The sequence below is a fragment of the Amphiprion ocellaris genome, chromosome 5, assembly GCF_022539595.1.
Source record: "Amphiprion ocellaris isolate individual 3 ecotype Okinawa chromosome 5, ASM2253959v1, whole genome shotgun sequence".
Classification (NCBI taxonomy): domain Eukaryota; kingdom Metazoa; phylum Chordata; class Actinopteri; family Pomacentridae; genus Amphiprion; species Amphiprion ocellaris.
This window is the reverse complement of record NC_072770.1, coordinates 16,532,444-16,676,622: the sequence shown is the minus strand read 5'-3', so window position 1 is coordinate 16,676,622 and position 144,179 is coordinate 16,532,444. Positions and strand designations below refer to the sequence as shown.

General features: G+C 39.2%; 4 protein-coding genes and 1 long non-coding RNA gene across 26 annotated transcripts in view; all 5 read right to left on the bottom strand.

Moving 5' to 3' along the window:
- The window catches only part of LOC129348876 (uncharacterized), a 7,802-nt gene extending 5,942 nt beyond the window's left edge, over window positions 1-1,860 (bottom strand). The window contains exons 1-2 of the long non-coding RNA XR_008601610.1: window positions 1,573-1,860; window positions 441-737 (exon numbers count right to left, since the gene is read on the bottom strand). This is a non-coding gene — a long non-coding RNA (uncharacterized LOC129348876). The remainder of the gene's footprint in view (window positions 1-440; window positions 738-1,572) is intronic.
- Window positions 1,861-6,153: 4,293 nt separating this feature from the next.
- LOC111569668 (N-acylethanolamine-hydrolyzing acid amidase) lies at window positions 6,154-15,488 on the bottom strand. Its single transcript, XM_023271935.3, has 11 exons — window positions 15,228-15,488; window positions 10,843-11,007; window positions 10,608-10,731; window positions 10,369-10,459; window positions 10,191-10,276; window positions 9,931-10,103; window positions 8,243-8,305; window positions 8,090-8,156; window positions 7,973-8,001; window positions 7,626-7,695; window positions 6,154-7,113 (listed from the first exon to the last, which is right to left on the bottom strand). Exons 1-11 carry the CDS (start codon window positions 15,410-15,412, stop codon window positions 7,078-7,080), a joined length of 1,089 nt encoding a protein of 362 aa, XP_023127703.1. The 5' UTR covers window positions 15,413-15,488; the 3' UTR covers window positions 6,154-7,077.
- Window positions 15,489-20,447: 4,959 nt separating this feature from the next.
- On the bottom strand, window positions 20,448-24,055 carry bhlhe40 (basic helix-loop-helix family, member e40). Its single transcript, XM_035948895.2, has 5 exons — window positions 23,650-24,055; window positions 23,474-23,537; window positions 23,273-23,380; window positions 22,753-22,876; window positions 20,448-22,586 (listed from the first exon to the last, which is right to left on the bottom strand). The coding sequence occupies exons 1-5, from the start codon at window positions 23,727-23,729 to the stop codon at window positions 21,730-21,732; spliced, it is 1,233 nt and encodes a 410-aa protein (XP_035804788.1). The 5' UTR covers window positions 23,730-24,055; the 3' UTR covers window positions 20,448-21,729.
- A 3,486-nt stretch (window positions 24,056-27,541) lies between these two features.
- Window positions 27,542-115,080, bottom strand: itpr1b (inositol 1,4,5-trisphosphate receptor, type 1b). 15 transcript variants are annotated; one of them, XM_035948898.2, is made up of 64 exons: window positions 114,892-115,080; window positions 113,581-113,694; window positions 108,987-109,057; window positions 98,753-98,868; window positions 98,544-98,630; window positions 97,540-97,698; window positions 95,020-95,118; window positions 94,781-94,864; window positions 94,415-94,561; window positions 94,086-94,190; window positions 93,823-93,867; window positions 93,692-93,721; window positions 92,916-93,070; window positions 90,172-90,271; window positions 89,928-90,088; window positions 89,584-89,725; window positions 89,336-89,494; window positions 89,074-89,246; window positions 88,504-88,623; window positions 88,230-88,421; window positions 87,822-88,073; window positions 87,587-87,728; window positions 87,330-87,483; window positions 86,884-87,077; window positions 86,667-86,805; window positions 86,494-86,548; window positions 86,218-86,383; window positions 85,571-85,738; window positions 85,375-85,446; window positions 85,153-85,290; window positions 84,901-85,026; window positions 84,591-84,791; window positions 84,149-84,400; window positions 83,199-83,324; window positions 82,878-83,006; window positions 82,684-82,701; window positions 82,137-82,163; window positions 81,674-81,794; window positions 81,390-81,574; window positions 79,206-79,354; window positions 78,527-78,638; window positions 76,408-76,443; window positions 69,140-69,175; window positions 68,104-68,151; window positions 67,158-67,287; window positions 64,282-64,466; window positions 57,207-57,390; window positions 56,376-56,638; window positions 55,400-55,600; window positions 54,154-54,264; window positions 53,453-53,548; window positions 53,246-53,380; window positions 52,652-52,759; window positions 51,958-52,150; window positions 47,902-48,024; window positions 42,166-42,341; window positions 41,172-41,336; window positions 40,723-40,912; window positions 40,291-40,383; window positions 39,194-39,342; window positions 37,598-37,763; window positions 36,399-36,559; window positions 30,225-30,386; window positions 27,542-28,822 (listed from the first exon to the last, which is right to left on the bottom strand). In XM_035948898.2, exons 2-64 carry the CDS (start codon window positions 113,670-113,672, stop codon window positions 28,736-28,738), a joined length of 8,361 nt encoding a protein of 2,786 aa, XP_035804791.1. In that variant the 5' UTR covers window positions 113,673-113,694; window positions 114,892-115,080; the 3' UTR covers window positions 27,542-28,735. The 15 variants fall into 15 exon arrangements, with proteins under 15 accessions (XP_035804791.1, XP_023127695.1, XP_035804790.1 ...); XM_023271927.3 differs by having other exon boundaries at window positions 51,919-52,150; window positions 114,892-115,079; XM_035948897.2 differs by lacking the exon at window positions 69,140-69,175 and having other exon boundaries at window positions 51,919-52,150.
- A 1,741-nt stretch (window positions 115,081-116,821) lies between these two features.
- Window positions 116,822-130,521, bottom strand: setmar (SET domain and mariner transposase fusion gene). Of its 8 annotated transcripts, none has more exons than XM_055011023.1 (6): window positions 130,361-130,521; window positions 126,672-127,426; window positions 126,188-126,231; window positions 124,076-124,253; window positions 122,566-122,674; window positions 116,822-121,518 (listed from the first exon to the last, which is right to left on the bottom strand). In XM_055011023.1, the coding sequence occupies exons 1-4, from the start codon at window positions 130,451-130,453 to the stop codon at window positions 124,207-124,209; spliced, it is 939 nt and encodes a 312-aa protein (XP_054866998.1). In that variant the 5' UTR covers window positions 130,454-130,521; the 3' UTR covers window positions 116,822-121,518; window positions 122,566-122,674; window positions 124,076-124,206. The 8 variants fall into 8 exon arrangements, with proteins under 8 accessions (XP_054866998.1, XP_054866996.1, XP_054867002.1 ...); XM_055011021.1 differs by having other exon boundaries at window positions 116,822-120,747; XM_055011027.1 differs by having other exon boundaries at window positions 116,822-122,674; window positions 126,318-127,426.
- Window positions 130,522-144,179: the final 13,658 nt, after the last annotated feature.

Below are 144,179 nucleotides of genomic sequence, written 5' to 3'. Positions count from 1 at the left end.
CTGATCATGATTATTAGTGAAACATTTGGAGTAGATATTCATTTGCAGTAAATGAAAATATTTAAAATCTTGGAGTTAAACTTAGAAAAACACAAACTCTAACAGAAAACTTTGTTGATACATTTTTGTTTTGTTTACAGATGTTAAGTTAAAGGAGTTTTATTCGTGACGTATAACCAATCAAATCACTCCAGAAGACAGAGGGACCACAGGTAGATTAAGGTTCAGAGCCAAAGTAGCACCATTTTAAAATGTATTTATTACCATAAATCAGCAAAAAAAATAAAATACTGATAATCAGTAAATCAGTCAGCCCACAATTACTACAATTCTACAATGTATGTCTCTTTCATTTGACTTGTTATTTGTACAATCTAGGATGTATATTATGGGGTTTTTCATAGCAAAGGCTATACTATGATGTTTTCTAAGAGACTTACTCTGTTTGTTCTGGCCCTGGGCCGCTGCACTCCTCCTCTGTTGTTTTCTGGATTGTACTCAGCTGCATGCCTTCGTCCACCTGGCCTCCGTTGACTCGTCCCGCCTGCCGTCTCTGGAGCTGAAGCTGGATTGGAACAGACCAAAGTACAGTCCAATCACGATGCCAGCTGCCTCTCAAAAGGCTCCTTCATCTGGCAGGTGGTGGCACTTCTTCTGAGGGGAAGCTGAGCTGGCCCGGCAGAACTTTGGAGATGTGTTCCAGTGGTTGGTGGATGTGTAGGGAGATAGAGAGGGACCTTTGAATTGTTCACAAAGGAAAACAGGGAACCCATTAGTAGTTTTAGTTTAGGGTGCTACTGCGGTGTGTTTTTGGGTTTTAAGAGGTGAACAGGAAGAGGTTTTTTCTCGTATTGATTATCTTTTACTTTGTTCCTGGTTGGAATGCCCATCAATGTCAACATGAAGTTCACTTTTAGTTCTGTTGATTTATTTTTATTTACTAACACCCATTTGCTTTTAACCCCCTCACATGTTGTGTTGTTGTAAACTTCCTCTTTCAAATAAATACTCGTCAAACCCTCTGGAAACCAGCGTTTGTACCGTTTTTGTGTTGCTCCTGACCTACTTCAGACAGTCAGGACAAAACAACGTTTTGTGGACTAAAGGCTTTTCTATGACGTTTTTAGAGCGACACGCTATACTATGACGTTTGTTGGGCAACATGCTAAACTATGGACATTTTCTGGACCAAAGGCTATACTATGACGTTTGTTGAGAACATGCTATACTATAGGCTTTTTTAATTGACATATTACTATGATGTGTTTTTTTTTTTTTTTTTTTAGTGACATAATAATTTGAACAGTTTTAAAAATTACTATACTTTTACTTGTGCAATGAAATATTATTCTTTTTAGGCAAAGGCCATGTTTGATTACATATAGGTTATTAAATAAATGTTTATTAAAAACTAAAAAGCATTAAAAAATAATAACCAACTTTGGCATTTACTGAGTCACTAAAATAGTGTAGAGTCTACGGCCACATCAGCATTATTATAAGCATCCTCTGGTAAATTCACAGCCATATACTGTAGGAAATCTAGCTGATCTCATCATGATGTCCACTTACCATATCGACTTCAGGAGATGATTAGATGATGATAAACTGTGACCTGCTGGTTGGGTTCTCTCTGTTCTCATATTTCCTCCATGTTTGTCTCCTGATGCTGCCTTACTTCAGCCAGTCCATGAGCAACAGAAAACACAGTTTGCCTTGTACCCAATGCCAGGGGTTCCACTCTTCCCACTCCAGTCTGTACATTTGCAAACGTTTTTGCTTCTTTAGACGTGGTGGAGTTTCAGGTGTAGACATTTTTAAACGTGCGGGTGCAGCAGCGTCTGTATCCTGGCAACCAGAGACAGGACCGGACAGGACCGGACACACAGAGACGTCTGAAGTCTGTCCACCGGACCTGGCATCGGGTCCTCGCTACATAGGGTCCTACGAAGATGAAATTGGCTGCCCTTAATATTTGCTGTGTTTTATTTTGTTCATTAGACAGTTTTGATGAGTGTGTGACAGACGTGTACGGGGCATTTATGAAAATACGGAACAACTTGCGTCCCGTATTGAATCAATACGGGACGCAACAAATTATTGTGCAATGATAGATAAATGCAGCCCATTTTTCAACCGTTTCCTGTTTAGTATGTGTAACCTCCTCTTAATTTGTTCTAAAAGAAATGTCTAATGAGGCAGTCTAGTCTTTCAGTCAGGTTAAGTCATTTTTCCCATTGGTGGTTTGCATTATATAGCTTTGTTTTTCTCTGTTCTAGGAACTACTGTTAAATCATCTTTATGTGAGACTTTGTTCTCGTTTGGAGCATATTCTCAGACGCATGCCTCTGGATCTGGACTTCTTAGAGTTCACTTGCACACAAGAACTTGTGTTTTTAAATGCTTTATCCAACCAAGTAGAAGTTTGCCCATCTATTTTAAATGCACTGACACAGCTACACCATCTTATCAGCTCAGAAAAAGAAAACAGGAATCAGTACATTGCAACTGTGCACTCAGAGAGAGGAGCAGCTGGGCGACAAAGAATGGTCACATCCACAGAGCACCTTTGTAACTTACTGGAACTTAATATGTCTGTCCCATGTATAGATAATGGTATCTGTGAAATATTAGCTGAGTATGTCAAATACTTTTAGATTTTTCTAAGTGGACCGTAGACCTAGTTTCAGTATTTTTTTTTCTCACATTCAAATTTGAGGCTATATATATTATATATAGTATCTCAAGAATAATTCAAGATAAAAGCCTGAAATTTTCATTTATTTGTCTTGCTAACATAAGCATATCCGATTGCTATTAAATACAGCGGTGGAAAAATGTTTTTGGACATCTCATACATTTGTGAAATATTGCATTAAGAATCCCTCTGAGGTCTTCAAATGCAATTTCTATTAGTTCAGTCACAGCCATAATACGAAACAAATCCTAAAAAAGTCAATAAAAACTTAAAATTCATTGGTTCCTTAAAAATAAGAAATTTTGAGTATTGGGTCATTTTGGTAGAATTTAGTTTTGTTAGTCATGTAAACAATAAACAAAAAAAAGCATCATTTGTGTCTGTCTAATGCAGTCACACCTTTTGAAACACAAAAGACTTTCCAACAAATATTTCACGATAATATTTGAGATTGTGTAAAATTTCAAGGGTGCCTGAAAACTTTTTTCCACCGTTGTATCTGTCAAAGCATGAAAATTTGCCATTGGAAAAATGCCACTATATTCAGAAGGATATATGTGGTCATGGTTCCATTATGCCAATGTCATGGTAATGACTGGATGCAGGGCTAATTTACAAAGAAATTACACAAAAAAACATGTCAGGTTTCAAAGATTGGACTTTTCATAGACCACTTCATTTTTTTCATATTTCAACTCACCCATAATCTGAGATTATTGATCTACTTGTTCAGTATTATAGATTCTTCATCATTGTTCTGAGATAGTGTCATTCAAACAACCTCAAATTTCAATGTGCAAAAAAATGCCTGTTGAAGTAGGTTGACAGTGACGGGCAATTTAAAAATATTTTTTGCTCTGACAGTATTTGGCATACTATATATATATATATATATATATATATATATATATATATATATATATATATATATATATATATATATATATATATATATATATGCTGCTGTTTTGTAATATTGCAACGGATTTTCATCCCATTCACCAGTGACAAAATAAAATCAGTATAGTCCAGTTCATTTTTAACTCCTGCTTTAATGCCGTGATTGCATGTATTGTTCACACCAGAAATATTCTTAACTTCAGATACTTTAAATGTATGGCAGAAACACGCATACTTGAGCCAGATAACCTGTCAGGTGAGTTGGGAGAACAGGTAGGGGAGGGAATCCAAAAGTGCACTTAGTTTTGTCAGTCAAGTAAAACTAACTAGAGAACAACACCTAACATATCTTGACTGGCAAGTGCAAATACAGGCCAGGATATCAATCTTAAATGATGCGTAGTCCTTGTAACGTCCTGGGATGTGTAAGGTCTCATAGCAGGTGGAGGCTGTCAGGTAGCTGCCATTCACTACTTCTGAGGAGAGAGTTCTTGGTAGAGTCTCCCATCCAGTCCAGAATTTCACCAGACTGGTCAGTTCAGACGGTGTTGCTGTGGAGTGGATTAAAATTGATTAAATAAATGGCTACAACTAATGATCAAAAACAATCTAGGGTACGCATACTAAACAGGAAACTGTTGAAAAAATGGGCTGCATTTATCACTATCATTGCACAATAACTCTTGATATAGCATTCTGTGAAAGAATGGTGGGCTATGAACAGAGCAGTCTAGTGCAGTTCATTTCAAGCTATTCGCTCACAGTTGTAACTACTTTGACTGCACAGTTTAAAACCTTTCAAGATCAGGAGTAATTTAAAATGAATCAAACCAGGACATTAACTTGAGCAGAAAACACACATATTAAACAAAGTGTTACCTAGACTAATTCAGGTTGCTAGGTGACCAGTTTCTTTACACTGCTCTGTGACTTAACTCCATTTTCGGGCGCATAAATCACACTTCCACCCATTTGTGCGTTTATAAAATTGTTACTCAACTACCCAGCTCCAGAACGTGCTGTCAGTGTGACCTTATTACTGTGCTAGCGCGGCTAGCGCTGTATTAGCGTGGCTAGCGCTGTATTAGCGCGGCTAACGCTGTGCTAGCGCGGCTAACGCTGTATTAGCGCGGCTAGCGCGGCTAACGCTGTATTAGTGTGGCTAGCGCTGTATTAGCGCGGCTAACGCTGTGCTAGCGCAGCTAACGGCATGCATTACAGCTAACTGACTCTCACAAAAACAAACCACATACAGGACAAAAAGGATTAATACACTCACTGAAGCGCCATCGTTCGTGCTGGTAGCCGTGGTTGACCCCGGTGTTGTGAGGTGAACCGTCTACGTCACATGACCGGAGGAGCGCCACGTGATTGGCTGGGCGTTGGTTCGATTTTGGCCAGGATCGATTGTTTACGCCTGAGTCCCCCGGATGTGGACAGTGAATTTTGAACATTGAATTTTTTTATGTTGAATTTTGAACATTGAATGTTTTGATGGTGAATTTTGAAGACATTGAATTTTTAATTGGTTTTTAGAATTTTGATGAGCTAAATTCAGGCATAAAAAATTCTCATACGTAATTTTGATGCAAAAAAATTCAAAGTAAGAAATTCAGCAGCTTTTAAAATTCAGAATCTGATGAGTCTGATTTGCTTCCATACCTATGTTTCTCCTGAGTGTTTCGACTCGCCGCTCTCAGCTTTCTCTGACTCTCTTCTTTCACTCCGAATCTGACAAAAAGCCACAGACCGAGCAGCAGGTATACCATCGCCTCCATGTCCTCCATTATTGTGTTGCGTTTGGGTCGCACACAAATGGCGTTAAGGGACTTCCGGGCCGCCGTGCTATGACGACTCCACCCGCGATGAGGTGCTACTCAATTGTAATGGAAAACTATCTAGTAAGTCAAGCCGAGTACGTGCTTATGGAAATGCGGCTTTAGCTTCCTGCTTTTAATGTGACACTCTAAACGTGCGTAAACACACAAGATGCCAACACTGAAAGTGCAGGCTGAAAGCAGTGCAATAATTTACAAGATAAAGTAGTGCAGTGTCAGCTTTCAACAGTGGACAATTTGGCGATCGCTTTGATGTCTTTTTGGGGTTCTCACTGGGCCTTTGGCTGCTTGTGGGTGGAGCTTAAAGTTTATCAAATGTACGAGGTCGTGATATATGTTGACAGCGGGGACTGTACTAGTATGAATTATAACAAGAAAAAACATGTTCCTGCTAAGGATGGAAAAATACAGTAGGTACTTCTGTATGAATCTTTAACGGCACATTTGCTGACTAATGTGAAATCCTACTTCCAGCTCCTGCTGATTAAGCACTATTGTTGTAGCACATGTCTTTAATAAAAGCCTGATCATAAACCTCCATTAAACATAGACATGAAAATCACATGAGCACACAACATCAAAATACCAATATTCTTCCTAACATCTGCTCAGTTCTCCTCGACAGCCATTGCTTATGACAGTGAATTACTTACTGTACAATTTTTGTTAAACTGTCACATCTCTGCTAGGGCAAAAGGAAGAACATAAAACCCGGTGTTCTTGATTTGGTAAAGTCATTTATTGCTCAGTGACATGATTAAAAGAAAGGAGATAAAACTGCAAAGAAACAGTGCTGGTGGGTATTACAAAATCAACTAACCAAATAAAACCTGTTTCACTCTAGATAAAATAGCAAAAGACTAAACTCCTTAGCCAAACTTAAAGCCAAGGTAGCAACATTCATGGCTAACAAAAGTAATGAACAAAATTGTGCAAGGTGCAAAGAATAAGCCAAACATACAAGTGCCCCAGAGCGAGCCACCATGTTTCAGTAGCTACAAAAAACACAGAAATTACAAGAGGAGTAACACCAAACTCAGTCACAAAGCTGTTAACAGGAGTTATGTATTAACATAAAGCACAAAAGACACGAGAGGCACAAAGGCAATCTGGTCATGTTAAATCACAGCTGCCCTGACTGTGAGAGGAAGTGGGCCTGGAGTGCAGGACCGAAGCTCCAGACCAACCAGCTGAGATGACAGACAGGTGCGATCTGGAGCTCCTCTTCAGTCAGCTGTAGTCAGAACAACACAAGCCATCACTCCTCACAGAGACTACAAAGAGTCTACCACAATAAAAGACCAAAGGCACCTGGAAACATAACATCAACTCTAAAGTAAGATTTAATGATTCATATTTCCAAAGTGACAACGATATTAATTAGTCAGATTACAGGTGAGTCTGGATGATCACAATCTTTTAGGTAAATAAAACATTTATTGAGCTTAAAATGCAAATTGCACTTACATAAGGTGATAAAAATGATTATAACAAATCTTGTTCTAGTAGAAGCACTGCTACCCTAAAACTTTCCAATTCCCTTGTAAATCTCAATAATTACACAATTTCCACATGGTCATGAATCAGTGTAAAACCAGTGTGTGAAGTTGCAACAACGTGCAGGAGAAATCTGTGCGCTGTTTACTGCTCCATGTCTGTCAGTTGTTCTTTGCAGCCCTTGAAACAGAACAGAATGTGAACATGCATGAGTGAGGGTTTCATGTTTACTCCATTACTTCATTGTAGTAGAGTATATATGTTTAAGATTGTTTAAGAAAGTAGTACATAGTGTGGCTACATGTGATTTCTGATGAGCAGGAAATATCTGGAGACACTCCATAGTGTCACTCCTTTACTCCTTCACCCATTATTATTGCTAACTCCTTTACCTTGTGTTGTCTACCAGACTTCTCGATTCAATCACCTTTTGTTATTGTCAACTGTCTAAAAGAACTCCAGTTTTCTTGCCCTCTGTCATTGATTAGCAACTATATGTAAACCAACCATGATCATCGTATTTACTCCCAACTGTCTGACCATCGGTATAAAATTTTTGGGTCGGCCTACCTTCACAGACTCACGTTCTGTGTTGGTAAGCCCACCGTATACCAGAATACTAATAAACACCCCACTACAGCAAACTTTGAGGACTATAGGTACATTTCTTCAACAAGATGTCATTTAATTACCTGCGGCCTGACAAGTGTGCTGTACTTCTCGGGGGCTGCTGCACTCATTAGCGTCGTGTACACAGTAATGCTGGAGGATTATGAAGAGAAAGGTTAATGTCAGATGAGATGAATGACATTAACTGTATTAAAGCAAGCTGTGTAATTCCTTAAAATATATATTTAGTCAGTAGAATGTGTAAAAACCAGTGCTGGTTTATAGTCACTCTGTGCTGAAGTATGGTGTCAAACAAAGACTTATTGACAGTCTTGCTGAACTGAGGCAAAGGGAACTGAATCTGGTATGCAAACAACAACCTCACATAGACAGCAAGAACAGTCATGCGCTCACATATCTTCCTCCTTACCTATTACACACTGGAGGCAGCGACAGAACCTGAAAGACAAGACTTGGTTATTAATCCATATGTTGTCGCTGACTGACAGTTTCTCTCAGAATCACATGCACTTTGGTCCACACTTGCCTGATATAGTGTCTCCATGTTGATGTGATCTTGGCCCGTAGCATTTAGTGCTTTGTTGGCTGCCTCTCTAAGAAATGAACACGCAGCAGCAGCATAAGAATAGCAAGGACAACAACATCATTATGGATGTGTTCATCATGCGAGATGATTCACCTTCGATGATCTGTGGCTGGAGGAGGAAGCCAGTGGTCAAAGTTCGTCTCCACTCTGTACCAACTAAAACAGGAACACACAATTACATAAACACACAACACACAATTTAATGCACCAGATTTTCCTCAAACCATTTCTGTTAAAAAAAAAGTGCACCACTCCTTAAAACTAAGTAAACAGCAATATTTCTTACAGACTGTGTCAAATAATATTGAGATGGGCAGTGGTGATGTAATACTGCATCAGCGGGTGTTTTCAACTTCTAATTTAATTTTTCTCTTAAAATGATAAACTCAAGCAACTTGTGGACTTCTGAAGCGATTTCAGTTAAAAATGTTCAGCAGATCTGATAAATAAACATTGGAAATGTTACTTTTGAAATATTTCAAAAGCAACCGTGAATATTAGTCAGCTTTGCCCTCGGTGGCACCTCCAGAAACTTTTCATAGGAGTGGCCAGATGGAGTCCCTGAAAATCTTGGGGCAGCACACATAAACAAAATGCCATTACTGGATTTTAGGAATTCTGTTATGTTGTTATATAGAGAATAGTTGAAATGTGAATATAAACGAAACCGTGTACTTTGGTATCCTATTTGACAGTCAGTGTTACTAAGATAATTGACTAATACAGGCACAGTTTCATAGGATTTTGGTTATTAGGGTGACCGTTCAAAACAGCCCATGAGAAGAGAGGGTGTGTAGTATTAGTATTAGTATTATGGAAAAGTTCACCTCTAGACAAGATATCTACACTTTCTGATTTCAACATTGAAAACTTCGCCCATGTGTGATGATAGTTTATTAAAGTAAAGCAACTTATGGTGCAAGAAATGTGATTTATTGTTTTATTATGGGTCATACAATAAAGTCACTGCTCCCGCTGTGAACTGAAAAAACTCTAATAAGAAAACTTGATATGACAGAAACATATTTGGATTTTAGTAAACAGATCAAACTTTAACTGTAAAATAGTATCCGTGTGTGAGGGAGCTCAGGACTCTATTGTGTAGCAGAAGAAATTAACTACAGCTGATAAACTGTGACTTTGTGTGACAGCTGACTTGTCTGAGGTGTGGAAACTTACAGTGTAATTTACCATTAGATCCTGATTGATCCTGTCTCCATGACAGATGATTTATAATTCTAAACTAATACTAAAAGTTAGCTGTGTTGTGTTGTTTGTGTGAGTGCACAACACTTTCTCACTGTGGAGATGCTCCTATGGATACCCGCTACTGTCCGATGCTGCAAATATTCAATAAAGTCAGAGGAAAGACTCCTACAAACAGCTGGCAACAAAAAACAGAACTTCAGCTCCTATTAACATTTTGAGGTCTGTGTGCCTTCGCCAACTAAAACCACAAAGCGGTGTGTGATGTTTATGCCAACTGGCTGCTGCTAGATGTTGTATCTAATGCTGCTTTCACTTACTTTTAGATACTGTACTTACTTGAATGGAAACTTGGACATTGACGTTATAGTGAATAAACTTGACATATCAAATATTTGTTGGTGAATGAGATATCAGGGGTGGCTGTGGCCCCCTCTTGGCCCCCTTTTGGAGGTACCACCGTTAGCATTAACTTTATATCTCTATTTGAGATGCCAGTAATTAATGTGACATATTGTGAAAAATGGTCAGATGAGAAAGTCAAACACTTTCTTTGAACAGTTGCTTTTGCTTACTTTCCATTCACAGGGTCCAGTGGCCAGATATCAGCGGCGCCTTCTCGATCTCTGGTGATCACGACACCTTCCCCTGCACGCACCCCGCCTACGATGTAATACACCCCAGCGATGAGGGGAGTTTTTGACAAACGCATCACTGCATCCTGAAAGTCCTCTGCTTCCTCCAGTGTCTGCGTAAATTACACACAATTACCTCAAGTTTTCACTTCCTCAAACAGTAACTTTCCTTAGTATACTGACTTCTGTAACATACTCACCTCCCTGAACAGCCAGCTGACTGGAGATCTCCGATACAGGAAAGCAGACATAAAATTCTTCCACCAGTTCCACCAATGTTCGGTGCCTTATGAACGCAAACAAATGTAGAACCAAAAAAAAAAAGAAAAAAAAACAAGAAGAAAGTAATTTTTTTTCTACAACCATAAGCGCCCTTACCTCGCTGGTCACCTGAGATAGTGAACTTATGAGGGCTCTGTCCGGTCCACAAGCCAACATAGCCAGCAAATGTTGTTCCGGTGTACGCCACCTAAAAGAACAGTTCAACAAGAAATAATCATATCAACATAGCAGGACCACTGTGCAACTGATCAGGTACAAGGCAGCTAAGGATTTGGCATAAATGATGATGTACTTTAAAGAGGTACAATGATACATGCTTTGAATACATACTGTACCTCTCCATTCTTGAGGAACACTACGTTGACAGTCAGATTCTTCAGAACAGAATGTGGGTAATCAAGATTCCTGCCGTGGTACAGGACGCCATCTTTGTCCTGAGCTATGATGCTAGTGCAAAATCTAGAAATGCATGGAGTTTGTTGGCATGCATTAGCGGAGTTTCATCTTATTCCTGCAAAAATCGTGGGTCTCTGCATACAAACATCTACATAGGTTAAAAATCATACGTACGCAGACACTTCATAGGCAAAGTTGAGCATGATGCTGTCGGCCAGGTTTCCTCCCATGTGTGAGGCTAAGCCGCGGATCTCCCCGGCATAAGGCTGAGGAACGTACTTCTCCAAGGACTGCACAATAGGTATGACTGCATGATGCACCCATTTTGGAATTGTAGAACTGAAGAGGACGAAAGAAAAGATGATGATGCACAATCTCTGTCAGCACAGGCACAACAGAAGCCCACCATAATACAAACCACAGTGTACTTACTAAGCAAAGCTGGCGTTCTCTGTTAATATTAAGTTAGCTATTTGTGTGCTGCTTGAAATCCTCCTCCACAAAACATTACACTACATTATACATTAAATGAATAATAAACTATACTTGATAATAATAGTCATAGATAAACAAAATAAAACAAACACAAAAAAATGCACATAAAATAAAAACCGAAGCTTGTTCATAGAGGATCCAGCAAATCCCTGGATTTGTTGGTTTTTCAAGCTTATTTTTTTTAGAGTACATTTTTTGGCCTTTGTTACAGTGCACAGCGGAGAGAGAGACAGGCAACATGGGGACAAGAAAGGGGAAAAGACATGCAGTAAATGGCCATGGGTCGGACTGGAACCCATGACCGCTGCATTGATGACTATAGCCCCTGTTCATGAGTCACCCACTCAACTGTTGAGCTACAGAGGCACCTGCAAGTTCATTTTTATAGGGGCACAACTTCAGTTCAATCTCTATAACTGTAAATGCTGTAGGGTCCCAGCCTGAATATTTAGTCAAGTTAATCTCCATAATTAATTAAACACTGCAGGATCTGAGCCTTTACATTATCATACTATAACATTATAGTCAGGTAAAGTATTTTATATAATTTTTTGCAAGGTTTAATTTCAGAATTATATTCCAGAATTATAATTACAGGTATCAACAAAGTCATTCGGACTGGTCGTAATTACCCTGTGACTAGTCAGATTTCTTATTCGTAATATCTGTACTGTCATTCTCACTACTCAGAATGACAGAGATATCAGTGATTCTGTTTGATTTGTCAAAATAACAGTTGTAGATATTTTTAGCATCATTATGACTAGGAAGAATAGTTGTGCATGGTGTTACTAATGTCTGGCCTCACATTGAGTATTAATCCAGCAAAGCATGTGAACAGTATCAAGTGGTGACTGGCCCATTTTATATAGTTTCTTTTAACTTTGGCTGACCACATTCACACAGACAGACACACTAATAGAAGCCTTGCGGTTTAAATTTATTAGAACTTTGGCTTTAGGCTGCTTTAGGATGCTCTGACACATTGGTAAAACAAATTGTTAAATGCAGTTGCAGTGCCATAGTATGCTTAAAAAGCAAGTCTACGTGACATATAACTATATCTTGGCATCGCCGAGTCAAAACTCAAATTTTAGATAACTGTAATTACATCAGAATTGGGCAGAATTCCAGTTTGAGGTATTATTTTAACTAGCTCGAAAATCATAGAAGATATCTAGAAAGAACAATGTAGTAAAACTGTTCAACTACAATCAGCAAAAGAAACTAAGCAAACAAGTGCCTCAAACTCATACCAATGAGAGAAAGTAACTTCTAAACTAAGTTACTAAGTTCCTAACAGAAGTTACAGTTTACACGAAACACAAAGACAACGTTAGGCACCAAGCGGAACTCTTACATTAAATCACAGCCACCCTGACTGTGAGGTTGGCTGTAAATTTATACTCTACAGGTGTGGTGACTGCTGCAGTTGGATGGATGATGGGAACCAGGGTAGTGGCCCCATCAAACAGATTGGAAGGCAGGGACAACAAGGACTGGAGTGCAGACTAATCAACAGAGATGACTGGCAGCAGTTCTGAAGCAAGCTTAAACTAGTCACAGCTGGGACTACACAGGCTATCTCAATACACAATGCTGCAAAAGTCCACCACAACAGCAAGATGGCATACAAACCCCAGTGGCTTTAACAATATCTTGAACGGTGGGGAACTAAGGACATTCGGGGTCAGGTCACCAAGGCAGTGGTTCAGACATCCTTCTCCTGAGTGACCCTTTCCAGTTACTTTCGTGGGAATCCCAAGGTGTTCCCAAGCCAGAAGAGATATATAATCCCTCCAGCAAGTTCTAGGTGTACCAGGGTTTCTTTCCAGAGAGACATGTTCGGAAAACCTCAAAGGAAGCTGTCCAGGATGCATGAATCTGAATCAGGTATCCACCCACGCTTTGTACTTCCTCCTGGGGGATCCAAAGGTGTTCCCTGGCCACATGAGATATATAGTCCCTTTAGTGAGTTCAGGGTCTACTCCGGGTCTCCTCATAGGCAGACACTCTCAGAAAAACTCCACAGGAAGTAGATCAGGAGGCGTCTGAATCAGATGTTCAAACCACCTCAGCTATTCCCAAGCTAACTCAGGATGTCCATGCTCCTCACCCTATCTCTAAGGCTGAATCCAGTCTCCCTAGAGACTCATTACTCATTACCGCCACTTGTATCCGCAGTCTCTTTTAGTCCTTAATATGCAAGTAACTCAGGTAAAATCACACCGTAATAAAAACTATAGGGATGAAACCCAAAGGATGAAACTCATTTCTGTCTTTTCTATTGATCTCATTCGTTCAGTCACTACCCAGAGCTCATGACTATAAATTAAGGTTGGAATGCAGATTGAGTGGTAAATCAAGAGCTTCGCCTTCCAAATCAGCTTCCTTACAACCATCATCTCCAGTACAACATCTATATTCCTGCTGATACTGCACCAAGTCACTTGTCCTTCTCACGCTACAATTTCCTGCCACTCATGAACAAGATCCAGAGTGACAAGAAAATGGAGATGGACAAGTGGACAAAATTACGAATAGTCCGAAGTAAACTGTACATCTGGAAACTGGAATCACAACTGGTCATATTACAGCTGGAGATGTCTGTAACAACAAACCCCAAACATTTGGAAGTTAAAAGTGATGTGGATATCTTAAATGTTCTTCATGACTACGAAGAACTAAATTGCAGACATCTGCAATACATAGGGCTGCACAGTATCTAGTTGTTAGCACCGTCGCCTGACAGCTAAAAGATCCCCAGTTCGGATCTTTCTGTGTGGAGTTTGCATGTTCTGCCTGTGCATGCATGGGTTTTCCCCAGGTACTCCAGCTTCCTCCCACAGTCCAAACACATATTGAAGTTAACTGGTAATTCTAAAATGTTCGTAGGTGTGCACGCGAGTGTGCTTGTTTGTCTGTCTCTATGCGTAGCTCTGTGATAGACTGGCGACCTGTCCAGGGTGTCCACTGCCTTCGCCCTGAGTCGGTTGGGATAGACTCCGGCCACCGTGCGATCCTACAGAGGATTAAGTGGTGTATAGATAATGGATGGCTGGATATACAGTCTAGCTAATATATGTTAAAGATCCTTGCCATAGCCACCTCTCGTCTAATATGGTCAACACTTCACTTCCTTGTTTTTGTTTTGTTAACTATGTGGTAAAAAACAGTTGTACAAGAAGTTTTCAGATCCTTAACTTATAAAGATCAAGTACACTATGAAAATACACAGAAATATCCACAACTAAAAGTATGCATGAATCAGTAGCAAAATGATATAACTAAAGTACCATAAGTAAAATGCTCTCTGTCAGTTTTACTATTAAATACAATGTTTTTGGCATATTCCTTCAATAGATGTTTGAGTTTGACATAATTGTAACTATTTTATACATTGATGGGTAGTTTGACTAGAAATGCTTCATATTCTATAAGATTACCACATGATTGCAGTATTACTGTCCTTTGAGAACCACTTACCTCTGTAAAGTCAGCTAATATCATGCACAGAAAAAGAGCCTTGTGTTCAGCTCTGTCATGATGCATTTTGTAGTCAATCCAAGAGAGTTACCAAACTGTTTATGTAAGTTTATGAAAGGACATGTAACCACAAACATTCAAAATCACCACATTTATGTCGAAAACAGTGAATAACTCTATGTTGTTGCCAACAGTATATAGAGTACTTAAAATTAGCTTGACCTTAAACACATATAGCAGTAATATATAACGTTAATGCACATGCACATTAATGCAGAAGTAATATTAATCCACAAACATCACAGTAAAGCACCAACATAGACCATTTTACTGCACTTTAAAATATGTAAGGTTTTCACTGGACAGGAAGGTTATAATAAATTGTAATTTTGAGAAGTAACTAAAGCTGTGAGACAAATGCAGTGGAGAAGTGAGCAAAGCGGAGCAAAAGTATAAAGTTGCGTAACGTGAAAATAAAGTACAACTGCCCCGAATTTGCAGTTCAGCGCAGTAGCTACTCGAGTAACTGTACTTGGTTATATTCCGAGAAACAAGAGAGAGAAAGAAGGAAAACTTACTCAATGACCTCTGCGCCAGCTTTCTTCAGGTAGTCCAAGTCGAAGACGGTCAGAAGCGGCTTCCAGCGCACTTCTGGATCCTCATCCAGGCTGATGTTCACCGTAGGAGGAGGGACCTCTGCCCGGCACCACGCTGCCAGTCCGGGCAGCAGCAGCAGCAGCAGCAGCACGGCGCTCCGCACCATCACGACCAGTCCTGTCCGAGAGAGCCGCAGCCTGACACCGGACACGGGAGACACCGGAGAGACTCGACAACAATCACAGCTGCTTCCGGTGTGTCACAATAAAAGCCTCGCCCAGCTCACCTCACACGCACGTGGAAGCTTTAATAAAACAAACCGATGGATTTTAACTCCATCACAACAGTAATATTAACATCAGTAATTATGACAGCTGGTTTATGCAACGGCGCAGTTGTTTAGATCAGTTTACCAAGTAATGGAAGTCAGTTACACAACAGATTAACGTCACTGCACACACTCTGACTTGACACAAACACAGAGGTAAATGTAGGAATTCCCCCTCAGGAAATGCTGCCCTCGTTTCTGAGATGTTCCTAGTGAGACAAGTCAAAATGTCTCCTGTGAAATTGGTCTATTTGCTACAAATATTACTAAAGCAAAACTGTAGATTTCTTCATTTTTTTCTTTCTTTTTTCCTTAGCAAAATGTAGGCTACAAGCAACAGTACAGTGTGTACCATAGTCCTTGGTACAGTGTCCTACTGCAGCCTGATGCTGTAGCTGGTTCAGGCGAATTTATTTCAACATTATTATGCAGAGTGACAGTTTATAACATTGTGCCATTGCGCCAACGCCGATCGTCACATAAATCTGCCGCATTCGTTGGCGCAGTTATAAAATAGAATCTTAATGGTAATAAGTGAAACTGAAGAAGATAGAGGAACTGTTTGTCTACTTCGTTTATTCTACAGTTTTTGAGAACATCATTGTTGTGCAGATATCAGGTCTCTTTATAAGTGGGCTATTCCTGACAGTTCTTTCAAGTATCAAAGTTGTACCTTGTTTTGTCATTTCCAGAAAGCATGCTTATATTTTGGCAAGTGTCAGACCTAAAATCCAGCATCGTTGAAGCGTCTCTTTCAATGACATTGCTAAAATCTTATTACTGTTTTTGCCAGTGGAATGTGGTAAAATCAGTGCTCTGATCTTCAGATCAGATATATTTCTTCATTGAGGTTGCTAGGACTACCATCTCAGTTTTAGTCAGCTTAACATTTTCATAGAACAGTGAAACTACACAAGTATGTTGGGAGAACATCTGAATCCTACTGTAAATTGATTTGATAAATATAATTATCAACAGGTTTGCAATATATAAATGAGACTTGTGTTAATGTCCAGTATTAAGAGACACAATCTTTGTGTGGTTCAGCCTTCCCCTTTAAAGCAAACTGACATTTGCTCCTAAGTTCAAAGATGAGCTGAGAATGTGGTGCTGCAAAAATTTTTTTTTATCTCATTGCGTGATCAATGATAGAGCAGTCAGAAGTCCAAAGTGTTAAAATATAGTCATGTGAGGCAGGATAACTCGAGTTTTATGTGTTTTAAATGACTGTAGGCTTGTGCTGTTTTGAAAATGCTGAACTTGCCAGATTGACGACATTTACCGCCTCTGTGGCAGTTTGATACGAAGGTTGCAGCATTAAAAACATAATGTACAGTTTGTTTTACCTCGGGTGAAAACCTTTAAATGAAACCTGTCCTTACTCCTGCTTGAACATATATACAGTGAAGAATAAATAAGCTCAAGGTGCTCAGTTAGTATTTAGTACAAGACAACTTTAAAAAAAAAAAAAAAAGGTTGAAATTTTGACAAAAATATTCCTGTTTACTGAGGTAATACAAAAATATGCCACATGATCTGAAACTTTTGATTGTAAACCTTCCTTTATGTCAAGTATTATAATCAGCTTTGGGAAGTTCCAGGTCAGTGCCCCTTGTAAAGATAATAAGGATATATGTGATTAGCTTTTACTGCCAATAAGACCATAAAATGTGGCTTAAGAGTGAAATAACCTGTAAATTGCAATACGTCTCTATAGGCCATATATTTGAATGACGTCATAGTACTTACTATTGGGCAAAATCCATTTCCCAAAATTATGCATTTCTGCAATATACAGGTGGCAGTATAATTGCAAGTAATATGCATGTATCTAAAATTGACTCAGAGTTTTAAAAATTTTGTGTTTAACATACAATGTGACAGCTCATGGGGTTTTTGCTTCTGAATCAGGTCCTTCTAAAACCTTGTTGCTCTCATTTAGTCCACCATTTGTTTGGATGAAAGGACGTTTTTCAGCCATTGCTATAAGGTAATCCTTTTCTGATATGACTGTTCATTATTAAATGCTGGGTTTTTTTCAGCCCTTTGGCCATGACAGTCCTCTCAGCTGCCACATTCATAGAGCACACATTGTTCTGGGCTGTAATCACCACGGACGCCACGAACCTTCAGTTCCACGGTTGTGTCACCATAACGCCAAGTTTCTAAGCTAAACATTTAACAGCTTCTCGATGACAAAGTAATTGTTTGGATGTTATCTTTGCATTTTCATGACAGTCTTAATATTGAGATTACTGTTGTCTGCATGACCCATGAGGGTTCCCACTTCAGGCGGCGAAGAATCGAAAGAGACCACATCTCGCCGTGGCACAATTATGAATTTCATTCCACAGTCAATGAAGATACATTCAGGTAAGATATAAAAGAGAATTACTCAAGCATAGTTGTGCGTGCAATCAGCATTGCTACTTGGGTGATTATTCCCACTGCTGCAGTCAAATGATGACAAGAAGGAACTGGAACACAGAACAGTGGCTTCCACAGGTTGTGTTCAACTAATCAGGCTCATCTGTGGATGTAATTGCCTCATCTATCATGTCTTTCTGACCCAGAGGCAGTTTAAAACAAATTTTTGGCCACTAGGGGGCAGAGCAAACAAGCTGTAAATATCATGCTGCTAAGAGTTGCTAATTAATACATCTGGCTGACACAAGCAACAGTAGTTTCAATATGTATGAGGATGTCACTCACTGCCCTCTGTTTGGGAACAGGTGTCCCACAAGGAGCGCTTTCAGGCCCGTTGTTTTTTACGTTAGATGTCAGTCATTTCTATTTCTGCCCATGTCTCTATGGCGCTTACACAACGTGAGGTCACCACATGACAACATACATTTGGCTGATTATGTTGCCTAGCAACAGAGGCGACTTGGGCTTTACCACAGGCCAAAGGTCAACTGAGGACCCTAAAAATTGCCACTGCTCATCACAATGACTTCAGACTAAGTAAGCTTTAACCCCAATATTAAAGTTGCTTAAAAATTGAACTTCATCTCAGTTTGTATTGGGGAAATGGACACATATTATTAAGTAGTACCTTGCTGTTCTCTGTTGCCTGTTGCCAACTTGTTGTTTCCAGTCAGTCCCCATGCCTGTCTTTATTTTGTCAGAGTGATTTGTGCATTTAATGTACTCTATGTGCCATTTATGTCCGAAAGTCTGACATGCATTTTTAAATTAGTGCCTAATGATGCTGTTATATTTAATCTACGTTTCTATCAGTATTCTCATTCTAATGTAGCATTGGAATACCCTGCACAATGTTTGTTTTTTTCTAATTTTGTTCCTACAAATCATGTTTTTAAAAAAAAAAAAAATACAAAAATTATTGCTCTACATTACATTGCTTATTATTCTGCCTTTCATGGTGATGCTATAACATCTGTCCAAGAAAAGATTTTTTCAAAACTGCACCTTTAATTAAATCAGCATAATAAATATAATAAAACACTTTGGTTGTGTATAACTGCTGTTTGCTCGCTTTTTAGCTCTGGTGTTTTTCCCACCAATTGAATCTATAGCTGCCAAACCAGCTAGCTGCAGCAACTTCATCTGTTTATTGTGATCCTTTTCATTGGAAACAGCTGTCTGGTGCTGCTGGGAATCAGACTACTGGGAAGAGAAAGAGTGAAATAAAACAATGAAGTCACGGACAGAGGACCAAAACAATGAACTGAAAGATGCAGTTCAAGCTCAGAGGAACTGAGGAGTTTAGTGGAAATTTTCTGTGGATTATTTACTACTAGCAACAGCTTTCACTTTACATGAAATAATCTGATCTGTTGTTGATTCAATATTACTAGTTAGTGCAGCTTTAAAGCCAGTTTTAAATGCACATAACAATGACCACAATAGTATATTTTTAAAAAGCATTATGTTTTGACAGACTGACTGTTACTGACATATTCTCGGTTCCTTGAGGCAGTATTATGCCAACTGTGATCTAATAAAGGTTTATGTCAGGTGTGAAAATACAAGTCATCATGGTGTGAAGCAGTAATTCCACAAGGTGGCGCTAGTGTTGCATGTCTGGACTGTCAGCAGACCTGTGAAGAGTCTCTCTCAGACAGCTGGGATTATTTCACTGTTCAGCAGACCAAATTACAAAATACTGGTGTGATTACAAGAAAAGCAAAATTGTCATTCCCACACATAGCAGGGAAACAGTGTAGGTGGTACGCAGTTCACAATACAGGCCTTTTTATTTTCACTATTACTACAACTACACCAGCGTTACCACCCAGGAAACAGCGCTCAAACAAGCAGCAAAAGGTCGCTGGAGACTTGCATTCCATATACTTAAACACGAAAGTAAATCAAAGACTTAAAAGTCGTCTGCCCCTCAATCTCAAACACCATTTCCACTGCGGTGTTCTCAAGTTGCCAGACACGTCTTATCTCAGGTGTGAATTATTAGTCCAGATTCATTGCTAAAACCACAGAAGCAAACTTCTGATAACTTAGTGAATTTAGTTTGCTTCTTCATTTCTACAGAAGTGGTTATCGCTAGTTTTTAAACTAATTCTGTAGTGAATATTTATATAACTGTAAAGTAAGCAGGGACTTAGTTTCCGCTGTGACTAAACTATTACTGAGCAACAAGTTACACAGTCAAAAAATAAAGCAAGCTGATTTATAATAAATAAATGATATTTATTTATAACATCTTGTGCAAAGTTACTTAGAAATCCTTTAGAATCCGAAATGTTTACAGCCTGTAATCTAAGACATACTATTGATTTACAGAGGCTGCGCTGCTTTATGGGTTATGTAAGTGTTATGTAAGTATGTGTTGTTATGAGGAGCTGTCAGGTTGGCTGGCTAAAACATGTTTAAGCCAACAGTCGGACACCAATTCCACAGGGAGAAAAAAGCTTTATTAATATTTTAATATATATCAACAATACTTTATATACAAAATATGTACAACCTTGTGTTACATTTCAAAATAAAAATCCCAAGTACCTCTTTCCATACAAAACTATTATTTTTGTTTGAATTTTACATTCACTCTCCTTGCCACAGACTCAACATTTAAAGCAAATACATTGAACCACCTGCTATTGTTGTGTCTGCATTAAAACGAGTAAAGGCAACAGCATGAGAGCTAAGATCAGGCCTTAACTTGATCGGGAATTTGTGGGTAAGATGCAAATCTGGTTGATGCTAATATACTGTACACGGTCTGTCGGCATACAGCAAATCGCTACCTCAACCGTCCCCCGGCAGCTAAACAAATACACTCAGTGGGTCACGTATCAAAAATAGAGATGTACGAGTAGTATAAGCAAAAAAAAACAAACAAATAATAATTACAAGACATTATTTCACAGGAACTCCATCTAAATACACAAATAGTCATGAGTCACAAATGAAATTGTAAAAGCATGTACGGCCACCTCACTCTTCAAAAGAAATGAGTGACACATCTCGTACAGTGACAACGCCCTGAATTCTCTCAACGTCGTGAACTCCTGCGTTCATTCAGCTCCCGCATAACTGAAGGGTGAAAGGAGCAAAGTCGTCCTGTGACGCGTATATATATCTATATTTTTTTGGTAACATTCTAGTCTACACGATGGTTTGTTGCAGTTACAAGAGCGACAAACACTGAAAGGTAGATCCCCTGTTCACAGATCTACAGCAGGTAATAATAATTCAAGCAGCATCTACAAGGGGCTTATGATAAATCTCTACATTCAATACAGACTGGTGTGTGTGTGCAAAATGGTAGGTCCAAATCATTCTGGGAAGGGGGGGGGGGTATCTGTGCCTTACATTCTGGATTTATCTCTGACATTCAATACCGAGTGCGAAGAACATCGCAGAAAAACCCTCTCGCGACCCTCTTGTGCATGCTATAAACTGACCATCTTCACAGTGTTTCAGAGCAACGCAACAGGTGTAATATGAGCCTCTACATGGGCGATCCAAGTTACCCGCAAAAGTCCTGCTTCAGACAAGGAGCTAGATGCTGGTGACCATTTGGGGCCAATATGCCGTTGGGCCAAACTACCACTATGGTTTTTAAGGGGTACTAGTGCGTTTTTTTTCTTGTTTTGTCTTATTCTAACCCTCTTCTTTATTAAACCCCATTGAACATTCAGAGGGCAGGATTCTGACAGAAACACAACTGCTCAGTCTTTGGTTTCCAAGTTCAAAGGCGGGACTTGCTTTAAAGCTTTGTGAAGAGTTGAGGAGTCCATGGGGGAGTGGTGGGGCACTGGGGACCCTGCCCTGGGGGACATCACCAGAGATGGGGGCAGTGTCTCTGGGGGAAGGCTCGCCGCAGAGCCGTTCATGCCGGGGTACATGACCGGCATGCCCCCGGGATACCAGCATTTCTCCAGCATGGGCAGATACGCTGCTGCCGCCGCTGCAGCTGTGGGAGGGATGAGGTAGAAGGGGAGACAAAATGGGGGCTGGTTGGGGGAGAAGCTCATGTAGCTGCCAGGATCTCCTGCTGCGTGAAGCTCATCCTCCGAGGAGTCCGACCTCGACTTCTTGGCCCGAGGTTCGCCGCCCTCCTGCTTGATGGCGCCGGTCGTCCGCTCGGACGCAGCATGCTTCAGGTCCCCCTCTCTTGTGTGATTTTCTGACCACTGAACTTTGGGGTCGCGCTTGTCGTGTTCTCCCCCATAGCCGCTGTCAGTGTCCGTGTCGCTGCCGCTCTGCTCCCCGATCCCGTGTGGGTAAGTCCTCTGAATGACTGGGACACAGTTCTTAGCGGGACCCTGGGAGGCCCTCGGGGCCTGTCCGGCGGGTTTCTTCGCTTTCTCCGAAGCTTGGTGGGTGGACTCGTCTGGCTGTTGGCTGCTTTGGTGCTGCAGGACTTCGGCTGCTACCTTTTGGATGTGACTGATGACGTGGGAAGGAGACAGGTCCCTGCTGCTTTCTTGGGTGGCCAGATAGTGCAGAACCTCTTTTGCGCACAAATGAAAGCCGGAGCGGAACATCTCCTCGCTGTTCTCTGCGTTGTCACCTCCATGATCACCTAGTGAATGAGAACCACAATATTAAAAAAGTTTAAAAAAAAATCATCTTTACTGCACATTTTCCTTACAAATAAAACAAAGACCCAAGTCCACAGACACATGATGAAAAGCAGCTGTGGGTATTTCTTGCCTACACGACCCTACGGGCCATTAAGTCAAACTTACTGATCTGCAGGTCCTTCTGCAGCGCGATGATTTTCTGCTGCTGCTGCTCCAGGACGGCACTCAGGGCTTTCACATGCTTCAGAGTGAGTTCCAGCACTACGGCTTTCTCCAAATGACCCAGCGTCTAAAACAGGAAGACCTTCGATAAGCATGTTGATCTTTCTTATGTAACACATTCGGCAGCAGAACAGAGGACAAGCCTCAAACGCCCGGGAAGTCATGCAAATGTACGCAGACGCACTCAATTCTTCATAACAAGTTAAAATCCAGAAAAGAAAATGTCCAGAATTTGAAGCAGCACAAACTGTGAAATTTTAAAGAAAATGCATTTTTTTCCCCCAATCAGCTTTAATCTTTTAAAATCCCAGATTATTTATTTATTCATTTATTTATTTATTTATTTTTAGACTTTCAAACTGAATCCAAAGTCTGAAGCAAACAAAATGCTCAGCAGAACCATGTGATGTCTCAGATTCCCTGGCCGTTTGCAGACATGCCATATGTAGAAGATAATACTCACTGTCAGCTTAAGATGTTCTGGCAGCAAGTCCTTCAGCTGGGCGATGCATTCGTTGATTCTATCACGTCTTTTCTTTTCGATCAGTCGGTGTGGCAACTTGTACGTCTCCTGGAGAGGGTTGTAATGTTGTCAGTGAAATCGATGCTGCTCAGTTTTAAAGTGATTCATGTAGGAATATTGTGCATTTCAGCCTGAATTTACCTTGCTCTCATCCCCGCGCTTCATCCCCCTTCTGGGTTTGTACATATAAATGGGAAAATCCATTCTTTGGAGACAAAATGACTTTGATTAGAGTTCTGTTTAAAGTGATTTAAATAGCAGAACACAACAGAACAAAGCAGAATAAAGTTAAAAACGAGAGCAAAAGCTTAATTTACCCTTGCATGTCAGCTAGGTTATCCATTGATGTGTGTTTTGGCACACAGGGAGGTGGTTGCGCACTGGTAATCCTCTCCATATCGCTCAAATGTAAAGCCCGAAGAAATTACTTTTTTCAACAGCAAAAAAAAGCCTTCAAAACGATCCAAATGTGTCTCTGCAGTCGCGCGTCAAAACACAGGAAAGAATCACTCGAAAATGAGAAAAATAAAGAAAAAGTAATCTCCTGTTATCCAGTGTGAGAGTGTGATCTGCGGCTGAGCACGGCTGGAGTGTTGTCACCCTGAGGTCCGGACTCGGTAGTGTGCCTTGGGAGGCTCCACGCCCGACTCAATGTGTGAGAGCTGGGTGGGTTTGTGACTACGTGTTAAATAAACCCTGTGACTGCAGGCACGTCTCTCGGCTAGAGGCAGACTCACATGAGCCTCACGTGTTGGACGGCGCTTTCAACTCCTCACCCTCCCTGCACAAACACACGCACAGTCACACATACACACACGGAGAGACACACACCGCCTCCCTCCCTCCCTGGTGTTCAGAGTACAACCCATTCGTGTAGTACTCCTCCACCGGGGCCGAGTCTCGTGTACCACCACGCTGCGGCTGTCGAGGCTTGCAAGAGCCGAGCGTGTTTACAAAGACAGAAAGTAGAGCAACAGTTCCCCCGTCGGCAGTTACGAAGATGTGAATTATTATATATTAAACTGCAAACATGGCAGCATTCATACCACACATTGGTTAGGACAATACCGCACGGTGTAGTGTCTGGAGTGACGCACCTAACTTTAGTAGTGTAGCTAGCTTCTTTCATACACAACCCACAGTGCTTCACAGAGTAAGTTTACAACAGCACAGATACAATGTACAAATAAAAATATAATTTTACAAGACTATGTTTTAAAAGATGGTAGTCGACAGAAAAAGAATCGTGGGCTTTTTTTTTCTCGCGAATTAGCTTAAGGTCTATGTGGTTGGATCAAACTAACAAATGCTACATGACATACAGAAATTATCTTTATTTTGAAAACTATTTCATTACTGCCTGTTAAATTAGAATCGATGGACTCAAGATTCTAACTTTGTCACCACCGTCATTTAAATTACTGACATAAAAATGGGGACGTTACCTATGCTCGCTTCAAGCTAGCTAGTTAGCTGGTTGCTAGCTAATATGCCAGCCTCCCTCCTGTCCACCCCACGTCTCCCGTCCACCCAGAACCACCAGCACAACAACAGACACACGCACACGTGCAACAATTTGTGACTTTACAACGGACTAAGTCTACACTAGCGAACAATTAGAGCTAGTTAGCTGCAGCTACAGAAAACTAATATAAAGCCCTAGCATCAAGCAAGCTAGGTAGCCGGTTGCAAGTTCATATTGCTGACTTCCCCCTACACACACACACACACACACACCACACACACACGCACGGTTGTGTACACGGGTAACAATTTGTCACATCACCAGGGATGCTCAACCTACATTAGCATATAATGGAAGCTAAGTACCTAGTGCTACAGCAAGATAATATAGCATAATGTTATTAGTTGAACATAAAATCAGCTAGTCAGCTATTTTGACAGATTGGTCTTGGACTATTTTTACTGTTGGTTAGCTATTATTTATTATATTACATGATGCATGATTTATCAGAAATCTAACATTAGGGGGGCTGACGTACAAAAAAGGTCCTATTCTTACACTTTCACATACTACTATTAGTAATGTTCAGATTAACTGATCACCCTCTATATAACTCTCATGTTTACAATAAAAAAAAAAGCCTTTTATATTGTCAAATTTATGCATCAACTCACTTCAAAACCATTTTTCTTTTGATTTCCTCTCACCAGTAAAATAAGGCTGTCTGAAGATGAGCAAGACTCTAAGAAAATACCGGAAATACAAACTGACTATATCTAGTGGTCAGGACAAAAATTATGTAAAACTGTATTTTTAATATTATTATTATTATTATTATTATTATTATTACTATTAATTAGACATATTACGTAAGGCATATTCTCTGTTAGCTATGAGAACATGAGGAGTAATGCGTTTATATATTATTTTTATTATTACAAATATGTAAATTTGGTCGTTAGTGAATTTTATTACACAATTTATAATGCGCCGAACAATTAGTTAGACCTGTATTACACTGGCATGTTTCCAGCCCGGTGTCACGCTCATCGTGGACATCGTGGTAATATCACAGTGTACCCGTTGGCTGCGCGGCACGTGCACCTGCGGCGGGATGACACAGTGTGGCTGCAGTTGTGTTTTCTTCTTGTTTATTCCCGCCGCCGCGCTGATACTGTGTATCAAGCCGCCTGTACCCAGCGCGCTGTCACGTTGAGCTCCTCATGGCCGGAGAGAGCTAGGCGGCACATCCCTGCCGCTGACGTCAGGCGCGCAGACAACCGAGTGTGCCCGACTGGTCGGTCGGTTCCACCCGCCGACGTCCCGAAGCAGACACGCTAAATATAGAAAGAGCTTGAAAACAACGGAGCGCCGGGCGGGAAAGAGGGTCTCTGTCAACAACTGGAGTTCGGGGAGAAAATGAAACTGCTGTCTGACACACATTTCTACTTTTACTGTAGCTTATGTGGAAATTAAACCAAAATATCAGCCAAGTGTTTATCTGTTCTGTATAGAGGGTGTCAATAATAATCATATGCATATCTGCTGAGACTCCATTTTCACTCATTGCCTGCAGTGTGCATCAATACTTTATACAAATGACGACACTATTAACCCCACAAATGTCCTCTTTGTCCTAATAACATAAAGTAAGTGTTATTAAATCTGTTGTCTGCACCTATATATATATATATATATATATATATATATATATATATATATATATATATATATATATATATATATATATATATATATATATATATATATATATATATATATATATATATATATATATATATATATATATATATATGAGTGTGTGGGGAAAATATTTTTGTAGAAACTGATTTTTCAATAGTTAGTGGAAGACTAAAAAAAATCCCCCACCTCTTGAGTCATGCTCTGAAGTCTGCTTTTCTACATTGTAACACTGTTTCTGGTTTATTCTCATTTCATTTTTAATCCTTTTAATGGCCCGTACGTGCTTCTGTGCTTAGTCTTTAATAGGATTTTGCCCGAAACTAAAATCTTAAACAAATAAATAATAGAATAAAAACGAAATATTAAGATGATCAGGTAGAAGAAAACACTAAAGTAAAACTATTCTAAGTGGGACAGTGATTTTGACTGTTCATTATTTCACCGTCTGCGCTGAGAGTCGAAGGCAGATTGAGAGGAGTGGAGCTTGATGAATACTTGGCTTGCAGAGAATCTTTCAGGAAAGTCCCTGGCTAATGAGGATATATGCAACCTAAAATCCACCCAGTTACACACATTCCTGTCACAACTGCACACATCTGCTGCTTTCAGACAACAGAGGGTCTGATTTACATTTTACAAAGATAGTATCTCTAAAAGTCTAAAGAATAATTAAATTCATGTGCAACCCATTTCAGACTGTTAGTGGTATTTATCGCTGCAACTAAACTGCCATTAAAGCTGTGTTCCCTCAATTTTCCTGCATTATAATGTAATATATATATATATATATATATATATATATATATATATATATATATATATATATATATATATATTAAATCAGTTTAAATTTAAATCAGTTATATTTACATGCTGTGTATGGCTTGATGACTTTTACTGCCTTGAACAGAAAATGGTGAGTCATCTTAAAGCGCTCATCTGAGTGGAGCACGTTTTTGAACAAAAAATACATTAACAGTTTACTATGTGTAACCCTCTAACATCACATCAACAATAAACAAACACAAAAATGCATCAAGTAAAGGATAATTACATCAATTTTAATAAATAATTCTAATTCAATATACAAATCGACAGTGCTTAGATTTTTATCTAATCTTAACATTCGGGAATTTTTTTTTCCATCTCATTTTTCTATACAAAAGCAAAGGTAAGCAACAAACTTTATGTACACATAGTAGTCCAAAAAAAAGTCTAAAAGTAGCATGAAAACCAACTAATATGTTTGAGTGAACATGAACATAAAAGTCAGTGACTTCACTTGAGGAGAAAAACAGGCACAAATGGAACAAGTCTGCTGCAAAAAGAGATAAATTATATCGGTGGTGATTATTACTGAATAAATTACACAACTCCTGAGCAAAGTGTAATAGCATGAGTGACAATGAGGACAATTTAAACGCCTTTCTAAATGTCCTTTACAACCCAGTTAAATAAGAAAGCAAATTTAGCATAAAATAAGTTAGCACTGAGATATGACACCATTGGATTTACAGAGGTGAAGGTAAACTATCTGTATATATTGCTCTCGCACAATATTCTATCTCTATTGAGTGCAGTTGTCACTCAAGAAATATGCACATTTTCAAGAAATAAAAGAAAGTAAAATTAAGAAGGCCAGCTTATTAAATATTATATCTATGTAAATACAGATAGCCAACAACTCCCTAATTTATCCAGTGACAATAAAGTACAAACCAAAACATTGGCCCACGCTTTTAAATAAGACATAATTGATGGAACTTAAATGTACACACCAATGAGGTTGCATATTTAAGTTAAAATATTGCACAACATACAAAAATAAGACATTAAATACTGCCTATTATGCCAGTAATATAAATAGAAAACATTAAAATAAAATTTTAAAAAAGGAACAACAAAAGGGACTAATTCCTCCTGTCCAGTCAGCTTTGTCATGTTTCAAGTTCAACCAGTAAAGGCCATGTGTTGAGAAATGCAATTCATTTCTATGCAGAGAACATTTGGCACCAATTCCGACTGGACTGAAACAGAACGAGGTGGGTGAGTGTTACAGTCTGGAGTAACACGTGCGTGGGGCAGAGCTACACATCGCCTTATGACTACCTATGTTACAGTGTTTCCCTACCGTTTTAAGTTTCACTCAGTGCAGTTTACATTATGTGCAACTTCGGCTCGAGGACTTTGCGCTCCGTCCAGACGCAAAGCTGATGCTGAGCTGCCGATCGACCTCACGCAGGCTGCTGAGGGTTGACGTTCATGTGCTGAGGGTGTCCCAACAGGCCGATCCGTTGCTTCTGCTTCCTCTGTTCGGTCATCTGAAGAACCACAGAAAGTAGAGATTTTTAAAGATCAATCCACCTGCTGGCATCGTCTTCTGCTGAATAAGCTCTCAGGTCCTCCGATCCATCATCGATTTCGTCTTTTCTGTCACTTCACAGAAACAAAAGCTGCAAAAAAAACTAGACGCCGATCAACTGAGAAAAAGATTCTTGTGAAATCCTGCGAGCCTCGTCATCCACTTTGCTGTGTGTTCTGACGAAAGCAGCAGAATACAAACTACTAATATGGAAACTCGGTCGATAGAAATTTCAGAGATCAAGCAAAGCGCATGAGTCATAACATAAACGCTAACCTTTATACCAGAAGGAACAAGAATGGCTTTTCTGCGAAGAATTAACTTTAAGTAACATAAGGGAGCGATTTGCACCTCAGCACTGAAACACTACAATATTAAAAGTGAGAAGACAAAGTGGTCTTGTAATGAGTGTTTCAGGAGAAATAATTCTGCGTAGATGGATACGTTAGAGAAATATACCATCTCAGTGAATGGTTGAACTCAGGAGAGAATGCTGCCCTTTTTTTGAACTGTAGTTTTCCAATAAAGCCAATTTTCTTTGGAATTACACATTATAGCAAATTCTTCTAACATAGTTTTCCTGTTTGCGCTTCCCTGTGAAAAGTAGAGCATTTAAAATCACCAAGTGACATTGAAATATATCTGAACAATCGTGCTTTTCGAGCTAAATGGAATAAAAGGCATTGCAAATGTTGACTCTGCAGTGAAATGTGACCGATGCCCTTCACAGCATTCAACGACACTATAATCATTTCCCCCTGTCTGGGTCAAAATGTCGTGGAAGCATTCACTTCCTCACATATACTTCTCATTTCAGGAGTAAAGACATTCTTACAATTGTGTTTACTAGAAACAGTGCACTGCAGCAATTGCACAATTTTATTCGGCTTTATATGCAATATCGGCAGAATGTATTCTTGCACAAGCACGAAGCACTGAAGTGTTTATTTATTGCAAGAGTACCAGTTTCATCCAAAGCAATCACTAAGGAGAAAGTTACTTTTTTAAGTTAGAGCATTCTGTGTCGTTTTGAATATTGAGACAGATCAGTAAGTAGACAAACTACAGTCTTTGCCAAGTGGATGAAAATTAAATTCACAGAAACTAAAGATAGATTGCTGCTAAATGATGACAATAAAATCACCCCTTAGTGAGCTGTGTTGTCAAGTATGACTCATTGCCTTTTGCAGTTAGTAAGCTCTTCATCTAAAGGGCAACGAGCGGCAAACAAACAAACCTCAAGCAACGTCAGCTGTCCACATCTTTCAAACAAATGTCTCTTGCTCTTCATGCTTTCTCCCTGATGAAGTGACAGACATCAAAGGCCAATAATTCTTTGTCTCACACAAATTTGAACCCACCTGTTCTTTGAGCTCTGTTAGCTGTCCCGACAGGTTGGACACCAGCTTCATGGTGGACTCAAGTTTCTCCTGCAGGTTTCTGATCTCGTTCTGCTCCCCGTCTGCATCGCTGCTGACCAAGGACATGGCCCTCATCCGTGGAAACCAGTCCAAGTTGTGGTCCTGGTAAACAGAAATCTGGATGTTAGATCCATGAAAACATAATGAAATAGATTTGTCACATTCTCTGTGGCACTCTCTTCAATCTCCTGTTTTCTAGGAAGTTACTGCTTTATATGTGTCTAAATTTAATCAGTTTGGCTCTGTACAACACAAATGGCATCAAGTCATAGTTCAATTTGTGTGTCACCTCAGACCCGGTTTTCTCTCTTTGGCTGTACGTAGCAATTTAAGGCTTATGCTAGAAGCAGAATAAAGCTATTCACTATGGGACTTTCCATACTAGAATCACATGGGATATGCAGGCATTCTTGAAATCACTCATAAAAGGCCGTGCACTTATCGGTGATATGTTTCCGTCACGCCTAGTCTCACCATACAGGCGACAGAACTGGCCGCCTTACAGAAATTTAGAAGCTGACACGGAAAAAGTTCCTTTTTTGATTCTACATGTATCGCCTGCCATGCAGTGCAGCCATGAACGCATAGCTCTTGTACGCTCCTGTCAGTCACAGGCGATAAGCTGCTTCACCAAGCACTGAAATCAAATGTGCCATTCACAGCGGCTAGAGTCGAGGGACTGAGTCACTGGAGTTACGTGTGTGATGACATTTTTTAAAATGGGGGCTTAGAATTTGTCTAACTTCAGAGTTCCTCCTGAAAAATTAGCCGGAGCAATGATGTTTACTGAAAACATGGTGTCATGAATGAGACTTTTGACACCGCTACTGGCACGTTGCAACTACTGAGAAACATCTGGGTTTGAAGTGTATGTTTTATCAGTTCTCTCACACCTCTGAAGTAACTGTTGCAAAAAAAAAATCTAAGAGGGCACCAGTGACTGTTAAACAGTAAATGTGTTTTCAAGGGCAGTTTGTTTATTGTGTTGTTTGGCTATTTGAAACCACTATTGAGGACATTTTTGACTGAAATTTGAAGTTTTAATATTGCTGACAGATGGGTAAGCAGTATCAGTATATCAGTTGAGCATAGTGGGAAGTCTGGGTTTATTCAAAAAGGTCTGATTATTGTTGGATTTTTTTATGTATGTCGGAAAAATAATAAAGCAATATGACTTTTCTTTTAGCCACAGCAATATAACATACAGGACTGATATTTTAAGGACTGTAACTTTAAGGAAAGTAGTACAACTTATTAAAAAAAAAAAAAAAAAAGTAAAATAAAAGTGATTTATAGAATATAGGTAAATATTTAAATATACTTTTATGCACTTGATTTAACAATGCAAAAGGGACCCAGCAGCAACCCTCTGAGCCTGTTGTGCTCGACACATCCGAGGACACTGGGTTGCATTCTTTCACGCTTCTATCTCCTTTGGCACTCGACTCCCACATGCCACCGTTACTGCGCACTCTCCAAAATAGGAGAAGGTCATGTGTTCGTATTTATGTTTAATTCTTCATAAATAATATATATATAATATATCTATGTTGCTGTCACGTGCTTAAAATCAGAACAACTGTCCTCGCTGCATGAATGAAAAGGCAGGATGCTCGCTAAAAACGGAGCACTGCCAAAGAAACAGGCTGAAAAAAGTCCCCAGGTTTCAGTGGTTTGTTCGGAGATGAAGGGGCGAGTGAGGTGGCCGTGCGCACCACAAACCAGTCCTGGGTCAGACGGCAGGCCGAGGGGAATCACACAACACTAAGATAATGAGCAGCACACACTCATTCTGAAAGGAGGAGAGGACGGCTGTGAGCAAGTTCCACTTCCTGAATACAAAGAGACAGAGGCTGTGTTTACCTAGTTCACCTGCACACCCCCTCCCCTCCCCTCCCCTCCCCACCGCCCCCAAACACAATTTCTATCTGATATATCCGAGTCTGTATTTTCTTGCTTTTTTTTGTTTCGTTTTTTTACATATAAAACGGAGTGAGAATGTGCGTTTTTATCGTTACAGCACTAGAAATAATTACAGATGTGATGTTTTGAAAAACATGTTCTACCAACACCATTTCCCACAAGCAGTTCTGTTCAAAGCCAAAAAAAAAAAAAAAAAAAAAAAAGCGAAACATGACAGAGGTCATTTCCCCATTCTGGATCCTGCCTGTCGGCCAAAGGCACACGAGTGTGTGACGCCTTTGTCACCTCTTTCCATCCCCAGTGTTTACAAATGAAAGCACTTCCAGTAAACTGATAAGCACCGGCACGGCTTCAGACTCTACAACACGCTCGTTCAATGGTAATGACGGAAGTACATTTTTCATTATTAAAACCGCACGGGGCATGACAGAGAAACAGGATGCTCTGTGGTTAAAGTAGCAACAGAAAACGTCACAGTCATGCCGCAAACCACCTGATGAGCTGGTGGCCCCCTAACTCAACAAATATGCAAATAAGTGCCAAAAAGTATCTAAATGGCCACAGACAGATCTAGATTAAGCACTTTTTTGCTGCACTCAGACAGCTGCTGTTTTTAATGTTTATTGGCTGTGGATGTCTGAAATCTGCTGGGGCATTTTTTTTTTTTTTTTAGTACTGGACACAGTAACCCAGCCTCATCTTTTTGCACCTTTGACGTGACATTTCACCCAGAGCCCTCCACTATTGACGTCAGTCCCAGTCATTGTCAGAGTTGTCTGAGTTTTACACCCCCTTCTGTCCTGTTGCGTCTTCTGTGTTACTGTAGCATCAAATAAATCGAAACACAGTGGGAGAGAGGCTCTACAGACTGAAAAAAAAAATAGCCTCACACATTACATTTCTGATGCAAATCAATGGTAAACACTGTGAAATAAATCTGTAATAAAGTGTGTAACATACAACAGCAAGATCTAACAACAAAAAAGTATTATGGGTGTTTATTAATAACTGATTGTAATATAATTGTCATTATATTGGGAGAAATTATTTGTTGAAAAACTATTTCAGCAGTGTTTTAGTTTGCTTTATGTCAACATTTATTTCAAGTCAAACTCAAGCTGCAAATTTGAGGACGTGAAACTTGCTTGACTAACACTGATAAAAAGACTCGACTTTGACTTAGTATTCATGACTTCAGACTTGACTAAGACTTGAGAAAAATGACTGAAATGACTTAAAATGTCTGCAGTTGTTTTATATTCTAGGGGTCAGTTTATAGCCTACCAGTGCCTAATATATGAGTTTGTAAACAATTATTTTGAATATGTGGTATTCCTACAGTATTAGCTATTACTATACTATAACTGACTGTTAGTCACTACTAATCATCCTTAACTCAGTATTTTCAAGAGACACTTCAAGTGCAACTTTTCAAAAAATTGTGTGTCATGGTGAGCATTTGAATTGCTGTGAACTCTTTAACTTATGCCTGTAACCAACGTTAGATACTATTTTAGACAAATGTGTTAATAGGCCAATATGGTGTGACTCTCATGAGGGGGAGGCTGAGCATTGGGATGTTTTTTTGTATCCGTTTTGACTTTAAAGCCATTTAGAGCTGTACTATAATATTATCATTTCAGAACCTGGCTCTCATTAGTGTTCATTATTATTTTTTGCAATGAAATACCAGAAAGCTACATAAGGTGTAGGCATCCTGCAACGTGTCCGTTAAATTTAAAACTAATGTTCATGATGGCTATCTTAACAATAATGATGTAAACATAAAACTGGGGCAGACAATCAGAATAGTGTATGACCTGACTTGTCACAGTCTTGACCTGAGCAGTGACTCAATTTGCTGATTTTCACAACGATAACTTGAGATGTGCTTGAGACTTGATGGCTAAGACTTGTGATGTAAACATGCATCACTTACTTCCACCTGACAAACAGTATGGATAAAATTAGTTACAAATGCTACTGTATGTTTTACTATTATGTTGTCTTGATCTGTCACTTTGCCGCGTATTATATACATACTACTTTATCTTGTAAATAAATAAATAATATATTATATGTGTCTGTGTGTGTGTGTGTGTGTGTGTGTGTGTAGGTGTGTGTGTGTGTGTGTGTGTGTGTGTGTGTGTGTGTGTGTGTGTGTGTGTGTGTGTGTGTGTGTGGTGGTGGTGGTGGTGGGGTGGGGTGTTGGTTTATATTCTACAAAATAATCCTTCATCCTCCCTGTATTTCTGGTCTGTATCTCCATCAAAATCTCCCCAAAAACCTTTTTAAAAAACTTCAAGCGATTCCTTCCAAACACTCATCTTAACCTAAACCTCAATGTGACCTCCATTAAAACATGTTTATTGACAGAAGCTCTCTGAACACTGCGATCTTTGTGGACAACTGAGACAACAACATGTGAAGGCTCTGCATTAAACGCTTGCATGTGAAGCCGAGAGCGAATGTTAAGGATGACTGAGTCAGCTGATGGGTCATTGGGGTTTTTCAGATAATGCGCACTTTCTTTGCTGGTCAGTGTGCACCCCTGACAAATAAATTTTGGCTTGGCAGGGTGCAAGGTTAATAGGAGACAGGATGGGGGTTAATCCCAAATCAGGTGGTTCCTCACAAGACTAAGTTTAGCAGATAAAGGCAATAGGCAGGAAAGTGGGCTAAATGGCACCTATTAAGAAACTGTGTCAGAAACTGACAGCAGCACAAGTGCGTCAGGGAAGCAACCACTTCAGAAGAAGGGGCTTTCCTTTGGCAGTTAAAAGGCTTTCTAATTGCTCACAAGCTGTGAGTGTGATGCGACAATCAAAACAATCAATTTTCGATCAGTTTTTTTGTTTTAACGTTTTCCACAGATGTATTTGGTTGAATCATTCTGGCCTAAAAAACTAGATGCGCAGGCTATCAGATGCAGGTGTTGCATCTGATGGGTTGCTCTGTTACACATTTGCAATGGCTAACATCCGTATTCATAAGTTGTGATTTCAACGTTTTCTTAAGATGGTAGAGCCTTTGTTAGCTCTTGGAACACAAACAATCACAAGTATAAGACAGCTTTGAAACGGTTCCATGTCCTGGTCGAGCTAAGTGCCAATTATGCGGCGATATGTAGGGTGAGACCTGTGTCTGTGTGTTTAATGATTAAAGCACGGAATGGCTGCTTCAGGGGATTAACACATTTTATGCCAATGGCAGACTCTGTCTGAATGTTAATTCTCCATTCACAAAGCTGACTGATGTGATAATACTTTGGAAGGATTCAAGGTCACGGAGGCAGGGATTACATAACGCAGTTCTGGTACTTTGGGGCAAATGAGGTAAAAAAAAAAAGAAAGAAAGAAAAGTGCAGGACACAAAAAGGCTGAAACAATCAGTTCTGTCCAAGCCCATATAAACCGGAATGCAAGAGTGACAAAGTGCCTGCAGTGTTCTTCAGGAGTGACAACAACAGTAGCTGGTATAATGCACAGTTCTTCTGATTGTATAATCTTTGAGGCACACGTAGATTATTACCTGTACTCGGAAAGGAATTGGGGAAGAGCTGTGTTTTGAAAGGAAAGGAGCTAGAATAAAGTTTCAGAGTTTCTGCAGTGTTTATCATATTATTTTTAATACCACATGGACAGTAATGTATTTTTAATGTAAGTTTAAAGCTCATGCTGGTCACAGAATAGAGGAAAACTAGCACAGGCCTAAAATCAGCATGAATTTGTTGACATTTGCCAGAACTATACAGCTGTAAGTATGAAAAACTTGCATCATACCTGTAATATATTCAATGAATGTCACTTCTATCCAGACATGTGGCAGTAAATTGATTTTTTTATTTAAATTTTTTTAAAAATAAGCTTCAAGTTGTATTTAACATCGACACTACCCACTATGAGTCACACATCCTGATATAATTACTGCTTCTATATCAGGCGAGATAGAGATTAAAGACCTTTGCTAATTGAAATTAAAGACTTTCTCATATCTTGTACAGCTTTGTTTTGGGGAAAGTAAATTCAAAGCCTCTCGGGGCTGCAGATGGCCTGGTGTTTCTTCTTTTCTGACATGACCTTCTTTAGGTTTACATAAAAATCCCTGCTGTGCAAATGTAAGAGAAAAAAAATATGATTGTGGAAAGTCTGAGTTAAAGAGAAAAATGTATGGGCGTGACAATATCCTTACCCTGATCATTTCAGCCACATAGCTCTCTGGACCAGTGTACTCTGTTGAGTCCTTGACCTTCACCAGGACAATGAAGAACAAGTAGTGCCACATGTTGTGCTCAACTTTGATGTGCTCTTCGAAGGTAACCGTCTTATTGTCAAACTTGTCTCTCTCCAAACCTGAGAATGAAAAGCACACAACCCCCACATGTCAGGTGCGTGTGGGGACACACACACACACACACACACACACACACAACCCAAATAAACACTATTCTCATTTCTAAAGAAGAGTGAAGAAATGGACTTCGTGTTGCAAGATGACATAATCGTTCTTGTGACCTAAATGAGCATGACTGACTGAAAAAAAAAACGAGAAGAAAACAGGTCATGAGGGAATGGGCAGACAAAACGTCAGAAGTGGGATTTGCTATAAATGTTCATGTACTGTTTGTCACACCAAATCCCTGTAATCTTTGCACATTCTTGCATTGCATTTGCAAAAGAGGAATAACCCTTAATAGTGTTTCACAACAGAAAACTGACCAGAACTGACCACAGATTATTCAGATGAAATGCCCAAAAAGTGACTGTTCTGCAACAGATGAGGCCACCGTTTGAGCGTGTGTACAGTCTAACATGGTCAAGACCCATGTGACAACAGGAAAAAACACTCCTCCTCCACAGCAGCACCTGCCATGACTAACTATTCATTCTGGGAAGAGGAGGCGTTTGGTTGTTTACCCAGAAAAACAGCCCCCATTTTGCTAACAGCCCTGATGTGAATGTGTATCACAGCAGTCTCATGCTTGTACAAGAGCAGGCTGAGAGCAGACCACTCCTTTAATTTCTCTAAATTTCATCATCATCTGCAAGCGTTGGCATTCACACCTGCTGATTTTGCCGCTCGGCTAAGTTTGCAGCGTGTGAAGTATCGATTACAGCTTCAACTCAAATGAACCGAAAGGTTATTTTAAATTCTAAAAAGGGAGTATGACGACTATACAACAAAGATGGAAAAAGATAAGTCCAAGGTCATGAGTCAAATTCCCATAAGGCTGACAAACCATTGTTTCTGCTGAGCAGGCAAAATGATTTTAATGGAAAAAAAAAAAGCAGTGAACAGCCCACAATATTGCATTTCCTCATGCTTTCTCTTCATTTTCTCAATCACCACACAGGACACAAATGAAAATACATCCTAATTTATTTTCTCACCGCAGATAAAACATGTTGTCTTCAGGATTTCTTCTTTCTTCTGCTTCTCACTCCTCAGGTCGGCAAAGGTATCGATGATGACACCAAAGATGAGGTTGAGGACAATAATGATGACCATGAAGAAGAAGAGCAGGTCGTAGATAACTCTGGCTGCAAACAGGGGCTCCTGTCGAAGCCAAAGAGGGGAAATCTATGAGATCGAGCAGTCTGAGCTCATGAGCTGGTGTCACACTTAGTAGGAAGTCTGTTTTGAAGTTCAAGGCACAGCAGGTTGCAGAGAGCACAAACCTCCAGATCAAGATTTAGAAGTTTTTCAACTTATCATACAAGAATACAGACTTAATAAAATCTCAAAAGAACATATGAAAATATCTATTTTCATATGTATAAATCTATTCTTTGTCTTTGTTTCAAAAATAAGAATATATGAATACACTAACAATGTACTGCTGAACACAGGACTTGTGTAACCGAGATTTCAATTTCTCACATCATACTTAAAGGTGTTGCACACTACACCACAAATCATGCTTATTGCTGCATACTGAGATTTAAGCTAAGTTCTGCAAATTCATCATCTTGCACAGCGAACCTAAGAATCCATGTGATGTAACAATACGCAAAACACGTTTGAGTAGAAAGGACTTTAAAATTTCTTGTAAACCTAACAATGGAGCTCTAAACTGTTAAGTTTCATTGCTGCAATATATCAGAGGTCATGTTCAATTTAAAACTAGCACATGTCTAACTTATCCTGTAGAGAAAATGCTATATTTATGTAAACTCACTTTAGATGTTTTTTTTTTTTTTTTGCAGTCACTAGGAGAACACGTACAGTGCACTCTTTGAACGCAGGGTAGCATCCAGTTATACATAAGTCATCCTTCTGTCAAACACGACCTGACACTGCTGAACAGCACAGAAAATTCACATGAATGTTAAGCTAAGTGAAGTTTATATAAGCATGTATGAGTCATGCCCCTCATTCTGTGGGTCAAGCTACAGATCTAAAGCATGTTGTGCTAGTGTACAAGCTTGTCTTCATCCTGGATAAGCACCATTAATGCTTTTTCTGGCATGTTTGGAGTTATGAAACTCCTCTATGGAACCTCTTTAACCTATGAGCAGGGCACAACTTTCAGTCACACAGAGCTTCTTCAAACATACTGTACCCGTTGCACTACTTCTTAAATGGAATCTCACGGACAAAATATTCAATTTGCCAACAGTTCTATTTTTTGCTCATTGAGTCATATGTGTTTAGAACTTTTTGAAGTTGAAGAAAATCAAATAGCTGATCCATTCATTGCCCCATTAAAACATAAATGCTCTTTTAAAAGCTCCAACCATTTTTCTAAATGTACTTTAATTTAATTTTACAAAATTTAATCTTTGTGTGGGTAGTAAGGGGAAGTGTTTGATGTCTGATGTGTGTCGGGGTCTGTTGTTATCAGTGTTAGGGCTGGAAGCAATTGCTATAATCTAATAGACCGTAGATGGTAGATTTTGAAAATGATTATTTTAGACATTTATTGAAAGTGACCTTAACACTATCAGGAGCGTGGGTGTGATTTCTTCCGTTGCTGCTCTTTGTACCTCTTTGGATGGCTTTCGCAGGACGTCCCCAACACCTCCTCCACTCCTGAGACCGTGACTCAGTACTGTGACAATGCACATGAGTAGGGAGTCACACGTTCGCTCCTTGTCTTCAATCACCACCGCTGATGGTTGGATAGCAAGGGAAGCTATGGAGACATACCAAAAAGTTAACTGTCAGATCCTGTTTAGGCTGAATGTCAAGCTTTGTCTGCTCAACCAGCTGCATTGCCATTATTTGTCAATGATAACTTCAGACACGTTAATTCAAAACAGGAGGCCACTAACAGGAAAGCTACATAAAAAAACAGATTAATTTTAAATACAATATATGCATTCAACCATTAATTTCATATGTGAACACACAGTCTATAATTGGCCTATTGACTCAGCAACATCAGGGCTTTGTGAGACTTTAATGAGATTAGGAATTTTCTCAAACTATCCACACAAAAACAAGTCACCAGACTGCCAGAATTAGCCAGCCTGGTGATAATGGATCAGGAAGCCCAGACGAGGTCAGGCCCCAGGCAGTTTGAGGATTTAACATGGTTGGCTGATCAACTTTTGGGTGGTGCATGTATTCTTCTTTGAATGGTGGCTTTTCCAATCAAGGTCAGTCGGTTTGCAGGAGCTCATTGTTTGCGGTGAGAGGCTCTCTGCGCCATCACTGAGTGGACCCATCGACCTGCTTTTACTTGATGGTAATTAATCCTCGACCTTTAAACCCAGGGCCTCTACTACATCAGGTCTTAGGGTCAGTCCCCCGAGACCACAATGAGTCTAAACCCCTGGCATTTCACTTTGCTCCCTGAAAGCCCCGAGTTGGCCGAGCCAGTTTAAATCCCATGACCACCCAGCAGCCCTCATATGCAGCTCAGTGGGATGAATCTACTGTGGGTGAGGCAGAAAAAACGTTCACAATCAGACAAGACATAAGCACACAGTCGCACACAAACACTTGGGATTCCTTTGAGAAACATGCACGCACAAGCAAGCGATTTAAAACTTCGACCGAACTCTTTGACCCCGTCGCCCCGCCTCCACACATGTGCTGTACATGTAAACACATTTCCCTTTCGCTTTCGTCAACCTACCATCCATCATGGCCTCTGCTGAACAGTTTTCTCCATTTTCTTTTTGACACACTCCACCACTAAAGAACTCTCCGACCATGCTGGCTCCATGTTCTATGCAGTTAGGAACACAAGACATTACAACTGCACAAATTATACACATTTGTGAATCAAAGAGTATGTTTTTCACAATGCATATTGAGACAGACAACCTTCATATATTACACAGTGTAAGTGAGTAGTCTTAAAGTAAATGCATGTAAATAAACACTAAAAACTAGACTCACTTCTTGTATTCCTGAGCTACACTAATGTCTTTCAGATATCCAGTGTGTACTTGTGATACAGGAAAACATTCCATGTTTCAGTCTCTTGAGTTTCTGGGTCAGAGAGGGCAAGAAATGTGTTTTTGTTCCAGTGAGAGAATGAGAAGACACCTGTGTTTCAGCATACCGAGTGTTTTGTTGGGTATCCTGTCGACGGCCAAAATGAAGTCGTCTTTGAAGAAGATATAGCCCACAATGGAGAAGAGGTAGACGAGGATAAGAGCCAACACGGCTGTCAGAACAATGGAGCGACCATTGCGGGTGACGCTCTTTATTACGTTCAGCAAAGTTTCCTCTCGGTAAACCAGATCAAAGAGCTGGAAAGAGGAAGGACTGATGTTTGTACAGTATCTGTTTGTGGAACATGCATTTAAAAGAAAGAACTTTGTGTGTAAATTAGACCACGTAGGCTAGTAAATCTTACATTTCTCTGGCTAACAATGCAAATGAACAACTGTACACTACACTGTCTTTACTTTCATTATGGAAAAGTTAAAATTAGTTTTTATTATTAGTATTATTATTTCAGTGCAAGTATATAGGGTTAACATATGTTTTGTGTGTGCGCTCACATACTAGCAGGCTGTAAAAGAAGACATGGACAAAGACTCCCAGGGAGCAGATAATCAGATAGAGCAGGTGGTACAGGAACTCCACATCCATGATCATGGCTTTGTATCCACGCGTGAAGGTTCCTCGATTCCCAACGAAACTCATCAGGAAGATGACCTTATTACATAACTGAGGAACAACAGAAACCACACAGCATGTTGAAATAGTATTTAGCATGGCCAAAGTGGGCTTACTTGCTATCAATCAATCAATCAGACCTTATTCATATAGCACTTTTCATACAAATACAATGCAACACAAAGTGCTTTACAGAAATAAAAATGAAATAAATCAGTACAAATAACCTCCCACCCCCACCCCCAAAGTCATGTTAGAAATACAGGACTCTAAAACAAAGAGATTGAGGAACTAAGGAAATGCTACAGTATTTAACACATGCATTGAGCAAACATCAGATGAGATGAAATAAAATAAGAAAGGTAAATAAAAACATAAAACATGTATTATTAAAATAGAGATAGATTGAAATAGAAGTCAAAGATTCTAAAAAACAGAATAAGAAATGATAAGAATGAAGTAAAAAACAGATAAAACAGATTAAAATATGTGAATAGGCAAATAAATAGAGAAATCAATATATTAAAGTAGTAAGATTTCCAAGTGGTCATTGTTGTGACTGCTAAATGTAAAAGGGATGTGGCTGACTTCCAGAGTAGTGTGGAATCTCCCGGGCTTATGCATCAACACCTAATCACAATGAGTGACATTTCTATTAGCAAGAATAATGTTACATCAAAAACCAGTAAGTCTGCAAGTCCACTTGAATGTTATTGAATGATTTGATGTTATGCACCGTGTACACATTATTACTGCGTAAGTAAGTTTAATTATAGGTTAATTTTTACCACGTGACTGTGTCAGTTAATCATCTACTGGGAAGTAAAGTGTGGACTGTATGTTGTTTTTGTTTTTCTAAAACACACTGACGCGTACTTACATTAAAACCCCCCAGCAGGAGCAACGTGGGCTCCAAGCCTACAGAGAAGATCAGGCGCAGGATGGTGGAGGCAATGAGCGCCCTGATACCATGAGGCTGAGGCAAGACTATGACAATCGCCAGAGACACCAGCATGGCTATCCACAGCAGGGCAGACAGATGAGGCTCCAGAGTGCCTGAGGACAGAGGAGGTCCCGTTATAGAAAGACATGAGACTTTCCATTCAGCCATTTCTATCGCTGCCAACTACTGTAAGTAAACACATTTTACTTCCTTTTTGTCATGCTGACCCAGTTACTCAGGAGAGATTTACGCCTCAGTCCTCTACACACCACACTTCCCCAAGTCTTTAATATCAGAATATTTATTGGTTTATCTTCTGTGACGACAATATGAATAAAACAGTTTCACAGATGCAGTAATGATGGAACATGTTTGCTCTTTTCAGCAAGCAAACACATTCTTTTCATGAGGCATGTTTTTTTTCAGAGAAGGAACAAGATTTGCTCTTTAGTTCTCCTGCTTCTCCACATTTGATGTCAGCACAAAAATACAAACTTTAAACAATATATTAGTGTCACTATATGTCGTCATTAAGTAGAACCACACAGAACGAAGTGGATGTCAGATGGATTGGCTGAAGTTCATTTATTTATCATTTGTGAATATGATTTACTGGATCCAGATATCCCATCTAATCTTCATCCTTTGTCTGCGTGTGTGTGTGTTTTTTTTTTACACAACAGTTACGTATTCCACATCAGTCATTGTAGGTCAACAAAGCATTACCGTGAGCTCACCAGGCACAAGTTCAGTGCCAAGTCCTGATGAGCAGAAAAGCTGCATCACTTTGTTAATGCTAATGTAATGCAAAAATGCATTTATCAAGTTGAACAGGAGGACGGTTCGGCTCTCTTTTGTGTGAGTCACCAAGAAGACCACTGTCGATGTCTCCCTCCACCCTCCTCCGTTCTGAGATCTCCTTTTTCTTGACTCTCTATGTACAGATCACATGACAGGTACATGTTACATAACATCCTGTTGGCTAAAAATACACTTGGCTCAGGCCAAATTCATCAGGGATGGTCCTAGGTACTGCATCGTAACAGGTCACCTGGGGCCTCGGATTTGGCAGCAAACACAGACACAATAGCTCGGACGTCACACCTACTGTCTAAGGCCATTCATCTCTCGTACTTGCTTACTCTGCAGCTATAAGAAGATAAAGAGATTGGCCTTTAAACTATCGACTCTACACTTCACATACTGGCGGCTGAGCTGAAGCTTCAGTGTCTGCTTTGACTTGCATGGTCACATTTGAGCAGTGCCTCTGACAGGCTGGAAGCTCTGGCACTACAACTGGTCCACACAAACAACCCCATGTCCTGAACCACAGCATAAACCTGCACAAGATGTACAGCCTGGAGTTGTTTATTTCTAAGACCCTCACACTGCTACTGGAAAAAGTTTCCGACCGCAGTTTCACTTCAAACAAACCACCTACAGGAAATCATCCATTGACAGAAATGTGAACAAGGTGTGAAATGATGTTAATGGGGATTTTATGACTTTTATGTTGTCTATAAAATCTGCAAGTGAGGCTCAATGTGCCTCCATGTCACACTTGCAGTAAATGCCAGTCGTGTCTTTAAGGTAGTGTGGTTTATTGAGAGTTACAAGCAGTTGGCTTCAATATTACAAAGAAACACATGAGCTCATATGAATCCAAGACAGTCTGTGCATTTGCCTGTATGCATCTGAACAGATTTATCTTTACATTTGATAACTGGCTCCACTCTGAAACCAAAACCACTTAACCTATCCTGCAGTGACTGGTGTGTCCTGGAGGGAACTTCTAAGCCCTCAGAAGACTTTTGACACTGAAAACCCCATGGAGTTTCTAAAGCTATGCTAACAATCTCTTGGCTTTTTTTTTTGTTGTCTCTTTTATACCAATCCGAGGAAGTTCAAACAAAAGGGACCTCGCCGTTTGACCCCAGACAGAACAATTGAAAGTTTATGCGACTGACAATGTGTGTCTTCTCTTTGCACTAGAACAATGGAGGCCTTAATGGCTGCGGCTTTTCACATCCCCACAAATAGTGCCCTCAAGGAGAACTGAGAAAAAAGGCGAGGAATACGGGACAGTAAAACAAAAAAGAAAACTGAAACTGCACTTGAAAACCTGCTCAGGTCTGTCGCTTGTTCAGCTGGTTTTGATGAATTGTCTGTTATGTAGAAACTGGTATCACTTAGACGTCTCTCTTTGAATGAACAGTCTATCTCTAAGGTAATCTTGTGGCTTAATGTTGCACAAAATTTGCCAGCCAGAATCTGAAAATTAAGTTGACATGACAGAACCTGGCTAAAAATAAACTTATATGATTGGTAACAAGGTCAAATACATAGATCCCATAAAAAAAAAAAAAAACATGAATTATTTGCTTTTTCTCTTTCATGGAAAAAGAATATTTTACATGAACAATTCTTATGTTTGCCTCTACGTTCTTTAAACATACACAGATGATTAATTCAATTACTAAAAATGTTATTTGTTCAAAATGGTTTGATAAAAATCCAAAAACAAAAGCTGACCACAGATCATAGTTAAACCAATTAATCCAATATAGATTAGATTTTCTGTAGAGTTCTTAGGAATTTCAGATCAAGTATGTAGCTTCATCCCACATTCAAGTGAGACTGATTCTTGTGCTTTCCAACTTACGAACCTTCACTAAAGTGGTAAGATGTACTGCACCCACGTGAGTGTTAAAAATACTGTGCACTGACAGTGACATACATGAGTGCAGCATCGGAATAAACTACAAATATGAGTAATTTTTTTCAAAATTCAATTGCTGGATAACAGCAAGTTAACATGCCTATATTCTTTCAGCGATGGCAAACATAGCAGTAGGACTGAGAGGAGGATGGGAAACAAGAAATACTGCAGTTAAGCAATGAATAACACTGTATGCAGTTAGTATTAAAATGAGCGGGAGTTCCTCAAATCAGGCTAGACTGAATCGTAGTATGTTTTGTTACCGTTTCAAAACATTAAGAAAATTTAGATTTGAAACTGTGGACTGATCCGCAGAAGCTTGGACACAAAAATATTAAGGGATGCAATGTTTTGAATTACATGGGAATAAAGGGAAGTAAAGTAAAAGGCCTGACATTTGAATTCTTGCAGCATGTGCATTTGCCTCTTATCAGGTAGGTATCATGTTTAACGGTGTCTTGAGCACAGTCTGTGCTGTAGCATGGTATTGTGTTTCCTGCAAGACATGATGACCTTATGTGGTGATGACAGTAGTTACAGTAGTTACAGTCTGCTTGCACACAAACCCACACAGACTCACATCTAATTACAAGAAGTGACTACTCATTCAACATTACCAGTGTGAAAAATGAGACCAGGAATTCGATAACATGTGAAGTCATGGTAGTGTCACGCTCAGTAAAGGCACTGTATCAACAAAGAGGTCAGAACCTAGTTAATAGCAAATCTGTCTTGGTCTTTAGAGACAACGGTGTAGTTCAAGGTCCAAATCTTCATCTAGGATTACATTCTCATGACATGGTGAAACTCTCTTTGGTTAACGGAGGTGTGAAGCTACACCCAAACCACAGTCAAGTCCTAGGGAAGCTCTACATTAAAAATGCAGCTTAATGGATGTGATCTGATCACAATCACCAACTGCTATAAATACATACAAAAACATTTATCAAAATTGCAACTGTTAGGGAGATTATTGAGGTGTAACTGTGAGCCTCTAACCTCAGACAGAGATTGGGTGTCAGGATCAGTAGCTGCAAAGCTCAGTTCTTTTTACACTATGACTGCTTTAATTTCCAAGCTTGTATTCTTCAGCTCTAACAGACACAAATTTTTGGATCACTTGAGTTTGTAACCTTTCAGCTCAAATCTGTAGAAGTGCAGACCATTTTTAATTTTACTGTTACATTTTCAGGCAGGGGCAGAGGAGAAATAAGGCCTGTTAGAGATGAGTCAGACCAGTGATCGCCACACAATGCATGCCAGTAAGACTTCTGGTCGACGGAATCCAAATTTCTTCCTATGTCAAGTATATGTATGCAACAACAAAATCATGAGCTCTGGGTGGCTGTAGTCTCCAGTGATTACACGGCCTCAGGGCATGATGAGAAATACCTGGCCCTCACCTGATCTAACAGCTGATTGGTTCGGACGATGGCTCGACAATATACTACATATATATATATATATATATATATGTATATAATAATTGAAAGTTTTTTTTAAGTTGAGTTAGAGTTTTCTCACGTTTACTTGTCTGATTTTAAATGTTTATTCTACGTGTGTAATTGTTGGTGATGTTTATCAGTTAGAGCACCTTCAGATTACACATCATAAACTGAATACAATATGTAGTTCTTTTCTATCGTATATTAACACTGGGCTGATTTATTCCTAGAAACAATTAGCAATATCATCTCCATCGTCACTGCTGACTTTCAGCTCCACTCCTGATACTGCCACCTTTTCTCATCCACTTTTCAGGAGAAGGACAGTTCATATCAAACGAGCCTCTGGACTGTAATAAAACTGCTCATTTACAGTAAAATGGTAAATACTGTGGAAAATGGGTGTGGCTGTTAATTTACTGGCTTCAAAAACTTAGAAAAACTGGCTGACACAATATCCTTTCTTCTGTAAATATCAGCAGGAAGCTTTCTGTGTCTTCCAGATTAATCTGAACTCCTGAAAGAGGCTATTTTGGCTTTAACTCCACATTCACACTGGGGAGGACAACTTCCAGTGATCCACACAGAGCTGATTGATGTTTCTTTTTACCTGGCAGCTTCCTGCTGCCAGGTAAAAAGAAACATCAGTCAGCTCTGTGTGGATCACTGGAAGTTGTCCTCACCTGGTGGGTGTAAATGTGGGTGTAAAGGTGTCACAAACAACCCCTCAGACCCCAAAACTAAGAGCTTAACAAGCCATAAACCAAGATGTTTTCGTGTTCACCTTTGCCATTTAAGTTTCTGGTAATGCACAATACACACTATATGCCTCCTGCCCCACCCCTGACCTCAGCAGTTAATGTTTTTGCCACTCACTCCCATTTCCTGTGTTGTAATAGTCACACTCAATGTGTTAACCACAATGCACATATACACACATGTAGAACACAATCAGGGCTCTGTCGAACAATCTGTTGTTCTCCAAGTGTTAAACGGTAAAAGGAAAGAGAAGGGGTCTGTCCAATACCTGCACTTGCGGTATGCAGGCAGTGCAGAAAAGTGCTCCACATCGGACAAACCCACAGTTCATTCAATCCCAAGTTGGTGCACACTTCTCCTAATACTGCTTAAAAGGGGCGTTTAGAGCTAAATGCATGTTACAGTTCACTTCAGACAGCTCTACTGCACCGGTTTCAGGATCTGTGAAATTTGAATAATATTTTCCATTCTTAACTGTTTTATCAGACAGACACTATTCCAAAGTTAAATACAGAAACTGTTCTTCTCGATAACTAAATTTATTGTCTGTATTAAATGTATTTCTCCTGAATATGTGTCTTTTTCTGATTATCCATTACTTATCAACCCAAGTATGTCCCAGAGAGCATTTTTAAACCACCACACACTTGTGGTCTTAATAGGAACTTGGGCACTGTGACAATTATCCCCCAAACAGTGAGTATTAGGATGAACCCAGAGTTTAAAGGATGAAGACTGGATGTGACTGACCTCCACGGACACCTTCCAGAGGGTAGAAGAAGGCCACGAGCAGGTTCATGAGCACAGCGAGGTTGAAGGAGATGCTGCTCCAGAAAGACATATTCCTGGAGCACCAGTACAGGATGGGCTGAGCTGGTGGACAGGGTAAGGAATCAAATCAACACAGGTCATTGCACTGCAGAGAGAGATCACTGCAAAATCCAAACATAATGCAGACATCTCTACAACATCTGTGCTATACACCAAATACAGTGTAGCTAATGAAGCACATCAGATCACAGCAAAATGACTAATCAGTGTTTCGCACCAAGGACAATCTAAATGCACAGAACTTGTGCCATTATTTCATTCTGAAGAAATATTCATCAAAGCTGCAACAACCATGGTAAACATTTACTTTATATAAAAGACACTGAACTCTACTGCCTGACAAAAACATCAATGTTGCTGAAAACCCCCATTCAGGAACAGCAATTTTTGACATCCATTATCAACAGTTTGGAAACTCTCACTTTCTGCAAAAACGGAGCATTGCAACTATAAAATTGTGCCATGAACAATGCCAGCTTTCAAATAGATAATCTCATGTGCTAATGTTCTTTGCAGCAATAGACCATTTTAACATGTTTTTTCCCCAACAGATATTAATATCAAATTTCGGTGAATCGGTAATTAGATTATTTTGGAACGTTTATAAATGTAGTAAACTTGGAATGAAACACATCAATCAAACACATAAGGGTGGTTGTATTGATAATATGAGTACCAAAAATTGTAAATAAAGGAATGTACACTACTAGTCAAAAAAAGTGGACACACCTTCTCATTCAACGGTTTTTATTTAATTATTTTGTAAATCATAGATTAATACTGAAGACACCAAAATTGTAAAGAATATATATGGAATTATGCTATAAAAAAGTGTTGATCTTCAGTATTAATCTAGAATGTAGAAAATAATACAAATAAATAAAAAGCATTGAATGAGAAGGTGTGTCCAAACTTTTGGCTGGTACTGTATATGGGGGGCAAATATGGAAAAGCTTAAATCCATTCAATTAGGTTGTATCTATTGTCATACACGTTTTAAACACACAAAATGATTTTCTACTTCTAGTAGGCAGAGTGAAAAACACATTATCTTGCATTCACATATTGCTCATGTACACACAGACACATTCATTCCCTCAAATACGCCTACATAAACCTTGGTCAGGAGATCAGTATCATGACCGATGCTATTTTGAGCCCAGTTGTTCATTAGAAAAGAAGAACTGCGGGTGGGGATTTTTGGCAACAGAAGTCACTACATTCACGACAAGTGGTTAGCACCTGCGTAACTACATGGTCTCCAGCTGTGCCAATTCATTTACATAGGCAGTTCTCTTCACATGCTGTGACGTTATAGACAAACCATACTCTTTCAGGCCATGGGACAAGCCACAACATGCTCCTCAACCAGGGGAGGAGAGACATAAACAAAGCAAAAGCTGACATCAGTCAGAAGGTCAACAGTGAACTGCCCTCACCTCAAAGAGTGTTCTGGAAGGGACAATTATGGTAGTTAACATTAGTGAAAAAGAAAAAAATACCATGAAGAGGACAAGGCCGCTCATTACAACATATTCCAGCTTCTCGTGACTTAGCATCTTGTTCCTGATCTCTTTTATGCTGACGTGTTCCTTATAGTGCCTATAAAAAGAATGAACCCACCTTGGATGTTTTCCCTTTTAACTGCTTGAACACTGAATCACAGTGAATGTAATTTGCCTATTTGACAAGAATCTACAAAAAAAAGACTAACATGCCAAAGTGAAAACAGACTTCTACAAAGTAATTTTCATCAGCATTGAGCCTATGTGAATAGTTCTATCAGCCTGGCTCATCCGGACGCTGCAATTTTACCCCTTTCATCTTTGCCAAACTGTCAGGTTGCAAGTGCATCGTGCATTAACAATCCTTTTCAAGTCCAACCACAAATGCTCAGTTGAACTGAGATCTGGCCTCTGACTGGGCCACTCTAGAACAATCGCTTTGTTCTTTATTAACCATTTCTGTGGAGCTGTGGTTTTATGCTTCGGGTCACTGTCTTGCTGGAAAAAAAAAAGTGCCCAGTTGCAGTTCTCTGCAGACACGTTATGATGCCGCCACCATGTTGCTTCATGGTGGAGATGGTGTGTTTGTGATGATGCAGTGTTTGGCACCCGCCAAACACAGCGTCTAATCTGATTGCCTAAAAGCTCAATTTTGGTCAAAGAAGAGTCTTCAAGTTTCCACATGCTGTCTGGTGAACTCTGCTTTTTTCAACACTGGCTTTCTCTTTGTCACTTTCCTATAAAGCTTTGGCTGACTAAGAACCCAGGCAGGAGTTGTTGTATGCAGAATCTCTTCAATCGTAACTGCTGAAGCCTTTAATCCTTTCAGAGGAGTCATAGGTGTCTTGGTGGCCTCTGTCTTACATAGTCCCTCACGTTCTGAGGACAGGGTGAGTATGCAATTAGTTTTTTCACTTGTTTTACATTTCCTCTTTTTAAGAATTAAAATAATAATAATCATTCTCAAAATCCATTTTCACTTGGACATGAAAGAGTGCATTTGGGTAAATTCTTGACAAACAGTAAAATAAAAAGGAGAAAACTTCCAAGGAGAGGGAATGTCTTTTATAGACTCTGTGCCCTGCTTTGGCTGGAGGTTTTTGGCTACTATGAGGTTGTGCCATGTCACAAGTAAAGAATCTCTGAACAAGACCTGAAACTGGAAGGTAGATGAAGCAGGTGAACCCATTAATATGGAGAATCCTGTTAACTCAGTAGAGTTAAATCTAGCCAAATCCAGCTGTAATGTTTGCAGTACAAAAAAGATACAGGAACCTGGCACTGTAATCTCATTACAATATACTGTATATGGAGGGAAACAGCAAAAGAACCACATGTAAATTCCAAAGTGAATTCCCATTTCTGTGAATGGGCTTGACAATTGTTTATCATCCACTACATCACATTGACAGAGCCAACATCACTCTCTCGTGGGTGAAAATCATCATTTTAAAACTTTACAACATATTTTCTTGTCCCATCTTAACCTTAAATAAATTACAAATATGATTTCTTATTATATTATCACTTAATTACTATACTGTAATGAAAATATAAACATCTTATCAAGATTTACAAGCTCTTTCCAATTTCATCTCTCCAGGATTCAGTGTTAAGGGACCCGAGTGCAGCCTCTCCCTCAACACATGAAGCCTGAAACATTTTTAAATTGACGTATGACAGTGAGTTAGTGGACTTTGCTTTTATACTACCAACAAAGTAGTGGAATAATGTCACCACTTTTGAGAAAAAAAACATTCTTACCGTTAATAAAATACATGTAATATGTATTTGTGAAGCACGTCTGTTTTACTCTGATGCTGCTCAAACAGTTATGCTCACAAGCTGTTGACTTTGAAATGAATGCCCTTGAGTTTTGTGGTTGATGCAACTTAAACTTGAAGTTCCAGATTCGACCTGTCAGAGTGCCTGATGTATCTGTGTGTGGTGTTTTTGTTCCAATCATGCCAACATCTGTTTGGCTGTGGCTGCTGTTGTTGCTGAGTTTTCAGTATGTTTTATTACATTACAGCCAGCTGTCCATATTACACTCAGTGTTGACAGGTGAAACACCACAGAAATAGCTTCAATGCACAGTGATTTAAATTTGCTGATTGACAGTTATTTAAAAAAAAAAATCTTGAATCATCAGAGACAGACTTGCCTTGGAGGCTGAGGTGTTGAGATGTAGGATTTGATCACATTAGAGGTATGGAGGAACAAGGGAAGGTTTGAGGAAATCTTAACTAAATCTTGAGTTGGCAAAATGCCAGGATAAGATTCAGGGAAATTCTGCTCCTGCCAACATGTAAAATTAACCCAATGTTGAGGGAGCGTATATGGGAGAAAGGGGTTTGGGGCCTGGAGGGATGCAATAGGAAAGAATGTAAACCAGTCACTAGGAGATAAAGAGTTGAGGAGAAAAACGCACAGGGAACGGTGTTTGTGTTACCAGTGGCCTCTTGAGTACCTCGCAGCTTCTTCTGCCAATTCATTTCATTGAAGAGGTCCTCAGAGCGCAGGAAGAAGTCATTGATCTTGCTGCCTTGCTCATCTCGCTCTGTAGTGTAGTAGACACGCAGCTTCGACTCTTGGGTGAGGAACTCGCAGATGTTGGGCACAGGAAAGACTATCTGCTCCATAGTGCGGTCCAGCCGTACAATCTGGACACGACAACAGCAGCAGCAACCGATCACAAACTCTGTCACTGTTGTAGGCAAATAATCCATCACTCATCCAAAAAGCACAGTGTTTATAGGTTGTTCCACTGATTCAAATGGCCTGATAGTTATAGATTTTACTTTGCGGCAGAAATACAAGGAAATAAAAGGATTTGTGTTTGCTTGTTTGTTCTTTTGTTTTGTTTTTACAAGGCAGCTAATAAACTGAACCAACAACTTAAGCGTGGAACACTGCCAGCAATCAGCATTCCTTCTGCTCACTGAGCGAACACAAGAAAACGAGCCAACATACCAACGGTGCTTGTCATTCTGTCACGGGGCACAATGGCACTCAAAACACACAGTCACAATAGTCTCAAATTAACACAGACATCGTGCATTAGATGTCAAAACAGTGGACAGCAACAAAAACGACAATATAAAAATTATAGTGGCATTTGCAAAATAGTACAGTTAAGCTGGGACACGGCGCCAACAACTGACCTCAATCTGAGCTGTGTGTTTAGCATAGAACTCCAGGGCCTCGTCACCCTCTCCATACGTCCCCCCTGGCTTCAACATAGCCTGCAGTTCCTTGTTGTGACGGGCTAACTGAAACAGATCAATGACAGATAATTACCACAAAGACTGTTTGTACTGTTATCAGGAAGGTTTGCCAAAAATGTGTAAATGCACTAATTTAGCATGTGCTCCACTTCTGTATCAAAATTACTGCCATTAGCAGCAAGGTATAGTACATGCTATTTTTTCCTTTCTGTGAAAGTAACATATTCCATCTATTCAACCACAAAGCTGCAGGGTGGAGACTGACAGTGGTTGTTGAATAACTATAATTATTGTTTTTAAACTGATGGTATGAACAGACTCTCTGCTATCGAGCAGTGCACAGCCTGAGGGCTTCTAAAGAGGAGATGAGAGTAAATGACACTTATCACATGTTATTAGTACCCACAGGAAGTGACAAAGACACAGTAACTATAAGGTCGCTGATATTTCATTCTTTATTTTATGGCAATGCACATGCACACGGGTCTGTCTCTCTGTGCACATTAATTTTGTAGAAATTTAGTAGCTTACTTGATGTGCCAAGATGTAGATATTATGACCAACGTTGCGTGGAGATGCAGAGTGCTCCTCCTCTCCATCCTCACCCTCCTGTGGCTCCTCCACCTCTATCTCACCCTGCATGTAGGCCTTTTTTATCACTTCCACCTGCAATAACACAGACTGTCATAACAACATCCTCTTAACACCATGTGATGATTTTTATGGTGCCATACACACCAGCTCTTTAGGCCTCATATTATACAGTATCCTCTCAGCGTTCTCACTGTCATGGCGACTCTCCATAATTGCAAGAAGAAGCTTGGAGGCATTATTCTGTGAAAAAATGAGATAACATCAAGTAATCAAGTTAATTTAGTCGACCTAATATTCAGCATTCCAGACTGTACACGAGCAGTAAATCAAGACAAGTGACGTGGAAATCCAGCTGTAAAAATACCTACATCATCACGTGTCACTGTTATGTAATTTTGTGATGAAGCCTTCATGAGGAAGTGTGGTAACAGCATAATAGCTACTTTCATTCCAGTCGACATTGTTTTTGAGATTGTTTTTAAATTTTTCTGCAATGACTTCATATACTCTTGTGAATGGGGTGCTTTAACTTCAGGCAATGATCAGAGTCAATATGCTAGTGGCTGCATTGCATTCAGATTTTTAGAGCTACTGTCACTGATGTATTTGGTATAGTCATCTTTCAATTAAATGATTAAATTCTCCCTGTATAAATTACAATGCCACATCTAAATCTTTTGAACCTCAATATTTTCAAGAAATCCAAATAAGTGGTAGTGTTTCTGACAGACCTGTCATGTGATGTTCTCGTGTATACATGTGACATTTGTATAAGAACCAGTAAGTCATCCAGCTTGAAGTGTTTTCCCTCTTCAGAACCACTAAATAAGCCAGTGAAGACTCACTTTGAGTTCCAACACCAGATCCATCCTCTTCTTGCCAAGAGGGTTGATGTCATTGAGGATGAGAGCGATGATGATGTCAATACCATTACATTCATGAGTGGCAATGCAGTTCTGAGAAACAAAATAAAATAAATGGCAGTACTATAGGTTAGAAAAGAAGAGTTATTTTAGACACTAGGCAGAACACTGATAGTCAGACATTACAAAAACAGTAGATTTTCTCATGTTGACATCATCTCTAAACACAGCAGGCCAGGATTTTCAGCTATGACCAGATAAGAAACAAATCTATTATCTGGTCAAGCTCTTCCCTATCACCACAACGTTTACTGAAGCATGGTTAAACCACTCAGATGTGCTGTGGTCTGAAATGCTCTAAGACTAATTAAAGGAAGACTGAATATTCCTTCATGCAGTATTGACAGGGATGCTTTTGACTGGTCCATATTCAATCTGCAGGATGCAACAGTGATCCCAAACCGACAGCCCATTAAAAACAGTTATCTTCAGTGACAAGAAGACTAAGGAGTCCTTCAATAGAGAGTGTCGTGTTAGCAGAATCCTTAATTCAAAATCATGGAGTTAGAGACTGCATGAAAAACAGAAGAACTGCAGCAAGTTCTCCAAGATGCTTGAAACAATCTACCTATAAAGTACCTTCAAAACTAAGTTTAACTACCAAGCTGGTGCTATTTGAAAGGAAAAGGGTGTTAACACCAAATATGTCTTGCTGTATTTTTTTTCTGTTGACTACATGCTGTTTGAAGTTAACGGTCTGGAGTGACAAGATAGAATTTAACAAACAGAACCTATAACACACAAACAACAAGTCTTCCAGCACTTGCCCCTTTCCTTTCCCTCTCAGTAGATATGAACAAAGAGCTGTGTTTAGTCTGGCAATCCCCCTTCTAGCAATGTTCGAAGGAATTGAAATCAATTCAGACAGTGAGTGCATTTAGCCAGCTGCTTGTTTAGTCATGCCGGTTTCACACTCGCCAGAAAATGACCCCACAGCAGCACGAACAGGGGACACCACAATCATGTGAGAAGAGCAAGCAATGCTAATCTATGCTAAAGAACAAATACAGGCACACTGCCCAGAGAAGGCTAGTGTTAGATTGTTGAAGGAAGATGAGAAACTAGATAGATTTAGGCTAATTAGAATATTTCCTATAGTAAACCAACTGCATGATTACAGAAATGAAACGTCATCCCAACTTTTATCTCAGTGTATGCATGTTGTCACCTGATTCTCATGACAGGGACCTTGGCAGTACTCAGTGAGGCTCTCCACAGTCTGGTTGATGAGTCCTACGTTCTTCTCGTTGATGTAGAGTCCCAGTAATCCCAGTCCTCCAGTGGTGCTGCCACAGATACAGTCCAGGAACTGAAGAGTCTCACACACTAGATTATAGTTGTTCTTGTTATTCTGGTTGCGCAGAAAGTTCTGGAGGACAGTGAGATAAAGCAAAAACTCAACATGTCTCTTTATTTAGACTCATCATATTACCATGAATGTGTCACCAAGATGGTGCCTTGTTTTAAACAATCAATTAGAAAAGTGTGAGATGAGACATTGAGCAAAAGTCTAATGGAGTTAACACAAGTTGTTTTATCTGGGTCTGAGCCACTGAGGAGACATTTGGTTGTGGAAACAGTCTTTAGGATTCAACTAAAGTCATCCAAAACATTTTCTTTCTTTTTCTGAAGTTAAAATGAACTGCAGACGGCAGTAAAACAATCACTGCAGCGATGTTGTAAGGAACAGAAACATCTCAATGAATTGCTCGCCTGTGTAAGCATGTTTAGCAGCAAGTCACTATCTTGCACCCACACAGGGTTAGGATGGGTAAGATCTACTGATTTAGCACCTAGCCAAGTATCATTTAATGAAGGCTTGCCCTAGTTTGAGGTGTAAACAGAATCAGTGCGAGAAGGAAGTCATCTGTCTGGGTTTCTGGAGCTTGCCATTACTAAACACTAACACACTCCTCATAGTGAAACCAGACCAAGACACACAAGATATGGAAACAGCTGCATCAGGAAGTTCTGCAACTGGTGCCTATTTTCAACATGGTTTCGTTTCTGTATAACTGAGCGCGGTGATTGAAATTCAGAACACAGGTCAGGAAATGTTAGCATGACATGGGCTGATGACGGGGCGGGACAATTCAGGCAAAACAAAAGCCCCACAGTCAAAACAAGCTAGTTTAATGGCCGACCTGCAGATCTCTGTTGTGGTTCTCACAGAGCAGCTGCATGAGGCGTAGGATGGGCTGCATGATAGTGATAATAACGCTCATCTCGCCTTCTTCCTGGCTTTTATCTGCAGTCGGGACGGGAGTGCCGTCGGCAGCCGCCTGGTGCTCTTCAGCTTCAGCCTCACGACGGTAGGTTGTGTAGGCCTTCTTGGTGACGGCAGAAGCCTCGACCAGCTGCTCCTTCACCTCCTCAGTCACTGTCGCCACCACTGGCACATCTTTCACTAACCACAGGTATAGAAGAGTGAGTCAAACACAGACCATTGGTGACAAAACAGATGTGATAGAGAATGTTAGTTTGAGAAGCATCATTACTGACAAGCACAGAGTTTGTCCAAGGAGACAATATTCATTATCATTAATATTTATGTGTATAGAGACTTCTTTTAGTCCTACATGTGATTCAGTTTTTAACTTAAACAAATGAGAAAAATAAGATTGTATGACTAAATACTGCATTAAATAATAAATTAATGCCTACAAACAGTAATTTATTGATGATGCTACATATTTTGCACTGTATCTGACACGCTGTTTTTTGCTTTCTGTTACTGCGTCTTTACAATAACATTATTAGTATTGTAAATAATAATAATAAAGACTACTATGACAATAAAAACATCCTTCATTTGAACGCTGGATATTGAGACAGACTGAATACCATGTGCACAGAAAGTTTACTTCTGGTTTAAATGCGTCACATGTGATTCTCGTGAGTATGAGGTGCAGGATTTTTCCCTCCAGCCTGTTGTGCTCATGTCGTGTTGGTGACCTTAAATCCTGACCCCTAACCTTTCTTGCGTGCTGGCGTGTCTTTGTCAGGTGGTTCCTCATCCTTCTTCTTGCTGCCCAGGTCACTAGTATTGACTGTCACAGTGGCTTTGATTTCCTGCTGGGCCAGCTTCATGCGCTCATAAAACACCTTGAAGAATTTCTCTGACTTGTTGTCCCCCGTTAAACGATGATAGAATGACCGCTGGGGAAAATCAATGAATGGTTAAGTGTCAGAAGGCCCAGATGGACGAGGTTACACATCACTTTATGTTCTCTTCACGTATTACAAACTAATGATTAACCTAAACACTCATGTAAAATGAGTGCGTTTCAACTTAACATCATCATTTAAACTAAAATCTTAGCAGCACTGTTTCTTTTTAAAAAATCTACATACTCAAGGTCAGAATACATTTGTAATTTCTTGCAGCCACCTCTTACTACTGTCTCTTTTTGAGTTTCTGTGCAGTGTTGCGAGCCAAAGGTTTGGTTAGAAGTAGTTACATAAGCCTCCTCTCTCACAGTGGCAGGAAAGCACGCTCTAAGGTTTTCCCATGCTCACCTGATTTTACACTATCTACTCTTGGGCCCCTGAACACAAACAGACTCTGACCTCCTGTGAACTACGCTGGCTCTTAACACTTACAGACACACAGGCAACAGCAAAAACAAAGACAAGATCTGGGACTAGCATGCAGCCACATTCAAAAGCATGCACACACAAAGACACAGCCACATGATCAGTCTCTCAATCTGCTGAGCCTTCATTTCGTATATGTAAATACATTTCACAAGTGAGCAGGCATATGTATTTACACATGCAAGCAAACACACACAGCTGTGGAAACTTGTTACCAGCCACGATAGTGAAGCTGGGTTGTTTTCACCCTGCGACTCTGTCCGGCAATACATGTGTCATCATTGTAAAATGTGGTAATAGACACACCTTCTATCGCAGGAACTACCACAAAGTTAGTTTGGAGTACTGTGGCAGGTGTTTAAGTCCGTCTGTGAACACATTTTGTCAATGTGAAACAACCGTGCAAGATGCAGTCACGGAACTTTACAGGTGTGTAGTTCAGATCAAAATAAAGGCTGAACTCAAAGAAAGGTGTGGTCCGAGGACTCACCGGGTATTCATGGGTCAGAATGTCAACATGTTGATGGGTGTCACAGCTGGTGTGATCCCATTGCTAGTTCATATAATTAGGCTCACCGGTGCGGCAATAAAAACTACATTTCTGGGATGACAAATCTTTGCTTTTATGAGCTTTTCAGCTATGCAACAAAGAAGTTTGTTCCAGTATGAGTAAGCAGTTTATGAAGTCAGGGTGAGGGAGGAAATGTTCTGCCTGTAACCTAACTACACAAAGGGCAATCTTGTTTGAAAGCCGTATATGCATGGAGCTGTTGTTTTTCTGCAACAGGCTCATATGTTCTGCCCCACTTTCCTCTCAACAATTCCTCCTTACATAAGACCTGTAATCAGCTGAGTGGTTACAGTGAGGGCACACAGCGCCTCGGCTCTAACACCGTTACATCAGCCCACAGAGGCTGAGCAGTGGAGGGAGAGAGAGAGGGAGTGGGAGAGGGAGAGAGGAAAACCCTGCCCTACTTTTCACTGCCAGAACAGCACGAAGTGAGCGTGTGGTGTGAGAGGGAGGAGGACAGGTTCGAAAGTAGGAGGAGAGGTGGGGGATTCAATGCAAACAGGAGTTATCACATACAGAGATTCTAGGGCAGTTTTGAAAGCCTGTTACATAAGACTCTTTCCAGGTTTCACTTAACTCAGTTAAGTTTCTCAGAGGGGAAAGAAACATGTAAACGGTGAATCAACATACAAGTGCAGTGCATGGCGCTAAGGTAACAGATCTGTGCAGAAAATCTTAGAAAATATGAAACACAGAAACCTATTGAGTGAAAATCTCTGCAGAATCACCTGACTGAAGCCCTGAGAGAAGCAGAGCACTGAATGTATTAAGTTGTTTTCCTGCTCCTTTATGCAACAGTTTGTTCCTGCTTGTTTTTCAAGATGTTAACATCATGTTGTCGACAGGATTTGGTAATTTATTGATAGTGATCTGATTAACAGTCAGACTTATGCAAGCAGGCATACTTCTTCAGCCAGAAACACCCGCACCAGGACAGCAGCTTTACAAGATTACTGTATTAAACAGACCTCATGACTGCGGACATTAAATTCAGTTTCTTCACCAATGTGAAGGGATAATTTTGTCAACACTTGTCTGTCATATACGCCAAAGGAAAAAAGAGCAACATGCAACAACTGCTTGCTTAAAGTACTTACTGAGAGTTGTTCATTACATGTTTAAATCACAGGTGTCACAGTTTTAACTGAATATTTACCCTTTTACAAGTTTGACTGTTTTGCTGTTTGATCAAAGTATTGAAAAGAAATTTTGAATCTACGTCAGCATCAGTATAAAATAACAAACTACAGTCATCGCTATTGTTGAAGTGAAAATACAATATTAGGTCTATTCATAGAACATGAAAATATAATTTATTGGCAAGTCACTCAATGAGTTAATCTAATTTCTTTCACCATTTTTGGATCTCAAGTCTGAATCGAATTTATTATTAATGACATTAATAATTATGCAACAACAGTGCATGTCAAAGTCTGAGATATACCTAGATAGTGTTGGATGTGGGAGAAATGGGGAGGATCCATATCATTCCTTATATTTGTATTTTCTGTGAAGTTTTGCTGGAAAAGCTACGATCCTGGGTTACCTTGAAAACAATCAAATATACGCATTGGATCTGGAAAAAATGTACTTTATGAAGAGCTTTGTCAAGGTCCACAACGTTCTGACCAGACAAATGGGTAGAAGGATCTCTAAAATGGTTGGGTTTGCATGTGGTCAGCAGCAGATGCACCATCTTACATAAGTCCAGACAACAACTTTGATAAGAACCCCTTCGAACAATGCGTTTAACACCTGCTTCTCCTTATTAACTGCTGAGTCATTCTTTAAAGAAAATGGTCAGTCAGCCAATCAGCCTCAGCTTTTCCCCCTGAGGCAGATTAGCTCTCTATGTGTCCCACTATACAGCCGTTAAGCCTCCTGGGAGCTGTGCTGATCCTGCTGCTGCAGTCATGTTCAGCGCAGCAGGTTTAAGTTGCCTCGTAATTCTGTCTCCTATTCTCCAGGATCAACATGGTGGCACAGCGGGGCCTCCTTTCTGATTATTCTGCACTTCTACTTTCTCTCCATTTCCCGTCAGCTGCCACCCCAGCTCCTGGCATAAACACGGGCCAGTTATGTAAGGCCTGTTTATACCACCAGCTCTCTCGTTCTTTTTATCCGTCTCCTGCCTTTGCAGCCTGACACCTTGGTGAGTGACAAAGCCATCTCTGTGCTTATTGGAGGGCTTCGGTTGTGCACTCTGCCACCGCCCAGCTGGTATCCACAGAGATCTGCTCTTTGCTGCCTTGACGAGACTGGCAGATAGGAGGTTTAAATCAAAGCCAACTACACGTGAGTGGGTTTTCTCAGAATCCAGGCACACATGACAGGACTGAAATGAATAAAGTTCCATAAATTGGGGTGTAAAAACAAGAATCTCTTGCCCACTTTGTAGTTAAGAGAGCTGGCATGTTGATGGTGCTGATGCCTGGAAACTCACTCTGCAGAATCTTTTTAAAGCTTTCCAAGAGGTAGCTCTAAAGTGAACTTGAACTGAGCAGAGATGGGTGGGGGGGGTAAATCATGCCAGGAAGGGGCTGAGGGGAGCGGCGTGCCACAACAAGCCTATTGAGTAAGAGCGGTGGCACCTGTTTGCTCCTGTGACAGTTGGGGATCTGAGGTCATGAAGCCAGCGGTGTTGAGAAGATGGATGGTGGGCTGGGAGGAGCAGAGATTTTTACACTTCTTCACTTACATAACACATACAAGCGCACACTCTCTCTTTAAGGGCTGTTTTTGGAATAAGCTGTCTTGCCTCTAAGTATATCCTGCAGTGTATGTGCGTGTGTGCATGTGCTGATGGGGTGTACAGATGAGTATGCAGGAGTGCAGTTTCATGCGATGATACGGTGTGTTTGCAATGTGTCTGCTTAAGTTACCCCAGGAGTGTCGCAGGATTTGCTTCTTACCACTAAATAACCTGGAGGGTGTGAGCATACGTGTCTTACAACATGTTACCTTGTCCATGGAGTCCATGTCCATGTAGACTTTGGTTATTTTTGGCAAGTTATGCAGGTCACTAACTAATGTTTGACATATGTATGTAGCAAGGGATGAGTAGAGGATCATTTATTGTCAGATTTTTCTTCTTTAAAGTCAAAATTTGCAAACAAGACAATAAATTATCCTAAAATTAATAGACATATTTAAATTTTTGTTTTCACTTTACAAGATAGCAAGGGAAGAAATTGTTCTCACTACAGCTAACTATGCTGGGACCGCTATTACGTGACTGCTAGTAAGACCGCATGAGAGGGTTGGTTTTTACTGGTTTTAGCTTTACCCTTTGAATCATGACTGCATTTGAGTTATGATGTGTAAAACAAACCACAAAAAGTATGAATCACTGTATCAGCAAATGCCTTACTAAGCAATTAAAAATAAGGCTTTAAATTCAGCTTTAAGTATTGAGATGGCATTGAAAATATTCCCTGTTCACTTATTAGTAATTGCATATTAATGAGCTTCATTGATGACATCAGTGAGTCTGATTCTGACTGTACAAAGTCAGCGTATATCAGCACGGTTAGACACGTTTTCATGACTCAGTGAGTGGCATGCTGATTGAGATCTCTAGTTTATGAAACTCAATTTTTAGCATGAACTAACATCATATGCACTCAGCCCAGGTGTCATTGTGACTGTTTTGGAAACCTAATGAAGGGTATTTTTTTACATGTAAATGAAAAAACAAGTGAAAAGTCTGAAAAAGCAAAAGCAAAACCTAAATGTTAATACAGCTAAATGTTGGACAACACGTTTGTAGCTGTACAGGATGTCATCGAACAACCCAACTAAATAAGAAAGGACTAAACATTGAGGTAATTCTGGGAGTCTTTAATATTCTTCACTTGGTGTTGCAGCATGTGGTGAGATGGCTAATTATTTTGTTCAACAGATAATCCTGGGTGATGAAGGAAGTAGTGGTGGCTTGTTCAGAAAAGCTGGAAAACAGCCTTTTAGGACTGACTTGACCCATTTCTTTTTGTATTCACTAACACACTTACAATGTCCCTCCGGACTGCCACATCCAGTTCCATGTGCACAGAGACCTGGGCCCGGAATGAAAATTTTCAAAAGCCAACTTAGAACTTTCAATTTTCCTTCCCTCTTGCATTTGCTTTTCCCAGAAATTTTGTTGGCTCAGCTACAACCTTGGATTACCTTGAAAACAAACAAGCAGAATGCTAGGAGAAATCTTTGGGCATGTTTTTGTCCTGCTTTTCATTTAGACAACAAGAACTCTTCTGTCCTAAAAGGGGGGCAGGCAACCAATCGTTGTGTAAGACGGGCAAATGTGACGCATCTGCTGATATGTTGAAAATCACTCTGGACCGTACGTAACTCTCCAACAAAGCTTACTTGTTCCTGTATCACGCCAAAGGAGCAGAAAAACATCTAACTTTATTTTCCAAGACAAGAAGCTCTTTTACAATAGTGTTCTTGTAAAACTAATAAACTGCTTTGCTTATCAAGGTCAGTTTGAGTTTTTAACCAGCAAATGTAGGAAAATTGCTTGTCACAACAGGTGTCACAGGTAGACATCTACTGTAGATTCTCCACCATTTATGCAAATAATTTTATTGCCATTTCCCTGCTTTGCAACATAAGCACACTGCGTTTACTTTGGAAAACTTGTGACTAACACAAGAACAAACTAAAAACATCCACGCCCAGTTCAAAATGTATGCTACAGGCTACTTTCAGCAGAATACACTGAGAGTCTTCATTATGCCCTAACCTCAAAAGGGTCATTCGGCACATGAAGTGACAGCTGAGCCAATAAGTTTGATGAGTGTATCTGCCCTAAGGGAGGATTATAGGGAGCGGCGTTTCCTCAGGTAGCAGCAGAGAATGTCTCAAATCTACTGAATCTCTCCTGAGGCCTCTGAGAGGTTGTGCCTTTTATTGGCCTCTTTTCACCAGCAAAGCATGACCCAGTTAAGAGTCTGATAGGAATGTTAGGAGGCCTGCAGCTCTGGGTGTGATTCACCCAGGCGGAGAGGCAGGCAGTAGCTTATGTAACAGGAGTCACGTGAGTGTCTTTGTGTACACTTTGGGAAGTCAGGCCTTGTCAGGTAACGAACAGTACTATGCAAATAAGAGCCTATTATGCAATGGGCCTGTTTATGCAAGACAACACACAAGAGCACGCATGCACAAACCACAAAACCAGAATAAGCTGATAGATGCCTTATGTGCAGAATACACTCACACTATGTGGCAAGAAAAAAATGCATATACATATATATTCTAGTGCACACATGCAGACACACAGACACACAGGCAAAGCTAGAACAATGCAGTATCAAACAGAGTGGCTCTCTCCCCTCTTAACCTGTGTTCTGTAAGGTTTGCAAGGAGTTAGAGTTGCCTTAGCAACCCCTGGCTGTCTGTGGGAACGTGATGACGTGTTTGGCTGCACAGTTTGGACCTTTCCCAGCAGACTACTGTTCCTCTTCCTTTCTGGTTCATGGCCTGTGCTCACTTTCCCTTTTTTCACAACATAAAATGTCAATAAGTTCAAACATGTCAGGATGTTTTCTGCACCTCGGTGTGAAGTCTACCTCACAAAATATGACAAGACTGATACACTGACAACTGAGTATCTTTTCTTTTCCCCGAAGACATCCTTGGTCACCCTTTTTTTCTTTTGACAGCAGTGTAGCAGCTACACAGTGTTAACTCAAATTCTTGGCCACAGCTTTGAACTCGGAGATAACATCTCTTTGTTGAGATTCTGCTCATGCCTCCCTACAGGCAAGGCTTTTAGTACTCCTATTTAATTGCAGGCTAGACGCGTAAGTGTTGAACCTTCACACCCACCTTCGGCTGCAGTGTTTGCGCTGTGTACTTCTGAACCCAGTAACCCCACTTACCTGGATGACCGTGTTTCCACCCTCCAGCAGTGCGATGGCTAACAATATGCTCTCCTGGAAGATCCGATCGCTAGTGGCATTCATGATGAGGTCAATGACCAGATCAGAAGCTCCTTCTTTGTCCAGGTGGCACTGGACCTCTGCCAAACTCAGCTCCCCTCGACCTCCAACCCCCGAGCTGACAACTGGTGTCAGAGAAGTGAAACTGATTATCTTCTACATTAATATTGATGCATTCACATTTCAGACAGGTTACATAATGGAACATGGGTCACAATGTATTATCATATTTGACTATCTAATGCATAATTTGATGTCAAACTTTACGCAGCTTGATGGATGTCTTTATCTAGATCCTAATTGAAAAATAAATGGGTGCAAACTGTTAATTGTAGAAATGCGCTAAGCTAGCTTAGCAAACAAAGACAGCAGGACACTAAACATGATTGCTGGGGGGTATTAGTGGTCGTACAATACCGACATTTCACTAGTAGGGTGGCCAATGGTTGGTATAAAAAAGTGTCACTTTTGCTTTTTTTGCATCTACTAAAATTCAATAATCATAACAAATGAGACCCAAAACTGAAGAACTTAAATGAGCATTTACATTATCTTTGTTTTAGTAGATCAGCGCTCTATCTATAGACCACTTGTTTAAATTTTTTTTTTTTAAATGTACCATGGAAAACGATCCATTAATTGTCAAACTTAGGAAACTCAATGTAAAAACTGCCATTTAATCAGCACAACTTCAAACTTCTGCAACTCAATAGCTTTGTTTGCACAGGGCAAGTATTATCCCTATAGTAACTTGTAATAATTGCAGAAGTCGTCTGTGATCTTAATCCCATTCATATCTGCCAGGTCTGTAATTTGTAAAATAAGTTCTGTTTTCTTTGCAAGAAATTACAGCAGCTGCAATGGACATTTGAAGATACAATTCAGGAAGCTCATGTTGCTGCATGGCACGGTCAACTAGTCTCACAAAGAGCAAGCTAAGAACAATTAGAAGATTAAAATCTCAAAGAAGGATGAGATGGTTGCAACCTTTTGTCGTCTCTCAACAGGCTCAACAGTTATTATGTGGCAACCTAGAAATAGTAGCATTATGCCTGTGAAAAATGCCAGCGAATTCAAGTATAACACAGACTTGGGTTATTCTGTGTGAATGCACCACACGAAACCTAGGTGTGGGAAAGTCATTCTGAAATCACACACAGTCACAGGTAGTCCAGCTTGAAAAGAGCTATAGACTAGTTCAGTCATCTCCAGAGTTGTTCAAATTTTCAATAAAACATAAGAAAAACCTGAGAAATGCTATGAATATGTTAAAATTATACCTATGGTGGCTTTCATTAAAAAGGGTTGCTTAGATCAGGTTTATGTAAGATGCCGTTTGGTAAAGAGAAGGTTATGATGGATGCATTGAGCAACATGTGTGTGTGCTTCTTATACACCCACTGCAAACCACTAACAACACAACATTGCATGCATCTCTAATCCATCCTACTGCTGCTGCTGCTGGCGACCACAGCCAGCCAGGGAAGAACTGGTGAGATTACAGCACCCATCAGAGCCATCGCTGGCTGGCGAGCCACTGAATCAACAACACATCCCATTCTAGATGGAGCTTAGCTCTCTGGTCGCCTGGCAACAACACGGCCGGCCGGCGTTATGCTGAGGAGAAGAGCCACTATGCTCAGTGACAGAGCCGAGGTCCAAGGGCTTAATGGAGTACAAGGCCACGACTGTGAATAAGATCTATTTTTTTTCTCTGTTCTAAGGCATCACAGATGAAATATGAGTCATCTCTGTGGTGAGAGACAGAACGACTCACTGGAATGAATAAATGCCACTTACAAACAATCTAGCAGATTTGTGAATGTCAGTCTCAATTGAGCAAAGATTGAGAAATGGAGAAACGGCAACGTCGCTTTGGTTTGTAATAGTAACTGTTTTCTGTTATGGCCTGTAAATATGCTATTGTGAAGACAACACATACACAAAATATGTGTGTTCGACCCACACTGTGTGTAATGCTACCCACTGGAAACTGTTGGTGACGTCTGACACTGGCATTTCTTTAAAATCCGAGTAGCTAACGGGCAAACATTTCCAGCACGACAGGAACTTAAAACAAACTAACATGTGGCTGGAAAGAGTTTATGAATTGATTTATCATATAAAAACAAATCCTAGATAACAAATAGGTAAACAGGGAAAGAATATTTTGTGTAAAATTTAGTTTCAATTATTTCACACCATACTGACATCTATACTGATCAGTCTGACTAGATTATCATGACATCACAAAACTTACCTACTATAAAGATTTTTTTCTAACTTATGCTAAAAACACATAAGCATTTTGACAAAATCAAAAAATGATTTTTAAATATTTCTGGTGCATCTTTTCATTTAAACAACAACAACATCTTTTCATTTAAACAATAATTTAAATTAAATAATTTGCAGTGGTCAAAACATTCCCTTTGGCATTAAGGCAGCTAAAAAAATCCCAAACCTTTGCAGAACTCACTATAAGATTGTTTCCTGACTGGCTGCTGCAACCATATAATACAAGTTATGCAGGTTCTTTCATCTCATTCTAGCTTTTGTAACATTTGAATTGCATGACTAAAGCTGATAGGCTTCCTTTCTTTTTAAGAACAAAACTAATCTGTTCCTGGATGCCGTATACTTGGAATTGTGACATAAATCAAATTATTTTTATTTTGATCTGATTTGTTGCACATTGTGCCGAGTCTGATGCAGCACTGACCCAGTTTCCCCAGCTTAATCATTTCAAAGTCATCTTATCTTATATCTATGAGCATAATCATACTGACACAAAGGTACAGTTTCATCATACACACCTGTAGGTGATTTTCCCTGCGATCCAGATGTAAGAGGCCCATTGCTGAAGGCTGTGAGGCTATCTCTCCTCGGCCCAGATTTGATGTTCCCATAGTACCGATTGACCAAAATCTGTCGCAGAGCCTCACCCTAGCAGGAAAAACAGATGTTAGGAGAAGCAGTCCAGTTTCTGTTCTTATAAATGGAGCTGGAACCCAAAGTTACTATGACATTGATGTAGAATTTACACTAATAGTTTAACATTATGTGCTCTATGTTGAGGGTTTTTCTAAGTGGGATTTACTTATAAAAACTCTCAACATAGAACACAACAGTTTACAAGGATACACAAAATAAACAATAAAAATAGATCCTCTTGTTGCAAAATAATTTTTTGAAATCTTCATTATCTCCTCTTAAGATTACAATGGCTTTACTTGAAAGTGTTCTTTATTTATGAGCGTAATGAAATAGTTGTATCACAGAGAAATTTTGTATAAATTCAAGTAAAATAAAAATGCACAAAAACGAAAAGCTACAATTGTCTGAGCCACAAAGGCATTGCTTCATCAGACGTATATTTTGGAAGAACACAGAAACAGACACAGTCTTCTTATTTGACCTCTGCCCTTCGACCTCAGTGACCAGTGATCAAAGGTGACCTCTCACATCTCAGCTAATGCAGCATTCACCATTGCTCTATGTTGGGTTGGTGTAAATCACAGCTGCACTGTCAACTACATGATCCCTTTTGTGGCAAACACATCACGAGCCATCAAAGAAGAGATGGAAAACCAAAGTTAACGTCCCCCCCGCTGATGTCCCTCACAGGTTACATATCGTATAACTGACAGGGGAGTGAGTGAGTGAGTGAGTGCCATGCTGTGGAAGCAGTCAGTCAGTTGTCGACCATCAATAAGGACGGAGGCCTGCACCAGAGCACAGCAAACCAAACTCTTTACCTACCCTCCTTTGATCCTCCAGTTGCTTCAGTGGCTGGTTGGGATCAAGCTCCTTTAAGGTGAGGTGAGTTAGCAGAAAGCATTAAAATAAGAAAAATAATTAAATAAAAAATAATTAGAAAACAAAACAGGGTGTTAATACAGTGCAAATTAGTTACTTTAATATCATGCAGGAAATTGGGTGCAAATTCGATCATGCAGTTAAGAGGGAAGTGGTTGTGTCGGGGAAGACGTGAGGTCGAGTCAAAGTCATGCAAGGCTTCATGCAAGGGAGGACTGATTTTTCGAGAACATCTACAGAACAATTAATTTTACTGCTTGTTTGAAACATCTAAAATTTCATATCGACACCAGGCTCAAATGCCCACCATCCAACGTGGGTAATTTTAAGCTTTGCACTCTTTGGCATGTGATGACTCCCTCATTACTTTACACTCACAGCAGCAAAAGTGCCTAAATTATTTACATAAGAGGACGACAAGTTGCCGGAGGGGGAGAAACACAAGCCATGAGTAAGAGAGGGGAAGAAAAAATAAAAAGAGTAGAGGTTACATAATGGAGCTGTGAGCTACTGACACACACTATAAGCACCAATCTGGCATGGAAAAGCAGCCATGACTTCAAACCACCCCCCAACCTCACCATCAGCACCATCCCACTAAAAAAAAAAAAAAAAAAAAAAGCAGGAAATTGGACTTTGCTCAAAAACCAAAGAGCTGGAAGGAAAGATGAATGAGAGGCAGGAAGGACGGAGGGAGGGAGGGAGGGATGGATGAGTGAAGAAGTGGGAGGCAGTGTGCAAACAAGGGCACACATGTAGCATAATAGTTCCACAGAGGCAGCATCGATGGGGGGTGACGCATGAAGGAGCCGTCGAAAGAGGAAATACATAACGGTGGGTCAGGACTCTTATCCGTTTAGATAAAGATATGTTAAACACCGTGCACAAATATAATGGAATGGAGTTAGTGCATGATAATCTGTGATCAGCGGTGACCCCATATTAGCGAATAGCGGGCCAGTATGGGTCTTAAACACACCTCGGCAGGGACGTCAGGCTCGGGTGGAGGAGCCAGCTGATTGGAAATAAAAGGATGGAGTTAGTTAAGGTTAGAAGGTGTTGAATTAGTCGTGTTGCTTCTGCCTCCACCTTCCCTAAAAACTCTAGCTAGTCACCTTCTCATTCCTAAAGACAGCTACTTACTGATGCATCTGTCTGTATCTAGCATTCTACCAATAGCATGCACAGCTGGACATCATCAATGTGTGTGACTTAAAGAGCCAGAGGCAGAGAGAAAGCAGACAAGGAATGTTGTGGTGATTTGTTAAAATGTGTGTCTCATGTTATTAGTTTCATGGGGTTTAGCCTGATGACACAGCACGGACAACAAGCAGCATTAACCTGATGCAGAAAGCAAAAGCTCTGTGTACTAAATAAAAAAAAAAAAAAAAACTTCTGTGCCTTCACTAAACCATAGACTGCTGGCTCAAATGCAGCACTGCGGTGTGTTTAGTATTCTGTGGTTCCCTTTTAACCTCCTGCAGCAAAGTGTTGCTGCCTATCCCCTGCATGACACTGCATTTAGTTTAAAAAGCAAGAAGTAAAACACAACAGAAAGTTAAATATGCACACTCATTTGAGTACCAATATGCACATTTGTATTCATAGCTATTTTATAAAAGCCACACAAGAATTATTTGTAATCCAGCAGCTATTCAACCTGTTTGATCATAGCAAGACAATACAGCTCAGATTAACTACTGACACTAATGGAAAGTTTCTGAACAAAAAGGCTACAACAGTGTAATTTAAAGAAAAAAAAAAACAATCCTTGATCATTAAATAACATCTGATTTAGCAGCAGAATTCATGATGTCTGAACAGTAAATGCTGGCTTTTATGGACAGAGGTGCAGTAAGTTGCAAAAACAACTAATTTTCAGTAAATACTCAAAATTAATGGAACCAACAAAATGAGATCCACAGAAAAACTGTTCAAATGAAATCAATTAAAACACCAGTATTTACCCTTGTGGTCTGTTGTGTGGCTTTATTACTGTGAGCAAAGTAAAATAAATGTAAATAGATAAAGTATATAATATACGAAAATCAATTTTCCAACCTAATAATAAAATATGAATGAAATGACTCGATAGTTTCTTGGAACAATAATAGAAAGTCAATTCAGTACTAAATACTTTAAATGAATGAAGACAGAAATAAATTTAATTCGACTATAGCCTATAGTGTACATTCATATTCCAGCTGCTTCAGTTCGCAACAACACATTTAAATTACAAACAATATAAAAATAACTTTTTACACGCACACAAAACCTCACTGCAGAGGGGGCAACAAATGTCAGACACGAAATAACAAACATGCAAGCTAACACTGGCATTTGTCTCCCTCTGTTACTCAGTCACGCTGTTTTATGCTGATTAATTGTGCAACTGGACAGGAATTTCCCTCTATCAAGCCTCCTCTAGCGTCAACACATTGATTTCCACAGAAAAAGGGTGATGCATCAAGCATGCAGCTGAAGCTATATTCAGCATCCATCACTGAGATCTTCTAATTTAGCGCAAAATTTAACCGCCGTTTCGGGCAGTGGAACACAATTACTGTCATCTACGTAATCTGACCTCGTTTCCTATGTTAGCTATTGTTAAGAGCTCTACTGTCATTTTTTGTCAGGTGTAAAAAGATGCGTCATATGAACGGCTTGACCCCATAATTGCCAGCATCAGTTCTACTTGTGATGTTTCCCAGAACATGTGATAAAATCTCAGCAGAGGTAACGCCAGACAATTAAACACAATGAGCTTCGGGGCATTTGGAGAGACAGTGGCAGTCATACGATCTCAACGACCAAGAAAATGTGTTGTATCTCCTCTGGAAGGGCTGCCAGTAATCAAACTATTTCTCAACTTAGAATAACACAGCTAAGAGCCTCAACTAATTTCCCAAAAATATAGCCAGACACAGTGAGCACTGCTTTCTCTATTCTCACCTGGAAGTCACACAAGTAAAGTCAAAGAAAGCCTTTGGGGTGTAGTAGTGTACAGAAATTTGGCCCAGTAACGGAGGCAGACCTCAAACAATTAACAGGTGTTATTTTGGCTGAAGTTTCCATTCACCACCCAAAGTAAATCCTTAATTTTCCCATGACCCTCCTTGTTTGCTGTGTGATGTCTAATTTGAGGTGCGCCACTTGCTACTGTCTCCTGGAAGATGTGTCTGCTGCACTTTTATTGCCAATTACCACTGAAGGTCACACATCAGTGGAGAGTTTAAAATTCCAGGAAAACAGAGGAAAAAAAAAAGGAAAAAAAAATGTTGGCTCTTATGTAACGGCTGCCTCAGAGCTGGCTGGAGCCCAAGAATCGTGCAGCATTAAGTTAAGGAAACTGGGACAGCCGCGTGTTGCTGAGAAACGTCCGCAGCTCCCCCTGTTGAGGAAAGAAAAACACAGCAGCCAGCATTCTCCAGATATTCACCTATGGTGGCAAAGCAGGAGGATAAACGAGGACATGAGATCTGAGGCAGTTTGGCAGAGGTAATGATGGGAGTGGCACTTAAAGTAAAGAGAAGACTGCAAGAGTTGAAAGCATGGCTGAAAAAGTAAAGGCGGGTTAGACAAAACAATAATGTTTGCAAAAGGACTGGCAGGGATGTGGTGAGAAAAATGCCCCCCAAAATGGAGGAAACAGTAATCTAGAAAGCTCAAAGTAAACAAGGAGTAATTGGTCGGGATAATGAAAAGACTATGACGGGCTGAAACAGCACAAAACTTAAAAAACAAGTGCACACATACATAGAGATCTGTACGTTCTTCTTGCAGAGAATTTTCCCCTTATATAACCTTCACTTCATATATATGTTACATACTTAGCAAACCAGAATAAGACAGAGACATCATCTCAATCAAAGACATGTAAAGGAAACACAAACACATGTAGCTTGATATGATCGGGCCTGACAATGAGTCTAGCAGGCTGGTCTAGTCTTGTTTTCCCCCGGCTTGCATTTTATCACGTTTCTATTTCTGGCAGAGTGAGATAACCTCTTGCTAATGACTGAAAAGTCATTCCACTTTATCCCGCTCTCTCATCACCCTCACTGGATATGCAAAATCCAGCCCACAGACTGGGCATGCAGCAACAAAAAGCACGGTGGAATCTGTCAGACAGTAGTGAAACTGACAGCTGCGCTCATTCCTAGAGATCTTTGGGTGGGTGTTTTTTTGGAGGGATGTCAGGGTAGGTCAGGCAGCAGCAGCAGGCTAAACACTTGGGTTACATAACCGCTATAATGGCAGTTTATCTTGCTGCTGCAGAGGGGAAGTTGGGGTTTTGGCCTGCCTGATCTTCCTGCCATTCGTCTGAATATCCACAGACTGTGCTGCCCGCCTTCGGCCAGGGCGCTGCATGCTGCTGTTAATGTGAAGTGTGTGCATGAGTGAGTGACACGCAGCATGTGCTGGTGGGTGAAGGGAGTATGTGTACATTCTTAAGATAGTGCATGAGGGAGGAGTTGATGAGACAAAGTGTTGCTCTGTGAGAACAGCCTCGTTTTTGTGGAAGCCGGGGATTTCCATCGCTTCAGTACCAAGCGACGTGCATGAGGAGGGAGGGAAAGAGGGAAAATAAAACAGAGACACAACAGAGAAACTGAGAGCATGAAGCTTCCTGGTAACTCTGGAAAGACCCTTTCCGACAATTTCTCCATTTCCCCGCCCATCATCTTATTCACTTCCCCTGCACTCACCACATTGTTGATTAAGTGACTACTGTACCACTGGCCTGTTTTTCCCCCCTCAGTGTTTTTTTTCCTGCTGGCACAGATTCGTGTCCTCTGACGATGTGCAGTTTCACTTTTGATCAACTTAAGGACTTTGAGAGAAGCTACCAAGTAGGCTAAATATTTTATATGTGATCCCATGACAGTGGCAACTTCCTGTCTACTGACATCTGAACTCAATACTATCCATAAAAAAGCCACAGAAACAAGCCAATAAGTGGACGTTGAGTTTTCATTCATTTGTGAACCTTTATTCACAAAGTCAAGAATCAACTTTGATGTTTATTTTTACTAATAACATAGTTTGATTCACTAGATTTAGATTTCGGCTATAAGCTTGCTATTGGAAGCACTTTGAATGTGGCGTTTTCTTCCCTTTCCGCAAATTCACATTTTACAAAAACCCTTTCACTCTGGGCAACTACAACTAAGCTTCAAGCTTAGCTAAGAATTTAGATCATGTAGTAAGGCAACCCTGGTAGTTCTTTGTCAGTGAATTAGTGAACAGTGCTAACAGTGTTAGCCTCTTGTGCAAATGTTTCACCAAAACAATTCCTCTGTCAGTATTTTAAGACGGCACCATCACTGCATCCTGGGCTTAGCAGGACCTAAGACGACTGCGATTGGTTTAAAGAAATACAAACAAGCCAGTGTTTTTTACCTGAATGAATTTAGCTAAGTGATAATGATGTGCAGTCAATGTGAGACTACAGAAAACATGGATTAGAAGTCCTGATGAAGACCTTTTGATATGGTTCTATAAAAATGACGTAAATTGAGCCACGAGTTAAGATTGTTTCGTCAATTTTTTTACAGGAATTTCTATATAAAATTTTTGTACATTTCTAAATAAAGTAACAAAGTGCTTTACAACAAAAAATAGTTGAAAATGTAAAAAAAAAATCACATTAAGACAAGGAAAAGGAAAAAGATCATTTAAAAAGCAAAGCAAAGTTTTAAAAAGTAAAAATGTCATGATCTAGGTATAAAATATATTCTTGATTAATATTAGCTTTAATTTTAAAATGAATCAGTCACATTAACCCAGACTCAAGGTGTTTATTACACAGGTAATAAAATGAGTTACTAAAACAGCCAAAAGACTCTGGAAAACTTTCATGCCGTGCTATGGAACATAAGGAACTAGACTGGAAGCCAAACCATACGGTGCCTTTAAATGTATCAAAAAAGTTTTGAAACTGATTGTAAAAGTCACATTCAGCTGTGATTAGAGCCAAGATGCGTTCTTGTCTTTTAGAAACGGTCAAAAGAAGAGCGGCTGACTTCAGAGAGCTACAGGTGGGTGGACAGACATCTGGCATGAATAAAGAAAGTTGTAACAGTTCATGAGAAGAGGAAACAAAAGCCTGGACTTTTTGACTATAAAAGATCCGGGGATGTTGAAAGATATTTGGACCTGTTCATAGGAAACTACTTAGACAAAATCCAGCAGTAGTTATAAGAATTGTCTGTAAAAAAAAATTCTGCAGAACATACTAAAAAAAAACATTAGAGATAAGTTAAATGCTTCGTAAACAGAACTCCTCACAAGCTATAGATTTGGCCTTTCCCATAATATTAGTCAGGAGTGGCATTTGAAACAGGCTTAACTGTAAAGACACTCAGAATCCCTGTGACTCTCAGTCGCTATCAGAAAGGAGAAGCCTGTTTTGTCCTCTTGTTTAAAGGCCACAGGTCAGGACCGCCACACACAGTTCAACCCCGTGTTATGAGTCCGTTAGATGGAGTATCCCCGGCTATATATACACTCACACCTGCTCTAATGGAAGCAAGAGGCTTAGAGGAAAACTATGCTCCCTTACCACCATCCATCATTGGGGGGCATGTAGACTGAGTGACCGGAAACATAGAAACAGTTCTATGATGTAACGCAGTGTAACACAATAACCTAAATAAATACCTTGTCCAGTTTTTATGGAGCCCACTTAGCTGTTTGTGTGTTGACTTTGTATGGTTGTGCAGTTGGACCACCACTGCACCACTGGAGACACAGAGAATACGTTCTTTGTATTTATTCTGATCATAAAATTTTAACTACTTCTGGACTAAAATAAAGAGAAAGAAATGTAATGTCGGGAATGTGTGCCAATCTAACTAAATATATTAAAGATAAAATATCTAATTAGGTTGCATGATATTGGAAAAATTGTTCCTCTGCAATAGATATTGAGACATCTAAAAATACAGGAATTTTCCCCAGATAACATGAATAACCGCATTTGTGGTGGTTCTGAAGCAATGATTTAAATAGTCAAACAAATTAGCCACGTTGCTTTGCTTTGGCAACAACTGCAAGATGCTGCTGGCAGAATAACACCTTATTCTGTGGCTGAAATATTTCCAATTAATGTTGCATTTCTTTTTGAGACCAACTCCTCAGTTTCAGTGTTTTTCATCTGTTCCTCGTTCATTTCACTGTCTATAAATCAACAAACTTTGTCTTTTAAATGAAGTTGTGAATCCGAGAATCCTTTAATCTGAGTAAATTTAGTTTTGTCAGTGTCTGTCTTAAAAAAATAAGAACTGTATGAGTTGCTTTTTATATCAAGCAGTAAATAAAATTATAGCAAGATGTGTTTGAGTTAAACTGCTTTTCTTCACATTACATTTACTGTCACTATAGAGATGTTGATGCTGATATATTGTGAAGTCCTGCGTCATACAGTTCTTAATTTTATGCAGAACATGTGCGATCACATATAAATGCAATCCAATGCCACAACATCCAGGTTTAAAGCCTCAGACATGGGTGTTAGAAACAATAATTTAAACATACTGGATTCTGTTTTTCTGGTCACTCAGTTTACACAGCCTCATTCAATGACCCCCCTATTGTTTTCTCCTCCTGCAATTTCATTAATCTGTATTTGTCCATATCTGATTCAGATCACGACAGTTAGAATATAGAAAATTAGATGGCTGAGAGGGGTGCAAATATTAACAGACAAGGAATGTGAATTTCAAAAAGAAAAGATTAAAACCGATTCCTATAGTATGAAAAATATGTGTTAGAGTTTAGATAAAACTACAAAAAAATGCCCCCTTCACTGAATTGGTACACTATGGACCCACACAGACAGTGATAAAAGGCTTCAGCTGCCTAAAACTGCTGTTGTTGTCAAGTTGCACAGCTGTCAAATGAAACTGATAAAAACAGTGATATGTCGAAAATCACCTACAATCATTCAGGACTTTGCATTTCTTCTAAAACCTCCTTTGGCTAATAAGTGAACTCCAACACGTGCCAGCAAATAAATACACCACCATGTACAGGCACAACAGACAAGCATTTTGCATAATGTGAGCTAGACATGTTAGCGGTAGGCTACATTTCTACATGGAGCTCTTTAAACACAGCATGGATTAAGCTGCTGACACAGATGGGATTTTGCTGCTAGAAGGCCTACTTGGAGCACAAGCACGTCTACGTTGTTAGTGGGAGACAAATCAAATGAACATCACAATAGTAAGTAAAATGATCAACCTCAGCCACATCCATTTCATCATCAAAGGCAATCAGCTGCAAGAGAAGAAGTATAGGGGGCAGAGAGTTAGTAGAGGCAGATTAGTGGGTTAAAGCTCCGTCATGTCAAGTGTGCAAATGTAAAGCTCATTGCAAACTCTCACACATGCAGCAAGTTAGTGAACAAACAGTGGAAGGACAGAACATAAAAGCTCAAAAACAGAGGGAAGGCATCATAGTAGAAACACGCCTGCACCATCATGTTTCACTGTTTTAGAACACTGAAGCACTGATGATATTAAGCTTGTCGGATCAACAGAAAGAGTTAGTGTTAAGAGAAGTTTTTTGCCTTTCTTTGTTTAGTTTTGCGCATATTTATTAAGGCCTTCTGTCAAACACTAGCTGAGGAGTTCTGTGGGTGAACACTGTGTGATCAGATGTTTTCACTTTGCCTAAAGCTGAATCAAAAGTCATAAAATACACAGTAAAATATCTCAGACATGGAATCATATAAATCATATCTTTATGGCCTACTGTAATAGTGCCTTTCTCACTCGTGTAGATTTAGTGTTCAGAGCCTCAACACATCTTTAACCTAAAATGACTTGTAACAAACACACATATTCATGTATTTTAAACCTCATATGTGACTTTAAAAAACCTACTGCACAATTCAGCAGATTAGTGTAAAAAAAAAAAATCATTTGTGATTTGATGTTGCTAAAGAATAGAACATCCATACTCCATGTAGGTGGATTCTTTTATAGGAAATATACATAAAGTTTAAGATGGAATAAAAATGTCTGTCAACCTCCACTTAACTTTACAACAACCCTTCTCTGAACTACTGTAAAAAAGACACACATGTGAAACTCATTTTAAAGTGGGCTGAGTCTGTGGTAATATCCAAAACAGACTGATAAAGTAATAAAGCTGCTGGAATATATCAACAAAATCCATTAAAGACACATTTTTGCTCTCATATTGAATGAGTTAGACTTTATACTATATTGACTGTATATTTACTATGTGTTCTGAGTTTGGGCAGAATGCAAATGCTCTAAAATATTCTACCTCTATAAATAAAGTGAGAAGTGCTTTCTGTGTTTGTCACAGTTATCGACCATTCCGCATTTTTGCCTGTAAAGCAGAAGAAAAACTAAGTTCTCTGTTTTTGAACTCACCACATGTGGATAATAATCTTTTATTTGTTGAAATGCCTTGCAATTAACAACTGGATTCAAAACAGAAAGGCTGATTTATTTATTTTTTTTTTTCTGGTTCCCCCTGGTTCCCACAGCTGCCATGACCAAGCAGCAGAAGTTACTAGTACAATGATGAGATATGATCAATCACTAGCTTCCCACCTGTCAACACTGTGATCAATAGCACAAATGGCCAAACCATGAGTACCATCTCTGAAGAACTGAACTAGCATTTCTGCAGTAGCAGCAGTCACACGTGTTGATGGAGCTTTGTAATCTATAATGTAACTGCTTCCTTGTGGATATGCATGAAACGCAAACACAACGAGAACCTAGTGCTCATAAAAACAGTCCCATATAGTGGTCACAAACTCCACAAGGTGACTTTAAAGCACACTGCCAACCAGCGAATCAAGAATAAAATGTCATAGCACTTCCCAGAAAAGCACATTAACAGACAACTGATTAGAAATTAGTTTAACAGTTCATTAGCAGCTAATGAATGGTGTGTAAAATGAATGACAGTGTTGGATCATGCAAGTTAATAGTGTTAATCCGTTAGAGGTATTGTTTGCTAAAGTATTTTGGGGAAAAAAGCAATGAGGGAATCTAAGAGTTTCAGAAACCCTACAAAACCATTAAACTAGGCAAGTATTCACAAACTGCTGAGGTTCCTGCAATTTCACATGAAAGACCTGATGACAAACATATGGATTATTTCCTTTGAGCATGCTATACAGGCTCCAGAGACAACCAAGTTTCTTATATTATTTCTTTTTGATCTTTGGTCTTCCAGTAAGTTTGGTGCAGTGGGACAGGAACAGTATATCCTGAGATAAATGAAAGTGTTTTAACTTGTTTCAGCTCATGTGTGGGTGAATCTTGGGCACAGCTACAAACAGATGACGAGAAAGTGGAACACAGAAGGTACATACCTTCTCCCCATAGCCCCTGTCTTTTGTCATCATTTCCCTCAGTGTCTGCAGCACTTTGATGCACAGGCGCTCCTCATTCTCCTCCAGCAACTGCTTGGTGTGTTTGATCAGTCTGGTCGAAGAGAAAAACAGAAGAAACAGGAAAAAGTGAGTATATACACATGGACTGATGAAAGCTGCAGTTCTCAAACCCCCACTACCACCACAACTGAATACACCTCAAGTCCCGTTATAATCACAGCAGAGTATTTTAGCAGATATTCATCATACTGTGATGCGTCTTTTAGCCTAGAACAACAGATTTGGAAGTAAAGGAGTCTGACGGCATATTTTAGTGTCTTGGACATGAATAAAAATGAAAAAGTAAATTTTTCATCATTGTGGAATTTTGCAGTAACACACCATTGTAGATGTTTAATGTGCTACTATTGTATTCCACTGTGACAACTTTAAATTGTAGGATAATCTGTGCATTAACAATGTCTCTGTGTCCCGCCAGAATATCTGTAATCCAACCTGAGTTCATGTGATCGTGTGTGTGTGTCTAGGTGTGCATATTTTTCTGGATAAAAAATTCCCCAAGTCACTGCTATGACATGGGTAAGGTGAATAACAAATGAAGCAATTCATGTGTTAAGGAAAGTCCCTAACCCACTTGTGTGTGCAAGTTTAGACTCACCTTGATATGAATCCTCCACTTTCACATTTCTTGCGAGCGTCTGTGTTTTCAGGGAAAAGCAGCTCCGGACGATGCAGGACATCAACCAGCACAGAGAGCTCAGCTTGGACCAACGGCCTCAGACGGTCCTCCAGTGCAGACACTATGTCCTAAAGAGCAAAGTGACAAAAGCAGAGGATGCAAAGACTAAAGATGTTCTTAAAAGATTTCACAGACTTACTGTGAATGTATATATCAAAAAGCAGAAACATGACTGAATCCACTGAAAGAATCGAAAGCCAGTAACGAAGGACATATACTATCAGATATTTTCACACGATTGAGAAACTATTTAGAGTTTAGCACCTCTAGTACAGTAGACTATTGAAAGTTCTAGCTTATGTCACATTCGCTAGACTGTCATGTAGAGTTAAATGATTAATTCCACTCCTATATTTATCATAACCTGCTGTACATTCAACCAAATTCTATCAAAGAGATCCAGCTGCAATCAATCTCAAAATATTGTAACAACTGTTTTATGGGATTAATGTTAGAGAAACTGAAGGAGATAGATCCAGTGCATTAGACACATAACCAAAGTAAACTATATGTATGATACAACATCATGTCGTTTTACTATATGAACTTCCTGTCACATCTGGTGACAATGCAAATAAGGGAAGTAGCATCATAAAGCCTAATATCTGATGGTTATTACAGAACTGTGTGGGCTGTCCAGTGAGTGGCAGAACAACAGGGGCTCTTAGGAGGTGAAAAAGATAAGAGAAAACAATCAACGTTGAATCATGCAGCCTGAGAAATTCTATTCCCTAAATAAAGCCAAGAATAAGTGGGAAGGAAACCACTTTGAGCACCACGTTACTCTGGGAATGGGTCAGTAATCAAAACAGCCTTGGAAAACTTTGGCAATTTTATCATAGATTGGTCGACTAATCTAAAATGCTTATTTACATTAAAATAGGATGAAGTTCTTTATCTGACCTTGACAGTGTTGTGCAAGTAGAGATAACAGCTGAACTGAACCAGCCATGTCAGTAATTTTTCAGACTTCCAGTGAACACTGAGTCACATGTTACAAGAAAATAGGGCGTAACGGTTAAGTCTTCTTTTCCTATTAGAAACCACTTCTACAGTATTTTGTTTACTGCACAGTTACTGAAAGCATTAGGTCACACTTGGCAAACTGCCAACTGTTAATGACCTAAATATTCAGTCATGGCAGATTCATGTAGATATAATGGCAGACTGAGCTTTCTCTGAACATATTTTCTACCACAAGAAGCCCAGATAAGAGTTGGAAATAAACTGCTGTTCTCCAGCTACCTGAGAGGTGAAAAATGTATTTAAGGATTAAAAGAGCAGCCTGTCAGGTAGGAAAACCTTCAGGCAACTGTTGCTTTGATAGCCTGTTCAGGTTTAAATAGTCCCATTTTTACAGAAAACGGAATAATTAGACTGAATGAGTTGGCCAAGGAGGAAAAACATGCCGACCCATTCACATACATGAGGAGGTGAAAATAATAAGAGTAACACTGTTGAATCCTACTATCACTAATGCAAAAAGGTTTTAGCAAATATATTTAACTTGAGGAAAATGTGATTATTATTTTTATTAGTGTTTGAGTCAAACACTAATTATTCCATAAAAGCAGACACAATGCAACTGTAAAACGCCATCATTTTTAAAAGATACATGTAATTGCATGGCTAAATACAAATGATCATTTAGTATAAACAAATGGCTACCAATCAGTCATTTGTCTAAGCAAGCCGGTTGAAAAACAATAAAAACTGCTTGGGCTATTGTGAATTTAGCAGTTTATGGTATTTGCCCCTTCTTTAGTCCACTTCCTCTCTGCCAGATTGACTATGGCACACTGTCTTGCATCACTGAAAGAAACTGATGTCCTGCACCACTCTTCCATCAGATGTGTGTTTTATGGGTGATATAAAATCAATTACCGCCTTCTGTTCTTCATCATAAACCTGCCTTCTTTATACACACAGGTGACAGAGAATTATAGTACATACACACAAAATAAACAATTGACTGAACCAACATTTTTATCAGCATTTACAGGTGCCTTTCAATCACTCAAATCTAACCGGTATTTTTTGGTTTTATTTGCTTTTGCTATGCTAGTTTTTGTTGTTTTTACTTACTGACTGTGCTGTACTGACCTGTAGCCTCTCAATGATGTTTCTGTAGTCTTTTGAGGTAGTCAAGCCGGAGTCTCGTCTGGAGGTGTTTTTAGCAGATAGTCTCCAGCTGAGGATGCTCTTCTGCACAACATTATTGGACTTGACGAACAAGTTGTTCACCTGACTGTCTAGGTCCACAGGGATGGCAATTGCTCTGCTCTTAGCTAGACAGAAGAGACAGAGAAAGTAGATGTAAAATGTGCCACAACGTCCTTTTAATGTCCAGAAATTGGTGGCTGGTGTTCGTTAGTTTAATATCTTACCCACGTCTGAGAGGACTTTAATGCAAGCCTCAACTGATGCCTTCTGAACAGGGTTAAGCCAGTTACAATGGTAAACCCTAAATACTCCCTGAAGCAGTTGAACAAATACTGGCTGACGAGTCTGTAAGACAGTAAAAGAAAATTAAACACAAGAGCTCTATGAAGAGGGTAAAGGTGAAAAGGATTACACATACTTTATTAGACAGATTGAGCTGAAAACTGAAATATTATTCAATAACCAACAGAGTGCCTATTATGCTCCCTGACTATGTGGAATTAATTTATGGTACACATGACAATGAGAGGATACTATGGCATCTATGGTGGGAGGGTTAACAGCTTCAGGCCCAGTAAGCCAGCTGTTCATCATCAGATGCACTCCCAATACCACACACCAAACCAGTGTTCAACAGTGAGTACAACTGAGTTCTACCCGGCCACCGCCCTAAAGTACAATAAATACCTCTGTTATCTTTCCAAAAATGGTTGCCTGTTTCAAGAGAAAAAGCAAAGGGTTGCGGTGTCATCATGTATTGGTAAAACCTCAGCAAAGAATATTCTCAGAAACTATTACATAATGGGAAATCAACTATTTCTACTGGAACCAATTGGAAACAAAAAAAAAAGCTCCACAAAACAGACAGCAGGGTATCGAGTGGGCAGCTGTAAATAATTCAAAAACACAAAGTAACTGTAGAGAGGGTTTTGAAATCTATAGAGGGTAGTGGTCATGATTTATTGGGAAAGTCGTGGGCGACGAGACACGGCTACAACAAGGTCTAGGAAATGGAGTGACCACATTGCATCAGTGCATCATTTGCACCGCGTCCCAGCAAAAGACATTGTGCAACACACCCACAGATCTGGGAAGAACAGAGTCTGTGTGCTGACTAAGCTATGAAAATGTGAAAACCCACAGAGTGAATACTTCTTAACATTTGGACTCTGTTGATAAGGAACACACCCAAAGGATGGAAAAGAAAATTTGGGGGAGAGTCACTGTTACTTACATACATATGGCGAGCCATCTATGCAAAGGGAAGAATGTCATATTTTGTAGTATATATATGCGTATATGGACGTGAGAAGCTTTCCTTTTTAAAAACTGATAAACTTGAGAATACATGTGATTTATAGACTATACAAAGAAATCACAATTGCAAGCCTGATTGTAACATGCATTTCAATAGCTAGTCATCACTACCTGCAAACTTGTGCTCTGGTCAGAGAAAGGAGAGCTGAAGAAACATGTGACAATGCTCATGACTGTCTCGGTTACATAACGCTCCAGCATGGTATCCGCATGCTTCCTGTCGCTGGTGTTGTTGCACACCTAAAAGAAGGACAAAAAAGCGATTAGCATGACGCACAGCCACTGGCTCACACTTCCTGGATGTGGGCGACAGGTAGTGTGTGTTCACTGCATGCTGGGTTGACAAAATCATCCGAATACATGACCCAGTATAAAGCAGAATAGCATTTTCCATCAACTGATCAGTCAATCGTTGGATACATTGTGGCTTACCCTACAAATGTCCACCAGAAAGTTCTCAAACAGCTTCCACATGTGGTTGGACGTATAAATCTCCTTCATCTCCACCTCTGTGTCCACATAACAGTGGTTTAGGAAGTTGATATAGGCAACCTTCACCTGTTAAAGTCCAAAAAAAACCATTTAATAAGGCACATTTACCAGAAAGGGGCTGGCAACTATGGCAGTTTTAAAGAATTTATGTCTAATCCTGTAGAAAAGTAAAAGTGAAAAAGGGATTACCTTAACAAGTAAAACTATACTGTCATCCAGTACAGATCTCCTCAGTGATCTACAATGTTGTTTGTGGTTCTTAAGCTCCCCTTTGGGTTCTTGTTTTAAAAAAAATACATGAGGCTGAAATTTTTTACTAATCTAATGAGGTATTTTTATCTAATGGCTTCATGCAGGTCTACAGTGCTGTCAGACTTTACAACTAGTGCTGCTCACAGTTAACCACACACTGAAATTCTGTTTATATTCTGAATAGTTTGTGAAAACCAGGTGCAATATCTGCTTTTCTACACATACTAGAAAATTGGCTATACTGTCAGTTTTCTACTTTACAAATATTTTCACGGTTTTTCTATTCATCAAACAGTCCATGCATTACCACTGATATGTGCAACAATGTTATTTTTAGAACTAGTACTTATGTGTATTTATTAACATTTTTGTACTACATTCCTTAAATGTTTGCACTATCTTTGCTGCTGAAACACTGCAAACGTTCCCACTGTGGGACCAATAAAGGACCTTAATTTATCTGATCTTAAAGTGGCATCAAGATCTTTTTAGAAATTCAAGTCTGACGCACCCTAAACTTTCACCTCATTTGACCGGTTTCATGCCAGTTTGTTTCAGTACACAACAAACCTAAAATCATCTAAAATATAAAGTGAACACACACTCATTAAAACAGATATAGAAAAACTCATTCACACCTCAGGAATACAGTCTTCATGAGTAACGACCCGCACAATATCATCCAGTGGTAACAATGAGTTACACTTTATCTCAGTGTAGACGTTCTTGCCCTCAGTGCAGACAGCGAGCAACTCAACTAGGTGGATGTGGTACATTAGAGGGCTATTTTCATCCATGCGATCCCGCTCTGAACGCATCATCTGGACGAGGGTCTGGAAGGAGGCACGATCGTTGTAGAAGACCAGGACATCCTCACCTGAGTTTACCAGCTGAGTGGGAGAGTGGAATGTACAGTTTTATTACTGAAGCTTCTTGTAAGTACAGTTTACTTAGAATCACCACAGTTTTATCGATTATCGATATTATGAACACTTTGTCTTCCTGTTTTAATCGGAATCACTGTCTCCTCTGTGAAGTGTTGCTATCATTACTAATTTAACTAAAGCTCACAGAACAGACCTCTGCCATGACAATGTCCTGACACTTCTTGATGAACTTGTTCTCAGCCTTGACAATAGTCTGCAGAAACTTGAGATACTGGACATGACGACCGTGTGTCTCGGTACAGTGGACAAAGTGCTGAACTACACGTTCGTTGATCTCACTGCACAGCTGGAAGTTATTCATGAAGATGTGCTGCATGGTGACTGCCTCCAGGATCTGAGTGAGAGAAAAGAAGAGGGGATTCATTTTGTTAGTTTGGAAATTCAACTCTTGATTTGTAGAAATCAGTCCCTAGAGGTAACTGTGGGATGCCTGAGATACTCACCCCTGGGTTAAGAAATAAGTTGATATGCTTGTGGAGAAGAGCCTGGTTCTGCTGGTTCCCTGCACAGAAATTCTGCAGAAACTCATGAGCCAACTTCATGATCTCCTGCATTCGAACATCTTCACCCTGGTACAGATGATACAGATTTGCTTTATATTACAATGGGGAACTGCAAACGTGTAGAATCTATGCAGATCTTTAAGCCTCCTAATTATTATACAAGCAATACAAGATTCAGTTTGAGTGTTGCACCTTCTCATAGGGGATCTGCAGTAGTTCCAGCACCACACTGTGAGCTCCCATGTTCCTCAGCAGCCTCTGTTGCTGTTTCTTGCTCTTCTTTCCTGAGCTTCCCTCCTGAACGCACAGTTTACTGAGGCGCAGCAAGATCTGAACACAAACAGGAAAAGGATTTCTATAACAAGCATTAAGCCATAGACATGAAAATAAATATTTAAATCCAAACAGGTATACCTCTTTAACCACTCTGTAGTTGTAACTGCTGGTACTTTCTGTCTTCTTTTTGTCTGAACCAAGTGAATCTCCCTGTAAAACAGCAAGGACAAGACATTTAAATTGCATCACGTTGCATCTTATATAGTCTTTATTGGAGCATATAGGCCCTTTGATGCACATTTCTTCTTGTCAGCACACCAAACCTTCAGCATACCTTCTTTTTGTTGTCAGACTCTGAAGGTCCATCTCCATCCATCCCATCTTCTCCTTGCCTCTTGTAAACCCAAAGCTCAGACTTTTCCACAATAGAACGCAGCTGGTCCAGATCTGACTTGATCTGCTTGTAGTTGTCAACATCCTGACTGGTAACCAGCAGCTGGACCTACATTTAGGTGAAGGATGGTATAATTCGTGAGGAAAGGCAAGTTTATCCGTATTGCAAATTTCATACAGGATAGCAATTGAAAATGCAAAGGCAAAGAAAGAAAATCTGAATAAAAACCTTCCAATTAAAGAGTAAAGGAAAAAACTAAAGATAAAGTATAGAAACAGTACAGGCAACTTTAAATGTAAAAACATATTTAAATCAGAAATTACAGAATATTTAAAAGTGGCACATTACATAGAAGCTGAATAAAAGGACAGTCTTTACCTTAGTTTTAAAAATGGCTACTATTGAGGGATATCTAATTTCTAAGGGCAACCAATTCAAGCACTGGGCAGCATAAAGGCTAAAACTCATTTCATTTTAGCTTAAGTTTAATTCCATAAATCCATGAGTTAGTCAGTATATATTGCTACAGTATTGTATTATCCTAGATGCATGTGTGGTTAGATAAATGATAATGTGGTATTCCTTACTTGTTTGAAGGCCATGAGGACCTCCTGTCTCTGGCTGAAGTGCCTGAAGAGCAGGTGAAGTGCTCCAGACACGAGTGGTGGATAGTCATGCATAGTCAGGTGCAGCAGGACCCGCAGGAAGGTGCGACCACCATGGTCATCCAGGTCTAGTGGAGTGTTCTCTTCACTAAACAAAAACACTTTGCCTCAGTTTTGATATATTATAATGTTAACCTGATTCAAGGTATCAACAGCCACATAGAAAAGCTTTGGAAAAGCTATAAATCTATGACTTACCTTCCTCCAAAGATCCCCTCTGCCTGTTCCTCAATGTTCTCAAAGTCAAAGTTGCCTAGAGGAAACAATTTAAGAAACACGAAGTTCAAATAAGTCTGTTTTATCGTGTATAGGTTACAAAATGGTAAATAATGACACATTTCACGTTATTATTGAATTGTGTGGTTTCATACCTGGCATCTGACTTGTAATATTATTGCTTCCATTCTGACTGGAAGGACTGTCTCCTTGTGGGTTGTTTTCATCAAATTCACGTTTGAAAATACAGAGCAAGCAGGATATTCTGTAGTCCAGCCGTACATTCAAAATGAACTGAGGGAAAAGAATAAAAAGTTACACAAGGGACTGGGTGTGAGGCTCCAAGGAAGAACTAGTTTCCTGATTTCCTACCTGCAGAATCTCAATAACTTTGAGCTTTGTGTCCATGACCATAATGTCTTCTCTCTCTGGTTCAGTCTGAGTTTTAACCACGTCTCCTTCAGGCTCATGAGTTGGTGTGGCGGGCAGCAAGCCACCTCCTCGCAGCACCACCTGGGTCATCAGCTCCCCAACTCCATGGATGGACTTCATCACATTACTGCCAGCTAGAGTGCATGCAGAAACAAACCAATGGCAACATTCAAATCTACAGAAATGAGCAATATTGGCATGAAAAGAAATTACTTTTTACAAAGACAGTTAGAAAACAGTTTCAAATTTTACAAATATTTAGTTGTGATTGTGCTTTTTCTCTAAATAACTACTAATGTGTTCCTGCAAGAAAAGTTTCAGATTAAAGGAAAAATGATTAGTAGTAATCAGTACAGCAAGGTAATTTTCAGTGACTGGATGCTTACCTTTGGTTTCTTCTTCCTTCTCTATCTTATTGATGGGGTAAATGGTGTTGACATGCACACAGTCTAAAATGTTCAGTAAGATCTTTGTCAGCCGAAGCAGGTCACTAAAGTTGTAGAAGCCAAAGTAAATGAGGTTCCTCGCCAGATTCACGACCTACAACCAAGAAAATTTCAGTTCAAGATTTACAATTTAATAAATCAATGTAACTTACGTATAAGCTGTTATCCTCATCGTACCATGCATAAAGATTCATTACCTCAAAGGTAAGCTTGTTTTTCTCCTTGTCAGAGAAGGGAATATTCTGCGACACCACTTCTCTCAGGTAGTTCTCCACAAAGTCCATGGTGAGGCAAAAGCGCTCTTTGATCTCATCTCTAGTGGTTCCATCGTTGTCATAGCTGGATAATTAGAGGAGAATCACATCTGAACTTCTGTGGCACCTTTGGAACAATTACACAACTCAAATAAAAGTATTCATGATATGAACTCACTCATCAATAGCGATTTTAGAGGGAATCTCAGACCACAGACGAGCATATTTCACAGGTGTGACCTGCTCCTGAGGGTCACGATCCACATGCATGTGCAGCATCAGACGGCAGAAAGAAGCTCGCAAGTCAAAAGGCAAGTCCTCATCAGACATACAGCGGAGGATCAAGTCTACATCTAGCTGACCAGAAATCTTGTTTATGGCCAGATACTGACGGTCCAGACACATCCGTGCAAAGAGGTTCAACTGGCACCTGGGAGAAAATACGCAAGATTGGAATTATTAGTCATTTCTATTTATAAAAATACAGCTTTACACATTCATAAGCTTGAATATCATTTGATGAATAATACTACTGTTTGCAGAATATGGAAGGGCGTAAGTTTAATGTAAAACAAAGACATCTCACCTGTAGTAGCTGACCACCTCCTGGTCTTCTTTTTGACCCTCCTTTGCATCTTGAGCCAACTCCCGGACGCTCTTACTCCGGATTTCCTTGCAGTTGTCTTTCCAGAACAACCAAACTTCCTCTTCATCTTCTGCCTCCACTGGATTCTCCCCATTTGCCGACACCTCAACTTCAAACCTCGACAAGACCAATCTGTTGAACAGAACGAAAGTTAGTTCCGAGGTCTCATTTCAGCTTAGTCAGTTCAAATGATTGATTAAAATGAATAGCTCACTTGGTTTCAATGAGGATGTCAGCGTTGATCGAGTCCAGCACAGCGTTGCAGATGAGCTCTTGCGTCACAGGGATGGATTTGTTCATGGACACACAAAGATCTGACAGGTAGTCCAGAAACCTGGACACAGATCACAATACATTAAAGATTTCCAGATAAAAAGATACACATGTACATTTCAGATTAAATACAGAAGTAACTTAAGTAAAAATAAAAAAAGTATAATGAAATATTAATGACCATTGCCCTGTCTCTGTACTGTAACAGTTCAAAATGTGAAGGCCTGCGTTATTCAAACTTCTGTATCAACCTGAGTCACATGTCGTAAACAGTATTTGACTTTAACACAACAGAAGTACACACTAAATGTCAGCAAATTACCTGCAGTGCCAAGGTCGTGCACAAGCAGCTCCAGTCATACTCATACTGCACTCATTTGAATACATTTACATAGATTTACATTCCTTCAGAGTGTTATACAAACAAATCTGACTCAAACTGGCCACAGTAGCTCCTTCTATGCCAGGTTTAAGATAGCAGCCAGGGCCTGTCTCTTCCTGTAAGCCTCACCTCGGCTCCCGGTTCTTCCTCACTAGAGTGACAAACGTGTCTATCTCAGCGGCTGTGATGTGTTTTTCCAGCAGTTTCCGGTTGTTGTGGAGCAGAGCTGTTATTGTGTCTTCTGCCAACACGTCATATCCTATTTGCTTCTGCATAAAGCGGAATTGTTTGGCGATGTATTCCTGTAAATAGAAGAAAAGAAGGGATAGCTGCTGCAAAGACAATGCCACAATATTTAGAGTTCAGAGTAGAGCTGTAATGTGCAACCTACTTGGTTCTTCCTGTAGTCTTGCTGAGAGTGGCGGAGCACTCTGTAGCAAAGCCTACAAATATGTCTAAATGGTGCGTGGCGCTGGTCTCCGAGCTCCTCCAGTCGTAGCATTGGACCATCACCGCTGTCTGTGAAAGGGGCTTGGAGAAGTTTGAAGATCTGCAAAGGCAGCAGAAAATTTTAAAACCTAAAGATTTAGTTAAAAATGAATAGCATTGCAGAACCTATCTCTGAGGTTTAAGGCCTACCTGTTTAAGGATATTCTGCTCTCTCATGAGTTTCTGTCTTTCTCTATTAGGTTTGTTAACCATGATCTCCAAAACATCCTGCCCACTGTTGGGAATGTCTACCACAAAGAAAACTAGATCTTCCAAGAGCTTAGTCACAAACCTGAAGAATGTACATATGAGGGGAAAAAAATGTAGTACAACTAAACAGCAAGACTTAAAAGCAGAATTAGTTTGAGAAATTCAGTGAAATCCGTATATCTGAAACAGTATATTTACAAATAGATAGTAATAGCAAACTGTACATAATATATGCATAAAAAGTAATAATGTACTTAATAATATGTAGATGATTTTGTGCATACCTCCTCTCATTTTGTGTAATAGTACCCTTTTCCAGCTTGCCAGCAATGGATGCCAACACTTTACTTGCATCATTAGCAAAGTCTAAATCACGCACTTCTGCAGGTGGCACTGGGACAATAGCAAAAGCTTCCTTGTCTTCTTTTACTCCTGATGTTCCAATCTGGAAAAATAAACAATTTACATGTAAGTATTCAGGAAACTTCAGTCTTGTTACACATGTTGACCAACCCATCAGCAACTCACCTTTAACATAACAGGTTTCTCCTCCTCTTTGTCAATGGGGTTGTTTGTGCTGTGAACCCATGTGTTCGTGCACAAGTGTCTTAGCCTCACATAAGAGCTCCTAGAAGTTACAGATATAATTGCAATGAGAAAATACAAAGAATAATATAAATAAAAGAGGCTGCAATTGAAAATACAAAGCACAGTGGGATGTGACAATGCACAAAGGTGTAATATAGCTTTGAAAATCTGACCAGTTATGGAGAAGTTAGACTGCTTGACTCTTATTTAACTCTGAATGGCCAAGAGCATCACTAAAGCATCTTCTGTTAAGTAAAACTGCTTTGGACTCTATGTTTTCCTTTATTACTTTTAAACATAAATTTCAATGTCCTACTAGTGCTTTTAGAAGACCTTTTACAGAATGAGTTTTGGAAAGATTTCCACCTGTATTTGTGGGGAACAACTCAGAAGACAAATATAAGGGGGCATTGCCAGCTCAAGCTCAAGACTGGCAGCTTCATTGTAGGCTTGACACCCCAAACTCAAGACTTTCCGCAACCTTTCATCTAAAGCCACTATCAGGCCAAGATATCAACTTCAGCACACGCAGCACATTTCACAATCTAAAGGGCTGAAGATCATAAATCGAAACCTCTATGAAACAGTGCCAATGGAAACAGATGAGGATCAAAAAGATATGATTTATTGCAAACTGTCTCGTGATAACGGTTGCCATGTAAACAGGCTGTCTGGGTTTGAGCATGCTGCTTACAACGGCTTCCTCAGCCAAGTGTGTGGCATTCTTACAGATTAGCCAGTAGTAACCTGTACAGTATCATCTCTCCTCCATTAAGCACTAAACCTTTACACATAGTAAAGTCTGAGCCAGCTACGTTGTTCATTCTCTAAGCGTCCAGCCTGCTCCACGTGTGTGCGTGAGTAAGAGTGTGTGTAGTTTGTCATTCCTTCAGCACAGACAGTAGCCATATTCTCGGCAGGCATTACGTAACTGCCTGCTGAACCTAACAGGCTTACCTTTGTGTACCGGTTCTCGCTGGTATTAATTAGTCCGCTGGCTAAAGTTTAAGGGACAGGGTTATTTCAGGTTGGAGCAGGAGGTGCTACCAGCAGTAGCCCGCATCATGCAGACACGCACCTGACGATGTGACACAATAGAGGCTTTTATACCAGGTGGGGAGGCTCTATTCTTATCAGTGCCAGGCAGTCAGTATCAGGCAGTGCCAAGGACAATTACCCTGCTGTAATTTTAGAACTACTCATTCTCTAACAAGAATGAAGTAACAAATTAGAGGATGACTACAGACAATACAGGTGCTCAGATCAGACAACAACACCTGACAAAGATTATATTTTATGTTGGCTTTCATTCACAAGTAATTCAAATATTGCACAATGTGTTGAGTTTTTACTGATTTTGCTACATTAGAGCTATAAGTCAGACTGACTCACTTTAATCTAACCTGGGAGTAAAGAGCAGGTTTCCTAGCAAAACATTTCTGCCAGATGATGTGTTCTGCGGCTCAAACACATAATAAGGACCTCAAAAAAAAAAAAAAAAAAAAAGCATTTTGAAACTGAAACTTTTTCCTTTTTTGTGCACAAACTCCTGATTGATTTCCTGTTTCACTCCATATTGGGACTTTCCTTGGAAAGTATCATATCATGTTAAATTAACCAGCATACACACATATTCACATTCTGGTGTCAGTGAAAGCACAATAAAATAAATAAATACTCCACACTCCAGACTTCCTAACAGTATCTTTAAAAATGTGATTCAATCAATGCAAAAGACTGGGAAACAACTCTGCTTTAAGTGACCAGTCAGAAATTTACCCCTGGCCAAACAGACATAACAAACCACACATAGCAAAACTGGCCCTTGTCCATAATTGTGAAACCAACCACTCATGACGTCAGAAATTCCCTTTACACTGATGCTCCAAAATTCCCCTTTAACAAAACACATGAGTCAAATATTTACTTTTGTCACTGTTTGAACTGTTGCAGTCTTGACATCATTGTGGTCTTTTTGAAAAGACAAAGTGATGTTGAGATATTTGTCATTCAATACATTTTCCACACAATTTGGACCTTCCTAATGTTATTTTTCCATCGAAGGGCAGGGGATGTTTCCACTTTAAAGGTCTCTGACATCAACTGTCTTAAATAAAAACACTTCTTAGCTGTCTTGTTTGTACATCAGTGGTAGGGGGTTTTATTATCTTCTTCTGAATATATGAACATTTTTATGTATTGTACAAATATTCTACCTCTGTTTGAATATTGGGCTGCACAGTGACTCGGTGGTTAGCACTATCGCCTCACAGCTAGAAGATCCCCGGCTAGTGTCCCGGTCTGGGCCTGGGATCTTTCTGTGTGGAGTTTGCATGTTCTCCCTGTGCATATGTGGGTTTTTACTGGGTACTCCAGCTTCCTCCCACAGTCCAAAAACATGCTGAGTGTATTGGTGATTCTAAATTGTCCGTAGATGTGAATGTGAGTCTGTTTGTTTGTCTCTCTGTGTAGCTCTGTGATAGACTGGTGACCTGTCCAGGGTGTTCCCTGCCTTCACCTTAAGTCAGGTGGGATAGACTCCAGCCCTTCATGACATTAATTAGGATTAAGCGGTATATAGATAATGGATGGATGTTTGGATATTATATGAATTGTAATGAATCCAGAAGTTTCTGAAGAAGTACATCTGCTATTTGCTATTAGGCAAAGTTTGCTTTTTATACCTGGGCACCATGGAGTCCCCGCCTCTTAGAGTGGTAGGGTCCAGCTCGAAGATGGAGGAGATATCCATACCATCGGGAACAGGCACCAGAGTGTACATGATTTTCTCCTGCGGAGCTCGCAGGCGGCCTCGCAAAGCTTCATTATCTGCATCCAGCTAGAGAAAGAAAACATGCTGTAAGAAGGAGCAAACTACTGCTGAAAAACTACGAAGAACAAAAATGTACTTAAATCGCTAACATAATGGGCTCAATCTTCAACCATAATGACGTACAGGAGTTTCCAGGTTTTCGCCACAACCTTTTGGTCATCACTGAAGCTGATTTCACATTTTATTTTCATGTTTATATTCTAGGTGAAAGTTGTACAAATTAGGGAAATCTACTTCCATTATCATAACAAATTGCTGGACCTTGTTGTGCCCTACAGATACACACATCCCTACTGTCATTGTTAGCAACATTGCCACCTAACGGTGATTTCCTTTGAGACGTATCTTGTGCGTAGCTGAGATGATAGCATGGTGACACCCTGTGGTAATGTAGTGCAACTAAAATGAAAGCAAACACACATACACGCGCACATGCGCACAGACACAGGCACACACACAGACACAGACACACACACAAGCATCCTAAATGAAGAATATTGATAATCATTAAAAGTGCCAAAGGAGAGACTGGACAAGAAAGCAGTAAATACTGCCTGATCACATGACAATAGCAGATTTTTTTTAAAGCCATGTTGCTGCAGCCAAGTAAAGACTTTATGACAGTACCTGGAAATTAAAGGGTGTAAAGTCCACCACCTAGAGCAGGAAGCAGATTTTAACAGATAAGATCAATAACGGTGAGGAAACCAGCACGACGTTACGAGGCACTCAGAGGGGAGGAGATCAGGCTTACTCACCGAGGACCGCTGTTCAGCACTCTCCTCCTCAAAGTCTTGATTCACCTGATAAACACACATGACAAACATCCTCCTCAGCATTATTAGTTTCGTATTGGCCCCTGCAATGCGTATTCATGCAATTATGTCTGGACCACATGGCTGTACATCAACCATGTCAGAGTTTCATGTTACATTATTCAAACATATAAAAGTACATTAACAGTATGCATGGGTACAAAGTGATAAGTGTCAACTAAGAAGTCAAAAATATTGATACACACCTCACCCATCTCAGCAGCCAAATAACACCCTGTAGCCAAATGCTTAAACCTGAACAGGCTGTTCCAGTAGCCCGCACCTCCCCTGCATGGATCATGGTGGACAACCTGGTAATGGCAAAAGTCATGGAAAGAATTTACAATTACCCTGCATTACTAGTAGGTATGATAATTCATATTGCACAGAAGGAATGTAAAGAACATTGTGTTCTCACTCCAACAGGGTTACAGCATGGTACTTCTGAAGTGATTACACATTCAGTTATTTACTTACTAATAGGGACAATGAAAGACAGCGTGAATTAGCTTTTATCTGGTGAACATGTACTAACCTCCACTTCCCACAGCGCTTTGCTGCTGGTGGCAGACGTTGCAGACTGCCGGCCGGTCGTTCTGAGAAAGACATATTGCTTCTTCCTGTGGTCGTCACAAGTTAGAAACTTCTCTTGCTCTGCGTGGAACAACCGAACTACATCACCCTGCAATGACATACAAATGCACACATGTATGAACGATGTCTCACACAAGTAAAAATTTTAGTCAAGAGACTAAAAAACACTTTTTTAAAAATCAAATATCATATTTTCAATGTTAAAGCTTTAATATATTTACTGCCTAATTTGTCACAAGTCATGCAGTTGTAATAAATTGCGAAAACTGGTTACTGCCAGTCGTACAAAAAAGAAAAGAGCACCAACCCCTTTGAGTATCGTTTCCTTGTTGTCACTCCATTTCATGAACAGAACAACTTTCCAACTTGTGTTGCAATTCACAGAATTAACCTGAAAGTGAGAGGAGTGTGTGAGCATTTTAAAAGAACACATACTCTCATTTAGTAATGTTTAATCATGTCTTTCATATGTCACATTAATCAATTGAACATGGAATCTGAGTTGTGCCGTATGTGCTGTACAGCTCTGTAAGACAGAGGGTTTACCTCGTTACACCCCGGGTTGTCGACTAGCTGGTGGCTGCTGGCATGCAGAGGCTGTCCTGCATTCACAGGGTTAAGGACTACTTTATCTCCAATCACCACCTGCAGGAGTAATATAAATACACAGAACATGGAGCATTCAGATGAGAATTTGGTTTAGATACATTTTTAAAAAATCTAAAGAAACTTTTTAAGTCAATAAAATGCAATGAAACAAGAATGCCAATTTCTAACACTGAAAGAAATAGCATTTTACCTAAGGGAATCCGTGTGTGTAGGACGTGGTTACAATAGATGATGCCAGCCTCTACATAAGCACTAGGTGGCGCTGTAGGCCACAATTTGTTTGAAAGAACTGGATCTGACACAGAATCATTACACTGGAACACTGAACCCTGAGCATTTCCCATTTGCCACAAAGAAACATGAGCAAGCAACAACCATCAGTAAAATACAATTAATCTAACCAACATTTTGGTCATAGTATTTTTGTATTTGCCTCCACTACGGACAAGATGAACTCTATAAGAAATCCACAGTGTGCTGGTTCAGGTATTCTCAAGTCTTCAGGTTTCAGTTGACTCATCTCTCCATTAAATCAGTGCACCTGACTTTAATGATGATGTTAAATGTCACTATGAATATGTGAAACTGTGAAAATCAATCACTGTTCTCTATGCAGCAATTATTCCAGCTGACAGGTAGTGAGCAACCTTCATGTTCCCTCAGAATCACAACACAGTTTATAGATTCAGCCCTTGTCACTGACAAAGACATTAGTGTCAGATTTAGAGTCTACAAGCTCTGCACTGAAGCTGCCTCTTGTTCCTACACAGGTAGGATGGATCAAATGTAGAGGACAAATTGCCCCAAAGGGATTAATAAAGTGAAACTTAATTAGTCAATTAACCAGCTTAACTCTATCAGCTCCCATCAGTCAGTAGAAGGAAGAAACCACAGCATGAGCACCAGAGGTTATCCCAATGTAGTGTGTGCTCTGTTTACAGTGTCACCAAAAACCATTTCTGACATGGGATAAGTAACATTGCTGGTTTATCAGTCTATTAAAGTGACAGCATTCTGGCATTCAGACATAGACGACTTTTACATTAATGTTCTTCATAGCTTCAGGCAAACATGTTCACAACAGTGACAGAGAGAGCAACAGCATGCACACCATATTCACCATATGCGTAGACTGAACAGTACTAATAAATGAAAGACTAAACATCAACTAATAGAAAGCTTATCAACGCTCAGGATAATTCAGGATATAATAGCACATTACACTATAGACTATTTGTTTTTTACTTCAGACAGGTGAGCTGAAGTGACCAAAGTCACAGTTATAAGTTACAGTTCATTTATTTGCTTAACAGAAGGCAGTCCTCAGATTGAGTCATGAGCTCCATGACAGCTTGTTGAATCTGTTAAAGCGACTGCATACAGTTCAGACTTGAGTCATATTGCAAGTAATACAAAACTGTTACAAGCTTGTTGTCCTGACTTTTAAGGTAAATTGACCAGGGTGATCATTCAGACATGAATTATCTGTTTGTCCCTGTTTATAGTCAAACTTAGCACCTGCATTGTCCAACTAGACTATTGACATTTCAGTCAGAGATTCTGGTGTGTCAAACCGGGAGCAGCTAACGTGGCTTAAGCAACAACCATCAGTGAGAACGGGGCAACAGGTGAGGTCAGGAAAGGTAGGAACACTTCGATTTAACTCCACATTCCCAGATGTTTTGTAGCTTTCAGTCTCAATCTAAAGTTGTATCACATTAATCAACATATCATATTTAATGCAGCTCCATTTGGCAGCTACGAACAGCTTTATGCAACCTTTTGATATATACTGTAGCACTACCAAATACCTGCCAAGACTGACTCTGATGTGTAGAATTATTAAAATCAAAATTACCTCTATAATAAGTGACCAAAACCAATCAAATCGTATATTATTTACTATTACTACTATTTAATATTTAGTGCCATTCGTAATAAATGCAAATAATTTTTCATTATAGCAAATATGATCTTGATCCTGAAGCCTTATCTATTTATGCAACTGAACTAGTAACATGGAAGTAACCCATCATGGTGCTAACACACTACTTTGAGCTTTTCTTAAATATAATGTTGCGCGGGTAATGGAATTGGAAGTCAGACTTGAGCATCTAAAAATGCACTTCTGTCTCAAGCAAACTGCTGCATGTTTGTTGACATTGAGGACACACTGTATCTTGTCCAACCCTGAAAAACAACTCTCAAACCTGGTCTTCAAAAGACAGATAGCTATCAGTTTGTCTACAGTTCGTCATGCTTGGTAAGTGGAGCATTTCTAACTACAATAAAAGGTGCTCAGATGTGGCTATTTGCCCTCTTTTAATGAATCTTTCTTGTCTTGCTACATTGGAGTCCACATGACTTCTGTTTTCAAACCCCCAAAGTCTAAAAATATACCCTTAATTTCTCCTACTGAGCACAATTAACTCCAATCCCACACCCAGCTCTACCCACACTGTCTCCCAGGGATCTGAGCTTGTAGAAAGGCTGGATGTAGAACCAGGATCCCTCGTTTCCTGCCGAGTCCAGAGTCACTCTCATGGCATTCTTCTCCAACAGTGCAGGTAGGCGCTTGTTCACTGTCAGGTATTTATTGCTTTTCAAGTGCAGCAACTGTTAGAAAAACAAGAAACAGAATTACACGTTTAAAAGCCACACTGCTACTAACAATTACATGAGACAGACAGTGGAAATAATTACAGAGCTTTGAACAAAGAAAGAAAGACTGGCACAACGGGCCCCGAGGGAACACTTAAGTAAAAATATACATCCCTGGAAATATTTGCTATCTTTATGTCTTCACTATATTATATAAGTACTTGAAATTTCCTATCCAAAAATGGTTGTGGTGACCACTGTTGAAGTTTATTTTCCCACCAACAACCAACATTTAACCACAGACATGTTCAATGTAATTTATTACCCTCTAGAGTTCAATCATATAAGTTTATGTATACTTTTCAGGCCCACGGGCAACTTGACTAAATCTTCAGCTCAATCCTACAGTGTAATACGCTTCATTTAAACCAGGGAGTTGGCAAAACAGCGTAGACCTTTTACTTAAATTTATGCATGAAATTATTTCCTATACAAACCAGGAGCCAAATACTGCACACATTATTGCTGGAATGACAGATCACTGCAAGTAGGACATCCTACACTGTACATACTGTCTCCCCTGTGCATGTCACAATGCAGGAATGCATTACTATTCTTGGTTTGGATGATCTCATACTTTGGTGCAAAAAAATTCCTGCACAAAGAGCAAAGCAATATCAGACCTTACAACAGACAATTTTAATAGCACATCTCTGTGCCATAGCAATTATTTAAAACTCCTCCCTGATTAAAACAGAATTATGGTCAGGTTTAACAAGCACGCTGTGTCATATGTGGTGCTACACTTTGCACCTCTACTGTTAAGCAAATCACTTTATCACACAGGTCCTTGAACATACCTGGATGACATTTCCATACTGGATGACTGTTCCCAGCAGCTTCCGGTTTTCAGACTCATTCTGCTTCTTCTCAAGGTCAGCAGCATGCTAATAGACAGAGACAGAGATGCTCAAGGAAACATGCATCATATTAGTCTTTTCACACTGACGTCAGGAAACTTCTTTCAACTACAGCAACTAAGATTTAATGGAGCTTATGTTGGTCTTACATGAAGTTTATTGAGGAGGACTGTGTCTGTGGTGCTGTTGCCTCCAGGTTTTGCCGCCTTCCAGAACTGTTTCTGTGCGGAGTATCTGTTCATAGGACACAGTTTGAAAAGGCAGTCTGGGGAAAGACAGCAAGAAAATAGAGAGGTAAAAAGTCAAACTTGATCATTTGGCATTAATTTTAGTCTTCACAGATACCTCTCTGCCTGACCTCAAATAAATAAAGCAGAGTCCTAGATGATGGCAGACTGATTAAAATAATGCATGTCATGTTAACAATTTGGCATACACTATGTTTTCAGTAACAGCAGGGCATTAGCTTGATGACAATCCCATGACAAAATGTGAGTGTGGAACTACAATTCATTTTGACAGGCTGGGAATAAAGTAGTTGCAGCTACATACATTTTGATAAAATCAATCACTTAGAGCACATGCAATAAATTTCTGAGCTGGTTTTAGAAAACTAAATATATTTTACCCTTGACACTGTCTGCACAAATGGTACTGAACCATCCTCTCCAGGGCTTCTGCACGATTTGCTTTTTACGGTATCATATTAATGTTACAAAAATTGTATATTTTGTATATTATATATATAATTGTAATGATAACAGTTTTTCTCCACCAGCTACAAGACATGAAGATGAATGTTGGACAGTTAACCAACCCAACCTGGCAACTGTCCAGGTTTCCTACAGATATTTATGTTCTTGCACAGGCTAATTCGTTTTATATACTGTTTCCTAACCAAGAATTTAACATGTACTGTACTATTGTAAGCATATTTACAAAATAAATGAACAGATAATAGAATATCAAGCAAAAGTTTTGAAGCTTATCAAGGACAGTTGCACTGCTGATGCTTTCAGACATACCAGCTACAGTCAGTCCTCACCTCACACATGCAAACTTTAATGACAAAGAGTTGGTTAGTCAAAAAAAGACAGTTGGTATTTTGTTTCACTTGCTCCATCCAACAATACAATAGTTTAAGGTAGATATTGCAGGTGATAATACAGGAATGGCTGTTATTACATATGTTGAAAGATAAAAGATATCAGCTGCATGTTGGACATGCTTCATCTCTGACAGGTTCAGTGCTTTTAAATACTTAAAACCAGTCTTATGCGTCTACACTAACATGCTACATGATAAGCAGTCTGACAGCACCAGACAGTATACAGCAGAAGTGAGTACACCCCCGTGCAATATCACTTAAATGTCAAATGATTCCAAATTGTGCTTCCTAACAGTAAATACATTTTTCTAAATGGTCAAGCAGAGTGTTTTATAGTCCCTAAAGTAGAACGTGCATGCAACAAAAGCGAATATAAATGCAATCATTAACGCACAAGGAAGAAGATGAGATCACTCACTGAAATAAAATTCAGTAGATCTGTGATTTCTAATCAGAACTGAATGCACATGGTTATAAAATGATCTGTGAACACCAGAACCTGTTCAGTTTTGGACCTATTGGCTGTGTCTAATAGCACATCTGCATCATGGCTCAACAAAGAATTGTCCAAAAAATTTTAAAAAAGAAAAGTAATATCTGATTGAGACTTCACAAAGATGTAACGTGTACAGAACAATCAACTAAAAATCAGCTGAAACAGTTGCAGCAGTAATCAGAATGTACACAACTGAAGCAGCACCTCTAATCAGACCTGCAGTGGCTATCCTCCTAAAGTTGAGACCACTGACACAGTACTTGTACAGTCTAGCTTTGAAAAAGAGATGGGCCTGGGCTTCAGACTTGCCACAGGAGTTACCAGTGGAAATGAGTTTCGTTGACAGCTAAGACAGTGTAAAGGACATTGTATGATGTCAACCTTGTTGTAGGGTATTCAAGGAAAAAAAACAAACTTTTCTTTACTCATTGGCAATAAAATGCAAGAAGAGACTTTGCTAAACAACATGAAAAGACACCCGGCGACTATTAGGAGCACATTCTTTGATCAGTTGAGAACAAGATAAATTCAGCTTAGATGGAAAAAGTCTGCCCACGGTGAATGCAAATCCCAGCAGTGAAGTACAGAGGTGGGAGTGTGATAATATGGGGCTGAATAAGATGAAAAATGTGTTTGGGGAGATGACATTTATAGATGTCACCATGAATGTTTGTGGATATACCAAAACACTGACTGGCAAGATGGTTCCCAGTCTGCAGAAGCTGAGCAGATAAGGAACCTTCCAGCATGATAACGATCCAAAGCACACAAGAGTTCTGTCAGAAAAATGTTGCCTGAGTTGAATCCAACAGAACATCTTCAGAATATTTTAAAAAGACAGGTAACAACACAACCTGTTGAGCAAAGAACAGATGAACATAATGGTCTCTAAACGATGGCAAAACATCTTTCCAGAAATTTCGAAAGTTGTGCATCCTCCATGTAGGTGAGGATTAAATCCGGCATCAACATAATGGTGGAAATGTACCGAAAAACTAAAAAAACAGAAAGTACTCCTATAATAGTATCTTTAACACATAAATAAACTCAACTACAATAATAGTTGAGACAAACATGAAACTCAATGGTTATGTTGTGACTTTAAAACAAAGATAATGAATGTTACGGGATTAGATCAGGTATTGAAACATAGAAACAAATACACTCCATCCTCTATAGTATAGTAACTGTACTTTATATGTTAGCTGGAACAGAGGACCTGAGGAACTATAACAGTGATGATTACAAAAAACAATAAAGAGAAAAAGTAAGTCCCTGCCGCTGTTGGAAATATGGGGCACGGAAGATGGAGGACAGGCAGAGAGGAGGTCAAGGACCAATAAAGAAAATGGGGCACTGGGAAAACATCTGTCTGACAGGGATGAGCAATTAGGGTTATGGAAAAAAAAGAATAAACTGGGGGAAATTCCATGGGAAGAGAGGCATTTGGCAGAGGATAAGGTTGTTAGGTAATGGGAGAATCATGTAGGTTAATTGATGTATTTGTTAAGTGATGTTTTCCGCAGCAAATACAATTTAAAAAAGTAAAATAAAAACAAAATACGTGATGTAAAACATGAACACAAGATACAAAATACAACCCAATCTTTTAACCTCAAACTCTGTAGTCATTACAGCACATCTATCATACATTTAACTAATTGATTGTGAAGTAGGTTGTTTTGGGACTGATTGGAATCACTTCCATTTAATACAGTATGGACTGCACTATGCAGTGTCCTGTAATTTATTGTAGTGTACAAATTCTGAACAGTCTATAAGTGTTTGGACACTTCACATTTTCTGTTTATCTGGATTTCTGCTTTAATGCATTTCACTGGAAATCAAATAATGCAGTTCAAGTAGGTTTGTGTCAGTATTGAAAGAACTGTGTGGGAGATATTCCTTTTAACATCTGTTAATCTCTTTATATGGGTAACTGTACACATACTTAAGATCTGGTCTATATATAGTGACTTGAAAGATGTCCAACAGTTCCATATTATGTTGCATTTTAGAGAATTACTGTTGAGAGTGAGCCAGCACTGGAGTTATTTCAACACAGCCAGGGTTTGTAAATCTAACGGCCAAGGCCCACCTGTCCTGTAAATTCTGACTCACACTGGACACCTAGCTGAAATGAAGGCTGAACATTTTGTTGAGTTATCATTACAGGAAAATTGCAGCCGGATCAAATACCAGATTGACTCAATGCACTGATCCATCATCGAGGATTATTATTGTGTTAACACAGTTTCAGGGCTTTGTAACACCTAAATGGGCAAATGAAATCGCCCATCTTGGCAAAGATTCACTCCTATGAGAAAGATCTCATCCTCGTAAAAAAGATGTCATCACACAAATAATAATATTATAATATAAAATGACCTAATTGTGGAACATGATCTTTATGTTTTTCAATTTTGCTTTAACCAACATGTGCCTAGAAAGACAATGTAAAAGTTTGTAGATTCTTTCTTTACAGTGAACTGAGCCAGTGGTCTTCTCAGATTCACAAAAGGTACTGAGGCTTTTAGCATCATTGAACTATTACTTCAGCGTAATACTTCCTAATGCGGTATAATAACTAATATACACACACACTGAACAGCTAAAACATTAAAACCACTGACAGGGGACATCAGTGATAGAGGTCATCTCATAACAATGACATGCTCAGCTGGGTATTCTTGAGGGCTGGCATTCACCCACCCAGACATTGTTGTGGATCAAGCAAAGACAGAATAGAATTCCCTCAGCAGGACGATGCACAATGTCAATGCTGCAAAAAGTGCTCCACAGCAGCTTGAGAAACATGACAAACAGCTGCTTCCAAAACAACACCTTCAAGAACTGACTGTTTACTTGCTGCTACGCTTTGACAAGTGCAACTGAAAATGAGATAATCAATGTTATTTGCCTCACTTCTAAGTTGTTTTATTTGTTGTGGCTGATCAATGTAACTTAACAACTGTTCCACCATAAATGTTTATACCCGCCTTTAGTGGTATGTAGTTATGGTAGTGGTTTGGTTATATGTGTCTGATTTTGGAGCATCTGTCTCTTATAATTTCTGCTATTACCGTAATAAAATGGAGATGAATAGAATTTTGTTCGAAGTACTAACAGCACTGAAAAATTGTGTTTTGCTTGGAACAAATTGTTTTTCCAACTAATTCATAACAACTCAAAGTCCTCGTCTTGTATTTTTTAAAAAAAAAAAAAACTAAATCATTCTTTCAACATTGCTTGTTAACCATTTCAAGTTGAGAAAAATATATTAGGTTTCCTATGCAAAACAAGCATAGCACTCAACACTTATGCAGCAAAATACAACAAATGCACAGTTTTATACACAGACATCACATAGCATTTAAGCAGCTGAATGTGAGTAAACTAGGCCTATGTGTTATCTCACGAAAAAATGAAGGAATCTCTCAGTCTGTGCGTCTGTCTGTTCTTGGCTTTCTCAAACAACATTAAGCTGATCTACTTTAAACCTGGCAGGCATGTTTCTGGGACCAGAAGAAAAACACTTGAGTTCATTTTGAAGAGCAGTGGTCATTTCTATGTCTTTTTGGGCCCTCAGTTGGCCTTTGGCTGCCTGTGGGTGGAGCCTAACAAACGCTGTTGACAGGCAAATTGATAGGCAAATGTCTGAATGCACTGTGTGAGCTAATGTGGATACTGTGTTCTTAAATAAAAGTGTTTTATAAAATATTAGCAAAGTGCCATTTGCAGTTGTGAATACTGTGCATTGTCACACAATAAGAGCTGCCATAGCTTGATACCACTGGCACATTTAGTCAGCGTACTTTAGTCTGTTTTTACTGCACTGTACAGTGTTGGACCACATATTTGAATATGATTTGACTGGCTCAGTTAGAAGTGAGTAAGTGAGGTAATTTCATCCTCAGCTGGAAATGCAGGGCCTTGTCTAAATCTATAGAACACTGCTACCTATCTGCTGTTCAACTAATCTGTAGAATTTTCCTGGTACAGGAGAGCCACACATAACCCTCTGAATGTACAGGACTCCTAAGCAGCACCAACACAGAAAGTCATCAAACAGAATATAAAAATACAAACAGAATATAGATTGTTGGTTAATAATGCAAATTCACAAGTAGCCATAGGGGGAATTTTATATGGAGACAATCCATTCCTAAAACAATAGTCCTTACTACAGTCTACAGGTCTAAAATGTATTTAAAAATATCTTAGTTACACTTAATAGGACTTAATTCATTAACTTGCTGAAATATTGAATGTGACTGGATGACATGTTCTAGTGTGGTTGTGTAAAAACCATAAGTATAGTATCCCTGAGAGGAAATTTACTCTTTTCCATTAACACTATGGCTGCTGCGATTTCAGCGGATGGTCTCCACTAAGTTTTACACCTTTCTAATAAACCTTAAATGACAAACCTATGAAGTAGTATGCACTAGTGACTCAGTTACTTCAAACACAAAGACAGGTCTCTTTTTCTTCCAATTTTACTGACCCTACATAGTTCCGCAGTGCTATTCCTTCAATCGGTTCTTGGATTTGCTGGTTTAGTAAAAACAGGTTACTTTATGGATTTGTATACAACACTGTATAATTTTTGAAAATAATTTTGTTCAGATTTTTACAGCCATGCGTTGATCAAGCTCCAAATAGTGCACAGTGTACTATTCAAACATCAGCATTGTTTTTGGGTCTGGTGCAGGGGTTGGTATTGTCTCAGTTATAATCTGACTTTCAATGAACAGCCACATTCTGCACATTGGAACCAACAGGTAATGTAACTGCAATCACATATATAAACACACTGGCATACTGTCTAGTAAACAGCAATACTGGATACAAAACACTCAATACAATAACTGTGCATTAACAATCTTTTTTTTTTTCCCAGATATAGACACAGAGACAGCAGAGATATCAGTAACACCTGCGACATGTAATGGAATTCAGCGCAATAACTGAAAAATAACAAAGCTTCTACAAATGCTCAGCTAATGTTCAGACTTATACAAATTACTTGAGTATTGACTCATTTCTGTGGGATATTCTAAAGCTGTACATTGTGGTCGTGCAGTATTAAACCACAACAGAATGGAAAGTGAAATATAAACACCTTATAATTTGCAGCAATTAAATAAAAGTGCAACAAAATACACAATACAGCCTGCAAATTCAATACCTTCAGTGTCAAAAACAGTTAAAACCTGTATTGTTTATTAAGTCTTTGCTTTGACCATAAGTTACAAGAGGAATTACTCATTAGGAATTACTTTCTGAATGCAGTAATACAGTCCCAGCTCAGAGTCACATGCAACCTCTGTCAAGATGTCGGGAAAAGGCACTGCTTGGATATACAGGGTCATGAGCCAAAACAGTTGAGAAATAGTGCCTCAAAGGAAATTTCAAGCAGCTGACATCCAAACACTGTTTGTAAACAAGGACATCATTCATTAAGATACACTTTCATGGCCAGCTCTTACATTACCAGGTCACCAAGTGCCAAGAATTCACTCCTTCAAATTCAAATCGGCCAGAATATAACATGATACACAAATATCATGGAGTATCACTGTATAAATGCTCAGATAGACTGAAGCCAAATCAACAATAGAACAACACTTGGACTTCACAAAAGGAAAACATATTGTATTTTTAGATGCATTGCTGCTAGCTAATCTCTGCACATGTTCATGCTGTCAGGTTATTAGAAGTTAAGATGTAATGGCAGGAAGATGGGCTTTGTGTTTAACTCAGCCTGGCATTGTGCCTAAAAGAAATTATTCATTCTGAATCAGGATCAGAACAACTTTATTAATCCTCGAAGAACATCTAACAGCATCACATGTGCTAAACACAAATCTATCACATAAATCCACATAGTAACAGTAACCCAATCAGTTGGATTGGGTTCCACCTATTCTGTATCCATATAAATCATTCCACATATACAAATAATGTAAAGCAACTACAGAGGACAAGAAACATAGCTAAGAACATCAGAATAAAATCCTAGAGTAAGGGCAAGATAATTAAATAGGGAAAAACTATAATACAGAGATAGTACAGTGTGGTACTACCACCAGAAAACAGTCGATCATCAGTCAATCAATCAATCAATCAATCAATCAATCAATCAATCAATCAATCAATCAATCAATCAATCAATCAATCAATCAATCAGTGACACATGGTTTCATGTGGTCATCCACTCTTCTTGTGTCAAACTGCATCTCCTCTGTCTTTTTTAACATTAACACCAAGCTACAAATGTTTGCATTTCTGAATAATACTCTGAAATACAGACTACAAGAGTACATGTTAAAAATATGAGCCCAATGTTTGGGAAACTGTTAACTCTGAGTATTAAATAAATATTCTGCCATTTCTTGCTCCCTGGTACTGAGTTGAGCAACTGGACGGATATATATATAACATACATGACCGGCCTCAACATTAAAAACACTGACAGGTAAAGTGAATAAGATTGATTTTCTCATTAAATAAAACCTGTCACTCAGTTGGATATATTAGGCAGCAAGTGAAAAGTCACTTCTTGATGTTCTGGAACAACAAATAATTGGCAGCATAAGGAAGTGAGTGACTTTGATAAGGACCAAGCTGTGATGATAGATGATTGGGTCAGAGCATCTCCAGAACAGCAGGTCCTGAAGGATGTTTCCAGTATGCAGTGATTGGTACCAGGGATAGATCATCTGCCTGGCTGACTATATGTGTTCTATTTTACATATTCAGTTATATTCACCCTGATTAATGAAGAAGCCTAGTTATGAATGGCAGGTTCTCTACTATCACATGCTGTTAAAACATTACATTTAATGTATATCGGTTCCAAATATCGGCTATCGGCCTTTCTTGATTATGTACATTCAGCATCAGTAATGGTCTTTAAAAAAAAAACCAACAAAAAAAAAATAGATTCATCCGTAGTGTGGTCCCATTTCACAGAAGCACTACTGCAGTGCAAATTACTGAAAACCTTAATTCTGAATGTGACAGAGATGTAAGAACACACAATGCACAGCAGCTTGTTGCATATAGCCACTGGGTGCATGTGCATAATTTACTGAGGGAAAAGATGTTAGCCGGATGCACTATGGGAAGAAGGCAAGCTGGCAGACCCATATTCATGCTCTGGGCAAAGTTCTGTTGAATAATTCTGGGTTCTCACCTTGCAGTTTATAGAACTTAAAGTAGCTGCTGCTTAGGTGTTGGCGCCTGATATCACAGGACACCTGCACTGATCTGATGGAGTGAATGCCAAGATGTGTGTGTGTGCTATACTCCTCCTGGTCACTGTCAGTCCAAGATGACATGATGGCATCAGCTGTGACTTGACAGGAACATGTCAGATACGGCTCTGCGAGGCCAATTCAATCAGTTTGCAGGGAACACTATTCTAAGTAAATGGAAATTACTTTGGCAACTCAAGACCTGATTTAGAAGCCTGCCAAAACATCTAGAAGTGTTTTCAACTGCATAAAAGAAGCAACCAATTTGAAAACACACTTAGCGGGTGAATTAGCGACACGACTTGTCCCCTAGTAAGATGTCCACTTCTGTAGTGACGGATGAGAGGGTCAGAATACGCAATAAAAACTGCACAAATTTATGGATGCATTAGTGTCAAACAGGGTTGGTTGTGCAATGGTGTGCCATGTTTTATTACTCCATTTCTTATGCAGAGAACATATTGGAATTCACTCTCAGGCAGTGCTACAAACAAGGCGCTGGTGGCAACCCTCACTCCTTTTTCACAAAGGTTTTTCAACAAGCTACTATACCAGCACGGCCATTAACATCTTAGCATCGTTTCATTTCACTTATTTTTAGCCATTTGTGCCTTTATTAGATGGACAGTGGAGACAGACAGGGAACACAGGACAGAGAGGAGGGAAAGCTGGCTTCGAATCAAACTGGAGGCTCACTGCTTAGGATATTTGGACTCCTATGGTATGTGGCCTCTTCACTTTGCTACCAGGGCATCCCAAAACAGATCAAAACCTCATTTTAATCCAGTATCCTAAAGCGCTTCCAAATTGTACTGCAGTGCATCATCTTTTGGTTGAAGTGGAAGGTCACAGAATTAATGAGTAGTTTAAAATCTGTGAGTACTATTTAGCCAGCATGGAGCAATATTACCGCAGAGCATTTTGAATACCGTGTTAATAAAAAAGGCCTCAAAGAATTCAAGCTATTCTGAACACAAAAGGGGCTCTTACACAGCAGAGCCACTCACTCTGTCTTTTAAATTGCTTTTTAGTAAAGATCTAACAGCATGAGAAACCAATATGAAGCAAAAACTTAAATAAATATAAACAAATACACTTCTTCATCAGGATCATCTGACCAACCCTCGTTAATCACAAATCACCCAGATATGTTTATCCAAATTAAAAACAATGAACAAAACTATGCACAACCCACAAATGCTTATTGACAAGGCAGCCACAATGCTGTGTTTATTATGTCTTCTTGTGTAGTCATGGTTTAGAAGATCATATTAAACCCTGACGTAGAACAGGTTGGTATTAGACTACTTAAAAATAAAAAAAATAATGATGATGATCTAGGTCTGTTCCATGTGTTAACATTGAATTTTTCAAACTTTATCAAAACAGTACTGAGATTAAACTTCTTTCTTTCAGTACTATATTGAATGCAATAGGCAGCAATGATTACAACTGGCAGCAATACTGGCTTAAGACACCAGTTATCAAAGGAAAAGTGAGGGGTTTTCATGCCTTACCTCTGAATTTCTTGGGTGGGTTGTTGAGGTCACCAGTGTCTGGTTGTACCACACAGCGATCGTCCACAAGCCTGTGAACAGTCATCAATTTATTGAATCAATCACTCAAGTATATTTGAAACTAAACTACCATATAGGATTTAAAAGCTTTTATTTGCTATCCATAAATCTGCAAAGTGAAAGTGGTGGCATAATAAAATTCAAATAGCAATGAGAATGTAAGCTACATAAACTAGAACGCAATCTGGATTTTTTTTTGTCAATTCATGCAGCTTGTGTATTAAATCTGCAATTTCTTATTTTTCTTAAAATGTCAGTCAGGTTTAGGGTTTCTACCATCATTATATTTCTATAGTGAAATTGTTCACAATAGTGCATTTAGTTACAGAAAGATAAACCATTTTCCTGGGCAGAGTTAGTGTAATAAACAGAAAATTAAATATAATTAATCAATCAAATATGTTTACCAATGTGGAATGTGTGTACGTGAACCACATAAATGCTGTAGTTTTTCTACCTCCCAATTTCCATAACGAAAGATGTAATAGTTGAAGCAGCGATGACATCAGAGTTATAAAATTTTGTCCAAGTATTTTAAAGTTAAAGTTAGTTTATTTATATAGCACATTTCAATTTTAGCATCTGACAAGCCTCCAGATTCTACAGGTCTTTTATTCAAACTGGAATTACTGGATCCAATTTCATTGTCTCTCCAGCACATAAAACCCCCACAATGCAAACCCCCTACACTGTTTTAACGCAACGCTTTTGAATTCAGACAGCCTTCCCTTCCTTAACAGCATTTGTAACCTGTGACTTTGCGGCTGTGTTTTCATGCATTTGTTCATTTTCTTGTTTTTTGGGGTTTTTTTAACGTGAAAGTCACCTGTCATTGAGAGGTAAAGGTTTTAATGATATTTAAAGGATCTTTAGATCGAGGCTTGAAATCTGGTGACCATACACCATTAGAATAAGCACAAAACCTGGTTTAAACATGATGTTAGTGTATAAATGACAGATGTTAAAATGAAATCGAAGACTAAAGACTAAATCTAATTGGCTCAGTTCTCAAAATGACCTGGATAAAATAAAGTAAATTTGACAGCAAAAACATTGACCAAAAGTGTAATTTTCCAAGCTAAGAGTTGACTTAAATTCAACAACAGTGATGTTAACATATGATAATACAAACTGATTTAATCTCACATGATATGCCCATTCCTAACACACACTTTATTGTATTTAAAACAAACACTGGAGAAGCAGGAAACTGCTTGAATTTCTACATCAAAGAAGAATTCAGTAGTGACTCTCTAAAATCTGAGTTCAAAGCACTCCAATAGCTTCAGACAGTCTAAACTTCTATAATTCAAAAAATGTGAACAACCACACTGAAGAAAAAAAAACTTTCTCAAGTTGAATTTAAATAAAGCAATGGCAAATTGACCCAATTCATTCAACATACTTTATTTTAGCACCATTATTGAAAATACATTCATAAAACATTTTTGAAACTCAAAAGCGCTGTAAATTCAAGGAATTCAGAGGAACCCCTGGGAACACTGTGAGGTAGTAGATCAGCACAAATAAAACACTTCTGTATGATGCTATAGCTGGTCCAGTCAGTTCAATCTTTTTATAGCTCATGCAGCATACACTGCACCGCAGGAGCACTGTAATAATGAAGGAAGAAGTCACATGGTTGTGAGAATTTTTTCTGTAGGAAGGAAGAGCTATAGCTTCCATCACACTGATGCACTGATGGGCCAAGGTCCAAAAGGAACGGGAGTTTCAAGAGTCATTGTTATCCAAGGTCAAGAAGAAACTTGCTCTTGCATTCAGGGACAGAAAACCACGGCTGCATTCAGACATTGGTTGCCAGCTGCTCTGTGCCAGCGGTGGTCCAGGTGCTTCCAACTGTCACTTAGGGGTCATTCAGGATGCTGACAGCAAAAGCAACACCTAATACAACGATGCTATTTATAGGAACGTCCTCTAAGCTCTCCTCTTTACCAGGGAGTGTTCACAGCAGTCGTAGGGGTGGGAGGGGGTGATTACTAGGCATGACAACACAAGATGGGGAATTTGACAAATGAGCTCTGTCATGGTGGCAGTCTGTAAAGCTGCATACACCTTTGTATTCTGTGGTGTGTGATGTACAACACTAAACCGTGAAAGAGCTCAGTTTGAGAAAGCTGACAAGGAAGATGGTTCGGCACAGTCTCTGGTGAGTTGTAAATAGAGTGGTGACATGGCAAAAGGAGGGAGATTGCAGCACTTTAAAAGGAGAGGGAGGACAGGAAAATACCGATGCTGCACTCATTTTCACCTTGGGAGAAGAAAAATAAACTCCCTCGGGAAGAAAAAGAAGGGAAGCGGGGGGCAGAGAGAGAGGCTAAATCTGGAATACAGAACCTAAAATGCCAGATAAACTAGGAAAGGACATCCACACCAATGATCGCTGTCTGCTCTTCTTCTTTTAGCCCTCTGTTATTTCTGTGACTATCTATTGTATGCCAGGAATTGCTCACTTTCACATAATGAGATACACTTTTAACTCCTTGCCTACAATTAGGGAGGAGGAGAGATGTCAACTGCTTAAATAAACGGTGATTTGCATGCAGCCGGAAGAGACAGAGTAAGTCAAGGTGCGCAACATCAAGGAAATAAAAGGAAAGAGGCAGCTACAGGATCCAGCACTTCTCAAGTAATAACATTTGGCAGACAGTGTTATTTAGATTCATTACGCTACTGTGTAACCAAAACAAAACAAAAAAAAACAAATCCCACTTCAGATTAAATGACCAGTGTGTAGAATTTAAGGAACTACTAGTTGAAATAGAGCATAGTAGTAATCAACATGATTCCATTGGTGTATTTATTCTGTTAGCTTAGAATAAGCTCTTCATATCTACAGAATCAGAATCAGAAATACTTTACTGATGCAGGAGGGGAAATTGCTTAAGAAAGGAACGTGTCCTCTTCCACTGAGCTCACCCCCTTCATCTCCACTCTCATCCCAAACAGTTAAGGCAGATGGCTGCTTGCCCTGAGCCTGGCTCTGTCAGAGTTTTTCTTTTCCTCCCTGTTAAAGGGCTTCTTTTTTTGTTTGTTCCTTCCCACTGTCACCAACAGCTTGCTCATACAGAATCCCAAGGTTTTCTGTTTAAAATTCACAAGGTCTTCACCTTACTATGTTATGTGCTATGAGGTGACATATGTTGTGAATTGGCGCTACATAAATAAAACTGAATTGAATCGAATTGAATTGCACTAATGCATTTCTGCGGTAGCCTAAAATGGATGAACTAAACCTTGGCTCTTACGAGGGACATTTTTGCATTGAGGTAAAAGCCACTGTACATTCCCCTGAACACTTGCTAGCAATCTGCAGCCTTATTGCTAAGTGCCACAACATCCTACGCTCATTTTTTTTTTTTCCAAATGAAACTAGACATTTGAAGGCAAACAATCTTCTTCAGTCAGGACTGAGGTGACCATAACTGCAACAGTACAGAAGTAGGTATCCATAAATTTAAAGTAAAGAAGCAAAACAAACAAACAAACAAACTGGCGGACAACATTGAACTATAGTTAAAAATTATGTTCCTACTTAAAAAACAGTCAGTCCTCGAAAAGTTGTTAAATGCGAAACTACAACACAGCAAATACAGTAAGCTCTGCCTACTACTGTACTGTTACTTACACTTAAGTGGCTGATGGTATCTAATAAGGGTCAGCTGATTATCGGCCTGGCCGATTATCAGATCTGACATTCAGCATTCTTATGATTATCTGTATTGTTTTACTTATTCTTTTTAAAGCAGCAGTGAGTAATGTCCTGCTGATAGCATTATGTGAAGTCACAGGTGACAGGCTATCAGCACTGAAGGATAAGTGTTGAAAAGAGAGTTTGTGTTTGTGCTGTTCTAAATTTTGACAAGATTTTAATTTTACTGATTTTATTCAGCATTATTAATATTTGATCTGGAAAAAAAAACATGTCAACCGCTTGTTACCACTATAACTAAACAATGAGATATTTGAAAGTCTAAAGGGAGTTCAGGTCCACATACCTTTTGGGGCAGGTGGGTTTTCAGTCTGATCAAAGATAGTCCGCAATCCTTCATTTTTCTCTCTAGTACAACTGTTATTTCTCTGCATACCTCAACTTATTTGGAAGCACCTAAAAACAACTTGTGTTTTTTCTAGAAATATTCTAAAAGATTCATGTGTTTCACTAAAATCACTTTATCACCAAAGAAATCTGAAGTGCTTATGTGGACAGTAACTGACACCAACCAAACATGGACATTAAATCCTTCCATTACATGAATCTATCCATCATGCGACCCCTTCAGCACAACCATCCCTTTGGCTCCAAACAACAACCGTGTAAATCATTACATGGTTCACTGTGTTTGTTTTGTAGCATGTACTCTGCTATAGTTGTGTGTTTTGCACACTGGGACAATGTTGTCTGAAGCTTCATCTATCCAGCAATCTCACCAGGAACGCTTCAAAATGAGGTAAGTGGAGAGTGGAGGTGGTGAGAGTCATGAAAACCCACATAAAAACCTAAAAGCAGACTTACCCTAAAGTGCTGATAAATCCGCTGGTGGAGCCCTCTGCATAAAGGGAACAAATGTCCCCAATATGGAGGAAACTGGACATTTTGTCCGACATGGTCTCTCAGGGTTTATGGCACCTGCAAAAGATTTACAATACAAGTTGTTTAAGCATCATTACATTTAGTAAAGCACAATCAAATCCTTGGATCATTATGAATTATTTACCAAGATGCTCTGAAATAACAAGCTGATTAACTGATCAACACAGAATTCAGCAATAGCACCGTGGAAATAAATTATGTTGCATCCGTCATTAATCAAGTAAAACTACTAAACATTTGGCGGGTGATTTGGCCAAACAGCAGTGGTTATAATCTCCAGATGAACCCTTGTGACTCTCGTAACATTGACTTTGCTACTGCTGCTCATTTGTGAGTTCAGACTAGCTGATTTTTTTTAGCCCATCCTCAGAGCACCACCTACTGTAAGATCGGTAACAATAGTCCAAAGTTAAAATTGTTTACATGACTGAGTAATAAAGCTAATCATTGCCCATTCTTCCTTTTTCAATTTATACTTTAGATTTAAAACACATACAGGATTAATCATAAGCTTTCCTGTATAACTAATTCAAGTCTGACACCTGATGAGGTGAAATGAAACCATGAGAAATACCTGAGATGAGAGAAAAATAAAGTTTCTGTGTACACTGTGCTATAGTTAGCTGGGTGAAACCAAGACATCTTAAATTTAGGTCACCAGTCTGTTTCCAGGTTGTAAGAATACCAGCCTGTGTGAAGGAAACACATTTAGAAAGGGTAAACTTGACTAATGTGTGTGTTTTTTTAGCTAGCAAGGAAGTTGTTTTAAAAAAAAGACACCTAAACTCAATTTCACTATTATTTTATAGTGGAATGTGATACAAATTCAGTGTGTGTAGCACCGTAGGATTAAACAATACTTTATATACAAAAAATAAATATAGGTACAACATGAAGCTAAAGGTTCAGATGAGCCTCTCTTCTCCACACAGATACAAACTTTCCATTTTATTGTGCAGCCTAATTTCAAACTGTCAGGTATTTTAATCGTCTAGTGGCGCTGTCTTCTGTGACATAAACACTGCAGCTTAATAAAACATGTCAAATATTTTCCATATTTTTCCGCTTTTGTTTTTTCTTCTTTTTTTTCTTTTTTTTTTTAACCGCACAAGCTGCAGCAAAACAACAGAAACAAATGAGCGCGTGGGCTACTTCCTTGACAGGGATGCTCAGTGACAAAACGAACAAAGCTCGAGCTGAAAAAAAAACTACACACAGACACAAGGACTTTACCTGGCAAGAATGGAAAGAAGGCGTCAAAAGACACGCAGAGAGAGAAAGAAACGCGTGAAGAAGTGGGTCAGCACAGGATAATTTCCACAGCGCTATCCTCGGTTAAGTCCATGGCAGTGAAACTCCAGGTAAGAGCAGCCTGAGCGACGTTATCTCTGACAGCTGAATGCGTCCTCGGCAACAATCCTCTTCTTACCTCCTCCACATGTCACCGCGGGAACGCCCATTTCGTTACTATTTATACTGCAGCAAAGCTCTCTGGGTAATGTAGTCCTTTCGGCATTGGATTCAAGATTTAAGAGTTGTTGTTTGCCAACATGCTCACACAGTTTTGAAATGAAACGTAAAGTTACTGTTCCTAAATGCCGTGCATAAGACAGTATAAACTAAGATTCTTTAACCCTTAGAGGCACAAGTGATTGGACCCCACACTCTTCCATAAGTGGGTCAAAAATGACTCCTATAAGAATCAATGAGTTTTTACGCTATTTTTGTCATTTTGCTTAAGAATAATAATTTATATTCTTGTTTATATTATATTTTTGTCCCTAGAAGTTTGTGCACTGCATCACCTCTTGTACGATATTATCAGTGATAAAGAGCTTGGGGTAGTAATACAAATATTACAATTTCTTTGAAAGTATAAAAGGTAACTTGGAAATTTAAATGGAATGATATTGAAAACATGTTTTTTTGAGGAATATGCTGCAATATGAAATCATAAAAACTTTTCATTACAAAGATGTTGCAAGAAAACAACCTCATCAGGTCATTTTTGACCCGCTTATGCATCCAACGGTCGGAAACAATAGAAAATAGAGAAAAGAATTTTTATTGGGGAATTGTTTTGCCATGGAGCAGAAATAGGTGGCCTTTTTAAATTATGTTTAATAATTGTAACCATTCTCTGCACCAAAATTCAAAAGTATACACAAGAGACCACACACATATAGTAAAATTGTAATATTCATAATAATTTTATTTATATACTACAGTAGAGTTTGCAAAATATTTTGCAGGCAGGGTTAGGGTTAGTAATAATTATAGCAATAGCAAATACATATGTAGATAAGTACATAAATAAATGGTAAAAAGGATAATAAATGTTGTGCTCATTTGCAAGTAGTTTTTAAAATCATAAAAAAATAGAATAATAGCATTCTGCATTTTTATTTGACCTTCATTAGCTGACACTGTTCAGTAATTATAATGAAAATATAATGAAATTATAATGAAAAGTGTTCATTACATCCTATACCCACACACTCTGACTTTTACTCTTTACTTTCATTTTTTTTACAAAGCTGACTTTAAGAAATGCACAAAGAATTCCAATGTGCCAATAATATAATATAATATAATATAATATAATATAATATAATATAATATAATATAATATAATATAATATAATATAATATAATATAATATAATATAATTATACTGTTCATACTGTCATTTATTTCCATATTAATATTGACATTTATGTATCTTTACATTGTTTTTTTTCTTGATCTAGTACATCTATATCATCTACAGCTTATTATATTCATATGCTTAGTGTGTCCATATCACTGTTTATACTCCTCATTCTGTTAATACTGCATCACATTGTATATACCTATGCTCTTTCACTCTATGCAATGACAATAAAGTTGAATTAAATGCAATCCACTCTTATGTATGAACAACACGTTGTGGTCTGTGGCAAACATGTCTCTGAGTGATCAAATCCATGTGACTGCAGGTTTTTTGTCAGCGTCTACATTATTTCATGTATGTAACGTCAAAAACAGAAGCACACATACTGCCTTACAAACAGGGGGGTCGTGCTGTGCATGTCAAAGTGTGAAAGGACGTGAGATAAAGACATCAGTTGTGTGCGCAGCATCCTGTCAGAAACACTGATTTGGCCAGTGGCAGTCAGATTCCTGGGTTTGTAATGTATTTATTTATTTTACAAAGAGACTCTTGTCAGATTGTACAATCAATGCTCGCTGCTTATTCACACAGAGATGATTTTTCTTATAGACCACCGGGTTTCTATATTTGCAAACTTCAGAAACCTCAATCTCACAACTTTGAGTGATCTGGTTTATTTGCAGTTGACCCATTAAAACCACAGAGCGACATTTTCAGCTACTAGAACTGGAACAGACTCTTCTGTGTATTGAATTCACAAATACCCCGTCATTTGAATTTTAAAAAAGGGCTCGTAGGAGGGCAGTCCCCTTCTTCCAAAACAGTAAAGAAGCCTGCATGCAGTAGATGGTTACATCTGAAAATGTGTAAAAGCTTGAATAACCATATTTATTCCTCATTTCAATATGAATGGGGACAGAGAGGCACATGGAGCAAAAGAGCACTTTCATCCCCAAATTGGGCCCACTGGCATTAAGCAAACCCATCGATTAGCTTTTAATTTGGTTTCTTAGCTGCAGGATCTTCATAGATAGTGAGAGTGGACTAAGTGGGGGGAGACAAGTGTCCATTACCGTGAAAGAGCTTCTTTTCTGTTTCTACATTCCACATCTGCTCTTCACAATGCACATTCAGGTCTTTGAGATGTAAATGGGTACAGATTGCTATGTTGTAGAGCACTGTGAGGCCAAAAAAAAAGTGTGATTCATGTTTTAATGATCGACATTCCTGGTGTTGATATGAAACACAGGGCTGGCATGATGCAGAGGAAAAGCACTTATTATGCATGTAAGCAAAGTCACTTTCTGTGCTGCTAAACACTCTTATTGGTTATGCAATCCATCATCACTATTGAATTATAAAACAAATTCTATCAGAAGTACATTCAAAACCACTTATGTAAAAACAGATGGTGCTAATTCCTTCGCTAAGGATGGAGGTCGGGTTTATGGCTCCAAGCATCGTTTGTGTGTCTGAATGTGATGATGTCAAATTCGTGACATCACAGTGTTTGAGAGATAACCCTTCTTTCCACTGAAAGTATCACCGGGCTCTGGCTAAATTTGACATTAAGTGAAGTTGAATACAAATCACCGAGTACTCAGTTGTCATGGATACAGTGTACAGACGACTGGCTACCATTCTACCAGAGAGAGAGAGGAGAAAAATAAGGGTTATAAATATAAAACTGGACACAACTGCTGCTGTGTTTGTGAATTGCAGGAAGTTGGATGTCAGAGATGGTGATTTTGTAGCTCGGTGAACGTAATGCTCTCTTTATTCTCTCGGTAGTTTGGTTTTATTTTAGAACCCCGCTTTAACCTGAAGAGCTCGTCTGCTGCCAGAAGGCTTTTTCCCCACACGATGCCTGAGCACAACAGAACCAGCGGTGTAGATAGACATGAGAAGGGATGGGTGTGGAGATAAATTGATTTCTCGTGTTCTGCAGGGGTCATGAACAAGAGCACAAGTTAGGCGCGAGGGAGAGGTGATGCATCTCGATCGGTAGTCTGTGGAAACACTGGGCTGCTTTTTTTGGTCAACTGAATACATAAATGACTAACAAATTAACGAATACAACATCTGCATGCTTGGAATGCACCGGAGACAGTGGGATGACAAAATGCAGCGACCATCTGTGTGGGAGCACAGATTGTGAGATTCATCATTGTGCATGTGTTACAGCGAGTATTCTCATGTGCAGATTCAGGCCTTCCCTTAGCGGCGATGTGTGGGCACAATGGTTGGTAGCTCTCTCGTCTGAGGCGCAGATAGTCCTCTGTGTGGGCCATGCCAGCAAAAAACTGAGCCTCACATTCACCACAAGTGTCAAAGTGGAGCAAAACGTATTGATTTCGTATCAGAGATTAAGTTCATAAGTCCAGAATAAGTCTAGTTTTGTGAAAGGGAGGGATGAAGGTCTCTTTAAACCTATAACTCAAACTTCTGTTGTGGATCTGGGACAGCAAACCGCTGAGGACATTAAGCCGCTGGGAGCAAGAACCATAGATAATGGCTTATTAGCAATTTCAAGTTATATGTAGAATACTGATAGAACTTCTTGTAATTTCACAACCATTCTGACAGATTTGCTCCATAAACTATTAGTGGATTAACTGCACCAATGAGTCATTTCAAGATCTGCATGCACAACTGGAGGACAGAACTACATGGTGTGAACAAGCGTCGCAAAAAACCCCCCCAAAAAACACACTTTGCTGTGACTAACTGAGCTCAGGATCTTCTGGCGCAGGGTGAAAATAAACAACATTCCTCTCGCTGCCTTCCAGCCTTTTTCAGTGACGTATACAGACAGTGAATGACATCACACTCCACTGTTGAGTCGAGTGTTGGACGGATCACACACACACAAAACCAGACTCAGACAAGTGGATAGTGCATAGTTATCCGCCCCCTCCTCATAAACTTTGCATTAAAACAGCCTATTGGAAAGCAGCTGGACAAGAGAACATTTGCTGAGTCATCGTGCATGAGATAACACTGCGTTATGACCTTGCAGCCTTTTCAATTATTTGTGTCAAAGCTACTTCCCTGAAAAACAGAGATGTCACTTATTTTCTCGCCTGCAAGACAACAGGTATTGGTACGCCACCCTAGCATAAGGAAGAGATGTACCTCCCTAAAAATAAAAGACAATTATGCTGGTATAATGGCCTGCATATCCCCAACGGAAATAGTCTGATTAGACCAGCTGCAGAGATAGTCTAATTAGGCCTTGTGATTTTGTCATATAGCTCGTTTCCAACGTAGGAAAAATAAGTTTCACGTTTCATGCTGCATCTATATTCAATGCATACTATACGCCAGTCTACATAAAGAAGGGCTTTATGGTAATAATGATAATTAGTGTGCATATTTTTCAGGCCCAAGCAGAAATATTCAAATAGTCAGCTACATTCAGCTAATCTCCTCTTCATAAACACCATGCACAGAGCAGAGGATCACTTCACCACATCCCCTTGGTTACAGAATAATCAATATGACAGACTATATACATATGCCAGAGGGAATTGTCTGCCAGGTGTCTGATTTAAGCAGACAGACGTGAGTATATTTTTGCACATTGGTTTACAGACGAGACATTTTCCTGTTTGAGCTAATCCCGCTGAAGGGAAACAATGTCCAAGTAGGCAGTGGTCTGAAGTCACCTATTTAACCTGCAGAACATGTTCTGTAAGCTGCTTTAACTGCAGGTAATCCAGGATCAGTAGGAAGGGAGGATTTCTCACCTCACTTTCATTGCATGTCATAAACTAGCTGACCTGGCTGACTAAACGAGTCTGTGTAGATGTGTTCTACCATAGAGTCATACGTTCTAGTTACATTACAACTAGCAGACTCAATATGACAAATGTAGCTGCACTGTTGACATGAAAAGAGTAATATCACAATGACTAACACAAAATCTCTGCAAAATAAAGGTGATACTGGCCTTGATTTGGGATTGGGTGCCATTGTTTGTTATTGCACTGTTGCACATTATTTAAAAATCCTCAAGTATAACTTTGCACATGATTAGTCTCAGTCTGACAATAGAGTCACACATTTACCAACTGCATGCCCAACTGAGCATGAAGACTCCATGGGCTCATTCACTGTAAGACTGGGTCCTTGTGCTAGATTGTGATTGCAGTATATATGTATTATATTCATGCTTACCGGTTTCTCTTTAGATTATGCCTTGCAATTTGCTTCTGAGTTCCAATCAGAAGGCTGAAGTAAACACATGTACACTCCAAAAAGTGCTTAGTTCAGAATTTGTCTGCTGTAAAACACAGTGTAGAGGTAGTTAAGATGTGCATGTATGTGTAGCTCTTGTCGGTATTGACAGCAGCTGTGGAGGCGGGTGCTTTTAGGGTTCCAGAACTTCCTGCTGAGACTGCTGCAGGTGTCTTGGGCCAAATTTAACTTCACATCTGTGATGGGAGGAGTCAACATGAAAAAAAAAACTCTCCAACAACCTTCCCCATTATACAGACATTACATCACAATAAGACATACTACAGTCGGCAAAAAACAGATCCAGTGTGAAGAGTATGCCACTGTGGAAGCCATTTAAAAGCCACATGCTGTTTAATCAGTGCATTTTTCATCAGTACGACAGAAGCGGGAACAGATTTCAACTTGCATGGCACCATGCGGTTCAAACAATTGATTTCATACATGTACTGACGTCATTATTTAAGCAAGAAGATCTAATTAATGAGGGCAATGTTTCACACATTCTGCTGCAAACTGAGACCTTATTATATTCCCTGTCATCAGGGTCTTCTCATATCAAAACCTTTAAAACATTGTTACCACCAGAAATGGCGACTTAGACCAGCCAACATCACAACAAAGTCAAGAGTTCGAAGAAATGCTTTAAATTGGACTTTGAAATGTCTTTCCCAGCTGAGGCCCAGCAGATAGCTGCCATGTTTTCTCTTTTTTTCCCCATGATTTGGCTGCAGGATTCAAGGCAAGGACATCTGCTCCCTCATCAGAGAGGTGCTCCAGTTTTGTACAAATGGACTGCCAGTTGTAATTTCTCCACTGGTCACTCACCCTGAAATAGTGTCTCACTCTTTTATCAATGTGATGCATGGTTCTCATAAGCATCAAGGTGTATCTCATCTCTTGCCCTTTCAAGCTCCACTTGGCAAGGCGTTTAGGTACCAGATTTATTAACCTAAATCAATTTGGGGCTGCAAAGAAGGGCAACGTGCAATGTTAATAACACACCCTATTTGTAAGAATCAAAATCTGTCCTTAAAGGGAGACTGTGTAACTTTGGTGGCAGCTATAAGTGTCACTTATAGGAAATACTACATTGTTTTCCCTTCACTGTCAAGGTTATGACTCATTTCCTTTAGAGGAATAGTTCAACATTTGAAAATAGTTGTAAGAGCTTATTTAAAGGACGAATGTCACTGTATAGTAAATATATAGTAGCTTAGCATAAAGACTGGAAATGGAAGAAAACAGAAAACTGTTTGTTCAAAGGGAACAAAAGTCCACCTACCAGCACCTAAACTACCAAGAAGGTAACACAAACCATTAATCATAACAAAAAATTGACAACTTTGGTTTCATAAATGAGTTGGGAATGTACAGTGTAGCATGTTAATATACACAATTAAGGATCAATCAAAACTACAGAATTCCTTAAATATATAGGGAATTGTACTGTAAATAAAGTACATAATTATTAAGCTTTAGAGGGGCTATAAGTGGTTCAGTCACCTCTTAGCATCTGTTTCCCTACTTTCAGTCTATATTGCTGGTTGGGCTCTTACTCTAAGTGACCAAACTTGTCACCTAACTTTACATTTTAAAAAAAGAAAACCTGAGAGGAAGTGGAATAAAACCACAAGCAGGAAACAACAATCATGTATTTTACATGTCTGCTTTAAAGTATCTAAACTGCTTAGGCAATTTAGGTTCCTATTGTTTTATCATGATTATGTTTGATCAGAACCAGTCTTTTTATATGAAATAATGTGTTGTACCAATTCCACACATCTGTTTAGAGGAAGTAATCAAAGTTGTCAAGAAGCTAAATAAAAAAAAGAATTAGTCTTGGTGCAAAAACAAGCAGCCCCTAAGCTGCATTGATCCAATCAGGTAGGTAATAAGGCCAGGTGGGACATAATCGGGTGCTTAATGAATCAATCAACCAGACCAATCAAATCAGAGGTCTTTAGAAGAGTTTGAGCAGCACTGATTAAGACAGGGAAGAAACCAGGTCTTACCAAAGTGATCCATACAGGTGAACCAGGAGCCTTTAGAGGACGTCAGGATGAGGGTAGTATGAGCACATCATCCCAAACTAAACATCTAGAGGTTTGCAGACCCATTTTCCTGCATGTAGGACACAAATGCATGCTTCAACAATCTGAAGAAAACTGAATAGACATGACATTCAGGAAGAAGCCTTTGCTCTCAGGGAACAAAACTAATTTCCATCCCAACTTTTCCAGAGAGCACCGGGACAAATCCAAACAAAACTTGAAGCACATTCTGTGGACAGGTGTGATAACATTTAAACACTGAAGACCATTTGGTCTCAATCAAAGCAGCCATGTTTGGTGAGAAGCCAACACCTGCACACCACCAAAAGACCTTTCACCTGACAGTGAAGCATGGTGGTGGGAATGTGAAGATCTGGGTCCAGTTTTCTTCTTTTGGATTCCATGTAATCAAGGGAATCATTAATTCTGAGGCCTTTCAAGAAATTCTTCACACCTAACCAAACATGGGACATACAATGTGATAATTACCCAAAGCATTCCAGCAAAACCACTAAGAAATGCTGTGAGGAAAACTGCTTTGGTCAAGTCAGAGTTGGGACCTGAGTCTGACTGAAACGTTGTGACTGGACCTGAATCATGCAGTACATGCCACATACTGCTCCAACTTGACCAAACTGCCTGAGTTCTGCAAGAATGATTTGGTAAAATTCCCCTAAAGAAGATGAGAACAGCTGATTAGCTGCTATAGAAGACGTTTGATTGAAGTAAATGCTGCTAAAGGAAGCCACAAGCTACTGACTGGAGGCGACTGCATATTTATGTATGTGTTAAGAAAAGCCCTAAAGCACCATTTCAGGGATGAGAATGACAAATGGAAAAAACTCGGAATTCCGCGGATCCGCGGAAAATTCTCATCCCTGCTATATTTAAATCACATTTTTTACTGCATCCTTGAATTGTAACTTTAGTTTTTATTACTAAAGTTATTTCAATATTTTTATAAGAATAATGATTATATCTGTAGCTTTCTCCAACTACTTTTTGTTTTACTATAGTGATATCTCTTGCTATATTTACCAGTGACAGGCCAAATCAGCAGACAGCAATCATAAAGTGTAAGAACTGGGTAATTTAACTGAAATAAAGGTGAGGTTTAAGCATAAATGACTAAAGCTCAGTGAGCTCTTCCTGAAGAGGAGTGCCGTTTTGTCACTCTGGTATGAAACATCACACATTACAACATTTTTTGGATATTCCAATTGTTCAAACATTTTTGTATTGATTCAAGCTCTTGCACAAACAAACAAATAAAACTCCACCACTACCAAACAATGAAGACGGTCTATTTCCCTGCAGTGTTATTTTTGAAATGCAAGACACACAGACTGCTGCCAACTCTAAAAATACACGACATGATACAGCAGCCTCCTGCATTGTAAAGCATCCTTCATGTGGTTGTTTTTCTGCGTGTGGTGGTGCTGTTGGAGAAGGGTTCGGCGGGGAAGTTCACCTCATGTGATTAACTGCTGGTTGCTAGGTGACAATCCTGGAAAGGAGCCATTCATTCGCAGCCCGGCTCTTCAACAGCCAGGATTTTAGATCAGCCGTCGTGCACCTCTGAACCAACCGCTGCTGTCCAAATCACCTCCTGTACACACAGCCGGTTGCCATAGGGATCCCAGGGACATCTGACTCAAAAATGACATGAGTCACAAATTCGAAGAAAGACTGTTTTTCTCGTTATACTCACAGTAGATTAGTTGAATGGACAGTGGAATCTCTTTTATCAAATCAGTAGAATCTACTGTTAACAGAGGTAAAATACCACACCACTACATAGATAAGGAGAAAGCCAGATGTACCACTTCCTGTACATTTCTGTCCTTTTGGGGCATTTTTTCCTGTATAATCTCTGTCCTAGTTTTCTCCAAGGCCACAGACAAGGCTAGTATCCAGCCACGTTTTCTCACATAGCTGTGCAGTATTTCTGACGATATACTGTGTATTATTATCCATTGGAAAATACTGCATATGTCTACACCTGTTCTTCTATTCGAGTCATTTCAGTTTGGCTTATTGTTTTAATACAGCTGTATGCTTTAGAAACGTTGAGGTTTGTCCTGCATAAAGAAATGTTTGGCATTGTAGTGGCTATTCCTAAACCTATATAGCCACTGTGGTGGCTGTACCTAGGTGTCTGAACCGACACCCATCCAAAAGAAAATAATATCCACAGATAAAACGGTTCAAAAATAAAGCACTATTTATTGTAACAAAAAATTCTTTGAAACTTAGAAACAAAAATGGCATAGGGGTTGAAGCTCCAGTGGAAACTCACCAGCCCCAAAATAATAAGAATTTTGAATTTAAAAATATCATTGTTTTAGAACCTTTGCTGTGAATTGGGGTTTCATTTACTCCAGCAAAATTTACGTTTTGGATGAACAAATCATCCAAAAAGAGTCACCCAAGAAGGCGCACATTCATGTGAAATAAGGTAAGACAGACTCATCGTGGTCATGATGTGCAGACTGATTATGCCTACTATTGTGCATATTTATCACCCTCAAAGGTCAGTTCTGAGCCGGGAAAAACCCACCATGCAGCTCTAAAGGTTGTTTTTTTGTTTGTTTTTTTACCTTTAGCCAGATCCACACAAGCTGTTTCACCTTCCTTTCAGTCTGTATGAAATGTGATGCTAACCGGTTGCTTCATATCATAGACTATGCCTCATATTTACATTGCACACAAGAGAAGACACTGATCCTCTTGTTTAACCCTGGGAAACAAAGTTAATATGCACATTAACCAAAATGCCAAACTATTCCTTTGAGTTAAGATTTAAATCCTCAATGTGGACTAAATCGGGAGCAAAGAACTTCCCATCCTGAACAGAAACAATCTCAGGTAACCCTTCCAGAGGAGAAAATATAGGTCGATACAACACTCGCCTCTCTACTGGGTGACACAAAAAACCAATCAACTTGACAGCTGTCTCCGATCAGCAGGAGGCTTCCATCTCCTCCCCCCTCCCATCCCTACCACCATTTAGTCTCTATCAGCCCCAGTGTGGCTCGAGCATTGGTCCCATTTCTGGATGAAACATGGTCTCCATCCTAATTAACCCAGATGTGGATATTAATAAGATGAAAGCAGGTCTAGACTAGAAACGGGGCAGATTGAGAGGAGAAGGTCCTGATTTCAGAATGGTCACACTAAAGTGGGACACCTTCGCCCCTCCTTTGACAGGGGAATAAAGTCTGTTTCTATATAAACTATATCCCTTGGCCCTTTTTAATTGGTCCCACCTCTCTTGAGGTTTGAGTGCGATGAGATGCCGAGAATATCTAAAAGGAGGGGCCGCATTGCATTACAACAACAAAGACATGTCAAGCTGATGGTGACGTGACAGTTATTACTTTATATATGAATTTTTCCTATTCCAGTGACATCAACATTCCCCTGAACAGAGTTTGAGCAACTGTAAGGGTGTAAAGACCCATTTTGTCTTGCATGGCTATTAAAAGAAACCCATTAAACATCTTTCCTTTCACATCTGCCAGTGCAAATGATTTTCCTTCTCTTTCCAGATTCATGTGTGATGTGACAAATGGGACTTAACTGTGCCAGGGCGAGATGATAGCTGTAAACCCAGCGGGACACGTCCTATAGAGAACAGACAAGAATATCAACAAGTTTGCTCCCTCGGAAAAATAAAACTTGCTACTCTTCTTTTCATTGCATCATCTTACAGTGAGTGGGAGATGGCATTAAGACAGTGGCAGATCAAGAGACACTCAGGGGACCAAACAGGAAACAATGACGGGCGCAGACATGACTCATGCAGCTAATTGTGTTCATGGAGCCACCAACGTGTTGCATTGTGTTGTTCTAATGAGCGGTTGAATTAACCAAGATTTCAAGGAAACTGAAAATAGACCAACAGATAACTGAATAAAGAAAATCCACAGAAAAGGTTTCAGGTTTGAGAAAAATCTTTAGAAACCAATCCATTCCTCAAAATTTAGATAAAAAAAAAACATGAAATGAAATGTATTTTAGATCAGCTGAGAATAGATAAATCAAGAGGAAGGAACTGTGCGCACTTATTGGCACCACAGTGACATGCTTTCCTCTGGAGTCCATCTGTCCTACTGGCCTGTACATCAGCGTCGCTCTGCGTGGACAGCAGCTCTACAGGATTTTGGCTCGTGTGTCCTCCTGAATAGTCGAATGTCAACTCCTCTTGAGCGTCAATGTCCCGTCCAGCGAACAGCGCCAATCTGGGGATTACAGAGTGCACGCGTACTGGCAACATGAACAGGTTGGGCAGGCAGGAGTGGTTGAGGAAGCGGCCTACGTTTCCCACCTGGGCCGGGTCCACAAACGTCTCAGTGATAGAGCCTGTACCTGCATGCTCCCTTACGGCAATGATGTAATTATTTTCTTCAGATCTCTGGCCAAGCTGTCTGCGTCTGGCCTCCCCAAAGCTGATCACCTCCCCTGCATACTCGCACACAAATGTCCCATGTGGGATTTCCTCGAGGGTACGAACTCCCCAGCCCCTGTTGCAGGTGTTGAAGACCTCCAACTTGAGGCGTAGCCCTCTTTGCACCACCCGGTTAGAGCAGGTGTCACTGCAGGTGCAAAGGGCATTACATTCAAACACAGGTGAGCAGTAACCGAAGTCTGTTCTGCTGAGTTCCAGCAGCGTGCCGGTGCAGTTGTATGCCTGACCATGAGTCTGCAGGCAGGAGCAGCTCTCAGTGGGGCAGGAGTGTGAAAGGCAGGAGCATCCAGGCAGGGTGACTTCACTGGGGTCAACGGTGCATCCCGGTCCCTGAACGTTATCTGGGGAATACTGTGAAATGACAGAGAAGTATAAGAAAACTGTGCCAGTCAAAAAGGAATTTAAAATAATTCAAAGTCAGCATAACTGTTAGTTAATCTCCTCTGCTGTTTTCTTTTCAGCAAAAGTCAAACAATCACTGGTTCCAGCTTTTCATTTGAGAGGTTTTGCAACTTTTTAAAAATAGTATTTTACATACAATAAATTGAGTATATTTGAGCAAATTAAAACATCTGAAGATGTCACCTAGAGTTCTTGGAAATTCTGACAAGCTTTTAGCGAACTGATTAATTTATCAAGAAAATAAAGATGCAGATGAATTGCCAATCAGAATTTGTAGATGCAGCTCTAATTCAGACTGAGTTTAGCTATTTTATATGACATTTGCTACAGAGCACAGGGCTGAATGCTTTGCACCTGATTACCAGAAACCCATCAGTCATGAACAACCACAGTTTCATCACAGTCAGCAATGCCATAAATTATATATTCTAGTCCTTCTAAAAAAAAATGTTTTCATGATATTACTGTCAAGAAAGTCCTCTACAGCATTGCAGGAAATGAGTGTAAAGTAGGACAACTCCTGTGGTTCAGGAGAGGCGGCTATTATTTGATTCCCTGCACTGCAGGCAGATGATGTGGCTGTGATGATTTGCTGCTATCTGCTGGAAAAACTATGCATTTCTTTTAACAAAGGTGAGAACCACAAAACAGCAGTTTACAGGACTGTATTCTGATTTATAGAACTTTTAGATTAATCCTTCAAAACAGCAATATAGATATAATAAAACATACTTTTAATTATTAGCCTGATTTCCTTTTTTAATCATATTTTCTCAAAACACTTCCAATCTTATTCTTTGCTGAATTTACAACATCCTTAAAGCTAAGACATATGTGACAGCTTGCATAGTATTATTGCAATAAAATGAAACTGAATTTGGAAAGAAAATATCAGCTTAACACTCTATCTTCAAAATAAGTGTTCTACAAAGTCTGAGCATGTCTCATGTCAATTTTACATAACAGAATCAGAACACTGTTACAAAAGCTAAACTAATATATTGGTTAATATAACCTCCTACCAGATAAAATGGTGTCTCTGTATATGTTGGTTGATACATAACAAGAAACTGCAGTACAGACATGTAAAAGAAATTAAAAGTTAGAAGTAACTATCTATCAAAGAGTGTGACATTAGGTATCAAGTAAACAGTCAGTTCTTAAAGTTGAAGTGGGAGCAGGAAAAATGGGTGAGGGTGAGGATCTGGCTGACTTTGACAGCTGCTGAATTGTGATGCTAAGCAGCTGCGTCAAGTATTTCCAAAGCAGTAGGGGTTGTAGGGTGTTTCCAGTATATAGTGGTTAGTACCTCCCAGAAGATGTTCAAGGAAGGACAAAAAGTGAACCAACAACAGGGTCATGGACACTCAAGGCTCACTGATAAACTTGCTGTGTATAGGACTCCATAGCTACAAATCGGTAACAGTGCCCATGCTGATCTCTATCGATCATCAGATATGTCTACAATGGGAACATGAGTGCAATAACTAGACTATGCAGCAATGGAAGAGAGTGGCCTGGTCTGATGAATTACATTTTCTTTAAAAATCATGTGGAGATCTAGGTGCTTAAGCATTGATTATCTAGAGAAAGGAATGGCAGCAGGATGCACAATGGGAAGAAGACAAACTGACAGAGGAAGCTGCTCTGCTCATGCCCTGGGCAATGTTTTGCTGGTAAACCTTGGGTCTTGGCATTTGTTTAGATGTCACTAAACACTATTGTAGACCATGGGCACCTCATCATGGTGAAGGTATTTCCTATCGGCAGTCAGCCCTTTAGCAGGATAATGCTCCCTGCCTGTTTGACAAACATAAACAGTTCAAGGTGTTAACTTTGCCTCCAAATCACCAAAATCTCAATCAGATTGGCATCCATGGGATTTTCTGAAAAACAAGTCAGGTTCATGGATTCTCCATCTTGCATTTCCCATGACTTATAACATCTTAGTGTCTGAAATCAAAGGACACATTTAGAGGTTTTGTCAGGTCCAGGCCTCTATTGGTTTGTTTCAGCTGCGCAAAGTAGTTTAATTATTGTGGCTTATCTGTGTATGTTTGAATTACAAATATGTATCATGGATTTTCCTATAAAACCAGCAAGCTGTTTGATTGGTTGGTTGGTCAGTCCACCCTAAAATAGCAATATCGATATCAACTCTACAGATGGAGTTTAGCATTGCTTTAGCATGCCATATCACACTGATGAACTGCAGCATCAGAAAGCAACTCTATGAATGCATCTACCGTATGTCTGTGTGTTCCCACAGTGCTCAAAGAAAAGGTAGCAAGAGGAGTTATTATTTAAAGTCTATTCTTACTCCAAGTCAACTCTGATTGACTTAGTATGGTCAGTCAAGTATTACTGCCATGTAAAAATGGGATGAAGACTGTTAGCTGACAAAGAAGCATTTAAAACAACTTTAATGTGTCAAAACAGAGGTGTATCAATTAGACTTTTGTCATGTGCATGTAAACTCTCTGCCACACAGTCCTGTAGCTTAGTGAGGCACTTGGACAAAACAGAGGGACTTTAATTTTCGCATGTGTGCTGTTTGCCAGTATGACAAGTGTAAACATCTACTGTAAGAGAGACATACATTCATGTTTAACTTGTAAAATATATCTAATTGAGATAGTTGGTCTTCTATAGATATAAAACAGCAATGAATTATAAATATATAACAAAACAGCTGACACGGCACGGAGGAACAGTTATGCTGCTATGCTTCTTTAAGTCCAATTGGATTGATTTAAACAACCTTGGATAACCATGACCTGGATGAATGAGAAACTACACAGACAATTATGCTGCTAAAATTCCTGACTATAGTTAGCTTAAATGTGATTAGCTAAAATTAGCGACAAGCTAAAGTAACGTTACCTGAAACGTAGGTAATGTCAGCCCTTCAAATAAAACAGGAACATCCTCCAAACCGCTACTTAAGTCCACAGCAGGTCTGACAGACACGTTCATGTCTGAAGTTTCTGCTAAAACAGCAGCAGAGCAGCAAGAAACGACAACAAACTCACCAACAGGGTAGTAGGAACTTCCGCTTGTTTTATTAGCAACTAGCTCCCCCTAGTGGCGCCTTTCAATCATTACACCGCTGTGATTAAACCTGCTGCTGCTGGTCTCACAACCTGGTCCAAACAGTGTTAGAGCCAGGCTTTTTTTTTTATTTTTTTTTAATAGGTTTTGTCAAGCTGAAAACCAAATTGGGGTAGCATAATGGGTGTATTCCAATATACGCACTACCATACCATGCAACATGCCAGAAAAAGATTTTATATGTCTCAATATTTTGCCAAATGCAGATTATGCAGTATGCAAGCCAGCATGTTTTTTCATGCTTTTCTGGTCAATCCTCAGCGCAGTATCATCGCATATGTCACAGTGTTTCATGCAACACATAAAAAAAAAAAAACTTGAGCGCACAAACAGGTGACAGCTCATTTTACACCACAGACTGCAACAATCAAAGTTTAAAGTGTAATATTCTGATCATAATGCTCATAAAAGACAAAGTGTGCAGTTTTGAATGCAGCAATAGTCTTATTTTATTTCTTCAGCAAACTGGCACTGGCCAAGTAGTCAGTCGATCACTTGCATATTAAAGAGACTTAAGAGATGTTGTTTAAGAAATTATGCAGACAACATTGGCATGTAGATGTACTTGAGAAGTCACACAAATGGTTTTTATGTAGCCCTCAATTAATTAAAAATCTTCCGTTTTAAATTTTGCAATAAGATAATTACTTACTTAACTGACTCACTTCAGCACTTCTGTTGTTCAGTCACCTTATGGATTGTGCAAGTGTAAAACTAGCTAAGCTAAATTAACTAAACTTATCTGAAATCAATTAGTCATATAGAAAATAGATACAGACTTGCTTCCCTTCATATTTTCTAAATTGAAAAGATTGGTCCTTTAATTGACATTGAGAACATACAGCCTCAATAGTTGACCACAGTCAGTACAGAAACAATCTGTGAGGCTGCTTCTGGTGACAGTGAGATAAATTACAACTCTAGTAGGGATGGAATTCAGTGCTGTTTGTCATGTGATTATAATCTAAATATATAATCATAACTAAACATGTAATAAAGACACAGCAAAATTCTATCATGTCTGCTTTCTCAAGTCTCCAGGGAATTTTAATTACTTATCAATGTATCCTGGGAAGTCGACTTATATGCTAGTTTTGTTTCTTTTAAACTCAATTTCCTGAGTCGTGTTAACTCTCAGCTGTTCATTTATTCATTCAACTCATCATTTTAAGTTATAAGAATTCTTGAAACACAAATGTGCAACACCTAACCACAACACTGAGTATAGAAGAATTTACCATCCATGATTTGTTTGTGTACATTTTGTGGAGGGCAGGACAACTATGTTTATATGTCACCAGTTTCCCTATGAACCATGTTTAAGTCCCTCAGGAAAGTCTGCAGACACGCACAGACTCACAGAAAGGGCACAAAACAGTGTTGAAAGTCAGCATCAGAGCCCGCACGTGTTTGATGACCTGACAGTGGGACAGCTCAGAGTCATTATGCACTTAGCTGGAACAAACCTCAAAGTCTTCTGAGTCCATTAGTGTGGAGATTAGGATCAGGCCTATGTGGTTGAACAGTGACTGGTTGTGCTGTTAAAATGCATCTGTATGGAAATAACTGCCATAGAGAAACAGATCTATGAAACAGTTCTGCCTGAAAAATAGAAGTCACTGGGTGCAACTCGAGTTCTATGAAACTGTGTGTAACCCTCTAATGTCCTTGGCTGCGTGGTTTGGTCAGAAGAGTGGTCAGATAGTAGTCAGTGGTGACTGTGGTCACCCTTTAACTCCACCCCGAGTCTATGGGTCATACCTGGGACAAGAGCTCCTCAAGAAAATAACACAGTACAGGCACAGCATGAAACGATTGTTTTATCTAAATTACTGTCAGGGTGAAGCTGGAAAGTACGGACATGAAAATAATCTATTTTAAGCTGTACATTTCTTATTATTCCTCTTTAGCGTCCCACAATTGTCTGTAGTACTTCCAGTAGTAATATCATGTAGCCTGTAGGTGGCAGTCCTTCATAAAGGAAATACTAATATTCCTCTGGTAAATCCACAACTGAACTCCAGCAGAGTCAGCAAGATAAATAAATTAAAAAATCAACAACAACTAAACATGGGTTTGATGACTAATAGGAGTCATTTGGAATCCCACACCAAACACTGTAAACTGTATTTAACTAGAATTTGTCCTGTTTTGCACTCTGGTCCTGGAAAAACCTTCCGAACAGCTTAATGATTTTGTCTCACTGGGAGAGTTCAAAGCTCTGATCGTAACTGAAGATTGCAATTGCTATTCCTAAGCTGGATTCAGTTTTGTGTATCTTCACTTCCCTACTTGCTCCAGTTTTGGTTTTTTTTCTTATTTTGTTGTTGTCATGGTCATTTTTCTAGTCTTTTGTAGCTTTATAATGGTGTTCCTTCTTGGCCAGGTCTCCCCAGATAATTAGATTTTAATCACAAAGGACGTCATGGTTAGACAAAGGGTGAAAAATAAATAAATAACGTGCTTTATGGGCTGTAACCAAAGGCTTTTATTTGGTGAAGAAGCCCTTTGTTACACTCTTCATCTGTTGCTCTCTCCATCAAGATAAAGCCAGTTAAATGCAAAGACAGCACTCTGGATATACACCGAAAACATGGTCTTTTGGTTTATAACCGTCCAGATAAACAGGGCCAGGGCTATAGCTCGGTGAACATGTATTTATTTTTTTGTTGTTGTCTTTCTTTTTTATAGCCGACTCAGTAAGCTGTGTTTCCCTGTCTATCCTTTCTGTGGAGTTACATTGTCGTCATGTGTAATTGATATGCAGTGGTTTATTCTGTGGTGGCCATCAGAGGCAGATGGGGGGAGGTCACATTGTCAGCTGGCATTTCCACGCTGCACACAAGTGACCGAGGATTTTCCTTTGAGAATTGGCCTTCATCTTTGTCCTTGGGCAAAATTAGTGCTGTCAGTTGTTAGCTCTGCATCCACAGCAGACCTTAAATTGCATAGTGGATCACAAGCTCAAATACTGAAAGTTAATCAGGAGTATTTGACAGGAAACTGATGGACAGATTGATTGATACGACAACAACAAAGGCCAACGATAAAAAAAAACAACATTTTTATGTCTTTTTTAAATCAAGAATCTTATCAAGAATCTAATAATGGAGCACAGAAATTTATACAGACCAGCAAATTCAGTTTATTTCATCAAATGAACTCACAAAGGCTTGCAATTCTTCTCATTTGTTCTCAAAATCCACACAAGATTAAGTAAAGAGTCTGCAGTCACCCTGTGTCTCTGTGGGGTTGTGTAAAGGCACGGCAATGTTTTCAACTTGCTGATAATATCTGCACGCTAACACGCTCACAATGATAACACTGGTTTAATGGGAGGTGGCGATAAAAAAGGAATCTGATTACAGGCCATATATGCATAAACTCATATCTGAGAAATGCTGATAAAGCAGATTTGACTCTAAAATGTTAATAACTTAAGTTGTTAACAACCTAGACTATCTGAATCTGAATCTTTAATCTGAAAATTAAAATGATTTTTCATCATCCCAAAGAAGATCTTGCCTCACTTAAAAAAATAAATGTAAGTTTTTCCTCTAACCTTTTAAAGGGCGTCTCCTGGAGGATTTGATATGACTTGACGTTGTGGTTGTGTTGGCTGACAAAGGGCTGAAACAGCGTCCCTCGATCCAGATCAGGCAGGTTGTTGGGGGTCCTCCGTGGGCTCCATTGTCAGGAATCCTTTGACTTTAATGAGAACACACACGCACACCAACATAAAGGAGCTGAACTCTGAGGCTGGACTACAATTGGTTGGAGAGTTAATGAACCAAAGGCATGACAGAGTACGTTCTCCAGGGAGATCATCAACAACAGTCCAGCTCTCCCTCTGATACTGTGCTGATTGACTTGGCCTCAAATTGGCTGCGATGCTTCTCCCAGCTTGTGCGGGAAGCTGAACTGTGGCCTGCTGGATGCTCTCTTGTCGGGTCTGACAGTGGAGAACAAAGAAAATTTCAAAGGTTTTCCTCATCTGCCTGTGTCAGCTTGAGTAGGCATGATTGTGATGAGTTGACTGCTGAGATTTCAAAGGGGCTTTTTCCAACTGCTCCGCCAAGTTCCTCAAAGGCCATCAAAGGCAGTGAAACAAACAGGGAAGCAGATTTGCACGAATTAGTCACAGAAACGTCTAGGAGAGTCAGGGGTTGGATTTTAAAATGCGGGTGGGTGAAAACATGATTCTCAGATAACTTTACCCCGCATTCAGGCACCCTGCAGCAGTCATCCCAGGAGAACTGTGGGTGCCTTCCTCTGCTGCCAGGCAGCTGCGACGACAAGATGATTCACTCACATGACAAGATTCTGCAAAGCAATTAAGCAAAAGAGTCAAAGGGGTTCATCGATCTCCTGAGGCGAGCATCATATTTAGCTCTTCACACTGAAGTTAGACAGAAATTCACAAAGAGACAAAAAGTTAGACAGTGACAACCTGAACTAGATCTCTAGATCTCCATTCCAGCTTTTTGGGTTTTTTGCTAGTTTTTGATTTACCAGCATCTCAGAGAAAAACACAAGCAAGCTTCTCCTGTTACCCTAAATGACACTCCAGACAGCGAAAAACAAAACTTTAAAGATGTGCTCCATATGCAAATTTTACCTTTGGAGTTTTTTTTGCACTTCCTGTTTTGCTACTGTATTGATGTTAGCTTGCTAGTAATATTTTCATCTGGTTTCATAGAGCAAATTTGCATCAGTTTGTGTCCATGTGCAGCTTTGTAGTGGCTTTAAATTCAGGTATCTCTGATGCATTCAATCTGAGCACACCTTTAGAGTAAAATTCTGCCCAGACACTGAAACAGCTGGATTTTCTTGCAGATATTTTAGCTTTAACTTCATTTTGTATTCTACTGCACTGTGTGTCCCAATGGTCGAGTGGCAAAAGCTCCAAAATTATTATGAAATACTGAAGAATTCAGTGCAGTTTCTTTCTCACCTCTGGCAGCAGATGTGGGTGTACTTTTAAAAGTAATTTACAGTTGCTATCATGTACAGTAAAGTCATCCATTGTCCTTTTAGTCAATCTGATCCATAATCCATCCATCCATCCATCCATCCATCCATCCATCCATCCATCCATCCATCCATCCACTGTCCAGCTACTACTCCTGAAGGATCCCCAAGGGTTCTTAGGCCAGATGACATACAATCCCTCCAGTGGGTTTAGAGTCAACCCCAGGATCTCCTTCTTGCTGGACATGCCTGGAAAACCTTCAAAGAAGGCAGCATCCAAATCCGATGCTTGAAACGTCTCAGTTGGCGGCATTCAATGCAAAGTAGCAACAACTCTACTCCATGGTCCTTCCAGGTGTCTCAACTCCTCTACCGATAAACGAAGATCTTTGTCGACTAGCTTTACTTCCTCTTCACCACTACAGTCTGGTACAACACATGCATTACTGTTGATTTTTCACCGAGCAATCTGTCAATATATATTACATTTTTCTGCACTTGTGCACAACATACCAAGATCATTAAACACCTTAACTTGGGGCAACAAGTCACCTCCAAACCAGATGGAGAAATTCACTGGTTTCTGGTGGGGAAACACGTCCTCAGATTTGGAGGTGCTGACTGTCTTCCTTGCAACTTCACACTCAGCCTCAAATCACCCCAATACGCCTGAGGGTCATAGCTTGATCAAGCCAACAGAATCATGCTGTAAAAAGCTACATTTTCAGGTGTTGGATACCCTATTCACAATGGCTGTGCCTTGAGATCTTGTTCGTCAATATCACAAACAGGATTGGAAACAAGTCGCAACAATGGAGTCCAGTAATACTTCATTTTATTGGGTTTCTGAATTAATACACAGTAGAATGCTTAGAAGACAAGATTACAAAGGCTCCATGAAGGTTGTAATAATCACACCAGGACAATAAAAAATGACAACAGCTGCATTCTTAAATTTGTAAGCTGCTTCACATTTTTACACATTAAACATCTGTAACGTTATCTGGCTTTGTATTACATATATCACATTCCATGACTCAGTTTTATTTCACTCTCAGAAACATTACATGCAGAAACACAAATCTTGTAATGTTTTATAGTGTAAAAAGGAATAACAACAGTGCATAACCTCCAGCAATCAATGTGCAGCTTTCACAAATCAAGTTAGCCAGGCGTGTTCCCTGTAAAGATGTTGAATCTCTCAAGAGGTTCCATTCTTCCAACCCAATCGATATTCTTTGTCTGTTTCCACTTAGCCGGCTATGGGTCAGTGTGTGTGTTTTAAATGGGGTGTAATAACCAGTGGACACTTACTCAGCAGGACCTCTGGTGCTGTGGAGAGACAAAAGAGTCTCTTATTGCAGACAATCTGTTTGCATTTAGCCTTGTTTAAAAGACATACTCACTGTGTATGTCAAACTCAAGCTGGTACCTGTGTTAAATAAGTGTTAAATGGCATGTTCAGTTAAATATGGCCTCTCGGTTTCTATCCATTGTTGCAGTAGGACATGAGTCCAATTAAAACATTACAATCATAGAGGTACAAAGGCACAGGTTTCATACCACGTCATTTATATGTATATGTCCCATTTTCTCTGCCTGGGAAATTCCGTCAATTGTGGTGACAGGAAACAGTGTGTGCACTCACTGTTCACTGCTAATGTTCAGCCCTTCATCAGTAATGATCGCACAACCAAATAGGCTCCATATTTCTCAGAGCCGTCACTGCCTTCTGTCTTCAGCATGCACACAGGCATGAAATGGGCTGTCTGTGAGATGTCAACTTGCACCAATCACAGCAGAGAAAGAAAACAGAAAACAGCAATGAACACTTTTTAATGTTGCGTCATCATCATGGAAAATGAAGAACGCTTTTCAACAATGGAAGGCAACTAACCATTGCTCCAGAAAGTAAAATAATAATGAGTGATGATCCTTTGAACAAATTTCTGCTATTAAGGCTGTGGCATTCATTTGTGTTCAAACTTATTTCTGCATGCTTCTCTGCAAGTACTACCATGATCATGTATCTACATAAACAGTGCATTGGACTAAAAAAGAACCAAAAACCAATAACCATTCTAGCATGCACACAGTGACAGTGTTAACACAGAGATGCTGCAATGGGAAACATAATGTTTTCTTTGTTTACATGTCAGTTTGGCATGTCTGCATGGTAAAATCTGATAATTGTCACTAAAGACAGGATGTGGTTGAAGAAAATGTCATTAGATTTGCAGGCATGTGGTCATAATGATTAGACTTGATGATGAGCCTGGATGGAAAGTCAAAGAATAATGTGACAGGAGTTCCTCCTGATAGAGACATCACTAAGTCTATTAAAGAGTCTATAAAACTGTGCCTTTTGGAAAGAAAAAGTAGTGACTTAAATCTACTTGGAGCTCTAAAGAAAAAGTTAGAGCATTAGCAAAATAATAAGGATTTGTAATTGACACCTTAAAATTTGTACAAGTTTTACCAATTGTAGGACTTGTAGCTGCTAAAGTCTGAGTCCTGACAAATCAGTTCATAACCAAATACACGATGCTACGTTTGTAAAATTAGGCCTTTTGTTTTAGGTCATGAGGACCTGACACTTTGAAAATACTAGAGATTGTATATAAAAGATGAACATTGCCACTGTGACGTCACCCACTGGTTTGTGAACTGCTGTTTAAAAGCCCTGAGTCTGGCATTTAGTCATCGCTGTTCGGGTCTTAAAAAAATGGATGTAGCAAGTGTGCAGTGGATCTGAATAAGGAACCTGAGGACACTACGCACAGTGATACAGTAACAGCCTGTCAGTCACAAGGTAGTCCTGCCCTGAAACACATGCTGCTTTATTGTCTGTTTTAACTCTAAATGGTACCAGAATCTACAAAATGAACATCAGGCTTTATTCAAAAGTTCTTGAAATTAGCAATTAGGACTACGAAGTCATTCAGAAAATGTTTAGTGAGTGAACCAAAAAAATGCAAAATAGGGTCATTTTCTAAGATTCTTCTACAAAATTTGACCTGTTTTTGCTAACAGAAAAATCGTCCCCATAAGCCTTTGGAAAGAATATAGTTTACTTAAATGGTGTCTTTCATATACAGTCTATGGGAGATGCTTTGCAATATCATCAGAGTTACACAGGGTTTCCCTAATAAAATAACAAGAGCTGCAAGAAATGCTCCACACTTTCGTGGTTTAAATTGAATGAGGAGCTTCATAAAGGTGAGATCCATTTGGGTTTTGTTACTCATCAGATAGTTGACCTTTTCTAACCTGCTTTCTAATGTCACTGTTGAGCTGGAAGAAAAGTCAGAAGCAGCATAAGGTCAGGCACAAATATTTTGAAAATGTTGCTATTGGTGTTGTAGTACTCAAGATCGGTCTCGAGACCACTTTTTGAAGATCTCAGTCTTGTCTCGCACTCGACCGCATTTTTACTCAGTCTTGTCTCGGTTTCGGGCACAGAGGACTCGGGATTTTTACTGCGAAACCAGCCGAGACAATGGCTTCACCGACAGCACTGAACTACCTCTCAATCAATGTTCCCTGTAATTTTTCATGAGTCTGAGCAAACACACAAACTCCCCGAGCGTCCCTTGGACCACTGTGAGCAACATCAGACGTGTGCACTGTGGTCACACCAGCATCACATCAATTCAAGTTACATGGTTCATTAAAAGAATCAAATTACAGCATTTACATTTCTGTTAAAACACTTTGTCAACAGGAGCCAGTTGAAGGCTGCAGTGATTTTAGTGACACTACAATGTATAAGAGTGAAGTTATTGAATATTTGTCTCTCTTTACTGTTGCAGTGGTTTTGCAAATTGCAGACGGACCCTGTTCCCTCCATAGACACCAATGTTATTCCTGTAGCTTGAAAGACAGCTACTTTTGATAAAACTGGGCTTGTAGCACATTTTCTGCCTTGCAACAATGGGAAAGAGGCATCGTTTATGTTTTGACAACCTATATCTAACGAGTTATTGATGCTGGAAGTCCAAATCTGTGAATATCTTTCCAACTTTACTGAACTTGGGGCCACTAACACCTAAGGAGTGATATATTTAATTTTGAAAAAAGCATTTAGCCATACTTAAAGCTTTAAGTGCTTTATTAACACGGAACTAAAAATTTTGTATTGTTTTATTATCACAGGTTCTGTCTGAAAAGAGGTGGCATCATTTTAAACAGTGAAATCAAACTAACAAAATGTAATGACCAACCAGTGAGCAATACTGGATTCTGCAAAAACATAAACAACTTTTTAAAAAATCTGAATCTTAACACAGTTAATGTATTAACTTATTTTTGTGTATATGCATGTATTTATTGATTTATTTAGTACTGTTAACATATCAGAGTTCTGAGTGAATTTTTCTTAAGATATGCAAAGGCCATTTATTGATCACATATAGGTTGTTAAATGTTTATTAAAAACTAAAAAGCATTTAAAAAAAACAACTTAGGCATTTATTGAGTCACAAATATTGTAGAGTACAGACCACATCAGCATGATTATAAGCATCCTCTGGTAAATTAACAACCAGATACTGATGTCTCTCACCATATGGACTTCAGGAGATGACTGGGGGATGATAAACTGTGACCTACTGGTTGGGTTCTCTCTGTTCTCATGTTTCTTACATGTTTGTCCCCTGACAGCCGGGTCCTAATGTTTTTTGAGCAACACACCATACTATGACGTTTTTACAATGATGGTTCTACTATGGAACCAGTTTGACATGTTCAGGTGTCCTTTGTGTGAAAACTCAGAGATTTCAGGGATCAGAAGGTGGTTTTCAGCTTTCTTTGTTAACTTTCTGCTTCAACTTTAAATTAAATTTCCTTCACTAACCCAGCCCTCTGGACTTCCAGGAAGCTGTGTTCCTATTGGCTGTCCAGGTGGCTGCTTGGTGTTATCAGGAACACCTGAGCAGCTCAGTGTCTTCCTGCTTTATGTGGCTGCAGACAAACATTTCCTCTGCTTCTCTTCACCATTGAACCGGGTTTGGCTCTGTTGCCTTAGTTTGTTCTTTAGACGTTGGCTTGCAGCTTCCAGCAGTAAAATCATCTTTAATGTGTTTCTTGGTGTGTTTTAGGGCTTTGTACTGGATAGTTGTCTTGGTAAATGTGGTTCTTTAGCCACAGTTAGCACATGGTGCAAATGTTTGTAGTGATTAGTGGATTTGGTGCAGCTGAGTTGTGTCTTTATCTTGGCTGTAGTGAGTCTTCAGAGGTTTTTGGTCAGACACATTCTGTATTCTTGTTAGTGAAGCAACGTTGGTTGTCCAGAAGGTAAGAGTTCCTGTCCTGATTCTCTGTTCTCAGAGGTTCTCTGGTAGGATGCAGGAGACTTTAGCGTTTGGGTTGTGCTAGTTTGGTTTTTGTATGGTTTCATTTGGATGACTATCTTGAGGCCCCTCCATGTGGTTTAGTGAGGTTTTCTGGAACAGTTCTACAAAGCAACCTGCAGCAGAAGAGACTTTGAGAGTTTTTAGGAAGTTCTGGAGACCAGACTTTAGAGCAGCAGAAACATTTGTCAGCAGTTTGAGCAGGAGAAGGTGAGCTTCAGAGTAGAAATGAGACGGAAACCTTCTTGACCCGTGTGGTGAGGTCCTGTACCAAGAGTTTGAGCAGGTTGTGAAGAGTCTGTAGTTCTTTGGTCTGAAAGCACAAGAAGAGTCGACTCATTAAAGGAGAAAACAGGAGATATTGTTGGTTCTTCTGTCACTCTGCAGTTTCCTTAGACTGAATATCAAGTTTATATTTTAAATGATTTACCATGTGAGCCCAAGAAGGCTTCAATAAACTCCCTCCATCCCCTGGACACAACATATTTTATTACCATGTTAAATCTTTTTTTTTTTTTTTAATGTTTTTGAGTTTTAATCATAGTTTTAGCATAGTTTTTTCTCTTTGCTTGTTTAGTTTTGTCATCTGTGTAAAAGGTGTTAAACAAATAAAGCTGAATTGATAAACTGAATAATTGACTAACTCATGATTGTGACAACAGAAGTATTTTCATTGTGATTTAAGGGTTTATTTCATTTTTAAGGTTGGGGTTAAAATCTTGACAGAAAAAGAAGATTAAAGAAATAAATTACATAACAAAAAGCACTTAAATCAAAGGGAAAAAATTAATACAATAAAACTTTTAAAAAGGTTTATTATTAAAAAGTATTTTTTGAATGTTTAGTTATCGAAAATATTTTATCTGTAATTTTTAATATTTAAAAAATTTTGTTTAATTTCATAATTACATGTATTGTCTCTTGTTTAATTATCTCATTCAATATTTTGTCTGTTTAATAGAATTTAATTGTATTTAATGTTTAACTATATTAAACAGGCAAAATATTGAATGAGATAATTAAACAAGAGACAACACATGTAATTATGAAATAAAACAAAATTGAATTTTTTTTTCTTTCCCAGTATTTAATTTTTCAATTAAATCTTGAAAGTTTTTCTTTTCGAATGTTTTACCACCTTTTAATGTTTAATTTTCTTTTTAAATGCTTCATTGTATTTTCTGTTTAATTCCTATTTGAAGTTTTATTGTCTTTAAGATATAATTTTCTAATTAAACATTTAATTTGGTAATTAAATGTTTTGTGTTTTTAAAGGTTTAGTAATCTAATTAAATGTTTAGTGTTTTTAAAGGTTTAATAATCTAATTAAATGTTTTGTCTTTTTAAAGGTTTTATAATCTAATTGAATGTTTTGTCTTTTTTTACATGTTTAATGTTCTTCTTGTTTAATTGTATTTTTTGGATGTTTAATTCTCGAAAATATTTTATCTGTAATTTTGAATATTTGTATTTGAAAAATTCTGTTTAATTTCATAGTTACGTGTATTGTATCTTGTTGAATTATCTCATTCAATATTTTGTCTGTTTAATAGAGTTAAACATTAAATTACATTAAATTATATTAAACAGACAAAATATTGAATGAGATAATTCAACAAGATACAATACACGTAACTATGAAATTAAACAGAATTTTTCAAATACAAATATTCAAAATTACAGATAAAATATTTTCGAGAATTAAACATCCAAAAAATACAATTAAACAAGAAGAACATTAAACATGTAAAAAAAGACAAAACATTCAATTAGATTATAAAACCTTTAAAAAGACAAAACATTTAATTAGATTATTAAACCTTTAAAAACACTAAACATTTAATTAGATTACTAAACCTTTAAAAACACAAAACATTTAATTACCAAATTAAATGTTTAATTAGAAAATTATATCTTAAAGACAATAAAACTTCAAATAGGAATTAAACAGAAAATACAATGAAGCATTTAAAAAGAAAATTAAACATTAAAAGGTGGTAAAACATTCGAAAAGAAAAACTTTCAAGATTTAATTGAAAAATTAAATACTGGGAAAGAAAAAAAAATTCAATTTTGTTTTATTTCATAATTACATGTGTTGTCTCTTGTTTAATTATCTCATTCAATATTTTGCCTGTTTAATATAGTTAAACATTAAATACAATTAAATTCTATTAAACAGACAAAATATTGAATGAGATAATTAAACAAGAGACAATACACGTAACTATGAAATTAAACAGAATTTTTCAAATACAAATATTCAAAATTACAGATAAAATATTTTCGAGAATTAAACATCCAAAAAATACAATTAAACAAGAAGAACATTAAACATGTAAAAAAAGACAAAACATTCAATTAGATTATAAAACCTTTAAAAAGCCCAAACAGTGTCTGTAGCTCAATGTGTTAAGTGGGCGACCCATGTACAGGGCTGGTTCCTGATACAGCGGCCCGGGTTCGATTCCCGCTTGCGGCCCTTTGCTGCATGTCCTCCCCCAACTTTCTCTCTCACTGTACCTATGAAAATTACTTTTTGAAAAATAGATAAAACATTTAATGAAAAAATTAAATGTTTAATTAGAAAATTACATCTTAAAGACAATAAAACTTCAAATAGGAATTAAACAGAAAATACAATGAAGCACTTAAAAAGAAAATTAAACATTAAAAGGTGGTAAAACATTTAAAAAGAAAAACCTTAAAGATTTAATCGAAAAATTAAATATTGGGAAAGAAAAAAATTTTCAAACAAGCCGATAAAACATTTGAAAAAACAGTTAAACATTAAAAAGACAAAAACATTTCGAAATCAAATCAGACATTAGAAAAGAATAAAAGGTGAGAAAAGAGCAAAACTAAACATTTAAGAAGAATCAAACTGAAGACAAAACATTTGAAAAGACACCAGTTAGACTTCAGAAGATCAAATTAAACAGAAGAGACAATAAAACAATCAAAAAGAGCAAAAACCGTTAAAGATCTTAAAGTGTTTTCTAGTCTGAATTGAAAACATCAACTTGTTTCTTCAAACATTTCCTCTTTCTATGTTCTTGGTTTGATTGTGGACAGATTTACTAAGAACTCATTTCAGAAAACTGCTTTCCAGATAAAGTCTACGAGTAGTTGAAGGCATTGATCAAACTAATGTTACCTTCTGATCTCCACAAACTTTACTGTTCAGTGAAGAGAATCAAAGTTTGTTGAGGATTTCTAAAAAACCCACAGGTGAAGGTCTGAGAAGAACTCAGATGGATGGTCTAAAT

Bases quoted from the DNA above. Each gene is read 5' to 3' on its own strand.
- LOC111569668 (XM_023271935.3), bottom strand. From the start codon at position 15,412: ATGGTGCGGAGCGCCGTGCTGCTGCTGCTGCTGCTGCTGCCCGGACTG. The intron at 10,732-10,842 runs GTACGTATGATT...ATGCATTTCTAG, and splicing joins TTTGCCTATGAAGTGTCTGC to ATTTTGCACTAGCATCATAG. The intron at 8,157-8,242 runs GTGAATCATCTC...TTCATTTCTTAG, and splicing joins CCAGCCACAGATCATCGAAG to AGAGGCAGCCAACAAAGCAC.
- bhlhe40 (XM_035948895.2), bottom strand. From the start codon at position 23,729: ATGGAGAGGATTACCAGTGCGCAACCACCTCCCTGTGTGCCAAAACAC. The intron at 22,877-23,272 runs GTGAGTATTATC...TTCCTGTTTTAG, and splicing joins CAGAACATCTTAAGCTGACA to ACGCTGGGTCATTTGGAGAA. The intron at 22,587-22,752 runs GTAAGTTTGACT...CTCATTCACTAG, and splicing joins GCAGAAGGACCTGCAGATCA to GTGATCATGGAGGTGACAAC.
- itpr1b (XM_023271927.3), bottom strand. From the start codon at position 113,672: ATGTCGGACAAAATGTCCAGTTTCCTCCATATTGGGGACATTTGTTCC. The intron at 89,726-89,927 runs GTATGCACAAAA...TACATTCTTCAG, and splicing joins ATTACACAAAATGAGAGGAG to GTTTGTGACTAAGCTCTTGG. The intron at 85,291-85,374 runs GTATACCTGTTT...GTTTGTGTTCAG, and splicing joins ACTACAGAGTGGTTAAAGAG to ATCTTGCTGCGCCTCAGTAA.
- setmar (XM_035948908.2), bottom strand. From the start codon at position 130,453: ATGAACGTGTCTGTCAGACCTGCTGTGGACTTAAGTAGCGGTTTGGAG. The intron at 127,427-130,360 runs GTAACGTTACTT...GTCATTTCACAG, and splicing joins TGACATTACCTACGTTTCAG to TATTCCCCAGATAACGTTCA. The intron at 124,254-126,187 runs GTTAAGTCCCAT...TTTTTGAGTCAG, and splicing joins TATCATCTCGCCCTGGCACA to ATGTCCCTGGGATCCCTATG.